This window comes from Capra hircus, chromosome 21 (genome assembly GCF_001704415.2).
Source record: "Capra hircus breed San Clemente chromosome 21, ASM170441v1, whole genome shotgun sequence".
Taxonomy (NCBI): Eukaryota; Metazoa; Chordata; class Mammalia; order Artiodactyla; family Bovidae; genus Capra; species Capra hircus.
Window position 1 is genome coordinate 24419964 of NC_030828.1, and position 144179 is coordinate 24564142.

The 144179-nt window shown below is 42.3% G+C and overlaps 1 protein-coding gene and 1 pseudogene across 3 annotated transcripts; both read left to right on the forward strand.

Annotated features, from left to right (window-relative positions):
* BTBD1 (BTB domain containing 1) lies at positions 7390–54715 on the forward strand. 3 transcript variants are annotated; one of them, XM_018066349.1, is made up of 9 exons: positions 7390–7959; positions 18761–18917; positions 20334–20378; positions 23517–23622; positions 31032–31229; positions 41658–41850; positions 48951–49038; positions 52200–52346; positions 52856–54715. In XM_018066349.1, the coding sequence occupies exons 1-9, from the start codon at positions 7562–7564 to the stop codon at positions 53012–53014; spliced, it is 1491 nt and encodes a 496-aa protein (XP_017921838.1). In that variant the 5' UTR covers positions 7390–7561; the 3' UTR covers positions 53015–54715. The 3 variants fall into 3 exon arrangements, with proteins under 3 accessions (XP_017921838.1, XP_017921839.1, XP_017921840.1); XM_018066350.1 differs by lacking the exon at positions 20334–20378; XM_018066351.1 differs by lacking the exons at positions 20334–20378; positions 48951–49038; positions 52856–54715 and having other exon boundaries at positions 52200–52302.
* Positions 82714–85159, forward strand: LOC108638472 (annotated as a pseudogene).

Genomic DNA, 144179 nt, shown 5'->3' on the forward strand with positions numbered 1-144179 from the left:
CACCAAAGAATTGATGCTTTTGAACTGTGATGTTGGAGAAGACTCTTGAGAGTCCCTTGGACTGCAAAGAGATCCAACCAGTCCATCCTAAAGGAGATCAGTCCTGGGTGTTCATTGGAAGGACTGATGCTAAAGCTGAAACTCCAATACTTTGGCCACCTCATGCGAAGAGTTGACTCATTGGAAAAGTCTCTGATGCTGGGAGGGATTGAGGGCATGAGGAGAAGGGGACGACAGAGGATGAGATGGCTGGATGGAATCACCAACTTGATAGACTTGAGTTTGAGTAAATTCCAGGAGCTGGTGATGGACAGGGAGGCCTGGGGTGTTGCGATTCATGGGTCGCAAAGAGTCAGACACGACTGAGCGACTGAACTGAACTGAATTGAAAGGAGACTAAAGTAGAGAGAGGTCAAGGCCAACAGTTGGACAATACACTGTCACATTGTCTTTTTCTTTATACTATAGTGCCTACTAGATTTTTTATTATTTCAGCTTCATAACTCATTTTTCAAAAAATGCTATTTGTTTTTAAAATGGGGGCTGTGCTGGGTCTTCACTGCTGCTCGGGCTTTTCTCTGGTTGAGGTACACAGGCTTCTCATTGCCGTGGCTTCTCTTGTTGCAGAGCATGGGCTTTAGGGCACACAGGCTTCAGTAGTTGCACCATATGAGCTCAGTAGTTGTGGCTTCCAGGCTCTAGAGCACAGGCTTCATAGTTGTGACACGTGGGCTTAGTTGCTCCATGGCATGTGGGATCTTCCCAAACAAGGTATCAAACCCTTGTCTCCTGCATTGGCAGGTAGATTCTTTATTACTGAGTCACCAGGGAAGACTCCAATAATTGTTGTTTTAAGCCACTAGGTTTTGGACAGGTTTGTTACACAGTAATAAAGAGCCAGAACAACACCCATGTAACTACCACTGTATACATAACATTTCTGTTACCCTAGAAGTTTCCCTCATGCACCCTTCCGTTCAACAACCCTCCCAAAGCTTAAGTGCTATTCTGACCATTAGCACCACATTAGTTTTGCTATGGTGAAGTTTGATATAATTAGAATCATGATATATTGTTTGTGTCTGGCTTCTTCTGCTCAACATGAAATTCGTATTATTTCAGTATTTGGGTTTGTTCTTTTCATCCATTGTAGAAATATACCACCATTTATCCATTCTAGTACTGGTCATCATTTTTTCATTTATTATGAATAAAGCAGCTATGCACATTCATGTACTTCTTTTGGTAGGCATAAGTACTAGTTTCTGTTGGATATATACCTAGGAGTGGAATGGCTAAGTCATAGGATATAGGTATGTTTAGTTTTAGTAGGGTGGTGGTTTGTTTTCTTTTTAATTGAAGTGTAATTGCTTTACAACGTGGTGATGGTTTATGCTGTACAGCAATGTGAATGAGCTTTAAGTATACATATATCCGCTCTCTCTTGCGTCCCCCTCCCCCGCCCCCACCCCTCTAGATCATCAGGAGCACCAAGCTGAGCTCCTGTGCTATGCAGCAGCTTCCTAGTGTGCTCAGTCACTCAGTTACGTCCGACTCTTTGCAGCTCCAGGGACTGTAGCCTGGCAGGCTCCTCTGTCCATGAAATTTTCTAGGCAAGAATAGTGGAGTAGGTGCCGCTTCATACTCCAGGGGATCGGACTCACATCTCTTGCGTCTCCTGCATTGGCAGACAGATTGTTAGCCATTGAGCCGCCTGGGAAGCCCTGGTACACACAGTTGTGTGTATACATCAATGCTACTCTCTCCGTTTGTCCCACCCTCTCCTTCCCCCGCTGTGCCCACATGTCCATTCCCTACATTTGCATCACTATTCCCGCCCTACAAATAGGTCCATTAGTAGGGTGGTGGTTTTAAAATATGCCCATGAATTCTTTGATACTACTCCATAAAGGAAGGGTATGTGTGCCCCCTCCTTGAATTTGGACTGGTCTTAGCGAATCATTTGTAATCGGTTGAATATAACGGATATGGCCCTTCATTTGCATGACTTTTGAGGCTAGGTCTAAAAAAATTATGCATCTCCACCTGGTTTTCTTGGGACACTACCTCTGGGAAATTTCCAGCCAGAATTTCTCTAAATACTGTTCTGCCTCATTCTCATTCTCCTTGTAATAGTCCATTTTTTCGTTCTGTCTCAGATGATTAATAGACACATACTCTTTTCTGTATTTTCTGTCCTTTTTCCTCTCTGTTTCAATTTGTACATCTTCTACTGACTTGCTTTCTAGTTATACTAGTCATCTGTTTTGCTGTTAAACACAATTTGTTATAGTGCCTTTCTGATCAAGAATCTCTGACTCTTTTTTCATGGATTCTAACTTTCTGGTGAAATTCTTCTCCATCTTCTGTTTTCCTCATCATATTAATCATAGCTATTTCACAGTCCTTGTCTGATAAATCCAATAGAACTGATTGGATTTATCCATAGAACTGATTCTGTTGTGCATAGAACTTAATCATCCATAAAACTGATTTCTGTTGTCTCTTCTTTCTCCTTCTCTCTCTCTGTTTTTTAACATGCCTCATAATTTTCATTTTTTTCCTGGCAACATTGTAGAAAAAAAATGTTGACTGGATGGTATGCTGCTGTTGCTGCTGCTGCTAAGTCACTTCAGCCGTGTCCAATTCTGTGTGACCCCATAGATGGCAGCCCACCGGGCTCCCCTGTCCCTGGGATTCTCCAGGCATATCTTTCTTCAAATAGAATTGAATTTCCTTGCAGCAGCTCCTACATATCACCTTGACCCTGTCAAAAGACTGATTTTACACTAGCTAATTTTTTTCATATTGCTAGCATGTAACCCTTTCTTCTAGGGCATGTCCTTATGCGATCTCAATCTAATTACTAAGACTCTTTCATTTAGTGGAGCTTGAACTAAAACTTCTGTCTCCCTAACACTGTAGCACATGTGAAGCCTCTACTTATCTCTATTCTCTCAGCTGCTATTGTTTCTCCTTGTACATGCACAACTTAGAAATTATCCAATAGCATGAAGTTAATTTATATGACAATTTTGGGGTTCCCTGTTAGGAAGGGAAAATCTTCACAGTTCCCTCTTTTCGAGGACTCTGCTCCAACTTTGGCAGTTTCATAGTCTGTCTCTTGAATTCTTTCTGCTTAAGAAAGTGAAAGTGTTAGTCTCCCAGTTGTGTCTAACTCTTTGCAACGCCATGGACTATAGCCCTCCAGGTTCCTCTGTCCATGGAATTCTCCAGGCAAGAATACTGGAGTGGGTTGCCATTTCCTTCTTCAGGAAATCTTCTGGATCCAGGGATTGAACCTGGGTCTCCAACATTGCAGGCAGATTCTTTATCGTCTGAGTCACTGGGAAAGATGTTTCTGCTTAAGAAACAAGCAATAAATTAGAAAATACCCTCAGGGAAAAAGCAGGAGTAAATCTCGTGTGCTTCCGTTCTCTTTAGGACCCTAGTTCCTCAAGTCTTATCTGCAATATTTATTATTTACTGCTGACAAAGTCTCTTTGACCAAACTCAGTCAGGCTCCTCTGAGCCTGCTTCTCAACTGTGCCTCAGCTGTGGTCCCAGGCCTGTCTTTGGCCTGCCTAACTCAGTCTTAGCAAGAATTCTCTGTTATAAATAACTTAGTGAGAATATCTGGTCTTCCCTGGTGGTCCAGTGGCCAAGATTCTGAACTCCCAATGCAAGGGGCCTGGGTTTGATTCCTGGTCAGGAAACTAGATCCTGAATTTTGCAACTAAGACCCTGTGCAGCCAAGTAAATTTAAAAAATAAAAATAAATATTTTAAAAGTATGTTGCTTAATTTCCACAATTTTATGAATTTCCCGGTTTTCCCTTTGTTATTAACTTCTAACTGCATTTCTCTGTGGTCAGAGAAGACGTAGTCCACGTGCACCTGGGAAGAATGTGCACGGTGCTATTGTTGAATGAAGTGTTCTGTATATGTCTGTCAGATCTAGTTGGTTTATTATGTTAAGTCCTCTATTTCCTTACTTATCTTCTGTCTGGTTGCTCTGTCCATGGATGGCTCCAACTATTACTGGAAAGCCATCTATTTCTCCCTTCAATTCTTTCAGTTTTGCTTCCTAAGTTTTCAGTCATTATTTCTTCAAGTGTTCTCTCTGCCCCTTTTGCTCTCTTTTCTCCCTTTAGGAATCCCACAACATTGTCTGTTTAATGAGGGGCCATGAAAGTGAAAGTGAAAGTGAAAGTGAAGTCTCTCGGTCATGTCCGACTCTTTTTGAGATCCCATGGACTGTAGCCTACCAGGCTCCTCAGTCCATGGAATTTTCCAGGCAAGAGTACTGGAGTCAGTTGCCATTTCCTTCTCCAGGGGATCTTCCCAACCCAGGGATCGAACCTAGGTCTCCTGTACCGCAGGCAGATGCTTTACCGTCTGAGCCACCAGGGAAGTCAATGAGGCGTCATAGTTCTCTTAAAGTGAAAGTGTTAGTCGCTCAGTAGTGTCTGACTTTTTGCGATCCCATGGACTGTAGCCTTCCAGGCTCCTCTGTCCATGGGTCTCTCCAGGCAAGGATACTGGAGTGGGTTGCCATTTCCTTCTCCAGGGAATCTTCCCAACCCAGAGATCAAACCAAGGTGCCCTGCATTGCAGGCAGATTCTTTACCATCTGAGCTGCCAGACAAGTCCCTAGTTCCCTTAGGGTGTTTGCTTTTCTTTTCTCTGCTTTTCTTCAAGCTTTTTGATTTCTGTTCTCTGCTTGATAATTTCTGTTGTCTTATCTTAAAGTTTGCTGATTCTTTTTTTTTTTTTTTCTGCTTGCTCAAACGTACCTTTAAATTCTTTTAGTGAATTTTTCATTTGAGTTGTACTTTTCTGCTCTGGAATTTCTTTTTGGTTTCTTTCCAGGTTTCCTATCCCTTTATTGATACTTCCATTTTGTTCACACATCATTTTCTTGATTTTATCCATATTTTCTTAAGTTCTTTGACCATCTTTAAAATAGTTGTTTTAAAGTCTGTCTAGTATATTTGCCATTAGGCCTTTTGTAGAAGTGGTTTCTTTCTACTGATTTATTTTTTTGTTTCCATGGGTCAAACAAACATTTATTTCTTTGTATGACTTGTGATTTTGTTGTTGTTGAACATTGGACGTTCAAGTCTAGTAATATGGTGACTTTGGAAATCAGATTCTCCTTTCCCCCAGGGTTTTCTATTTTTTTAAGTAATTTTTTTTATTAATTTTATTGATTGATTTTATTTTTGCCTACACTGGGTCTTTGTTGCTGCAAGCAGTCTTTCTCTAGCTGAGACAAGTGGGGGATACTCTCTAGTTGCGGTGTGCAAGCTTCTTCTCATTGCTGTGGTTTCTATTGTTGTGGAGCCTGGGCTCTAGATACTTGGGCTTCAGCAGTTGTCACACCTGGGCCTAACTTCCCTGTGGCATGTGGAACCTTCCCAGAGCAGGGATCAAACCTGTGTCTCCTGCATTGATTGTTTTAAAATCTATCTCTTTGCCAAGGACCTGCCTGAGATGTAAACGTAAGGTCTTCTCAGGCATTTTCTCTGCCGTTCCCTGGGCATGTATGGTCACTAATTTTTCCCATGTGTATAGTTGCTTTTTAATACACTAGTCTTTACTATCTTGTTCCACAAAAGGGAAAAGTGAAAATGAAGGAGGGGTAGGGAAGGGTGCTGGTCCTTTAAAACCCCTGGAAGTCACTTCAGCTTAAGCATCCTGCAGCAGTGGAAGAGGTACCCCAACAACAATAGCTCACCCTCTTTGTCTGTGCCTTTGTGTTCAGAAGCAGAAATCCTCTTGAGTACAGATCCCCAATATTTGGAGGATAGGTGCCTTTTTGCCCTCCTTGGCTCCTACAAGCTGTCGACTGAAAAAAAATCCACAGTGTGAGATTTGTGAATTGTTTTATTTGGGGCAAAATGAGGGCTACAGCCCGGGAGACAGCATTTCAGAGAGCTTTGAGAAACTGCTCCAGAGAGGCATGGTGGGGGGTGAGGGGGCAGTGGAGGGACAGTCAATATAGATGTGATTTTGGTGAAGGGAGGAATACATGCAATCAAGGACATATATTTTGCAGAAGGTTACTGTTAGTCACGAGGAGCAGACGTCACCATGAAGGATTTTAGTGCTTTTCTAGATACAAGGAGAGGCAAAGATTGGGGTCATAAAATCATCTCCTGAAAATATCTATCTGAAGACCTGTTTGGCCAGTTTCTCCCAGAGCACAGAGGGCCTCATTCCTGATCTCCACCCTGAACTCCTTTCAGGGGGTGTTGAACATCAGCAGCTGCAGTGGCTCATGATTTGATCCTTGCAGAGGTAGATAGCAAGTACCATTTGTAGGCGGCAGAGGTGTGTACTACCATGTGGCTGGTGGTGGAGGACATGTAGCTGCTACTGTGCAAAGAGCTGAAGCTGATCAAAATCAACAGCAATTTGCTTTCCAAGTCTTCCCCTAGAAGTTAGCAGCCTTCAACAGAGTCCATAGTTCTAAAATAAGTACAGCAAACAGATTCTACTAGTGAAATTGTTTACGTAGGAAGACAGACTCCTGGTGATCCAAACTCTGCTATCTTCCCAGAATCCTCAAATTCACTTATTTTTATTTTCAGTTTGGCCAAGAAGTGCTTTTGGCTATTCTTTGCACTCAATTTTTTTATCACATTCCACAAGCTTTAATAGTGCAGTGTCTTTATTTTTTTCTATTATGATTTTATTGTCCTTTACCAGAAATGTGTCAGTTGCTCAGTCCTGACTCTTTGCGACCCCGTGGACTGTAGCCCTGCCAGACTCCTCTGTCCATGGGATTTCCCAGGTAAGAATACTTGCATTCCCTTCTGCTAGGGATCTTCCCGACCCAGGGATCGAACCTGGGTCTCCTGCATTGCAGACAGATTCTTTACAACGAGCCACCAGGGGAGCCCTAATTTACTTAGGTAACTTTGAGGGGTTTTGTTTGTTTTTTGAGATTTAGAATACGGTCAATTTTGGGTAATTCAAACACATTTTTAAAAGAAGAAGAAAAGGAAAGAAAAAAGAATCCCTGATCTATATAGATACCAAAAATAGAGGCAAAAGAGGGAGGAGGATAGGGGGAGGCTGTTAGACGTAGAAGGGCTCCACGCTTGCTCCCAGTATTACCACAGGAACAGTGCCCCTCTGGAGGGGTGACTTTGAGGATTCCTGAGGAGGGGGCCACGTGAAATCACCTTCTGCCCTCTCACGACCTTTCTTGGCCATGCCCTCCGCCCCCTCTTCTTCCAGACGTCAAACTCCCAGAAGGAGAACCTAGGAACTCGCCCTGGATACAAGTGGGAGGAGCTGCAGTTGGTGAGGAGGGGCCTAAAGGAAGGAAGCGGCCATCGATTCAGGCCCGGCAGAACTCCCACCTCCGGCCCCGCGGCGGGGACGCGCCTCCGCGCGGGGACGCGCGCCGGACAGCTCCGGGAGGGGCCGGCGGAGGCGCGCGGCTTCCGGAAGCGCCTTCCCCGGAAGGTAGGGAGGCGGTGCCAGCCTCGGCGATGGCGGTTGGGCGGCAGCACCGCTTTCTCTAGCCCGCGGAGCCGCGCCGCTGGAGGATGGCCTCGCTCGGACCAGCAGTTACAGGCGAGCAGGTCCCGGGGGCTGAAGCGGAGCCGGGCGCCGCGGGGCCGCCGCCGCCGTCGACTTCCTCTCTAGGGCCCTTGCTCCCCCTGAAGCGGGAGCCGCTGTACAACTGGCAGGCGACCAAGGCGTCGCTGAAAGAGCGTTTCGCCTTCCTCTTCAACTCGGAGCTCCTGAGCGATGTGCGCTTCGTGCTGGGCAAGGGCCGCGGCGGCGGCGCTGCCGGGGGCCCGCAGCGCATCCCGGCCCACCGCTTCGTACTGGCGGCCGGCAGCGCCGTCTTCGACGCCATGTTCAACGGCGGCATGGCCACGACGTCGGCCGAGATCGAGCTGCCCGACGTGGAGCCCGCCGCCTTCCTGGCGCTGCTGAGGTGAGGGCGGCCGCCCGGCCGTGACTTTGGGCGAGGCCCTGCTTACCCCCCGGCCTCAGTTTCTTCCCGCGTCGGTGATGCTCGGGGAGGTCGAAACCGACATTCGTCAGCCGGGACGGCCGCCTGCCTGTCGTTAGGGTAAACACTAGTGTCTGGGGCCCAGGAGCCTGCGTTTTCCCGTTTCCAGTAGCGGGGATTTTAGGGAATTAGGGACGTGATGAGAACAGAGTTTGGGTCAGATCGCCCTGATGGCCTATTTGCGACGTTTTAGGTTTTTGTTGGGGGAGAGGGGTAGTTGCGGAGTCTTGGAAGACCGATGACCTTTTAATTTCATTATTTTGTAAATTGTTACTCCTTTTCCATTAATATTAGTTGTCATGATCCAGGAAAGTAAACACCTAAACAAGTAAGTTTGGTTCTAGCTAGCTTGCATTCCAGCAGACAAGATTATGTTTGCTAAAAAAAAAAATCTTCCTATCAGTGTTAGAATTGGCTTTTTGATTATGTGAGGATAGAAGATTGACTTCTGCTTAATATTATTTAATGGAGGGAGCTAATAGTCTGGCATTATTACCTGGTTATTCACAAAAGTCCATTTAGGAAGGTGTAAGTATTGTGAAGAAAGCTGAGGGCCGAAGAATTGATGCTTTTGAACTGTGATGTTGGAGAAGACTCTTGAGAGTCCCTTGGACTGCAAGGACATCCATCCAGTCAATTCTAAAGGAGATCAGTCCTGGGTATTCTTTGGAAGGAATGATGCTAAAGCTGAAACTACAGTACCTTGGCCACCTCATGCGGAGTTGACTCATTGGAAAAGACCCTGATGCTGGAAGGGATTGGGGGCAGGAGGAGAAGGGGACGACAGAGGATGAGATGGCTGGATGGCATCGCCGACTCGATGGACGTGTTTGAGTGAACTCCGGGAGTTGGTGATGGACAGGGAGGCCTGGCGTGCTGCAATTCATGGGGTCGCAAAGACTCGGACACGACTGAGCAACTGAACTGAACTGAAGTATTATTTTATACAGTTTTGATAATGAGACTGAGGCCCAGAGAAGTCAAGTAACTTGATGGAGGTAATAGAGCCAGCCCATACCAGAGACCATGTGTGTTTCATTATGAGATGGTTTTAGCTGCCTGAATAGAATGTATTGTTAAAACAACAGGCTTGGATGAACAGATAAGTTCTCCACAAAGGCTCACAGCTCAGTGAGATCAGTAGGAAATGGAATACAAAGTTAACACAGGTAGAAAGTAATACCAAAATCCCATTAAAAAATGAATAAAGGACAGGATAGATCATTTAGGGAAGAAAAAGTATAATTAGCAGCGAGTGTTTAACCTCATTTAACAATTAAAGAAGTGCAAATTAAAAGTATAGTACTTTTCCTCTTCTTACAAACCCTCCAGGTTTTGTGTGTGTGTGTGTGTTTTTTTTTTTTTTTTTGGTGAAGGTAACATCTGGCAAGACCTTTCCAACAAAGGTGGTAGGAAAACAGTTTGGCATTGTAGATTATTTTCCCCACAGGTAGGAGGTAGTCAAGTACTGAAAATGTTCCACACAAAAATATTTAAGGGGGACTATTTATAGTAGTGAGGAAGTAGTGTAGCAGAGGGAATGGTTTTAACAGTGATAGGTCCATCTGATGGCATGTGGTGCAGCTGCTAAGCAGGGCACTGAAACCCACTCCAGTGTTCTTGCCTGGAGAATCCCATGGACAGAGGAGTTTGGTGGGCTGTGGTCCATAGGGTTGCAGAGAGTTGACTAAAGTGGCTTAGCAGGAGTGCAGCTGCTAAGTATGATAGTCATGAAGACTAGATAATAACATTATTGTGAAGAAAAAATGTGTGTAATTAGCATTTGAAACATTGCTCACAGTAGTTAAAAACTGAGAAAAGAAACAGCAAAGATATACTTAGAGAAAGGGAGAGAGGAAATATACCTAAATACTAACCAAAGTTGTGTTGGAGTCGCAAGATGGTGTTGACTTGTTTTTCATTTGTTTCTCATCTGTTTTGTAATTTAGTTCAATTACGTTTATAAAAGGAAAAACAACAACTCAAAAGCTAATATCTAGATCATTTTGGGATTTGGTTTGAAGTTGACTGGGAGCATTGGTTTTACTTCTTTAGATTTTCTAAATTGGAAGTACTTTTTAATGAATTGTTGGTTCACCTTCATTGTAATCACCTGTTACATTTTTAATTCTCTTCCTTCCTCCTCACAGTATTGTAATATTTGCCAGTGGGACCTTGAGAGTGTATTTAATTCTTTCCCTGAATCTGATATTGGCTACGTTTGAGAGCCACTGATCTAAATATTGTTGGGTAACTTTTTCTCTTAAAAAATACAGAGATTGCTAGGATAAGAATGTAGAGAGAAAATGCTGGTTTCATGTTTTCACTGAAACTGTTAATCAGTCTGTTGTTTCCCACAAATAGAAAATAAGTGGATTCATCTGAGTCCTTGAAATTTTTCTAGTTTCAGTGTGGTCATGGTATTTATGCTTCTTCAGGCTCTAGTCATTGTTTTATTCTGAAAGTGATGTCTGGACTGATTTTTAAACTTAGGTTATTGGCTGGTTGTGAAGCAAAGATGCTGTATTTACCTATTATTGTGTGACAAAAAGATGTGTCATGGTACTTACTGAGGTTGAAAAGCAGGTTAGCTTGGGCATACTTTAATGTTTACAACTTGAATTAAACATTACTTAAAGGCTTTTGAACTTGAGTTTGAAGCACTTTAAGAAACTGCTCATTTTGATCTGCCAGACCTTTAAGTGATGTTCTTAGTTGTTCATTTGAGAAACACTGCCTTCCTTGTACTGTTTTAGATATGGGATATAGCAGTGAACAAGAGGAAGTCCCTACCCTCACAGAGTTACTCATCTAGTAGGGAGAAACAAAGACAAAATGTCAAGTACAAATAAGTGTTTTAAGGAAAGATGATCAACCTGTGGGAGAAGGACCATTTATCTCAAGAAAAACGTGTTTAAGGCCCAAAATTTCTCCTGTTAAACAAACTGCAAGAGTAAACCAGTGTGATCTGAACAGACAGAATAAGGGGGAACGTGGTAGAAGATGAGGTCAACAAGATAGGCTGGCCAGGATTGTGCACAGCTGTAGAGCCCATGGAAAGACTTGGATTCCCCTGTCTATAGTGGGAATCCTTTGAAGGGTTTTGAACAGGGAGTTGATAGGAAAAGTGAGTGTTCGTCACCCAGTAGTGTCCCATTCTTTATGGCCCCACCAGGACTGCATAGCCCGCCAAGCTTGTCTCTCCATGGAATCAGGGGTTGCTATGATCTGGTTTAAAAACTCCTGGCAGTTGTTTGGAGATTAGACTGTGGAAGGAGTAAAAGGAGCAGGCGACAACTGTTGTCTTCCTTTCTCCCATTAACCTGAGGTGCTACATACTGCTCTAGCGGTACCGTGAAACTTGTGCTCAACCCAAACCCCGTTTCCAACTGGACAATCACAAATGAGTGTCTGTTTAGTACACATGCAGATGGACTGTCAACAATAAAAATATCTTAACACTTGCTGAGTGCTTGCCATGTTCTCCTTACTGATGTTCCTGAGCACCTTGTGTGAACCCAAATTTCAGAACAGTCTTTGAGGCAGGCATACTTCATATGTCCTGTCTCAGGCAGCTTTTGTCATAACAATGCTATAAAGCACCCCAAAAATCAGGGGCTTAGAAAAGCAATCGTGTATTCTTCCTCTGAATATTCTTGTTATGTGGGTCAGTTGGGGATGACTCAGGTGGGCTTGGCTCCAGGCTGTAGTTTGGTTCCATTATGTTCCATTTGTTTCTCATCCTGTTTGGACCAATCTTAAAGGTTCTGCTCAATTCTCTCAATTTTTTTTTTGCATTGCTCCAAACAGATCACACTGCCTTTAGACTCAGCTCGTTTCATTCTTCACGCTGTTAACAAAGTTATCTCTCTGATATCTAGACATTATTACAGGACTCCCCTGAATCTCTTAATGACTTCTTTTTGCGTATGGGATGCATTTAAACATTTTAACCGATATGCAAGACCTTTATGATTTGATATCTCTTCCTCTTCATCTAATGAGTACCCCAGTTCTGCTGATGGTCTTTTTCTTATTTTAATACTTGCCTTCTAGTGCCTCCTTGCCTTTATACTTCTTTGTCTGCCTAGAAGGTTTACAGACTTAACAATTACCCTTCAGATATACTTGAGGCTTTATCTCTTTATGAAACATCGCTGCCAGCAGATTTGCTGCCTCATGTAATGTCTTGTATCAGGTTTTTTATCTGTTGCTGTAGAACAAGCAACTTCAACACTTAGTGGCTTAAACATAGTCTTATTATCTTTCACAGTTGTGTGAGAGGTTCTTCTAGCATATTCTTCAGGTCTCCCATGCAGTCAGTCTGATAGCAGTTGGGGCAGGTGTCATCGGGGGGTTTGATTCAGATTATGGTTTGGCTGAGCCTCTCTCTCTCCAAAGCTCCTCCAGCTGATCTTTGCAAGGTTAGCCTGACTTCCTGGCAAGCAGCAGGCCATGGCTCCTGAAAGCACAAAAGTAGGAGCTCCTGCATCCTCAGAGTTTAGGCCCTAGGCTGGCATAGTGTTACTTCTGCCACGTTCTGTTGATTAAAGGGAATCAAACAGGACGAGCCCAGACTCATTATGGGACAGCTCTGTGTAAAGGTCTGGATCATAGAAAGCATGATTTATTAGGGCCATCTTTAGAGATAGTTATCAAATCATACATAATGTATAATGCTGTTATAATTATGACATTACTTTTTAATCATTCTATTACCAAACCATGAGCTTTTTATGGGCAGTGTTGTCTGTGTTTGTATTTCTAGGACCTATTATTATATAGCCCTCAGTAAATGTTTTTGAGTAAAATGAATGAATCAGTAGTGACACAGTTTCCTGTACATAATCTCATGATTTTTCTAATTTACAATGAAGTTTTTACCTTAGTCGTTTAATTCTTAAATTGGATTAAATGTAACCTGAGTTTTATATTTTGGAAAGCTGTTCATCTTCAGGAAAAAATCAGAAATAGTTTGATGACCTGTAATTATTTCTCTGTGCTCTGGTTCTTAGAGGTAGTGTATTAGAAACATTAATTTTAAAATGCAAAGTACTGTGGTAATATTATGTTTAATTTTAAGTTATAATTTGTAAATATTGGCTTACAGAGTTTTTTTGAATTGCAGAAGTGTTAGTAATTAAATAAAATGTGGGGAAAACATGTATGTAAAATATGAATCAAGGTGATTCTTGGATTTTTAAGTAGCCTTTTTTCTTACTAGAAATGAAAATGGTTTCCCTATCAATAGCTAGAAACTTGTACTGAGCTGTGTAGTTGGCTAATGTGTATTTATTAAATCTTTGCCAGGTGCCCAAACTGAGCCTGGTGCTGTAGGAAAGATATGGGAAAAAATAGAAAAAACACAGAGTTCCCTTTCTTACAGTTTATAGTCTGGTATTTATTTATAACTTTCATTGCTCCAAAAACAATTTAAAATGTCTAACAAGAAACACAGAGGTAAGAAATAAAGCAGTCAAGATGAAGCTAATATAAAAATGCATGCTATGCATACTCTACAGACTTAATTTTGATCATTTTAGCAACTATTCCTAAAAGGGAAAGCTGGCCAGTCAGTTACAGTTCATAGTGTTTGTCAGATTAAAAACAGGCCAACTGCTTAAGAGATGCACAACTCTTATTTGATACTAAGATCAGTTAAAAAAAATTCCTGATGCCGTCCCATCATAAAGAAGGCATTACTGAGATGAATAGTGTCCTTAATCTATATCTTTAGGTATAAATATAGATGTTTCTTAAATATATTCAAGCCAAAGGTATATTACCAAGGTATAGTTTCAGTTCAGTTCAGTCGCTCAGTCACATCCAACTCTTTCTGACCCCATGGACTGCATCACGCCAGGCTTCCCTGTCCATCACAACTCCTGGAGTTTACCCAAATTCATGTCCAATGAGTCGGTGATGCCATCCAACCATCTCATCCTGTCATCCCCTTCTCCTCCTGCCCTCAATCTTTCCCAGCATCAGGGTCTTTTCCAATGAGTCAGTTCTTTGCATCAGGTGGCCAAAGTATTGGAGCTTCAGCATCAGTCCTTCCAGTGAATATTCAGGACTGATTTCCTTTAGGATGGACTGGTTGGATGTCCTTGCAGTTCAAGGGACTCTCAAGAGTCTTCTTCAACATCACAGTTCAAAAGCATCAATTCTTTGGCGCTCAGCTTTCTTTATAGTCCCAACTCTCACATCCATACATGACTACTGGAAAAACCATAGCTTTGACTAGATGGACCTTTGTTGGCAAAGTAATGTCTCTGCTTTTTAATATGCTCTCTAGGTTGGTCATAGCTTTTCTTTTAAGGAGCAAGCATCTTTTAATTTCATGGCTTCAGTCACCATCTGCCGTGATTTTGAAGCCCCCCAAAATAAAAGTCTCTCACTATTTCCCTGTCTATTTCCCATGAAGTGATGGGACCAGATGTTGAATTTTAAGCCAGCATTTCTACTCTGCTCTTTCACTTTCATCAAGCTCTTTAGTTCTTTGCTTTCTGCCATAAGGGTGGTGTCATCTGCTTATCTGAGGTTATTGATATTCCTCCCTGCAGTCTTGATTACAGCTTGTGCTTCATCCAGCCCGGCATTTTGCATGATGTACTCTGCATATAAGTGAAATAAACAGAGTGACAGTATACAGCCTTGATGTACTCCTTTCCTGATTTGGAACCAGTCTGTTGTTCATGTCCAGTTCTAACCGTTGCTTCTTGACCTGCATACAGATTTCTCAGGAGGCAAGTAAGGTGGTCTGGTATTCCCATCTCTTTCAGAATTTTCCATACTTTGTTGTGATCCACACAGTCAGAGGCCTTGGCAGAGTCAATAAAGCAGACGTTGTTTTTCTGGAACTCTCTTGCTTTTTCAATGATCCAGTGGATGTTGGCAATTTGATCTCTGGTTCCTCTGCCTTTTCTAAATCCAGCTTGAACATCTGGAAGTTCAGTTCACGGTTCACGTACTGCTGAAGCCTGGCTTGGAGAATTTTGAGCAGTACTTTGCTAGCGTATGAAATGAGTGCAATTGTGCGGTAGTTTGAGCATTCTTTGGCGTTGCCTTTCTTTGGAATTGGAATGAAAACTGACCTTTTCTAGTCCTGTGGCCACTGCTTAGTTTTCCAAATTTGGCATATTGAGTGCAGCACTTTAACAGCATCATCTTTTAGGATTTGAAATAGCTCAACTGGAATTCCATCACCTTCACTAGCTTTGTTCATAGTGATGCTTTCTAAGGCCCACTTGACTTTGCATTCCAGGATGTCTGGCTCTAGGTGAGTGATCACACCATTGTGGTTATCTGGGTCATGAAAGGCAACTTGAATGGAGTTGTGGACCGTATGTTAGTGACTCAATTGGGTCCAACTCTGTGCGACCCCGTGGACTGCAGCCCACCAGGCTCCTCTGTCTATGGGATTTTCCAGGCAAGAATACTGAAGTGCCTTGCCATTTCCTTCTCTAGGGAATCTTCCCGACCTCTGGATCAAACCCAGGTCTCCTGCATTGCAGGCAGGTTCTTTACCACTGAGCCACCAATGAAGCCCCGTGGGCCATATAGTATAGTCTAAAAACACAATTCTTTGGTTCCTGGAATGTTCTTCCTACCCTCTTTTCATGTTTTGGATCTCAAGTAGAAGTTCTTGTGGGAACCTTTTCCAGCTCTTTTTGTCAAGGACACCAATTATAGATTGTTACAGAACCATATGCTTGACTCTATTCAAACAATGGTAATAAAGGCCCCGCATCTCAGCTCTATAGTTTATAACTAGTAATTTTTGCCTGAAAACAAACTAAGACGTATATGAAGACTTCTTCCTATCTCTTCCTTAAAAACTTAATCGGTTTCTCGTTTAAGAAGGGAATTGAGCATGCTGTTAGCCTTCTGTCTGTTCCAGTTAAAATGACTATATAGAGAAATACAGAAGAAATAAACCCATTACAGTGAAGACAGAAAAGGGAGAGAGGTTGGAAGCCAGTGTAGAAAAGGGACAAGGCAGTTGGAAGTGTGTTGATAAAGAAGTGAAGTGACTGGAGCCCAGAATCCAGAGAAGGAGGAGCTGTGATGGAGATGGGGGCTGTCCTTCCTGGCTGAGCCCCAGCATGGCTCTAGGTTGAGAGGTGGTGGTGAGCAAGGTGAAATGAGAAGGTCATCCCCTCAACCAGCTCTTGTATGCTGACCATTGCACACCACCACCACCCCCCGCCCCTGCCCGCCTCCGCAATAGCTGATAGACTCCTCTTTACATAAACTAGACAAACCACCTGGGGAGAACTAGGATGCTGGCTTATCTTAGGGAATTCAGGGTAATGGCATTGAAAGGGGGTGGAGGAGGTGTGGTATCTGACCTAAAGGCTGCTTTCCCACTCTCAGGTAAGGTGTCAGTCAACGAGCCTCCCACATACACAGCTCCCCACCCACCTCTCCATTTTGGAGAAGGTTTTAGCTGGAAAGCAGTCCTACTTACACAACAGCAAAGAAAACACACCAGCTACTGGAATGGTCACTGGAGATAATCATTAAACTTTTGACGTATAAGGAAAGTCAGAATATGAATGATAAAGACCAAGAACAGCTGGTCTTCGAGGAAGTAGGTAGTTCAGGGAACAGAAAAGAGCTTTTAAAACTTGGAGACTGAGAACATTTTTCGCATCCTTAAAAATGAGACATGGTACTGTGGAGTTAAAAAAAAATAATACTCAAGAAGCAAGAATTCTTAGAAATTTAACTGTATGATTGCTGGGGGAAAAATAGAAGGGCTGGAACACTTGAAATCTTGTGAAATACAGAGGAAAATAGCAGAGATAAAAAATGAAGCAGTATAAAAAATAAATAGCTAATGTTTACTAACTATTTGTGTGTATTTTAACTGATACTAATCCTCACCAGAGCATTATGAAGAAGATACTGTTGTTCACATCTCTTAACAGAGAGGAGCACAATGATAACTTGTTTAAAGTCATGTAGCTAGCAAGTGATAGAACAGATTCAAACTCAAGGGATCTCTTCTTGAGTCCAGACAAATTAAGAGGGCTCCCACCTGACTGGTCTGAGAGTCTAACACTGAAAGCAGTCAGAAGACCAGAAATGGTGTGTTATGGTAGACAGCTCTTGTGTTTCTTCAGCCTGTTTCCCCATCTTTAAAATGCAGGTAGCAGCACCTCCCTTCCTTGTGAGAGGATTAAATGAATTGGTGTCTGTCACATGATAGAGACTCAACAAATGCTAATTTTCCCTCCTCTTTTTATTCATCCCCCTACCCCTGACTATAAGAGACTTAAGGTTTTTCTTAATTCCGTGCACTCATCACTAAATGGCACGTATCGTTAAGTGAGTATTACGAGGGTGATACAGATGGTTGGCTTGAAAGGTTTTGGAAAAATGTTTGAAAACAGTGTAATCTTGAAAAACAGCAACCTTCACTTTTGCACCTGAGTTGTAAGGAGTCGCTCAGTCATGTCTGACTTTTTATGAGCCGATGGACTGTAGCCCACCAGGCTTCTCTGTCCATGGGATTCTCCAGGCACTGGAGTGGGTAGCCATTCCCTTCTCCAGGGGATCTTCCCGACCCAGGGATCAAACCCCGGTCTCCTGCATTGCAGGCAGATTCTTTACCATCTGAGCCACCAGGGAAGGATGGAGGTGAACAGCTTCCAGTGGAAGTAGTTGTAAGGATAATGATCTTATTAGAGGGATGCCAGCATTTGGTTAAAGTGGGAAGTTGGGGGATGTAACCAGCTAGAATTTGATCTTGGACGGTGATTCTGGCCACCAGAATAGAGAAATTGAAAAGCAGAGGGAAGGGACGTGAACTAGAACCTCCTTTCTCACTCACTCTACTGTATAGTGTTCTGAAAGATATTCGTGGGCTTTCCAGTGTTCTAAGTCTTAATTCGTATTGCTAAAATAAAATACTTGTTCTCAATGCCTCATTTCTCTAGCACCCCCAGCTGCTCTGAGTGTAACTGAGCATTGGGCAGTAAGCTCAAGGGTTTCTGAGGAACCGCAGAGGAACTAAAATGAATATGCAGTAGCTTCAGTATAATTCAGCAGGAACTGCCCAGGCCCTGTCTGAGATTCTTATCCTCTACGTGCACTTGTAGGAATCTGACTTATCTAGTCACAGGTAGAATCAGCTCCTGAGGCGATAGGTAAGGTGGTATTCGTTTGGTAGTATTTCGAGAGAAAATTGGACCTATATACTCAAAAGTGCATAGCAATATGGGGCCATTTAAGATATCATTAAACTGTTTTATTCTTCTGAACCCCCGTACTCTAGTCTTTGGTCATAATGCTAATTCTGGGATAATAAGGAAAGGTTAAAAGATGCCCAGAATAAGAAGATACCATCATCAGGAAATAAATGGATGTTTTGACATTCAGAGCTGTGAACTTAAGCTGTCTGTAAGTTTGCGTAAGTGAAAATTTTTTGATGAAGAAGAGAGAAAGCTGCTAAGGAGTGCTAAAAGGCCTTTAAAAATTTGGCTTGAAGACTTAACTTTAGTCTCCTCTATAAATGGAGACTGCCTACCTCTCAGGATTGAGTCAGAATAAAATGAGGTGATGTATGTGCAAATAATCCTGGAAAGTCTGATGTGCTTTTCAAGTTATTTTTCACTTTGCTAATTATCTTTTCAAATATTCCTCAGAGACTTAATTCCAATGGATTGCTTGTCTAAAACCCTCCTGACCGTCTCTGCAATTTCCACTTGCTTCCCAGATTTCTGTATTCAGATGAAGTTCAAATCGGCCCAGAAACAGTTATGACAACTCTTTATACGGCTAAGAAGTACGCAGTCCCAGCCTTGGAAGCGCATTGTGTGGAATTTCTCACCAAACATCTCAGGGCAGATAATGCCTTTATGTTACTTACGCAGGTAAGTTGATGTAGCTAAGGTATGTATCTTTTAACTTTAAAAATTGGGTTTAACTGTATATGAATATTTAATATTTCCTGGAGAATTAGTCCAAGATCATTATTTTTAAAGCATATGAAATCTTCTGATTTCTTTGAGAGAAATATATCAGGTTCATGTGATTTTAGAATAGAAAAACAAATTAGAGTTAATGTATCTTTGTAGGTGAAGAAACTAAAGAAAGTGTTAGTCACTCAGTTGTGTCCGACTCTTTGAGACCCCACAGACTGTAGCCCATTGGGCTCCTCTGTCCGTGGAATTCTCCAGGCAAGGACTCCAGGCAAGGATACTGGAGTGCGTTGCCATTCCCTTCTGCAGGGGATCTTCCTGACCCCAAGGATCAAACCCAGGTTTCCTGCATTGCAGGCATCACAGGCAGGTTCTTTACCGTCTGAGCCAAACCTTATGTAAATAAGGTGTTTCATCTCTGTAAAGTTATATAGCTGTTTAGGATTGGAGTTGAGAGTAGTGTCCAGCATTGTTTATGCTGTGATTGAGAGTATGAAGCTTTCTGGACCTTAGTGCTCTGTTTTTGTTGGGTCTGAAATTAACATTGATTATTTCAAGTCCAGAGCAGTTGTAAGATTTACTGTATTCTGTCAGCTTGGTGACCCACTTCTGAAGGGTTTAGAATTTATTTTTAATTTTGAACACCAAAAACATTTTGTATTGGGGTATAGCCAGTTAACAGTGTTGTGATACTTTCAGGTGAGCAGTGAAGGGGCTCAGCTGTAGATATACATGTATCCATCCTCCCTCAAACTCCCCTCCCATCCACACTGGCACATAACATTAAGCAGAGTTCCATGTGCTATATAATAGGTTTTTGTTGGTTATCCATTTATAGCAGTGTGTACATGACTTTTCCAGAGTCCTTAATTGTACCTTCCCCCAGGCAACCATGAGTTCATTTTCTAAATCTTTCTGTGAGTCTCTTTCTGTTTTGAAAGTAAGTTCATTTGTATCATTTCTTTCTTTTTTTTTGTATCATTTCTTTTTTGATTCTGCATGTAAGGGATGTCATATGATATTTTGGAGGAGTTAAAATTTAAGAATATTCTTTCTTTGATACTTAACGAAAGTTTTCAACGTGTATACTATAAATACAGAAAAGTGCACATGTCGTAATGTGTATAGTCTGAATGTTTACATACTGAACACATTTATGGAACCATTAACCAGTCCTCAACATACACTATTTAGCACTTGTTAAATGCCTATAATCTGAGCTTCATACTTGAGATATAAGTAAATCGATTTTTTTCTTCTTAGACAATGTAATGATACCCTTTTACGAATTGTTTAAAAAAATCCTAAGCTAGTCTGTAACTCAGTGCCAGGGAGTGAATTCTCACGTGTTGAAATTTTAATCCCCAGGACCCTCAAAATGTGACCTTACTTGGAGATAGGGTCTTTACAAAGGTGAGAGAGTAAAATGAGAGGGGGGGAAATGTCTAAGCTGATAATATGTAATCCTGCTGAATACTAGTAGTGGAAATAATCATGGATATTCCTTAGCTTAACCCTCTCATTTTCCAGATGAAAAAACCAAAACCTGACTAGTTAACTACCTGCCCAAAGTCTCACAACAGGCTGGGTAGAGTCAGACTTGTTTGCCATTGTGCATGCGTTCTGTCACATCACAAATGATTGATGATATGTCTTTTTGTAAATCCTGGTCATTGAGTATTTATAGTTACAGAAGAAAGAACATGCTGATGTCACCTCTTCTTGGACGTAATCGCAGAACTCCATGTCTGTGTGTATTGTACACCAGACACAGGCTAATCCATTTGTATATATTATCACATTTACTCCTTCTTTAAGCTGTGATGTTATTTATTGTTATTATCATCCCCCTTTCAAAGATGAAATGGAAGCTTAAAGAGGTAAATATCTAACGTAATGTAAGATAGCAAGTGGTAAAAGGTCTCAAACCAATAGAGTATGGTGATATTGATAATAACTGCAAAATGTATTGAGTGACTTAGTATATGCCAGATCCCATTCTAAATACTTTGTATGCATTAATTCATTTAATCTTTACAATAACTTTAGGAGTTGTAGCTATCCTCAGTGAAGATTTTCTTATCCAATTTTTATATAGAAGCACAGAGAGGTGAAATAACTCAATAAAGATTATATAACTAACAAGTGATATTTGTTGTTCAGTTGCTAAGTCATGTCCAACTCTTTTGCAACCCCATGGAGTGAAGCCCTCCAGGCTCCTCTGTCCATGGGATTTCCCAGGCAAAAATACTGGAGTGGGTTGCCATTTCCTTCTCCAGAGCATCTTCCTGACCGGGGAATCAAACCTGCATCTCCTGCATTGGCAGGTGGATTCTTTACCACTTGCATTTTTTTTTCCTTTTCTGAACTTGTGGTGAAAATCTAATAAAGAAGTTGATACTCACGATTCTTTGTTGTCTGAAGAATTTTATTGTGTGTGAAGAGGGTCACTTAACTACATTATTTTTTTAAATTCAGTCATAAAATTTAGAAACCAGTAGGACTTTCCTAGCTCTCCAGTGGTTAAGACTCTGAGCTTCCACTGCAGGGGGCTTGGGTCAGATAGATCTCTGGTTGGGAAACTAGGATCCCACGTGCTACACGATGTGGCCAAAAAAAGAAAAATTAGAAGCCAATAAATTAAACGTTGGCAATGAAAATCCACTTTCTAGTTCAGTAAGCCAAAGTCAGCTGTATACTTTTGCTCAACATGTATCTTACTTTCTTCTGCTTACCATTAAGTTTCTGAGATTCATTCCTGTTGTTCTAGATCTACACACAGCAAAATGGGCCTGAAAATCTGCATTTCTAACAGACTTTCAGATGATGCTGGTGCTTCTAAACCACATTTTGAGTAGCAAGGCTTATCATATGTCACTGAGGAAAAAAGGAACTTTTCAGTGCTTTGTTGGTCTTAGAACTCAACATTACTCCAGATTTTTCTTTGGTGGGGTCATGTGAATTAACCCATGAATTGTCATGTGAATGTCTTGTTCCTGCCAAGTGAATCATTTGAACTGAGAATGTTCATTTACTTGAGAGGACCTATGCCAGCATCCCTCTAAAAGAACCAGTGTGCTGTCCCAGCGTGGATTACAGAGGGAAAACACTCTGGGGCAATACAGTCATTAAAAATAGTGCCGCACTCAAATTTAGAGAAAATTAATTTTACTCCTAAGTAGCAGCGGTAGATTCCTAGGCAAATATGATATCGTATTGAATGACTGAAAATATTCCTACTCTGAATAAAATAACTTTTACCAAAAATTATTTTTCCTAAAAGTAAAAATTCATTTTTCTGCTTAAATACTAACTCAACTATAAACACTGAGTTGGCCAGCTAGAATATCTGCTAACATTAGAATTTTACTTACTTTTAAACTTGTTTTTTGAATTATAATGTACAGCCTGATAAACGCATATTATAAGTTTGACTTCTGACTTCTTAAAGCTCAGCTTTGCTGAAATCATATAGCAGTTGACTCTCAACCAACATGGCTTTGAACTTAGTGGGTCCGCTTATACATGTAATTTTTTCAGTAGTAAATAGTAGATGATTTGTGGTTGATTAAATCCGCGGATATGGAAGGACCTCAGATGCAAAGGTCCAACTGTAAGTTCTGTGTGCATTTCAACTGCACAGAGGTCAGTGCCCCCAACCTGCAAGTTGTTCAAGGGTCAGCTGTATACTCTTTTGCTCAACATATACAGTACTTCCTTATGCTTACCATTAGGGATTCATTCCTGTTGCTGTGTGTAGTTGTAGATTGTTCGTTCTCATTGTATAATATTCTATCATGTGGATTTACTAATTTGCTTTTCTGTTGTTAGGTTTTTGCTTAGGTTCCCAGAACTTTAATGCTCTAAAATTTTTGTACTTTATTTTCTTCCCCTCAGTCAAAGAGGAAATGGGGGGAAAATCTGTTTGTACTGGTATGCTTGACAATTGATGTTATCATTTAGTGAAAAGATCGTAAGACTTGGATTTAAGGGCTGGCTTCTCCTGTGGCTCACCTGGTTAAGAATCCGCCTGCAGTGCGGGTGACCTGGATTCGATCCCTGGGTTGGGAAGATCCCCTGGAGAAGGGAAGGCTACCCACTCCAGTTTTCTGGCCTGGAGAATTCCATGGACTGTATAGTCCATGGGGTTGCAAAGAGTCAGGCACAGCTGAGCGATTTTTACTTTCACTTTGGAACATACCTGGCTAGAGTCAGTGCACCTCTCTGAGCCTCTCTTTTCTCATCTGTATAATGGGAAGATGTCTGCCTTATCTACCCTGGAGTGCTTCATTAAGGATCAAAATATGTAATATATATGCATATAAAAATAACGATTGTTAATGGTAATTGAATTAATTGTTATCTTTTGGACATTTGTGCTTTTCTCTTTTATTTCTGATTGTGGATTGAAAAGTTAAGCATATTATAATTGTATTTTAAGTATGAGTTTTTATATAATTGTCAGTTATAACTGTTTACAGTATTACCTTTGAATATGGACAGCCTGAAGTTGGAATAACTGTGAAAATAACTATCTTTTTATATGTTCAGGCTCGTTTATTTGATGAACCTCAGCTTGCTAGTCTTTGTCTAGACACAATAGACAAAAACACAATGGATGCAATAAGTGCAGAAGGGTTTACTGATATTGACATAGGTAAGTTCACTGTGAATTAAAATGTTAACCTTTTGAGTACGGTAGTACGTTACTAGTGAGCCTTGTTGGCAGAGGAGCTGTTTTTAAATCAGTGGTTTTTCCAAGTGATTTTAAGTTTGCCTCGTTAAGAGTTTTGCTTTCTTTATTTTGGTGAAATAGTCCTAAAAGTCGTAACTACCTCATTGCCTTTTAAAAGAGATCAGATCAAACAAATGCTCACCATATGCATAGTATTATATCAGGGCCCTATAAGAAATACAAAGAAGGGTAAGATTTGATTCTTTTTTTCTTTAGGAAACTGTCATCTATTTGGAGAATCAGGGAAGAAATATGTGAAAATTAATATTAAGACATTACATAGAAAAGATGACATATGGCAAAATGTCTTTTCGCCTTTTCGGAACTAGATACATAGAAAATAATTACTACACAAATCCAAAATGTGGAGAGAGCTCCTCATAATGGGATGTTAGGAGAATCTTGGCACAGGAAGTTCTGACATGGGCCTTAGGGAATGGATAGTATTTGGGTAATGAAGAGGGGAGGGCATTAGAGGCAGGTAGAACCACATGAAGAAAGCATGTGTAGAGGATGGGCAGTGCAGGGCAAGTGAAATCCAAGGTGTGGGGGCCATGCAGTCATAGGCTCAGGAGTTTGAATTTTGTCATGTAGGGTAGCAGAAAGAGCGGATCCAGCCTGTAACTCTAAATATCATCATCATCTAATAAGCCCAAAATATCTTTTATCTTATTCTGGGCTCCAAATTTTGTGTAGCCAACTATTTACTTGACATCTTCATTTGGAGATTTTATAGGCATTTCCAGTAGCATAGGTGAAAGAAAGCCATTGGTTGTCCCATACTCCCCATTATCTTTTCTGTTCCTCTCCAGTTTTTTTTTTTTTTTTTTCCTTAATGGCACCACCATGCATAACTAAAAACCTAGAAGTTATTTTTAACTACTCCCTTTCATACTCCACATGCAGTTTATCAGCATATGTTCTCTGCTCTCCAGTCAAAATGTATGCTGGAGAAATTCCTGGTGATCCAGTGGCTAGGAGTTGGTGTTTTCATTGCTGGGCCCATGTTCGGTCCCTGGTCGGAGAACTAAAATATGACAAGCTGCATGGTGCAGCTCACACCCCACCACCCCCCCTAAAAAATAGTATCCCTAGTTCTGACCATGTCTTACTTTGTCTGTTGCTCCCATCTGGTCTAAATCACTGTTCTCATTCACCTGGATAAGCTCTGTGCTCTCCTGTTGTCTCCCTGCTGCCACTCACTCTTTTTTTTAACTTTATTTTTATTTTTTATTGGAGTATGATTGCTTTACAATGTTGTATTGGTTTCTACCATATGACATTGTGAATCAGCTATCAGTGTGTGTGTGTGTGTGTGTGTGTGTGTGTGTGTGTGTGTGTGTGTGTGTGTGTGTGTGTGTGTCCTCCCTCTTGTGCCTCCCTCCCACCCCCCACTCCTCCATCCCACCCCTTTAGGTCATCACAGAGCACCTAGCTGTGCTCCCTGTGCGATACAGCATCTTCCCACTGGCTATCTGTTTTGCTTATCATAAGGTGTATGTTTCAATGCTACTTTTTGAATCCATCCCACCCTCTCCTTCCCCTATTGTGTCCACAATTCCGGTCTCTACATCTGTCTGATTCCCGCCCTGCAGATAGGTTCATCAATACCATTTCTCTACAGTCCATATATATACATTAATGTGTGAATATTTATTTTTCTCTTTCTGACATTTCACTCTGTATAACAGGCTCTAGGTTCATCAACCTCAGATCAACTGACTCAAGTTTCTTCCTTTTTATAGCTGAGCAGTATTCCATTGTATATGTATACTGCAACTTCTTTATCCATTCATCTGTCACTGGACATCTAGGTTGCATCCGTGTCCTGGCTGTTATAAATAGTGCTGCAGTGAACATTGGGGTACAGGAGTATTTCTGAATTATGGTTTTCTTATGGTATATGCCCAGTAGTGGGATTGCTGGGTCATGTTGTTCAGTTGCTCAGTTGTGTCCAACTGTGACCCCATGAACTGCAGCACACTAGGCTTCCTGTCCTTCACTGTCTCCTGGAGTTTGCTCAAACTCATGTCCATTGAGTCAGTGATGCCATCCAACCATCTCATCCTCTGTCACCCACTTCTCCTCCTGCCCTGTGTCTCCCAGCATCAGGGTCTTTTCCAGTGAGTTGGCTCTTCACATCAAGTGGCCAAAGTATTGGAGCTTCAGCATCAGTTCTTCCAGGGTTGATTTTCTTTAGGATTGACTGGTTTGATCTCCTTGCTAGTCAAGGAACTTTTTAGAGCCTTCTCCAGCTGGGTCATAGGGTAGTTTTATTCCTAGTTTTTAAAGGAATCTCCACACTGTTCTCCATAGTGGCTGTATCAATTTACATTCCCACCAACGAGGCAAGAGTGTTCCCTTTTCTCCACACCCTCTCCAGCATTTATTGTTTGTAGATTTTTTGATGATGGTCATTCTGACTGGTGTGAGATGATACCTCATTGTGGTTTTGATTTGCATTTGTCTAATAATGAGCAATTTTGAGCATCTTTTTGTGTGTTTGTTGGCCATCTGTATGTCTTTGGGGAAATGTCTGTTGAGGTCTTCTGCCCATTTTTTGATTGAGTTGTTTGTGTTTCTGATAATGAGCTGCAAGAGCTGCTTAAGTTTTGGGGATTAATCCTCTGTCTGTTGCTTCATTTGCAGTTATTTTCTCCCATCCTGAGGGTTGTCTTCTCATCTTTCCACTCCTGCTTTCATCCTGTCCATTCTCTGCATAGCAGCAAATTGTATCACCTCCTTGGCTTCCAGTGTCTTCCCATTGCAATTAGAGTAAGATTCAAATCGCTTACAAAGCTTACAAGATCCTACATGATTAGGCCTTTTATTAGGGTAGGCTACGCTTGGCCATGGTGTTGATAACACATATACCCCAAAATGCAAGCTCAACATATTTGCACAGATAAACTCCAACACAAAGAAATTGATTTCACACTCAGACAGCAGTCCGAGGCAGTATCCCTGGCTGGTGATTAGCTTTCTGCTACTTCCTATGGCCGAGTTATTATCTGTACCTTGCTGACAGATGGGAAAACACCAACGTTTTATGAGCTTTGGCCTTGAAATGGCACCCTTGTTTTGGCTCTTACTTCACTGGACAGAATTCAGTCACCAGACCCCTCCTCACTTCGGGGAAGCGAGGAGATGCAGATGATCCACATCCCAGGAAGAAGAGAAAACAGAAGTTTTGTGAAGAGCTGGCAGTCAGTACTTAACTCTCTCTCTCTCACCTGTCCCCTGCCATTCTGTTCCTCATTCGCTGTGTTCCATATACACTGGCCAGTTATTTTTATTTTTTGAGCCTTTGTATTTGCTGTTCCTTTTGATTGGAATCCTTTTCCCCACGCTAAATCTTTGTATTATTGTTGTTCAGTCACTCAGTCGTGTCTTACTCTGCAACCCCATGGACTGCAGCATGCCGGGCTTCCCTGTCCTTCACTATTTCCCAAAGTTTGTTCAGACTCTTGTCCATTCAGTAAGTGATGCCATCCAACCATCTCATCCTCTGTTGCCCCCTTCTCCTCATGCCCTCAATTTTTCCCAGCATTAGGGTCTTTTCCAATGAGTTGGCTCTTCACAGCAGATGACCGAGTATTGGAGCTTCTTTATATGGCTCGTTCTTTCTAATCATTCAGATCTTAGGTTAAAGGAGACCTGAGATGTGCCATCTCACACCTACTTAAAGTAGATACCACATTCCCCTAAACAGTCCCTGTTCCATTACTCAGATTTCTTTTTCTCTTAATATGTATCACTCTCTGACTATCTTGTCTGGGGCTTTGTTTATATATATGTTGATTGTCGACCTTCCCCTTCTAGATTGTAAACTTCTTAAACTCTAAACTCCTTTGTCTTGTTTACCACTGTACCTCCAACACTGAAAGCAGTAGAACATAATATGTGTTCAGTTAATATTTGTTAGACTGATTGGCTGCGTCTAGAATGTTGCCGTTCCTTCCCATCTTGGCTGGTTCTTACTCAGTCTTCATGTCTTGGCTCAGATTATAACTCTGCAGAGACTCCTTTCTTAAAAGCTGCTACCCTCCCCCTTCCATGAAATTTAATATATTCCTGTTTACAGTAACATCTCTGTCTTGGTTTCCCTGTCTCTTGCATATTATCATGGGAGGGATTTATACTCTTCTACATTATCCTGACGGGGAGGCACTACATTAGGTTCCTCCCCAGCACTTGCACATTGTGTGCTCTTGAGTTTTTGTTGAGTTACTGGATGTTTGAGAGCCCTGAGCACTCCACCCATTGGCAAGGAAGCATGACTCAATCCCAGTTTCTTTCCTTTGAAGGGGCGTCAGGTGCTCCACTTCAGTCCACTCTCACGTGAAATGATGCTGCCAGCATCAGGGTGACTCACTCCAAGAAGCTGTTTTGTAAATAGCTTCTACATTAGTCATGCCATTGGGTCCTGGAAGTCTTGAAGTAGGCTCCTTGCACAGGATGAAAACCCCATAAATATTTGTTGATTGAATTTGACTTGCAGTGGTTTATATTAAACCCAGTATTGTATTATGTATATAAATATAATCTTATGTGCTTTCATGATCTTTATTAGGCTCTCAGCTGTCATTTCTTATTATAACACATCTGTCAATAGAAAACCTATGCGTTCTCACCTCATAGTCTAGTTTGTCTCAAGTGTACTTGTTAAGACTTGGGAATGAAAGAGCAGTCTAGGAGCTGAGAGGAAGCAAGCCCTGGCTTCAGGAGCTTTTTTTCAACAGCTGTTTTACATTCTGGGGGTGCTTTTTCTCCTTTGGCATTTGAATATGTGCCCTAGAGGGATATGCTTACCTTTTTACAAGTAGTGAGATACTGTTTCTCTCGCAGCATTCTGTCAAAGGAAAAAGATAATACCTCCTTTGGTTGAACAGAATCAGTTTACATTATGCCAGGGGCAGTATAATGTGTCTTTTTTTCCCCAAGTCTTTAAGTTTCTGTGTTTATCTTTACTGCAGTTACTAGCATACAAGGTAGAAACATGTATGCTGAAAGTTGTCTGTTTTTCTATCGAATGATTAAATATTATGGTAATGATGTTTTCCTAATTCTACAACTATTGAGGTATATTGATTTAATTGATTTACATTCATTTTCTGGGTTTTCCTGGGGCCTTAGTTTATACACATCTGCTCAGCTGTTAGAGAAGAAAAACGCTTGAGTTTTTAAAAATCAAAGGGTTATGCTTAACCTTTTCATTTTTAACATACTGTTGAGCCCCTTCTCTGTTCTAGGGACTGTGACGTCTTTGCTGGAATGATACCTGTGTTTGTTATTAAATCAATATTTGGTTCTGGTATGAATGTGTAGGCCACTGCAGAATAAAATTTTGTTTTTAACAAATTTTTCTGAGGTGTGTGTTTCTGGGCAATTTAATTGTATTTTAATGTTTTCATTGATTTCTGCAATATAGTATCCTTGTTTTTATTTAAACTTAAAATACAATTGTTAGATATTTTATAATAGTGCCTACTATATTGAGGGTCTTTAGAAAATAAGGTTCTCTAAGAAATTTTTCTGTACATCTTGAACAATTTTTTTTTTTAAAGAAACAAGACTTTCATTTTGGCCATTTGAGAAAGATACCTAAAAAAATGTTTTATTTTGCTTGTCCTTATTAAACAATACATATTGACTATAATTTAGGATTCTTGTGGTTATTAGTACTCATTATGATCAGTATCAGTTACTGTAAACTGAAACCGCCAGGTCTCTGAAGTTTTTTTAACATCTCTTTCTCTTTGTGTAAAAGACTCCACACTGTCCTTTTCAAGTACTTCTGTCTACTTTTCAGAGTTTTCCTCTCTTCTTGTCCCTGTTAGATTGCAGCATGTCATCTCATGTTAATAAGTTAACCTCTAAAGCCCTTTTCTCTGAACTTACCGCTTCTGGTCTACTGTAGCTTAAAAATAACTCAGCGTATTTTAATTTTGCCCATGATAAGAGGAAAAGGATTCTGAGTGAGGGCCTGAGTTACGGTCATGACATTTATACTCAGATGTCAAATAGGGCTTCAAACTGAAGTCCAAAATTAAGCTTCAGCCTCACCACTTCCTCTCCCCACCCCACTTCTGCATAGTTGCTCTCATCTCAGTTGGTGCCACTGTCAGCCCACCATTGCTTACCATTAACCTGAGAGTTACCCTGGACTTAGGCTTCCTGTCACCCCTTCATCCAATCTGTTAGGATGTCTCCTGTCTCCTGTCAGAATATACCCTGAATCCTATCATTTTTCACGACTTCTGCCTGGTCCAAGCTACCATCACCTCTCACCTGGAACCCCACAAGAACCTCCCTACTGATAGTGTTTCCACTCTTGCCTCTGTTACCATCTCTTCTTATCACAGCTTCCAGGGTGGTCCTTGTAGAGCATAAAATGTCACAGCCCAATACCCTCCAGAGGTTCCCTTTTTCATTCAAAAGCCAAATGATCTGCAGGATGCCTTATGAATGCATCGTGCTTCCCCCGTGTTACAGCTTCCTCACCTCCTACTTTCCCTTCTTGCTCAGTCACTCACTTCCCACCACACTGGCCTCCTGGTTCTTCCTCAGACACGCCAGGCACACCCTCCTAAGAGACCCTTCACACTGGCTGGTCCTGGAGTGCTGCTCCTCTCGAGATGTCTATGTGGCCTACCAACCCTGACTCAAAGCCTCCTTCAGATCTTAGCTCAAATGAGGCCGATCCAAACTATCCTGTTTTAAGCTACATTTCTGATTATTCCACTTACCCTGCTATTTTTTCCTGCATTTATTATGTGACACATTAAAAGTTACTTATGTTTATTTAATGTTTCCCCCATTAGAACGTAAGCTCCATGAAGGAAAGAATTTTTAAACCTTTTTGTTTAATGATGTATCCTTGGTGTCTAAAATAGTACCTGACACATTGTGAGTGATTAATCAGAAATATTTGCTGAATGATTTAATTAACTGTAATCTGTAGTTGCATTGGTTCAACTATGAATTCAAATCTATGAATTTGTTCATTACTGATTGGGAGCCTTTTTCTCTGACTTATTATTCTTATCCTGGATATTTGAGTTCGCTTATAAATGGCATGAAATATATAAGGAGATACTGTATGTAGGCTTTCATATATGACAATAAGTTCAATATTAACCTTATTGTAATTTTTTAAAGAATTCTTTGCAGTTACTTTAATTCTTTAATATTTTTAAATATAGAATCTATAGCTTTTAAGTAACCTATTTTTTATTGAGAGTTGAAATTTTAATATAAGTGTATTTGTCAGTATTTTGTTAAATAGCAAAATATTCCTAATTTGACTTATTTTTGTAAATTACTTGTAGACACACTCTGTGCAGTTCTAGAAAGAGACACTCTTAGTATTAGAGAATGTCGACTTTTTGGCGCTGTTGTACGATGGGCAGAAGCAGAATGTCAAAGACAACAATTGCCTATGACCTTTGGAAACAAGCAGAAAGTTCTGGGAAAAGCACTGTCCTTGATCCGCTTCCCACTGATGACCATTGAGGAGTTTGCGGCAGGTAAGGCTATAACTTGTCCAAAATCTACTTGAAACTATTGCAGTGGGCAGTCAGTCTACCTGTGTGAGAGAGAAAAAGAAGCTATTTATGTGTATATACATTTGTGTGTGTAATTTCCTCCAGTTCTCCTGATAGCCCTTGAAGATAATATTGTAGGTTATATATTTGTATTTTTTAAATTATGTTTTTTATATCTTTAAAAAATATTATAAATACATAGAAGTTAAACGGTATCTTATAGGTTTAAGATTGGGAGGGGTTAAGCACCTTACCCAGAGTTACAGTGACAGATCTTTCTGACTCGTAGGGTTGATGCTTCTTAGTTCTGTGACCAGTTCTTATTTCCCACATCAACACTGAGTATATTCTGCTTCTAAGTCATGGCCAGATTGATTTAAAAGAAAAAAACTCATAATTGTTTACAGTTATACTTCTTTATGTTCATTGGCCATTTGTATTTTTTTCTTAACATTCATGACTTTTATTCTATTGAGGTATTCAAATTTTTCTTATTATGTTCCAGTATTCTCCCAAGTTGTTTTTGCTGGTTGGAATAATTTATTTTTTCTTCCTGTAAATTGTTTATATCATCTACATAGTAAAGTGGATAAATACTGTGAACACACCTATGTGACCACACATACCTCTTTATAATACATTATCATATCCCTCCAGTCTCCATCATGCATGTCTCTCCTAGTCTTTTATCTCCCTCCCAAAGATGACTCTTTCTGGCTTCTATAAATGAGTTTTGTCTGTTTTTAAACTTACTATAAAGGAAGCCATGCATTCAGCATGTATTCTTTGTGTGTGGCCTCTTTATCTTGACACTATGTCTGTTGGATTCATCTCCGTGGCTGTGTATGGCAAAGCCACACACTGTTTCATTGCTGCATCCTCTGTATGGATGAACCATGGTTTATTTATCCACTTTACTGTTGGGACATTTGTGTTGTTTCTATATGGCACCATTGAGAACATTCTTATACCTGTGGCTTGGTGTCTATATGTGAACATTTCTATTGAGTGAGAGCAGTACAGTTGCAAAGTTGCAGAGTGTACATATGTTAGCATTGGTAGATCCTACCAAACAGTGGCCCAAAGTAGTTGTAACAGTTCACAGCCAAATACCAAACTTAGTCAAGAGTTCATTCCAGTTGCCTCATATCCTCTCCATTCAGTTCAGTTCAGTTCAGTCACTCAGTCCTGTCCGACTTTTTGCGACCCCATGAATCACAGCACGCCAGGCCTCCCTGTCTATCACCAGCTCCTGGAGTTCACCCAGACTCATGTGCATCGAGTCAGTGATGCCATCTCATCCTCTGTCTTCCCCTTCTCCTCCTGCCTCCAATCCGTCCCAGCATCAGGGTCTTTTCCAGTGAGTCATCTCTTCACATGAGGTGGCCAAAGTATTGGAGTTTCAGCCTCAGCATCAGTCCTTCCAATGAACACCCAGGACTGATCTCCTTCAGAATGGACTGGTTGGATGTCCTTGCAGTCCAAGGGACTCTCAAGAGTCTTCTCCAGCACCACAGTTCAAAAGCATCAATTCTTCAGCGCTCAGCTTTCTTCACAGTCCAACTCTCACATCCATACGTGAACACTGGAAAAACTATAGCCTTGACTAGACCTTTGTTGGCAAAGTAATGTCTCTGCTTTTTAATATGCTGTCTAGGTTGGTCATAACTTTCCTTCCAAGGAGTAAGTGTCTTTTAATTTCATGGCTGCAGTCACCATAAGCAGTGATTTTGGAGCCCCCCAAAATAGTCTGACACTGTTTCCACTGTTTCCCCATCTATTTCCCATGAAGTGATGGGACCAGAAGCCATGATCTTCATTTTCTGAATGTTGAGCTTTAAGCCAACTTTTTCACTCTACTCTTTCACTTTCATCAAGAGGCTTTTTAGTTCCTCTTTACTTTTTGCCATAAGGGTAGTGTCATCTGCATATCTGAGGTTATTGATATTTCTTCTGGCAATCTTGATTCCAGCCTGTGCTTCTTCCAGCCTAGCATTTCTCATGATGTACTCTGCATAGAAGTTAAATAAGCAGGGTGACAATATACAGACTTGACGGACTCCTTTTCCTATTTGGAACCAGTCTGTTGTTCCATGTCCAGTTATAACTGTTGCTTCCTGACCTGCATGTAGGTTTCTCAGGAGGCAGGTCAGGTGGTCTGGTATTCCCATCTCTTTTAGAATTTTCCACAGTTCCTTGTGATCCACTCAGTCAAAGTCTTTGGCATAGTCAATAAAGCAGAAATAGATGTTTTTCTGGAACTCTCTTGCTTTTTCCATGATCCAGTGGATGTTGGCAATTTGATCTCTGGTTCCTCTGCCTTTTCTAAAACCAGATTGAACATCTGGAAGTTCATGGTTCACGTATTGTTGAAGCCTGGCTTGGAGAATTTTGACGATTACTTTACTAGCATGTGAGATGAGTGCAATTGTGTGGTAGTTTGAGCATTTTTTGGCATTGCCTTTCTTTGGGATTGGAATGAAAACTGACCTTTTCCAGTCCTGTGGCCACTGCTGAGTTTTCCAAATGTGCTGGCATATTGAGTGCAGCACTTTCACAGCATTATCTTTCAGGATTTGAAATAGCTCAACTGGAATTCCATCACCTCCACTAGCTTTGTTCGATGTATATAATCTGACAGAATACTTGTATCCAGAATATGTTAGACACATATATAATGTGTGTATATACAGCTAATATCCCCCAGTCTGTGAATTGTCTTTTCATTATCTTAATGTTGTCTTTTTATAAATAGAAGATCTTAATTTTAATGAATGAATTTATCAGTCTTTTTGTTTAAGGTCAAGGCTTTTTATGTCTTCCTTAAGAAATTTTACCTGCCTCAAGGTGATAAAAGATATTCTCTTAGGTTTTCTTCTAGGAAGTTTATTGTTTTTCATTTAACTTTTCAGTCTGTAATCCAGTTGGGTTTTTGTTTTTTTGTGTTTTTTTTCCCCCACATGTGTGTGGTGTGAGGTTAGGGGTCAAGATTCATTTTTTCCCCATGTGTCTGTATATTAAAAACTATCCTTGCCCCCATGCCCAGCAGTGCTAAAGTGAAAGTATTAGTTGCTCAGTTATGTCTGACTCTTTGCAACCCCATGGACTTTAGCCCTCCAGGTTCCGCTGTCAATGGAATTTTCCAGGCAAGAATGCTGGAGTGGGCTGCCATTTCCTCCTCCAGAGGATCTTCCTGACCCAGGGATCTAACCTACGTCTCCCACATTGCAGGCTGATTCTTTACCGTCTAAGCCAGCAACAATGATAGTGAAAGTGAAACTTGCTCAGTATCCAACTCTTTGTGACCCCATGGACTAATTCTCCAGGCCAGAATACTGGACTGGGGTAGCCTTTCCCTTCTCCAGGGGATCTTCCCAACCCAGAGATCAAACCCAAGTCTCCTGCATTGCAGGTGGATTCTTTACCAGCTGAGCCACAAAGGAAGCCCAAGAATATTGGTGTGGGTAGCCTATCCCTTCTCCAGCGGATATTCCCGACCCAAGAATCAATCCGGGGTCCCCTGCATTTCAGGCGGATTCTTTACCAACTGAGCTACGGCAGTGCTAACTTTTGTAAATCATCTCACTATATATGAATGAATCTATTTCTGTAATGTTTACTCTGCTGTTGTATTGTTTATACTTGAACCAAATCTGTGGAGTTTTCATTTCTGTAGTTTTAAAGTGAATCTTGAAATCTGATAGTGAAAATCCTCTAGCTTTGTTCTTCTGGATTATCTTGGCTATTCTTGGTCTTAAGTATTTTCATATAAACATTTTAAGCAGCTTGTTAGTTTTCATCCAAAAACAGTCATGGGTTTCTGATTGGAGTTGCATAGAATCCATTAATTGATGTGGGGATAATTGATATTTTTATGATACTCTTTTTTATTCCATAAACTTTAAGTCTTTAAAAATTTCTCTTAGTAGTATTAATATTTTGAGTTTTCTGGTAGCGGTCTTGCATATTTTTTTTTGGTAGGTTTATTCTGTACATATTTGACTTGCTAAATGTTATTACAGTGATTGGTTTTTTAGTTTTCATGTCCTAATTAATTGTTTTTCAGTAGAAGTGCAGTTGGTTTTCCTGTATTGACTTTGTATCCTATACTGACCTGCTAAATTCACAAATTCTAATAATTCATTTGTAGTTCATTGTGCATAGTCTACATGTACAGTTATGTGATCTGCAAACAATGATAATTCTGTTCTTCCCTTCTAATCCTTAGACATTTCTTTTTCTTGCCTTACTGTATGACTTAGAAGCTTGAGCATGCTAAGAGGTACAGATAAGTGAATATCTTGTATTATTTCATCTTAGGCAGAAAGTTTTCAGTATTTCCCAACAGAGGAATTTATGCTTGCTGTAAATTTTTTGCAGATAGCCTTTATTGGATTAAGAAAGTTTCCTGCTATTACTACTCTACTAAGAGTTTTATTCATGAATTTTATCAAATGTTTCTCCTCTGTTGAGATAGTGATGCAGTTTTCCCCTTTAATTTTCTTAATATGCATTGTTTGATTTTCCAAATTAAACCTTTGGATTCCTTACATAGAACAGACTTGGTTGTCATGCATTATTCTTTTTATATATCACTCGATGCTCTTTACCAAATTTAAAAAATATTTTTAGGACTGCTTCATGAGAGAAATTAGTCTATAATTTTCCTTTCTTGTAATGAAATGATCAGATTTTTTATTATCAAGTTTATGCTGGACTCATGCAAAACTTAGGAATATTTCTTTTTTCATTATTTAAGAGTTTATGTAAAATTGGTGCTATTTTTCCTTAATTGTGTAGAGGAACTCATCAGTGAAGCTATCTGGATCTAGTGTTTTCTTTGTGGAAGTATTTTAATTAGAGATTCAATTTCTTGAATAGAGTAGGACTTTTCAGGTTTCCTATTTTTGTAACAGTTTCATCTAGACCTTTAATTTATTAATGTGAATTTCATAATATCCTTTTATTATCTCTGTGAAATCTAAATTATGTCCCCTATTTCATTTCTGATATTGATTTATTGTACCTTTAATCAGCCTTGCCTAGGAGTTTATCCATTTTGTTAATTTTTTCCAAGAACTGACGTCTGGCTTTATTAATTTTCTTTATTGTATATATGTTTTCCATTTCACTAATTTCTGCTTTTTTATTTATTATTTCCTTTAATTTTAATTTTCTGGGGATTATTTACTTAGTCATTATGACTTTTTGAGATATACTCAAAACAGTGGCTTTCAACTTTATTCTTTTCGTGTCTAGTTTTCTGTCTAAACATCCATTTTTCCCCCAGAAATTTTGATATATTGTGTTTTCATTACCATTCAATACAAATTATTTTCATGGTAATTTTTTTCTTGATCCAAGGGCTATAAATACATAGCTTAATTTTCAAATATTTGGGCATTTTTCTTCCCAACATTAAGACAGAAATTTCTGTTTAAGTGTTTATCCCTTAGCAGCTCCATTCTACTTGGTTTCTTGGTGTCATGGTTTTCTCTTGCTTGCGTGTAGCTTAGGAATTGACCAATACTTCAAGGAGAAGTGATGCACAAGATGTTGATCTTGTTTTTCTATTAAGTATTCTCTTCCAGATCATTGTCTGGCTGCCTTGGTAGCTTTTTGTCTCTTCAGTTGAGTGAGGACTACTGTAGTTTCTAGATTGCCCGTTTCTGTGTGACATTAAAGCTCTGTGAAGCAGATCAGCAAATATTCCAAGGGGGAAAGTGATGACAAATGTAGGGCATAATCTCAGTTTACTGTCTCAGTTGTTCACTGTTAATGTGAAATAACTGTTTTATGTACTGTTTCATCTTTAATTTCTCCAGGCTAGAATACTGGAGTGGGTAGCCATTCCCTTCTCCAGGGGATCTTCCCGACCCAGGGATCGAAACTGGGTCTCCTGCATTGCAGTCGGATTCTTTACCACCTGAGCCACCAGCGAAACCCATAGTTGTTCTCAAACATAGGTTATTCCGTCCTGCAGACTTCTTAATATTTTTATGTAGTCAAATAACATTTCTTCTTTTGCTGTTATGCATGCTGTTTTCTGTTGTGCATATTATTCTGTATTATATTTTTCAAAAATGTTTTGGGGAGAATTCCCTTTATATTCTCTATTTTGCTATTGTGTGTTTAACACTGTTTTTTTTCCTTCTAGAGATTAGGAAGTAATAAATTGTGCATTTAATTTTTTCCCCTTCAACTTTCTTAATTCTTCATTTCATAATAAAACAGTATTTATTTGCCTTCTCTATTTCAGATATGAATGTTAGTTATGATGTTTCATCCTTTCACCCTTTGACTATTATAGGTAGATTGTACACCCACACAACATGCTACAAAAATACAACTCTCTTAGACTTAACTATAGGTTGTATTGGTTTTAGTGCTCATCCCAGTGTATTCCTGATTACTTTCTTTAGATAGGTATATGGTATGTATCTGAGCGTGTTTTTCATGATCTGAAGACTTCTTTTTTCAACTAAGGAAATTTTATTATACAGGCCTTCCTTGGAGACAGTGTGGGTTAGATTTCAGACCACTGCAATAAACTGAATATCACAATAGAGGGAGTCACACAAATTGTTTGGTTTCCAAGTGCATATAGAAGTTATAGTTACACTGTATGGTTGTCTATTAAGTGTGCAGTAGTATTATGTCTTAAAAAAACAAATGCATAACTACATTTAAAAAGACTATTGCTAAAGAACACTAGAGCATTTAGCAAGTAATTTTTTTGCTGGTGGAGGATCTTACCTTGATGTTAATGGATGCTTACTAATCAGGGTGGTGGTTGCTGAAGATCAAGGTGGTCTTGGCAATTTCTTAAAATAAGACAACAGTGAAATCTGCCACGTTGATTCCTTTCACAGATTGTTTCCTTTCACAAATGATTTCTCTGTAGTAGGCAATGCTGTTGGATAGCATTTTACCCACAGTAGAACTTCTTTCAAAATTGGAGACAACCCTCTCACACTCTGCCATTGCTTTATCAACCACGTTTATGTAATACTGTAAATCTTTTGTTGTCATGTCAACAGTCTTCACAGCATCTTCACCAGGAGGAGATTCCTTCTCAAGAAACCTCGTTTCTCATCTGTAGAAGCAGCTCCTTATGTGTTCAAGTTTTACCATGAAAGTGCAGCAGTTTAGTCACATTTTCAGGCTCCACTTCTAATTCTAGTTGTCTTCCTGTTTGTGCCACATCTGCAGTTACTTTCTCCACTGAAGTCTTTGAACCTCTCAGTGTTATGCATGAGGGTTGCAATTTACTTCCTCCAAACTTTGTTTGGTTTTGGTATTTTGACCTCTTCCCATGAATCATAAATGTTCTTAGTAGCATTTAAGATGGTGACTCCTTTCCAGATTTTCAGTTTACTTTGTCCAGATGCATCAAAGGAATGAATCACTGTCTGTAGCTTTACAAAATGTACTTCTTAAATAATAAGGCTTGAAACTCTACATTCTTTGATCCAAATTTAGCATAAATTTGGGACCCTAGGATTTTCAGAATGGTGAATGAGCCTTAACTTCAGCTGAATGTCACCAGCTGTATTAATCCCTAGCAAGAGAGTCAACCTGTCCTTTGAAGGCAAGCATTGACTTCTCCTCTCTAGCTGTCACAGTCCTAGATGACATCTTCTTTCAATGGAAGGCTGTTTGTCTACATTGAAAATCTATTGTTTTGTGTAGTCACCTTCATTAATTATCTTAATTAGATCTTCTAAATAACTTATTTCATCTTCTGTGTCAGGTACTTCACCTTGCCCTTCTATGTCAGGAGGCAACTTCTTTCCTCACACCTCCTGAACTAATCTCTGCTGGCTTTAGATATTTCTTCTGCAGCCTCCTCATTCCTCTCAGCCGTCACAAAATTGAAGAGAGTTAGGCCTTGCCCTGGATTAGACTCTGGCTTAAGGGACTGTTGTGGCTGGTTTGATCTTCTATCCAAACCACTCAGACTTCTTCCATATCAGCTTTAAGGCTGTATCACTTTCTTATTATTTATATGTTCAGTGGAGAAGCACTTAATTTTCTTCAAGAATTTTTCCTTTGCATCCACAGCCTGGCTAATGTTTGGTGCTAGAGATCTAGCTTTTGACATGCCTTCCTCATTCAACTTAATCATTTCTAGCTTTAGATTTAAAGGAGACATGTGTGACTGTTGCTTTTTCTTGAAACACTTAGGAAGACACTGTATGGTTGTTAATTTGCCTTATTTCATTATTGTGGTATCTCAGGAGGAGATGGGAATGGCTGATCAGTGGAGCATTCAGAACACACACATTTATCCATCAAGTTCACAGTATTATTATGGGTGTGATTCAAAACTATTACAGTAGTAACATCAAAGGTAACTGATCACAGATCATCATAACAAATACAATGAAAAAGTTTGAACTGTTGTAAGAATTACCAAAATGTGACACAGAGGCACAAAGTGAACACATGCTGTTGGAAAAATGATGGCAACAGACTTGTTTGGTGCCACAAACCTTTAATTTGTGGAAAAAACTGAAAATGTATCTGCGAAACAAGTGAGATGTGCCAGTACCTTGAATTATTGCATCATCCTATTTTTGTTAGTTCGTAGGAATGCTAGTTACTGTATGTTAATCTCTGCTTTTTATCATCCATTTTAATAACCTTTAACATTTTAATTCTTTTGTCTTACCTCTTGTTATTCTCAGAAAGTTACATGAGTTTTCACCTCCGTCTCTCTTCTGATCTTATACAGTTCTAGTTCTGTTGTTTTTTTTCCCCTCTAAAATGCATGTTTTAAGTTTGTAATTGTATTTTTTCTTCTTTATAGTCTCTATTCAGACTTTTCTCTATCCAGAGATTCCAAATGAACCATAGTGCTAGGTCTGGCAGGTTGATATATTTTGTGTGTGATATTTTAAAATTTTTTATTAAAAATTAGGGTGTTTTCTGTTAAAATCTGATATATAGCTTCCTAAACCAAATTTCACTGCAGATGGTGATTGCAGCCATGAAATTAAAAGACGCTTACTCCTTGGAAGGAAAGTTATGACCGACCTAGATAGCATATTAAAAAGCAGAGACACTACTTTGCCAACAAAGGTCCATCTAGTCAAGGCTATGATCTTTCCAGTGGTCATGTATGGATGTGAGAGTTGGAGTGTGAAGAAAGCTGAGTGCCTTAGAGCTGATGCTTTTGAACTGTGGTGTTGGAGAAGACTCTTGAGAGTCCCTTGGACTGCAGGGAGATCCAGCCAGTCCATCCTAAAGGAGATCAGTCCTGGGTGTTCATTGGAAGGACTGATGCTGAAGCTGAAACTCCAATACTTTGGCCACCTCATGTGAAGAGTTGACTCACTGGAAAAGACCCTGATGCTGGGAGGGATTGGGGGCAGGAGGAGGGGACGATAAAGGATGAGGTGGCTGGATGGCATCAACAACTCACTGGACATGAGTTTGGGTAAACTCCAAGAGTTGGTGATGGACAGGGAGGCCTGACGTGCTGTGATTCATGGGGTCTCAAAGAGTTGGACGCAACTGAGCTGAACTGAAACCATGTTTCTGGTATATTGCAGTCTCTTATCTAAATTGTTTTTCCAGCCTTGGAAGAGATCTCCTGGCATCTTTTATGAGTAATAGCATTTATTCCTGGATAAATTTAAGCAGTTTGGAGTTTTCTCAGAAGCAGTGAGTGAGAGAAGTATAGATATGTTGCTTTCACAACTCTTCCAAGTCTTAACTCCTGCCCTCTGCTAATTTCAAAATCCCACGGTGAAAGAGCACTGTGCCATCTATTTCCACCTGTACATATTCCATTGTTCAATTATAGCCTCAGACAGGTGAGGATTGGAAAGGTCAGGATAACTTGTCTACCACCGTAAGCATTTCTTCACTTCTCCTTTCTGGTAAACAGAATCCTCAGAGAGGGTGAATGGATAGCAAAGTCCAGAGATCTTTCTCTGATCTCAAGGTTTCACCTAAGCTTGGATTTATCAGTGATTTGTACACTTATATACTAGGTTAACCTCAGATGAATTTAGTAAAAGTTTTAAATATATGCTAAAATTACATATTATTATGCTGCTAAGTCACTTCAGTCGTGTCTGACTCTGCGACCCCATAGACGGCAGCCCACCAGGCTCCCCAGTCCCTGGGATTCTCCAGGCAATGTAATATGTAATTACAAAATTACATATTGAGCAAGTTCCGGGAGTTGGTGATGGACAGGGAAGCTTGGCGTGCTGCAGTCCATGGGGTTGCAAAGAGCTGGGCACGACTGAGCAACTGAACTGAACATATGCTAAGATTTTTTTTACCTCATTTTTACTTTACATCTTTCCCATTTGAATTCACCTTATGTGGAATACTACACAGTTAGGAATTGTAGTGAAGTTAGTTTTACTGAGGTTTATGCTTTTATTTCTACAGGTCCTGCTCAGTCTGGAATTCTGTCAGATCGGGAGGTGGTCAATCTCTTTCTTCATTTCACTGTCAATCCTAAGCCCCGTGTTGAATACATTGATCGACCGAGATGCTGCCTCAGAGGAAAGGAGTGCTGCATCAATAGGTTCCAGCAAGTAGAGAGCCGGTGGGGCTACAGTGGCACGAGTGACCGGATCAGGTATTAGCCATATTGGAGTCTCAGGAGTGGACAGGGCAGTGGTTAGCCTTTGACTCACTGTTCATATCCTGGGAGATGATTAACCACATTTTATTTGATACTTTGTTTAATACATGTCTAACTTGATACAGCAATAAGGGAGGCTTACTGGTCTCCTTACTGAATTATGAGCGTGGGAACCTTTTAGGAAACAAGGAAGGAAGGATTGAATGGGTCTATGAGTTTTGTAAGGCTTATCTCTGGTGGGGAGCTGAAGTCTAGACCTTAATTGATCAAACACTGTTTTAAGAGTCTTAGGGCTACAGTTTAATACATTGAACATTAACTCAGTTTAGTGTAAGTTTTTTCTTTGCATAGATGTTACATGGAAAATATCTCATATACATTTATAACAATTTTGAATGGGAAAAACATTTTTAATCTTAAAAGATGTATGCATGTAATCCTTTCGGAATTTATATTTGCCCTACCGTGTTTCTTAGGCTAACTGTGAAAATAGGATATGTATCTGTTTTCATATTGAATGTTAATAGCACTTTGGTATAAAACTAGAAACTAACACCAAGTCTGTTTAAAACTAGAACTCCCAAGGGGGAGAGGACACCTGTAAATATTGGGTTAAAATAGAAATAAAAATGCATTTGTGGCCTATTTAGTAGTAATTCACACAATGAGAATACTATATATGAAAACTTAGGGGATGAGGCCAAAGCATCACAGAGAGAATTAGCAATAATTAACTGCCTTTACTAAATAGAGTAGAAATAAATGATTTAACCATTTCACCCATGAAGGTAGAAAATGAATAGCAAAAAACCATATGAAAAGAGAAAAGAAATAGATAAACATAGAAATTAATGAATTAAAAATAGTACATTGCTAAATCCATAAGCTGGTTCCTGAAAAAGACCAATAAAGTAAACCTCTAGCAAAGGTAATAAAGAAACTACATCTACAAATAATGGAATATAATCATATACTGAGGATGTTTTTATTTTAATTCTGGGTTTACTCTGTGCTAATAAATTGAACATCTTCATGGAATGGATCATTTTATAGGCAAATATAAATAATCAAAATTGACTGAAGAAGAAAGCCTGACTAGACCAGTTACCATGGAAGAAATTAAAAGTTATCAAAGAACTGTCCCTTCACAAGGTGGTTTTGACAGGTGAGTTTGATCAGACCTTCAGGGAACAAATTGTTTCCTTGAACATTCAAAGAGGAAAATACTTCTTGGTTAATTATTGAAGGAAGCCTAACCCTTATACAGGAATCTAACAAGCTCACTGATATAGAAAAGACATCCTACCTAAAATAGCTTATTGAATCTAGCAGTACCTCACAAGGATAATACTATAAAAGCAAGTAGATGTAAATCAGAAATAGGTGTACATCAACTGTACTCCAGTTTTAAGAAAAGATAAATCAGAGTTGGAAAAATACATCCAGTGGAGATAAATATGCAAGATCCAAGTTCTGCCATCTTAAGTTTGGTTCTGAAGCTGTAAAGTTATAGAAATTGAAGTGTTCATAACAAGAAAGGCACACATATTGCTCAGGAGAAGGGTGGCCATTTCAGATACAGAGACTTAAGTTCCTCCTGTGGTTTCTTAGAAAGAGGACACTGAGCGATACATTGAACATCTTTTAAAGTAACATCCATCCAACAGTGAATTTTGTAGGGCTATTCCTAAAAAAGTCCATCAATGGAAAAGGAGTGCAAAGAAACCATAAAAGGGAAAGTTTGTTTGGAGTTTGAAAGAATGGCTCAATACTAGGAAACGTGTTACTTTAATTCACCATGGTAGCAGATCAAAGAAAAATAAACAGTGTATTTGGATTGATGTCAAAACTTTTGATAAAATTTCACCTTCAATCCAGGTATAACTGTTAATAGGCTGGGTCTAAAGGAATACTTATTTTAACACAACAGACTATCGAACCCTCAAGATAGGGGTGCCTGGTAACGTTGCTGATTTCAGCAATATTGTTTTAACGCTTGATTGATGTAGGCATAAAGGATAAAGAAACATAGTAATTAGCGCAGCATTGTGAATCAAGTATACTTCAATATAAATAAATAACTATTGGAAAGGAAGAGTCTTTTTCATTTTTTGTAGATAACATCTGTGTTATATCCATCAGATCTGTTTCTCCTTTTATAATTTGTATTCCCCCTTTAGTAACCTGAAATGAAATTTATAATGTGTTTCTTTTTCTTTTTTTCTTTTAAGAGTAACTTTTTCTTGTATAATTATTTAGTTTTAGCTTTTTCTCATTGCAGCGAGCGGGAGCTATTCTCTAGCTGCAGTGCCTGGGCTTACTGCGGTGGCTTCTCTTGTTGCAGAGCACAGGCTCTGGAGCACTGGCTCAGTAGTTGTGGTGCACAGCCTTAGTTGCTCTGCACATGTGAAATCCTCCCGGATCAGTGATTGAACGCATGTTCCCTATGGATTCTTTATCACTGAGCCACCAGGGAAGCCTGTATTTCTTTTTTTTTAAGTGGTATAATGGCTTAGATATAATGTAAAGGAAAATAAATGTAACTGATAGTAAAATAAAATGCATACCTCAACATGTAGGCACTTGGGCAGCAACAAAAGACAAGAAGCAATCAGACGTAGTACCTGTGCACACCAGCACGCTGAGACAGCTGCAGGTGCAGAGAACAGGATGTGGAGTGCTGCTAGTTTTGTCATTTTCTTTAAAGGTTTTCAAGCAAAGCACATTACAGTCCATCCTATTTTTCCATATTTGAGAACTCATCTACTCGCTAGAATTTATTTGTGACCCCCAAGTCAACACCGGTAGTGTGTTCTCAGTCATTCCCAGGAAAGATTTGAATCATTCATAGAATTTAAGATTATACTCCACATAAGTCGGGTGTGTGTGTTGTTGTTTAGTCGCGAAGTCATGTCTGACTCTTTTGCGACCCCATGGACTGTGGCCCTCCATGTTCCTTTGTCCATGGGATTTCCCAGACAAGAATACTGGAGTGGGTTGCCATTTCCTTCTCCAGAGGATGTTCTCAACCAGGCATTGAACCCTCATTTCCTGCATTGGCAGGAGCCTCCAGGAAAGCCCAGGGTGTGTATACATATTCCCCCAAGAGCAGTGGTTTAGTATTTGCTGATTCTTTGTGAAAACTATAAAATATAACTGCCACAAACAATGAGAATTGACCAAAATTCTACTTGCTTGATTTGAATTGTAATCACCTCTTGTAAAAGTCCGTGAATATTAAAATTACCGTAAAAATCTTTGGTCTATAAATAAGTTTTAATTAGGTTCAAAGCTCATAGTTAAAAACAGGTGTTTTATCTGCATGAATTCTGACTGGACACTTGAACTAATTGGGGTTCTTTTTATTGGAAGCCTGTCCCAAGCATTGCAGTAAACCTGGTGGACCTGGCTGCCTGCTAGTAGTGCTTCATAATCCTCATGAAAACAGAACATACCTCCTTGGGGTGGAAAGCCTTTTGAGAACAAGTGTTCAACCCAGACAGCTTCGGGATCAGTAAAAATCTGTTAGAATCAATTAAAAAAAATAGTGGTCAGTTACAAAATGTATTTGCAAAAGCCAGTGATGTTCTCATGTCATTAAAATTCCATTACAGGGATGGATGGTGCTGGTGGTTAGCAGCAGTGTGAATGTGCTTAATACCACTGAACTAGGGACTTTAAAATACTTAAGATTGTACATTTTGTTATATATTTTGCCATAGTAAAAATTTTTAGGGAATTGCCTGGCAGTCCAGTGGTTAGAAGTTAGCACTTTCACTGCAGAGGCCCAGGTTCAATCCTCGGTCAGGGAAACTAAGATCCTGCCAGCCACACAGCACAGCCCTCCCCCCAAAATTTAATGTTTGAATTTTCATTTTTAATAGTAAAAACAGACCCACCTGCAATAGTAACAAATAACAAAGTAGCAGAATTAAATCCTATAGGAAATGTACAGTGTGGTATACCACCTGAAGAACTGGAGAACTTTGACTAAAATCAGACAGTGTCTTTCCAGACTAACTCTGTGTTATGCAGTTCCTTATAGAGGTCACATGTTTTGGGTAGGGAGGGGTGGGTTGGCAAAACTATTCCAAAATTAATCTGCAAAAATAAATATTTCTTTTAAGAGAGTGGTATTAATATGAAAAATATTGTAAAGCTATAATAAGATAGTGTATATAAAGAGTTCAGAAACCAATCTAATGTAAAATGAACATTCAGAATGTGAGGTAAGAATTAACCACTGGAAAAATAAAGTTCAGTCTTTACTGATGCCATCTTCCAGCATTTGCATAAATGAAAATTTTAACATTAAAAAAATGAAACTGAGAAAGTGTTGGAACAGAATATTTATTATAAGGATGAGATAGGCCTTTCTAGACTTGGCATAGATCATAATTAGACTACAAATAAGTCAGAATGTTTATATCTAAAACCACCATAAAATTGAAAGATAAATGACAAATGAAACTTTCTGAAATGAATATTACTGACAAAGCATGAACTTTCAAATCCACATGAAAAAGACACTCCTCAGCCAAGAAAAATGGGAAAGAACATGAGTGGGATTTTCATTAAAAGAGAAAATCCAGTAGACTGTATGCATAGAAGCAAATGTGCTGACTCATTAATGGTGGTGGTGGTGGTTTAGTCACTAAGTCGTGTCCAACTGTTGCGACACCATGGACTGTAGCCTACCAGGTTCCTCTGTCCATGGGATTCTCTAGGAAAGAGTACTAGAGTGGGTAGCCATTTCCTTCTCCAGGGGATCTTCCTGATCCAGGAATCAAACCCAGGTCTCCTGCATTGCAGACAGATTCTCTGCTGACTGAGCTAAGAGGGAAGCCCAAACTCATTAATAATCAAATATAAATAGAATTTGTCAGTCATCAGTTTCTCAACAGTAAAAAGATGATACTTGTAGTTGAGAGTGAGATAGCAGTGATTTTGATTCCTTCTTGGGTGTAAAGTTTTATAATCTGCCCAGAAAGCAGTTTGATAAAGTTCATCTAATGCCTTAAGAATATACCTTTTATTTTCCCCAGAAAATCTCCTTACAGGAATTTATTCTAGGAAATAGTCAAGGCACTGTGAAATGATTTAGCTATAAGATTGTTCATCATGGCATTGTTATATAACAACAAAAATTGCAAACAACCTTGATTATCTAACAAATGGGAATTAGTTAAATGAATCGGTAATAATCTTTCACCTTTTTATATGAAGTTATAAAAATATATACTGACATGGTTTTTAAAATAGCACATGTATATTCACAGAAAAAAGTCTATTTTTCTGTTCTTTAAAAATAGAAGTAAAAGTCTGAAAGGGAAATGCACCAAATTAAAAATGAAGTTATCTCTAGATAGTATATTTAGAGTTGCTTTAAATTTTTCCTCTTATTTGTTTAGCTACATTTTCTAACTCTTTAAAATAGTATATTGCTTTTTTATAATAAAAGCTATATTATAAATTTTTAAAATTTTAAGGAGAGTCTCATACTGGGAGTTTTAGCATGATGTTTAAGAGTGTGACCTTTTGATTCATGCAGCACTGGGGTTGTGTCCCAGCTCAGGTATGCAGTTTTGATCCAGGCAGGTTGATTTCTCTAAACCTCAGTTTCTTCAACTATAAAAACTGACAGTGATGAAAATAATACTGTTACTTAGTTTATAGAATTATTATGAATAAAGGAAATAATTCATATAAAGAACTGGGCTCAGTGCCTAACACAGGAAGTGCTCATAAAGTGGTAATGCTGTGGCAGTAGTAATAGTAAAATTAAACTTGTGACTTCAGTTCTTGAAACATGAAATGTTGAGGATAACTCCTTTATGTTATAGATTCTTTCTTATTATACAGTCATTTGTGCCATTTGTGCTTGATGCTAGTTTTCATACGTTTATAAATGGAGTAAGGTGGGTCTGTTTCCTAACTATAGTGACCAGACTGGACCTGCTCGTTGTTCTAGTGTGGAATCCCATTCTGATCTGTCGGTGTAACTCAGGTCCTGTGCCCAAGTCCTCCACCACCTATGCTGTTACAGCAGTCTGCTTCCTTCACAGTTCTTAGCACAATTTATAATTAATGATTTAACTCTTTGTTTACTTATCTATAATCAGTGTCCTCCACATAAGTGCAGTAGGGCTGGAAACTGTCTTGTTGACCGTTATTTCTGCAGGGCCAGGCACAGTGCCTCCATCTAATATGCCCTCAGTAGACCAACCTAGATAGCATATTCAAAAGCAGAGATATTACTTTGCCAACAAAGGTCCGTCTAGTCAAGGCTATGGTTTTTCCAGTGGTCATGTATGGATGTGAGAGTTGGACTGTGAAGAAAGCTGAGTGCCAAAGAATTGATGCAACACTGTGGTGTTGGAGAAGACTCTTGAGAGTCCCTTGGACTGCAAGGACATCCAACCAGTCCATTCTAAAGATCAGTCCTGGGTGTTCTTTGGAAGGACTGATGCTAAAGCTGAAACTCCAATACTTTGGCCATCTGATGCGAAGAGTTGACTCATTGGAAAAGTCTCTGATGCTGGGAGGGTTTGGGGATAGGAGGAGAAGGGGACGACAGAGGATGAGATGGCTGGATGGCATCACTGACTCGATGGACGTGAATTTGAGTGAACTCGGAGTTGGTGATGGACAGGGAGGCCTGGCATGCTGCAGTTCATGGGGTCACAAAGAGTTGGACACAACTGAGCAACTGAACTGAACTGAAGTAGTCATCTAGCTGAGGAATTGTCAGAGTTTGGGCTGCTGCTGGTTAACACATCTGTGTTCATGAAGGAAATGTGCAGGCAGATGTGGACTAAAATTATCACAACAGAAGTGGGCATGTAGGCTGAAATGCTTGACTCAAAGGTGTACAGTGCAGGCAACAGATTCTAGTTAAGTTCCCATTAAGTTACTCTAGCTAGAGGTTTTTGGTAAGCAGAAGACATTTCCAAGGATGTTTAATTTTTAATAGTTTTCTTTATTATGAGCAAAGTTAGATGTGCTGAGTAATACTTAAAAAATGTATCAGCATTTAGAACATGAATGCTTATTGAATTTTGTATATTATTTGATATTTGTTCTCATTTCCTCAGGTTCACAGTTAACAGAAGAATCTCTATAGTTGGATTTGGTTTATATGGCTCTATTCATGGCCCCACGGATTATCAAGTGAATATACAGGTACACTTTTCTCACCCACTCTGTACCATCTGAAGTATATAACAAGTGTAATTTTGCAGTAAGGTATTGTTTTGATGAAATCCAAGTTTCAGTATAATTATCAAAGGCATCAGAAAGCCTGCTAGTAGCATTTTAAACCTAGAGGATTCCTTTTTACAATTGATCTAAAGTTTGTGGTTTCAGAAAATTGGGGTCCTGGGGCTTTTAACAGAACCATTCACTATAAGGAGCTCTCCTTTGTTCAGGAACCCCTTCTGTTAGCCCTTCCTATCTGCACTGGCTATCTGCAAACACCCACCTGCTTTCTTCGTGATACTTGAACTCTAGAGCTTGAAACTGCCTGTAACTCCTGGTGACATCCCTGGTCTCTGATGGTCTGACTGTGCCCTGCCCCATTCTTAGGTCTGATCCACCTCAGTTTTTTTCAGATAAGGCATGGTCACTTACCCTTGAGGAAAGTGAAGCGCCTCTCTGCTTCCCTCCCAGTCCGCCAGTGTTCTCCACACTTTCCATTGCATGCCCTAGTTAGTAAAATTATTTTTGAAACACATCCACATTGCACTTTTATCTACTATATACATACACCTATGCAGTACTATACTAATTTTATACATAAATAAAAACACAAAACAAAGGAAAAAAGGGAGTAAACAATATTTCAGACTTCCATCAACAGAAAAAACTGCCCTCTCCAAAATGTTAACATTCTATTTTTAATACTGAAAACATGAATGAACTTTGTGATCAAAATACATCATTAGTCTTCAGGACCACACAATAATTCAAAGACCTTGTCTGATGACATCCAGAAAAGATACTTCACTTCTTCACAAAGACTCACAAAGTAGCTCAGTCATGTCCAGCTCTTTGTGAACCTATGGACTATACAGTCCATGGAATTCTCCAGGCCAGAATACTGGAATGGGTAGCCTTTCTCTTCTCCAGGGGATCTTCCCAACCCAGGGATCAAACCCAGGTCTCCCACATTGCAGATGGATCCTTTACCAGCTGGGCCACAAGGGAAGCCCAAGAATGCTGGAATGGGTAGCCTATCCCTTCTCCAGTGGATCTTCCCCACCCAGGAATCAATCCGGGATCTCCTGCATTGCAGGTGGATTCTTTACCAACTAAGCTATCAGGGAAGCCCCCTCAAAAAGACACCTCATTCCAAATGGAAGAATTGTTTTATTGGGTCATGCTCATTTTTAAATCCTGTCCACTAAAATCTAGTGAAATTCAGCTATAAATTTATATCATTCATATCAATTCATTGCTCTTATAAATCAGAAAGTTACAGTTTTAATATTTTTAACAAATAGGTTCAAAAGCCACTGAAATTTGTTTATCTGAGAGATTTTAAAGGTTAGAAAATAAAAAATCACAGAAGACCTCTGAGGGATATAAAGATTTTCATGGTCACTCCCGGTTTTACTCTATATATTGTTGAGATCCTATCTAATAGGATCTGTAAACCCACTTAGGCAGGCTGTGTAATCTGCAGGCCTGGGAGAGCGAGGGTCCCACGATCATTCTCTATGGCTGAAGGGCCCTCTCTTCCTTCAGTGCCCGTCACTTGTTACATGAGACTCCAGAGCCCTTGTTTACAAACTGAAGGAGGGCATCAGGGTTATAGGTGTACGTAGCTGATAAAATAGAAAATGAATAGAAATAGGACTTCTCTTTATGTTCTTCCACTGAGTGACTGGTCTTATGCACCCTCTAGATACATTACCAGATAGATCTCCCTGGGTTTGAATTTCAACTCTGCTATCTCCACGGTGTGACTGTGGGCAGATTATGTGACCCCTGTAAGCCTCAGTTTCCTTGTTTACTTTGATAGGCATAGTACTTACATTATAATGTTCTGAGGACCAGTTGAGCCGATGCCTGTAAAGTGTTTGAAACAGAGTCTGTTGCTATGATTGTTGCTCTAGTTTTACAATTTGATTCTCACAGTAGCCTTAGGAAGAAGGCAAACAAATTTTTTCCCAAATTAAAAGATAAAACTGAGGTTCAGAGTAGTGAAGTGGCTTGCCCTAGGTTACATTGCCACAACCAAATTTTGTGTCTCCACTACTTCATTCCTGGGTGCCAGCATGTCTTTTGTTTCTTTTAAATTTTTTACTGAGCTGTGATACAGTGTGGTCCCTTCGTATCCTCGAGGGGTTGGTTCCAGGACCCCACGTGGTTACAAGAATCCATAGATACTCAAGCCCCTTATATAAAATGGTGTCATACAGTCAGCCCTCCACGTCCACAGGGGCCAATTGTATATACAGAAAAGTACACATAGTTAAAAGTGTATGACTTCCTTTTCATATACTGTGGACTCGGTTGTGTAACCAGCAGCCTGATGAAGGATTAGTGCATTACAGCACCCCAGACATCCGGCGTGATCTTTTCTGTTCTCTTTCCCCCCAAGGTGGCCACTGTCCCGATCTTCCACTGCTTGTCCTGGTTCAGCCTGTGTTCCTATTACTCTTTTTATCTGAAGTATGCAAAAAGATGGCTTTGTGAGCCTTGGCTTCCACACATACTGCCTTTGCATGAAGACTTTTCTCTTATAACCTGGACCTCTGACTTGAGCTTTTAAAACTCTTCTGTGTAGCCTCACCACTTCCTGACAAAATCAGTGTTTCCTGTCCTTCTCCACTTCATCTCAAGCACAACTCTCCTACTGCAGGTGCTGTTCTGAATCGTCCCTGTTTACTTGTCTTCTCATGACTAGAAGCTCCTTGAGGGTGTCTCAGTGCCTGGCACAGATTATGGGACAGACAGAATTATCATATTTTAAATATCCACATAGGACGTTACAGGAATTTCCCAGCAACAAGACAGAGGCTAGCAAGGAGTAAAGGCTCATTCCCCTCAAGTTTCTCAAATCCACACATTCTTTAACACCAGTTCCCAAGCCATGTGTCCTTTTTAGAAGCTCTTCTACAGCCAAGGCCCAGGTATCTGACATCCTCCCATCCTCACTGTGGTGAATGCATTTTCTGACCACGTGTTTCAAGCCATGTTTGGTGGTTAGAGATGGCAGAGAAGAATGACAGCAGAAAGAAGTAGAAGCCTGCTGTGCTGTTCCTAAGGGCTTCATATTTTCTAGGAAACTTTTTTCAGTTGATGTAACTTAAATTTAACTTTTCTTTTAAAAATTACAGATCATTGAATATGAAAAAAAACAAACACTGGGACAAAACGATACTGGATTCAGTTGTGATGGAACTGCTAACACATTCAGGGTCATGTTCAAAGAACCCATAGAGATCCTGCCCAACTTGTGCTACATGGCATGCGCAACACTCAAAGTAAGAGTCTTCCCGAATGTCCTTCCTGGTGAGCTGCGGGGCCTGGGGTTTCATCCTTCTTGCTGCAGAGTACGTGTTTCAGTAGCAGCTGAGAATCATTCAAAATACATCCTTGGCGGAAGCAGGGAAGGCAGGAAGCTGGGAGCTAAATTGTACCACGGCTTTGAGAAAAGCAGTGCCTCTCAGCACAGCTCTGCTTGGGAAGAAATGGTTAGTTCTCCACAAGAATCTAGTAGCCCCTTTGAGCAGGAGATTGCAAGTTTGATAGAAGATAAAACAGTTTTTCTTAAAACCATTTCACTGTTCTCTAATACCCGAGCTCTGCGTTCAGTATTTTTAGTCATTAATTAGCTTGTAGCAGAAACAACATTTTTCAGTAAATGACTTGGCATGCATTTTTATCCAAGAGCTATAAAGAAATAAAGTAGATCGTTAATCTAATTGAAATGCCACGTCCAGTTGAGTGCTTATTAAATAAAATTACTAATGAACCGTTTGCTCTCATTTAGGGTCCAGATTCCCACTATGGCACAAAAGGACTGAAGAAAGTGGTGCATGAAACACCTACTGCTAGCAAGACTGTCTTTTTCTTTTTTAGTTCTCCTGGCAATAATAATGGCACTTCAATAGAAGATGGGCAAATACCAGAAATAATATTTTATACATAATTCAGCTTTATAACATCCAGCTGAACAATACCTAATTCAGCGTTACAATACATCCTGGCTAAACAGTACCATGCAGTCTAGTCTCAACGGCATAAAGAACTGGTCACAAAAAAGAGATTGAGTGTTATGAATATTTATAACTGTAAGATAAGAGACATTTTGGTTTCTTAGGTAAATAAATGTGACTTAAATCTCTGCATGATTTAACGGGTGATTTCCATTTTCTTATAACCTTAAGGGAAAAAAGAATGGGTTTAATTGTTTAAAAAAAAACAGCTATTTCAGCTTTATCTTGTATAATTTCTTAGATCAGCTGACTCATGATATTTCAGCAATTTTATAATTGAAAGATTCTTGTTTTATGTAGCTTGTTTGTGTTTTTTGTTTGTTTTTGTTTGAACTATTTTGAAGGTTACATAAGATGAAGTAGGTCAGTATTTCCACAGAATTCCTACTAAAGTTAATTTTCAGAAAATGAAGAAAGCTGACTTCATCCTTGGAGTTTTGAAATATCTGGTTGTTAGTATTTGGCATAGTGCTAGAAATAGGCTTAACAAATGCCTCAGAAAATTTTGAGTGCATTTATAGAAAAAATATTTCATAATAGTCTAGTAATATATTACATAGTACAGTTTTAATCAATAAAATTGAATTTGTACAAATTCACAGTAATCTGTTATGAACAGAGGATCTAAAGATGTACTTTAAGGCTGGATTCTTTATCACTTAATCTTTATCACTTAAAGTTTATAGTATATATAAACTATACCCATCTCTCTGAATGAGGCATGCTGTTGAGAATTCCCAAAATTGAAATGATGATGGTGATGGTGGTGGTGCCTGGCTAAACAGACATCATCAATTCGACATTTGGTGATAATCTTACAAAAGGAGGAATGGAATGAAATACTAACATCTCTAACAGCTGCTTTGATATCCAACAGAATCACACCTGCTGGAAAATATACTTTCTGAACATCTACATAGTTCTATCCAAGAAATGAGATTTAATATTTATGACCTCACTGTCACAGGTGCAGCTGCCTTAGGAGGGGATGGGAAGTATATTGGCAGGATGATATTTATACACTTTTATAAAGCAAAATTTTTATATAAATAACTTTCTTTTTCTTTCCCTTGAAAATGATTATCTCATTACAAATGTATGTATAATTAAGCTCTATCAAATAGTTGTAGAAGATGTGCAGAAATCATAATTCTTTTTAGTATCAACTTAAAAAGAATTTTTTCTAAATGGTAATTAGGATAAAATTTCCATCCAAAGTAGTATATCACTTGATATTTTCATGAAGATAGGGAGGTGTGTTGGCAGCAGAGGTCTCTTAAAATGGCTTGAGGAAAAGGGAAATTTTTCCCTATCTGGTAATATGATCTTAAGACTGTAAACCTCAGTTAACTGGAATAACTCTGAAATGTGTGGTCTGGTAAACTGAAGATTAACCAGCAAAAACTCTTCAGTTTTGCTGGAAAATACAACTGCAGAAAATACTTCTGCCTTAAAAAGTACAGTATGCCAGAGGTAAGTTAATGTTGTTTGACGCTTGAGGTATTTCAGTTGCCTCCAGTGTGTTACACTGAATGATTGTAACTGAAAGTAGTCATAGAAGGGACAAGAAATGGAACAGTTTACTGATATGGGACATCCCCTGGAATTATAAATAAATATCTATTATCCTTTTATTTTTTGTTACTTGTCTTTTTTTCTAAAAGTGTTTGCTGGTCAGTTGTGTCTGACTCTTTGTGACCCCATGGACTGTGGCCCACCAGGCTGCTCTGTCCAAGAGATTCTCCAGGCAAGAATACTGGAATGGGTAGCCAGAGGCACTGTTTTTGAATCAAAGTTCTAGTTAATTGAGGTTTAGCATTATTTTTGTTTATGTGTGTGTACGTGCGCTCAACTGCTCAGTCAGCATCTGACTCCTTGCAGACCCATAGACTGTAGCCCACCAGGCTCCTGTGTCCACGGGATTCTCCAGGCAAGAATACTGGAGTGGCTTGTCCACTCATCCTCCCCACCCCAGCCTGGTCAGCTCATTGCAGAATAGGCCACATTTGAGATTTCCTTGGCCTTGATAATAGGTTGGAGTGAGGGGACAGAGCACAAAGGCTGTGGACATTTAAATTTTTTTAAACGCTGGTGCCAAAGAATTTCTGCCCAAAGGGAAAAAAGAACAGGAGAGGGTCAACCAAGCTTTCAGAATAAACAAATCTGGATTTAACAAGAGAAACTTTTTTTTTCCCCCAGCATGTCTGTGGACTGCCACCTCTATTTGATGGCCATTTGGAGATCATTTCAAGTCCATTCTGTAATTATTTTCTTGCTAACCTTCCTTTATGCAGAAAAATGATAATACAGTTAGGATGCTTTCAAAAGTCCCCAGGGAAATTAATTTGTTTACAGGATTGTGTATTGTATGGTTAAACCAACAAGGAGAACAGAGGCTTTCTCTATGCTGCACTGAAACCACTGCCCTGCGAGGTCACAGGCAGGCGATACTCAGGGCCTCAGTGAGCTCAACAGGTGCTCTGGTTTTTGTTTTTTTTTTCTTTTTAAATTTTTGTTTTCTTCACAGTTTTTAAAATTAATTTTTATTGGAGCACAGTTGTTTTACAGTGTTGGGCTAGTTTCTGTTGTACAACAAAATGAATCACCTATACCTATACATATGTGAAAGTGTTAGTGGCTCATTCGTGTCTGACTCTGCGACCCCATGGACGTTAGGCTCCTTCATTAATGTGATTCTCCAGGCAAGAATACTTGAGTGAGTTGCCATTCCCTTCTCCAGGACATCTTCCCAATCCAGGGATCAAACCCCAGTCTCCTGGATTACAGGCAGACTCTTTACTGTCTGAGCCACCAGGGAAGCCCATATATTTATATATATGTGTGTATGTGTGTGTATATATATATATATATGCCCTTTATAAAATTTTCCTTAACATTTAGTTCACTACAGAACATTGAGTAGAGTTCCCTGAGCTGTACAGCAGGTTATCTCATTTGTTATCTATTTTATATGGTGTTCAGTTGTTTTAGTTGTGTCCAACTCTTGCAACCCAGTGTACTATAGCCCACCAGGCTCCTCTGTTCATGGGGTTTCCCAGGCAAGAATACGGAGTGGATTGCCATTTCCTTCTCCAGGGGATTTTCCTGACCCAGAGATGGAACCTGGGTCTCCTGCATTGCAGGCAGATTCTTTACCAGCTGAGCCACCCTCTGTTTTATACACAGTATCAGCAGTGTGTATGTACTTAAACCCTGGCCATCCAGATGTACCCTAGAGCCATACTTCTGAGAGTTGCTTCCGCGTCATCCCTGCAGAGGGACTCTGAGTTTCACCAGCTCAGCTCTCTGCTCTGGAATTTTGGTCATCTTCCCAAGATGTGTGCAGCACAGACTGACACCCCTTCTGTAAGCCACCCCTGCTGCATCCTTGCTGGTGCCCTCATGAACCTCTCTCCATCTTAAAACCACTCATGCTTTGTGGCACATGAGTATTATTCCTTCAGCCTGAGGTGAACCTTTATAACACTGAAGCACACAGCACTTAGGAGTCAAAAATAAGTGCACAGGGACTTCCCTGGTGGTCTAGTGGCTAAGATTTCAGCTTCCACTGCAGGAAGTTCAGGCTCGATCCCTGTTCAGGGAGCTAAGATCCCACATGTCTCATGGCCAAAAAGTCAAAACACAAAGCAGAAGCAATATTGTAACAAATGTAATGAAGGTAGTTGATAAGTTGTGTCCTGACTCTTGGGACCCCTCGATCTGTAGCCTGCCAGGCTCCTCTGTCCATGGAATTTCCCAGCCAAGAATACTGGAGTGGGTTGCCATTCTCTTCTCCAGGGGTTCTTCCCAACCCAGGGATTGAACCCAAGTCTCCTGCATTGGCACATGGATTCTTTACCGATGAACCATACCAAAAAAAGAAAATCTGTAAAAAATAAGTGCACAAAATTGAGAGATGATAAACTCACATAAGGGACTTTCCTGGTAGCATAGTGGTAAAGAATCCTTGCCTGGGAAATCCCGTGGACAGAGAAGCCTGGCGGATTACAGTCCATGGGGTTGCAAAAGAGTCAGATACAACTTAGCAACTAAACAATAAACACGTGAATGATTGGTCTGTGTCATCCAATGGTGCACCGTTAATAGAAAATTTCTACTTGACAGCACTGGATCATATATCTTAATTGTCTTTCACATATACCAGGTCTGCATTTATCACAGTTTCCAAATTGGCAAGGTAGAAATTTAATAAGACTGATCATAATTAGCTCTAGTTTGTCTTGTTGAATCTCAAGAAAGATAGTGCTAACATTTAATCCTTCCTGTGATCAGGCTGGGATCATGAATTCCAATCATACAGAGTGGTCTCCCTCAGCAGTCAGCCTGCTTCCCAGGGAGCTCCAATAAAAATTAAAACAAAAGAATTAGTGACTGTGTATGTTGAGTTTACACAGTGCCTGGAGCATTGTGGAAACCTGAAAACGGCAACTGTGTTTTATTGTGTCTGTAATGGTATTATTATTAAAACCTCATCATGGACACATGGCTAGAAAGTTTGGAGTTTAGCAGTTATATATGAACTATTGTTATGGCCATCATCACCATTACTAACATTATTTCAACTTCAGCCTGAAAGCTTGATTAGAATGGTTTTGAAATTATTTTTCAAGACTTGACCTGATTCATGTAGAGAATCTGTAAAGAAAATATATTGCTTCCTGATGTTTCTGGACCTTGCAGGCTGCTTACCTCATCCATGGCCAACTGCAATAAATGCAAACACCCAGAGTTAAATTCTACACTGTTGATTGAGTACTGTGGCATGTTAATTAGATTTGTATGCTTTTTAGAAAGAGGAAGCATTTTCACAATTTTATTTGTATTTGTAGTTAGAGCACACGTTGCATATCTGTTATATAATTCTGTTATATAGTAAGCAAATTTTCAATATACTGTTTTTACAAATAATTGCTAAACTCCTACCTTTCTAGCCATGCTTCCATGGTGAGGTTTAAATAATACCTTAGAGATACAACAATAAAACCGTTGTCGTTTTTTAGGTTTCCACTATGCTCCAGGTGGGCTTCCCTGGTGGCTCAGATGGTGAAGACTGCCTGCAGTGACGGAGACTAGTGTTTTATCCGTGGATCAGGAAGACCCCCTGGAGAAGGGAAATGGCAACACACACAGTATTCTTGCCTAGAGAATTCCGTGGACAGAGGAGCCTGGCGTGCTATAGTCCATAGAGTTGCAAAGAGTCAGACACGACTGAGCGACTAACATGCTCCAGGCTCTGTGCTGCACTCAACATACATGCCATTACTAAATCTTTTTTTTTACTTTTTATTAAAGTATAGTTGCTTCTACAGAGTTGCGTTAGTTTCTGCTGTACGGCAATGTGAATCAGCTACATGTATACATATATCCCCTCTTTTTTGGAATTCCTTCCCATTTAGGTCACCTGAGAGCCTTGAGTAGAGTTCCTTGTGCCATACAGTAGGTTCTCATTAGTTGTCTATTGAATACATACTTATGTATACATGTCAATCTTAATATCCCGATCCATGCCACACCCCCTTTCACCTTGATGACAGCTTTACAGGGTGATTTCCACTTTGCAGCTAAGAAAAGAAAGGCTCAAGGATAATCAGTGACTTAATGTTGAGAATTCTCTCATAAGCTTCTAACTTTTGAATAAAGGTTTGAAGGAAGAAAGCAGGAATTCCACCCAGTAGAAGCAGATAAAATTTTTTTTTTTAATTAGGCGAAATCTACAGGAGCACTGGGAACTGAGAAAGAGAGCCTTCCACACACTAAATGCTTTAAGAAGTTTCTAGACGATAAGGTAAAATGGAAGAAGATTAAGGAATGCTCTGATGACCACTTTAAAACTCTTGTTCATAGGAAAGTGGAAGTGCATTCAACAGAAACTTGCTAGAGCCCACTGTTCTTCAGTCGAAAAATTGTGTCCCCATGGATTGCAGCACACCAGGCTGCCCCGTCCTCCGCTATCTCCCAAGGTTTGCTTAGATTCGTGTCTACTGAGTCAGTAATGCTCTCTAACCATCTCATCCTCCGTTGCCCCTTTCTCCTTTTGTCTTTGGTATTTTCCTGAATCAGGGTCTTTTCCAGTGAGTCAGCTCTTCACATCAGATGGCCCAAGTATTGGAGCTTCAGCATCATACACAGATTTATTAAGTTTACTAGATTGATTCACAAATGTCCTTATAGGTGATGTGTTCTAATCAAGACCCAAACAAGGTTCACTTATTACAAATGGTTGTTAATCTCTTTAGATTCTTTTAAAAATATATATTATTGATATTAATGTTTTACTATTAATAGTATGGTACCTATGTCACAGTAAATGAGCCAAATTGATACTCTTTTATCAACTAAAACATACTTTATTCAGGTTTTCTTAGTTTCTGCCCTGGATCCCATCCAGCTACCACATTAGGTTTAGTTACCTTGTCTCTTGAGGCTGTTCTTGACTGTGATGATTTCTTGGCATTGCTTGTTTGGAATGGCCTTGATATGTTTCAGGATTACTAGTTGGTTTTTTTGTAGAATGTCCCTCAGCTGAGATTTGTCTGCGATTTTTCTCATGATTATGCTAGGGTTATTGCTTTTGATATACACTCGCTCCATCACAACACATTTACTCCTTATGTTACTGTGAAGCCATTTCTAGACCTTATGTAATTTCATCTATAGTTTAGTTGTATGCTTGTGTTTATTGCATTTTTTACATATTTATACAAAATCATAATGGCTCCTAAGACAAAATTAATGGTAATCCTCTAATATCATGAAATATCTAATAGATGGTAAAGTTTGTTATAGTGTCTTTGTTTGAATTAAAGTCCCAATAGTAGGCACATATTGCCATTGGTTGCTATATCTCCTTTGAGTAGTTTGTTGTCATTTAGTTATGTTTAGGGGGGGAGGAGTATAAGCAGGGGTCTTTTTTTCCATGATATTACTTATCTGAGAAACTCAAAATATCTCACCAGTTATACTCATGGATTCCATACGACCTCAAGAAAATTAATCACTCTGTGCATCAGACTCTACATCCTTAAAATGAGAATAATTAGACACCAATCCAATTAGTAATCATGTATTATGTCCCCATAAGAACAATGACATTACTTAAATATTTTTAAAAATAAAGTTTTAAAGGCATTTTACTATTATACAGAGCATACGATTAAGCATATTGAAGATGGCCTTGAGATCTGGTACACATATGAACAACATGAAGTGATACACAAAGATTTGGTTGGGCCAGCTCAAGCTATCCAGTAGTCATGCATGGATGTGAGAATTGGACTGTAAAGAAGGCTGAGCACCAAAGAACAGATGCTTTTGAATTGTACTACAAGGAGATCAAACCAGTCAATCCTAAAGGACATCAATCCTGAATATTCATTGGAAGGACTGATGCCAAAGCTGGAGCTCCACTGCTTTGGCCACCTGATGCAAAGAGCCAACTCATTGGCAAAGACCCTGATGCTGGGAAACACTGAGGGCGGGAGGAGAAGGGGGCGACAGAGGATGAGATGGTTGGATGGTGTCATCAATTCAACGGACATGAGTTTGAGCAAATTCCAGGAGATAGTGAAGGACAGGCAAGCCTGGCATGCTGTAGTCTGTGGAGTCGCAAAGAGTCAGACATGACTGAGTGACAGAACCGCAAGTTCACGCTATATTTTATCATCAGCAACTGGGAAAATGCTTTATAGTTTTTTCTTTTTTTATTGGAATGTAATTGCTTTACAGTGCTGTATTAATCTCTGCTCTACAACAATGCGAATCAACTGTATGCATACATGTATCCCCTCCCTCTTGAGCCTCCCTCTCACCCTCCACACCCACCTCCCCCCCCTCTAGATCATCACAGAGCACTGAGCTGAGTTCCTTGCATCATACAGAGGCTGCACTGGCTATTTGTTTGACACATGGTAGTGTATATATGTCAATGCTACTCTCTCAGTTCGTCCCACCCTCCCCTCCCCAAACTGTGTCCACAAGCCCATTCTCTATGTCTGGGTCTCTGTTCCTGCCCTGCAAAGCTCTTAAGTTAAGTCTTTGTATCTTTGATGTTACTCAGTTTTTCTATTACATGTATCAGTATTGGTTTATCTTAATCCTGCTTCATTCTCAAGGGTACTTTTAATTTGAGAACTCATATTTCTCTTCAGTTATGTAAGATTATCAGATAGCTCTTCAAATATTTCTACTGTTACTCCCGCTGGTCTCTTTTCACTCTAGTATATTTACATCTGTCTCCGCCAATCCCTGCTGTGTGCATGTGGCCTCAGATGCCAGTGGAGTGTTTTCTACAAACTCACACTAAACTCTTGTTCAACAGGCAACCCCAGGGAAGCGTAGTTTATCACTGAACCATTGAGAAGAGCACACTTCCCTTCTTATAATCCAAATGTTTATTACTACGGGAATGATTAGGTCACCTTGTTTATTTCTATGAAATAATTATTTAGGGTACTATGTACTAGGTTAAAAGTTGACTTCTATTTACTGACATGGAAAAATTGCTAAGACATCTTAAAAAGCAAATAATGCATACAGCAGACATCATGTGCACCTATACACACCTACAATAACTCTTGCCTGGAGAATCCCATGGACTGAGGAGCCTGGCAGGCTATGGTCCCTAGGGTCACAAAGAGTCAGACACAACTGAAGTGTCTTAACATGCATGCATATATTTATATATAAACTTTAACTGATATACCTATCAGTCAGACTGCAAAGTTTAGAGCCAGTCATCACCGAAGAATTGATGCTTTCAAATTGCGGTGCTAGAGAAGACTCGTGAGATTCTGTTGGGCTGAAATGAGATCAAACCAGTCAATCTTAAAGGAAATCAACTCTGAATATTCACTGGAAGGACTGATGCTGAAGGTAAAGCTCCAATACTTTGACCACCTGATGTGAAGAACCGGCTCATTAGAAAAGACCCTGATGCTGGGAAAGACTGAAGGTGGGAGAAGGGGACAACAGAGGATGGGATGGTTGGATGAAATTATCGACCCAATGGACATGAGTTTGAGCAAACTCTGGGAGATAGTGAAGGACAGGGAAGCGGCATGCTGCAGCCCATAGGGTCGCAAAGAGTCAGACACGACTCAGTGACTAAGCACAGCAAAGCACAAACCCACCCTCATGCCCAGTAACTCCCTAGAAATGCTCACAGTTCCCTGGTCGGAGAACTAAGATCCCACATGCTGCACTGCATGGCCAAAATAAGAGTAATAACCAGAGGGTTTAGCAGAAGGGAGGTTTGGAGATCAGGGAACCACTCATATTTGTCGAGTACCTTCTAGCAACTGTGCTAAGAGCTTCTTATCTTTTATCTTGTTTTGATCTCTTGGCCATTTATATGGCAGACCTCCTCTCCCTCTTATAAAGGAGGAACCCAAGGCTCTTAAGAAGAAGAATTTGTGAAGAATCATCAATAGTGCTGCTACAAGAACATGCTAGGAAGTGGAGCAGACATCATTTAGGTCATAAGGAGAAATGTTGACTAATGGAGAAAATTCTGAAGCATGTCGTTCTTCACCTAGGAAAATTTAGCAACCTCCTTTTTGGTCTCTAGAAATATTAAGCTGATTTTTGTGGTGGTTAAAGGATGGTTCTGCACAAAGAACCATTTTATGGTATTTTATGGTATTTTTATGATCTTAGATGTGTTCTTGCTTATTTCCTTTTCTCAAGGTAGATAATATAAATGCAGCTGTGATGGATTTGAAAGAAAAGATTCATATTCTGAGTGAAGAGGCCAAAACAGGAGCACATGGAAAACCAGTGATATTTCTCCTCCTAGTGACTGTGGTGAAGTCCTTGTGGAATTGGAACAAGCCTGATGAATAATTCACAAGAAATGTTTTATTTGTTTATTTTGGGCTGTGCAGGGCCTTCACTGCAGCGGGTGGGCTTCTCATGCAGTGGCTTCTGTTGCTGCGGAGCACAGGCTCTAGCGCACATGAGCTTCTGGAGTTGCAGGGCCTGGGCTGTGTGCTTGTGTCTTGCAGGCTCTAGAGTACAAGCTCAGTAGTTGTGGCACACAGGCTTAGTTGTTCCGTGGCATGTGGGATCTTCCCTGCGTTTTTTATTCTTTAACTCTGGAGATTTCTTGAGATTGTCATTTAGAGCCCAGCAATTTTTGTGAATATTAAGTACTCAAAAGCAAAACCTTTAAGGCTGCTGTTGTGGGGAATTTGCCACAAGGCATCCTCATGCCCAAAGGTGGTGACTGCCAGTGATTTTAGATAGTTTTAATTTGGGTCTGTACAATATTCTGGGCTTCCTTGGTGGCTCAGATGGTAAAGAATCTGCCTGCAATATAGGAGACCTGGGCTCGATCCCTGGGTTGGGACCATCCCCTGGAGAAGGGAATGGCTACCCACTCCGGTATCCTTGCCTGGAGAATCCCATGGACAGAGGACCCTGGCAGGATACAGTCCATGGGGTTGCAAAGAGACACAACTGAGTAACACTTCACACAATATTCTGGCACATACTTGAACCAACATCCAAAAGCTTTATTTTAAGGATGTGGTTTGCCTGCCAATAACATAGGAGCATTCCACTTCCTCAAACCCCTGTTACCCTGGTATGATATTTCAAAACTCAAAAACTGTTATATCTTGAAATATTATTTTTTATCAGCTCAGTTGGAACAGAGAAGCAAAAACCAGGAGGCCTATTTGTTCGGTATCTTCAAGGAGGAAAATGAAACTCTCAGAAAACAAAGTACATGCCCCTTATGGGCTCTTTGAGTCACTATTGTTTGCGGGAAAATTTTTATATTTTTTTCAAATATGACCTTCCATTCATATAACAACAAAACAGAAGAAACTAATTTGAAATGATGGCTTATTTCTACCCAGAAAATCTGAATACAAAGGAACCAGTGGGAAACACAATGATCAGAGTGCCAAGATTTTAAGAATATTTTAGGTTTGCAAATAATAACTAGAATGCTTGCAATTTCAACAACATATTTCTATTCTGATAAAGAAGGTACTTTTCCAGAAGACTTCCAGTGTGGCCGCCTCCTGCTGGAGGCCTGGAATGCTGGGATCAGGCCACTTCCGGTGTATCTTTATAGGACACTGGGCTGCACTCTAAAAAATTCCTGGGTCTCCCTTCCATCCTGATGATCATGCGGCCAGAGAAACTGATAACACTGTTGTTTTTGCCTGCTGAAATGTGTAATGACACAGATCGTTTCAGTTTCCTGATGTGGGTGCAGTGTGGAGCCCGGTGATGCTTTCTTCTTCAAGAAATGAACATCCTAGTTCCCACACAAGGGTGAGCCCCCCGTCCAACGATGAGAGACCCTGCATGTGTGTGACCTGTGCCTGCTGGGAGACCAGCCTTAAACTAGTTTGAACCTGACCAAGTTCCATCTACATTGTAGGTTTAGACCTCTCCAAGTCCTGTCCACACTGATTATGTTTAGATGAGACTGTGCGCTTTCTGCAGTGGGCTTTAGCCCTGACCTTGTACTCTGTGCACTGGGACATGGAGACCCGGGTGCAGGCCTGGCCTGGCCTCTGTCTGGAAACTCCGTGCCTGCGTCTGAGCATCAGCACTCAGATGTCTGGGCTCTGGGGCTGGGTGGGCTTCTCTGGGTGACTGTGCTCTCTCTCTGAGTGGGCTTCCCTGGCCCTCCCGGGGGTCAGTGCTGCGGTCGGGCTCCTAGTCTGTCCCCTGCCAGATTCACCTTCCCTGGGGCTCCTGGAGACCCCTCAGGTGGGCCACCTGGTAATCATTCCAATATTCCAGCACATTCAGGTTGAGTAGGGAGGCAGGTTCACCTGGCGAATTGGTTCCAGGCCACAGGGATCGGGCATAAAGTCAATGGGCAGCAGGTGAGGTTGCGGGTGTGCTCTCCTTCCCGTCAACTTTCTCCTCCGAAGAGAACAGAGCTGCCCCTCGTCTCTCAGCTCAGCTCTCCTGTTTTCTCAGCACCTCAGCGGGACAAGAAAGACAGAGCCTGCCAGAACCAAGGCAGTGTGTTCACCTCTAGCATGAGCTTTCAAACCAGCAAAAAATCACACAGATCCAAAGTGAAAACAGGAGGGGCCTGACTTCTCGTGGACAATTGAGGGGAGAAAAGACTGACCCTAGACTTCTTTCTAGGGTCCCTGGAGGTCGCAGGAACCTGGCTTGTTTATACATTGGGAACCCGCCAACCACAGCCACGGTGTCCTTGTCCTGACAGAGGGGATGTGTGACCCCCCCAAGTGAGGGGTCTGGGTACTGTGTGAGTCTCACCTCATCTGCATGGGTCAGGATCATGTGTAGAGAGAGACCACACACAGACAACTAGGAAAAAGGGAAGAATACAGGGGCGCTTCACTGTGTTTAGGAATTCATGCTTACGGTGTTCACTTTCTACAGGCCTGTGGCTGTCTGCCCCTTTACCCCCGCGAGGTCCACCCTCCCTGGGGCTCCTGGAGACTCCTCAGGTGGCTGCCTGGTAATTATTCCAATTCACCAGCACAAGCATGGCAGGAGGGAGGCAGGTTCACCTGGTGAATTGATTGCAGGGCATATAGATCAGACAAAAGGCCAGTGGGTAGCAGGCGAGGTTGCTGCTGTGATCTCCTTCCAGTCAACTGTCCCTACTCAGGACAGACTAGACCTGCCCCTCGTCTCCCAGCCCTGCGTCTGGCATGTTTTCTCAACACCTCAGTGGAACAAGAAAGGACCGAGCCTGCCAGAACCGAGGTAGTGTGTTCAACATTATCATGACAGCTGTAGAAACAGTTAATATCACACAGAACCAAAGGGAAAAGAGGAAGACTTCACTGGGACAAGTATGAAGAGAAGAGACTGACCTTACACTTCCTCCTACCATCCCAGGGGGCTATAGGAACACACTTGCTTCCACTTTAGGGGCCCAGTTGGCAGAGACCTGGTGACCTAAGCAAGGGTCATGGCACCCCAGGTCTGGGGATTGTGTGGGCTCGCCCCCATCCACATGGGTCAGGTTCCTGTACCCGGAGACCCCATATCTGCTCTTCACCTCCAGTGTGTCCTGTCTCCTCAGGGATTCCCAGTTTCTGAATTGAGGGTGCTGCCCTGGTTAACCTGTGGTCCTTTTCCTTCTCTGCACCTTGGCGCTTTCGCTTGAGGTCAGGCACCTTTGAGTGAGTGGGCTGCTGCTCCGTGTTCTGCTGAGGGAAAACGTTTGGAGGTGTCACATTAATGTCATAGCATATCACATGCTAATTCATAGGTCACCACTGGTTTCCCCTTCACCAATCTCAGGTAATTTAATTTTTATTTATTTTACAGGGGAGTAGAGTTGATTTCCACCATCTTGTTGGTACAGGAACTTGATTTGATTCTACATAGAAGTATATCTATTCTTTATCCAGTTTTTTCCTTATATAGGTTATTACAGTTTTTCAGTAGAGTTCCCTGTTCTATTCAGTAGGGCCTATTTGATTATCAGTTTGATAAATATTAGTGTTTATAACATACACACACACACACAGAAGGCAATGGCACCCACTCCAGTACTCTTGCCTGGAAAATCCCGTGGGCGGAGGAGCCTGGTGGGCTGCAGTCCATGGGGTCGCAAAGAGTCTGACACAGCTGAGCAATTTCACTTTCACTTTTCACTTTCATGCATTGGAGAAGGAAATGGCAACCCACTCCAGTGTTCTTGTCTGGAGAATTCCAGGGATGGCGGAGCCTGGTGGGCTGCCATCTCTGGGGTCGCACAGAGTCAGACACGACTGAAGCGACTTAGCAGCAGCAGCAGGTCCCATTAATTTATTTTTGTTTTATTCTTCATGATTTTAAGACGTGGGTTGGAAAAGGACTTGCTGCATTTTATGTCAAAGTGTGTTCTGCTCCTTTCCTCAAGAGTTTCATTATATCCGTCCTTTTATTTAGGTCTTTAATCTATTTGGAGTTTATTTTTATGCATGCACCAGGGGGTATTCTAATTACACTCTCATTATCATCTCTTTAAAAACCTGCACACCATTCTCCATAGTCTATTACTAATTTAATTATATTTTCACTAACAGTGTAGGAGGGTTTCCTTTTTTCCACATTTTTCTAGCATTTATTGTTTGTCGACTTTTGGACAATGGCAATTGTGAATCATATGAGGAAATACCTCATTGGAATTTTGATTTGCATTTCTCTAATATTTAGTGACGGTGACATATTTTAATGTGATTTTTTTAAAGGGTGTGAGTTAAACTTACCACCTGAAATTGGCCACTTGAACACCTGCTTTGTTTTGAGTTCTTTTTGGATGTCCAATCCTAAGACCTCAAATGTATGTGTTTTTTCCTTACAGAGCTTGAATCCTTGTGAATGTTAAAGGCCCAACGGCCTAATTTTTCCTCATGTAATCACAGAAAATGGCCACAAGGTGGCAGCACTGCTTCATGCCACAATTTTTTTTTTTAAACCTGTAATTTCGTTGCTATTGGAATAGAGTCGTTTCTGATGTGGTATTTGTTTACGATGTACAGGAATTCAATTTAGTCATATATGGATATTTATTCATTCTCTTTCAGGTTCTTTTTTGCATATAGGTGATTACAGTATGTTCAATAAACTTCCCTCTGCTTTTCAGCAATTAATTTTTGATCATATTTTGATTATATATTAATATATATATGTTAACTCCAAACTCCTAATTTCTCATGCCTGTATCTGGAGGCTCTGCAGAGGGCAAAGGCACTCTAGGTTCTTTCTGGAGGCACACTGCCTGCCACATGCTCCCAGTTCCCTCAGCCCCAGGACACTCAGCCTTGGGACCCAAGCCAGTCAGGCTCCAGGGATGTGACAGCAGCCTAGGTCACTATGGCCTGAGGGAAATAGAGTCAGCATTTCTTCTTATTTTTCTTTTTAATGTTTTTATCCTATAATTTGAACTGGAGTAAATAGGTGAATTACAATCATGTGGGTTGTTATCTAGGATAACTTGATTCACTTCTACACAGATGTATATACATTATTTTTCAGTTTTTTATGTGTAGGTAATCACATAGTGTTGCATATGTTTCCTTGTGTTGCACAGTAGGTCCTGGTGACTTTTATAAATAGCACATAAATAAATAAGTGCATATATTAGTCTCAAGCAGCTCGTTTCTCCCTCACTGATAGCCTTCTATGTTGGTGAGCAGTTGTTTCTTTTCTAAGTCTATGAGGTTGTGTCTATTTAAAACAGAAGTTCATTTTCATCCATTTTTAGATTACACCTAGAAGTGATATCATATGCTGCTTGTCTGTCCCTGTCTCCCTTACTTCACTTTGAATGATCATCTCTAATTTCTTTTTCTGTGACTGCACTTGGCATCATTTCCTACCTCTTTATAGCTGAGAAATATTGCATTGTGTATAGGTACCCTATCATCTGTATCCATTCATCTGAAATTTCTACAATTAGCTTGCTTCCCAGACTTGGCTGTTGCATCTTTGGGCTATGATTGCAGGAGTGTCCTTTACATTTTTTTATTTTCTCTGGATTTAGATTCCTGGGTCCTAAAAGTACTTCTATGTTATTTTTCAAATGACCCTCCATACTGTTCTCCCTACTGAAGTGACCTATGTACATTGTGATCAACAGTTCAGGAGGGTTTCCTTGTCTCTACACCCTCTCCAGCATTTATTCTTTTCTAAATAATTTTACTTATTCATTTGTCTTTGGTTGCACTGGGCCTCGGTTGCAGAAATCCAGCTCTCTCTATCTGCAGTGAGCGGGGCTCCTCTCTAGTTTCACTGTAGAATCAGGCTCCTCATTGTGGAGGCTTCTGGCTGCAGAACGCGGGCTCTGGAGCACCAGGCTTCAGGAGTCGTGGCGGGAGGCCTCAGCAGTTGTAGTTCAGGGGTCTAGAGCACAGGCTCAGCAGTTGTGGCGCATGGGGGCTTAGTGGCCCCACTGATGTGGAATCTCCTGAGACCACGATTCCAATCCGCGTCTCCTGCATTGCCAGGCACATTCTTCACACTGCACCACCAGGGACGTCCTAGCATTTATTCTTTAAGATGTTTTAAGATGACCATTCTGACCAATGTGAGTGCTTAGCTCCTTGGACTTGGAGTTGTGTTTTTCTAATAATTAGTGATGCTGAGAATAGTTTCATGTGCCTAAGCGCAATCTGTAGGTCTTCCTGAGATAAATAACCATTTCGATCTTTCCCCATTTTGTTCTTGGTTGTATGTATTGTTGATATTAAGTTGCACAAGCTGTTCCTAGGTTTTGGAGATGAATCCCTTCTGGGTATCTTCCTTGGCAAATATTTTTTCCTATTTCAAAAATTTATTCCTGATCTCAAAAATAGCAGAATAATCTGTGGTTGTTTCCAAGACAAATCATTCAATATCACAGTAATCCAAGTCTATGCTCCAACCAGTAATGCTGAAGAAGCTGAAGTTTAATGTTTCTGTGAAGACCTACAAGACCTTCTAGAACTAACACCCCAAAAAGATGTCCTTTTCATTATAGGGGACTGGAATGAAAAAGTAGGAAGTCCACAGATACTGGGAGTAACAGGCAAGTTTGGGCTTGGAGTACAAAATGAAACAGGTAAAAAGCTAACGGAGTTTTGCCAAGAGAACACCCAGGTCATAACAAACACCCTCTTCCAACAACACAAGAGAAGACTCTACACATGGACATCACCAGATGGTCAACACCAAAATCAGATTGATTATATTCTTTGCAGCCAAAGATGGAGAAGCTCCATACAGTCAGCAAAAACAAGACTGGGAGCTGACTGTGGCTCAGATCATGAACTCCTTAGTGCTACATTCAGACTCAAATTGTAGAAAGTAGGAAAAACCACTAGACCATTCAGGTATGACCTAAATCAAATCCCTTATGGTTATACAGTGGAAGTGAGAAATAGATTCAAGAGACTAGATCTGATTGACAGAGTGCCTGATGAACTATGGACGGAGGTTCGTGACACTGTACAGGAGGCAGTGATCAAGACCATTGCCAAGAAAAAGAAACCTTTGCAAAAAAGGCCAAATGGTTGCCTGAGGGGGCCTTATAAATAGCTGAGAAAAGGAGAGAAGTGAAAGGCAAAGGAGAAAAGGAAAGATATACCCATTTGAATGCAGAGATCCAAAGAATAGCAAGGAGAAAGAAGAAAGTATTCCTCAGTGATCAATGCAAAGAAATAGAGGAAAACAACAGAATGGGAAAGACTAGAGATCTCTTCAAGAAAATTAGAGATACCAAGGGAACATTTCATGCAAAGATGGGCACAATAAAGGACAGAAATTGTATGGACCTAACAGAAGCAGAAGATATTAAGAAGAGGTGGCAAGAATACACAGAAGAACTATACAAAAAAGATCTTCATGACCCAGATAATTACGATGGTGTCATCACTCACGCAGAGTCAGACATCCCGGAATGCGAAGTCAGGTGGGCCTTAGGAAGCATCGCTATGAAAAAGCTAGTGGAGGTGATGGAATTCCAGTTGAACTATTTCAAATCCTAAAAGGCGATGCTGTGAAAGTGCTGCACTCAATATGCCAGCACATTTGGAAAACTCATCAGTGGCCACAGGACTGGAAAAGGTCAGTTTTCATTCCAATCCCAAAGAAAGGCGATGCCAAAGAATGCTCAAACTACTGCACAATTGCACTCATCTCACACGCTAGCAAAGTAATGCTCAAAATTCTCCACGTGAGCTTCAACAGTACATGAACCGTGAACTTCCAGATGTTCAAGCTGGATTTAGAAAAGGCAGAGGAACCAGAGATCAAACTGCCAACATCCGCTAGAACATCAAAAAAGCAAGAGAATTCCAGAAAAACATCTACTTCTGCTTTATTGACTACAAAGCCAAAGTCTTTGACTGTGTGGATCACAACAAACTGTGGAAAATCCTTACAGAGATGGGAATACCAGACCACCTGACCTGGCTCCTGAGAAATCTGTATGCAGGTCAAGAAGCAACAGTTAGAACTGGACATGGAATGACAGACTGGTTCCAAATTGGGAAAAGAATACGTCACCCTGCTTCTTTAACTTATATGCAGAGTACACCATGAGAAATGCTGGGCTGGATGAAGCACAGGCTGGAATCAAGATTCCTGGGAGAAATACCAATAACCTCAGATATGCAGATGATACCACCCTTCTGGCAGAAAGTGAAGAGGAACTAAAGAGCCTCTTGATGAAAGTGAAAGAAGAGAGTGAAAAAGTTGGCTTAAAACTCAACATACAGAATACTAAGATCATAGCATCTGGTCCCATCACTTCATGGCAAATACTTGGGGAAACAATGGAAACAGAGATTTTATTTTGGGGAGCTCCAAAATCACTGCAGATGTGATGTGAATGCAGCCATGAAATTAAAAGATGCTTGCTCCTTGGAAGTAAAGCTATGACCAAACAAGACAGCATATTAAAAAGCAGAGACATTACTTTGCCTACAAAGGTCAGTCTAATCAAAGCTATGGTTTTTCAGTGGTCATGTATGGATGTGAGAGTTGGACTGTGAAGAAGGCTGAGCACCGAAGAATTGATGCTTTTGACCTGTGGTGTTGGAGAAGACTCTTGAGAGTCCCTTGGACTGCAAGGAGATCCAACCAATCCATCCTAAAGGAGATCTGTCCTGAATATTCATTGGAAGGGCTGATGCTGGAGCTAAAACTCCAATACTTTGGCCACCTGATGCAAAGAAGTGACTCATTTGAAAAGACCCTGATGCTGGGAAAGATTGAAGGTGGGAAGAGAAGGGGACAACAGAGGATGGGATGGTTGGATGGCATCACCAACTCGATGGACATGAGTTTGAGTAAGCTCCAGGAGTTGGTGATGGATGGGGAGGCCTGGCATGCTGCAGTCCATGGGGTCGCAAAGAGTTGGACTTGACTGAGCAACTGAACTGATTTTGAGGATTATCCTTGCCTTTCCTTGAGGATTTCCTTTAGGTATGCAAATGCTTTTAAGGTTGATTCACTCCCACTTTCTGATTTGTGGTTTGTTTTTCATTTTTCTAGGAGATGGACCCATAAAGAACTTGCATTTTATGTCAGATTGTGTCCTGTTTATATTTTTCTCAAGGATTTCATAGTGCCCATCATTACATCTAGATATTTATGCTCTCTGGTGTTTATTTTGTGTTTGGTGTTAGGATGTTTTCTAATTTCATTCTTATTTTCATGGTTGAGGGAATCCTCACGGTGTCCTCCGGAGTGGGTGTTCCCCATTTGTATCCCAAGCTCCGTGGAGGAGGGTTCCCTTGTCTGCACACCCTCTCAGCACTCATTGTTTGCAGAGTGTCTGGCAACGGCCATTCCTCTTGGTGTGATGTGATACCTCGTAGTTTAGAATTGCATTTCTCTAATGTTTAGTGATGTTGGCATCTTTTCGTGTGATTTTTTAAAAAACGTGTGATTTAAACTTACATCTTGAAATTGGCTTCTTTAACGCCTGTCTTGTTTTGGATTCTCTTTCGATGACAAAGGACATTTCTGGAGGGCACGTGTTTTTTACTTACTTACAGCCCCTGAATCCTGTGAATATTCAATTCCCAGCAGCACGGCTCTGCATGGTGCTATTACAGAAACTGGCCACAAGGCGGCAGCAGTACTTCACGCCGCATCGTCTCTCTCTCTCTCTTTTTGTCGAGGGGGAGGGGTGGTCTGTAAATTCCTTGTTGTTTCCTATTGGAATACAGTGGATTTCTGATGCGTTTGTGTCAGGTTACAGGAACTCGATTCAGTTACACATAGACATTTATCTATTCCCTTTCGGGTTCTTTTTCGCATATAGGTGATTATAGTGTGTTAAATAAGCTTTCCTGTGCTATTCAGTGAGTACTTTAAATTATCTGTTTGATATATATTAATATGTATATGTTGATTCCAATCTCTTAATTTATCCTGCCTGTCTCTGGAGGCTGGGGGCTCTCCAGAGGGCAACAGGCACTCCAGGTCCATTTTGGAGACACAGTGCCTGCTACATGCTCCCAGCTCCCTCAGCCCCAGGACACTCCATCCTTGGGACCCAAACCAGTCAGGCTCCAGGGATATGACACCAGCCCAGCTCAGTATTTCCTGAGGGAAATAGAGTCAGAATTTCTTTTTCATTTTTTTCTGTTTTCATCCCATCATTTGAACTGTGGGTTGAAAACATCCCCTGAAGGAGAGCATGGCAACCCACTCCAGTATTCCTGCCTGGAGAACCCCATGGACAGAGGAGCCTGGTGGGCTACAGTCCATGGGGTCGCACAGAGTCAGACACGACTGAGCGACTAAGCATAGCACAGTACAGCGAATTCCAATCTTGTGGGTGTTTTGTTTTTTGCTTTTCCTTCTACCACAAATTGTTTCGCTTTTGCGTAGATGTATATATGATTTGTTGGGGATTTTCCCTCATAGATTAACACAGCGTGTGGAATAAGTTTCCTTGTGTTACCTGGTCGGTCCTGGTCTCTTACTTAATCAATAGTAGTGTGCATATCTTAGTCTGAAGCAGCTCACTTCTCCACGCCCCACATCTTTATATCTGGTGACTGGAAGTTTCTTTTCTAAGTCTGGGAGCCTGTGTCTCCAGGCAATAAGCTCATTTGTATCCCTCTTTAGTTTATAGCTAGAAGTGATATCATCTGATACTTGTCTTTCCTTGCCTCCCTCACTTCACTTGGAATGATCATCTCCACTGTCTTTCCTGAGGCTGGACTTGGCATTATTTCCTACCTCTTTATGGTTGAGAAATATTCCGCTGTGTACATGGACTTGTCTGAATCCATTCGTCTGTGCTTCTACAGCTAGCTTGCTTTCCTGTCTTGGCTGTTGTACCTAGTGGGGCGAAATCGCAGGTTACGTGTCTCTATTAAAATTTTGGTCGTCTCGACCCAGCTGCCTCGACTCTAGCCCAGTCCAGACATGAGACTCAAGCCTGCTCAGGCTCCAGGAATGGGAGAGCAGGCCAACTCAGGGAGGTCGTGGGGAGTAAACCAGGCACTGCTCTTCTGTTCCTTTTCTTTAGTCTCTTGCCTGTGCTGCCTTGGAGTAGGGTCACTTTGCAGTTTCGTGCTTGTCTTCAGATTACAGCCACCTGACTCACTTATGACACATACAGACAGCATATCTGTTCTTTTCTGGATCCTGTTGCCATAGAGGCTACTGCAGAAGGTCGAATAGAGTACCCTGTGCTGACCGTCAGGCCCTTCCTGAGTGTCTAGAGAGAGAGATATTTCTGTGTATATTCGGAAGGAAGGAAAGAGATAACCTTCTGGGTTCTCTATTACAGACACAGATTTCTGTGTATATCTTAGCCCTGACGTCCTAATTCATCCTTGCTCTTTCACATTTTTTGGGAACTTCTGCCTGTGTTTAAATTCTCAGAGTCACTATTTTTGTTGTAAATTTGTTCCTTTGTATCTCTTTTTGTATTTTGCCTATAAGGCAAAATTGTCTTTCTCCATCCAACTGACTTCACTTAGTCTATGATCCTCCAAGGTCGATCCTTGTGACAATTAGTGGCATAATTTCAGTGGCCATTTTTCATGACTGAGTAATAGTCCATTGTATGTATGTACACATCTTCTTTAACCTTTAATCTGTCGGGTGACATCTGGCTGGTTCTGTGTCCTGGCTCTGCAGTGAATGATGGGGTGCCTGTGTCTTTTTCACTGGCGGTTTTCTCAGGATACAGGCCCAGGTGTGGGTATGTCAGGCCATGGGCTGAGCTCTTTTGAAGCTTCAGTGGGTCTGTTTCCAGTGTCCATTCACACTGACCGCCTAGGGGGGTTTCCTCTCCGCCTGGCTCTCACCCTAGTTTATTGTTTGTAGATTTGTGAGGATGACCATTCTGACAGGTGGGAACTGATTTCTTGGTGTCTTTTAGTTTGGCATTCCTTCTGCAATAATTGGGGATGTTGAGCATCTTGTCCTGTGGCCGTTTGGGGATTTGGGGGGTGTGAGGAAAATTTACCTGTTGCAGTTGGCTTCTTGAAAGTTCATTGTGTTTGGAATTTATTTCTTCAATAACCGTCCCAGGACCTTTCCTGAGGGCAGCTGTCATTAACAGCCCCACAGACCTTGTGAACTGGAGGTGCCAGTAAGCACAAAAGATTGAGTTGTAGTTATAGGAAATGCCCACAAGGCGGCAGCACTTTTTCATGCCCAACTCTGGTTCCATCTGCGACCAGAGCCTTAGGGAAGGCCGGCTTCCTGGCCCAGTGAATTAGAGTGGCATATGTCTGAGCAAACACCCAAGTGCTTGAGTCTCACTACTCCTTCCCCCTAAAGCTTTACCCCTCCCCTCAAGATTCATGCCTACCTGGGGCACCGCTCCCTGCTGAAGTGCCTAGAAGGCTGCACTCTCAGGAAGGAGGAGGCTTCAGCAGGGGACCCAGCACCAGGGCCCTGGATACTTGGTAGCTTTACCCTGTATCCTCGAGGACAGCGGACTAGGCCACCATCTTTGGGTGCAATAGGGATGCTTGTCCCAGCCAGAAAAAAACAGACAGTACAGGTTTAAGAGGCATCTCTATGAAGGGGACCCTGCCTGGCTGTCTCAACCCCACCCCAGTGCAGCCCTGGGACTCTAGTCTACTCAGGGTCCAGGGAGGGAATAGCAGCGCAAGTTAGCAAGGTCGGGGGGATATAATAGGCGTTACTTTTCTTTTTCTTTTCTTTAATCTCATGCCAATGCTATGTTGAAGTATAGTCAATTTGCAGTTTTGTGATTCTCAGTGTACAGTCCACTGATTCAGTTAAGACATATATATATATACACACCGTATCTGTTCTTTTTATCCATTCTTTTGCCATAAAGGTTATTGAACAAGGTTGAATAGAATTATTGTGCTAAAAATCAGGCCCTCGTGGATTATCTATTACAGGTACAGAGTTCTGTGTATAAGGTAGTGGTAACCTCCTAATATGTACCTAGCACTTTCTTTTCTTTCTTTCTTTTTTTTTTAAACAATTCTTCGTGTTTGATCTGAGTCTCTCTTTATGTTGTAAATTACTTCCTCTGTATGTCTTTTTTTCCATTTTTCCCTCCAGGGACGTCATCTGCTATTTTCTTCCTCTGTTCACTGGTGTATTTTCCTCCAAGGTCCATGCTTGTGGGGACCACTGGCATAATTTTATAATTTCATTGGCGATATATGTATGTATATATGTACCACATTCTTTAAGATTGTATCTGTCAGTGGACTTTTTCTTGGGTCTGAGTCTTGGCAGTTGGAGGTACCACTACAGTGAAAGCTGAGGTGCATGTGTAATTTTGTTTTTGTTTTTGTTTTTCTGCATGTGTAATTTTGAATGGAGGTTTTTCTAAATGTAGGTGCAGGTGTGGGTATTAGAATTCTAGCTTTAGTTCTCTTGACTGTTTTGTTCTGGCCTGTGCAGGCTGACCCTTCAAAGGGCTGTTGCCAACGTCTGTTCGCAGGCAACACGAAGGGGGATTCCATCATCTCCCAGCTCTCTCCTCCATGTACTGTTTGCAGACAGTTAGAATGGCCATTCTGTCAGATGGGATTTGATCCCTTGTTGTCGTTTTGATCGGCATCACTTCTGTAATGATTCAGGATGCTGAGCATCTTGTCCTGTGGTTGTTTAGGTTCTTTTGTTTCTTTCCTTAAAGGGTTTGAGGAAAATTGACCTTTGAAATTGGTTTCTTGAAAGTCGATTGTGTTTGGAATTTATCTCTAATACCTGCCACAGGACCTTTCTGAGGGCAGCTGGCCGTAACAGCCCCATCAGTTCACTTCAGTGGCTCAGTCGTGTCCGACTCTTTGCAACCCTGTGAATCGCAGCACGCCAGGCCTCCCTGTCCATCACCATCTCTCGGAGTTCACTCAGACTCACATCCATCACGTTGGTGATGCCATCCAGCCATCTCATCCTCTGTCTTCCCCTTTTCCTCCTGCCCCCAATCCCTTCCAGCATCAAAGTCTTTTCCAATGAGTCAACTCTTCACATGAGGTGGCCAAAGTACTGGAGTTTCAGCTTTAGCATCATTCCTTCCAAAGAACACCCAGGGCTGATCATCTTTAGAATGGACTTGTTGGATCTCCTTGCAGTCCAAGGGACTCTCAAGAGTCTTCTCCAACACCACACTTCAAAAGCATCAATTCTTCGGTGCTCAGCTTTCTTCACAGTCCAACTCTCACATCCATACATGACCACTGGAAAAAACATAGCCTTGACTAGACGGACCTTTGAAAGTAATGGACCAGAGAAAGTAATGTCTCTGCTTTAGAATACACTATCTAGGTTGGTCATAACCTTTCTTCCAAGGAGTAAGCGTCTTTTACTTTCATGGCTGCAGTCACCATTTGCAGTGATTTTGGAGCCCCCCAAAATAAAGTCTGACACTGTTTCCCCTATTTCCCCATCTATTTGCCATGAAGTGATGGGACCAGATGCCATGATCTTCATTTTCTGAATGTTGAGCTTTAAGCCAACTTTTTCACTCTCCTCTTTCACTTTCATCAAGAGGCTTTTTAGTTCCTCTTCACTTTCTGCCATAAGGGTGGTGTCGTCTGCATATCTGAGGTTATTGATATTTTTCCCGGCAATCTTGATTCCAGCTTGTGCTTCTTCCAGCCCAGTGCTTCTCATTATGTGCTCTTCATATAAGTTAAATAAGCAGGGTGACCATATACATACAGCCTTGATGCACTCCTTGTCCTATTTGAAACAAGTCTGTTTTTCCATGCCCAGTTAACTGTTGCTTCCTCACCTGCATATACGTTTCTCAAGAGGCAGGTCAGGTGGTCTGGTATTCCCATCTCTTTCAGAATTTTCCACAGTTTATTGTGATCCACACAGTCAAAGGCTTTGACATAGTCAATAAAGCTGCCCCATCAGTTCAGTTCAGTTCAGTCCCTCAGTCGTTGTTCGACTCTTTGTGACCCCATGAATCGCAGCACGCCAGGCATCCCTGTCCATCACCATCTCCCGGAGTTCACTCAAACTTGCGTCCATCGAGTCGGTGATGCCATCCAGCCATCTCATCCTCTGTCGTCTGCTGGGGTCCAGCCCCGGTGGATCCAGGGTAATTCGAAGGTGGGGGGACGGAGTCGGCATCTTTGGAAAAATACATATTTAATTACAGATATAGAGAAACATTAGAAACGGATAGTGTAGTAGGAAGACTAGTGGAGAAAAGAGGCTGAATAACTTGGATTACGTGGAATAGCATCCATGCTCCAGATGGGAATTCAGCCAGAAAAACGAGGAGCAAGAAAGAACGACATGGGGGAATCAGTCTTTCCGGAAACTGATCCGATTTCTTTATTTTGGGGTTTGCTTATATACCTTTTGTTACACATAGGGATGAATACAGAGTCACACAGGGGTCAGCAGTCCTGACCTTTATCAAAATCAGGTGCTTCACATAAATGTATAAAAAAAAGGTCTTAGGGATATTACATCATCTTCTGGCCATGAGTGAGACCTGCTGACATTTTATGATCCTTTCTTTCTGATAACCAAAAAACTTATTTTTTCCAAGGGTGTTTTTTCTTAAACCAGGCACCACCCTCCAAATAAAGTTACATTCCTATAGGGTGAGGGTGTAGTGAGTTACAATCAAGAAAGGAATTTATTTAACCCAAGGTTAACATGATTAATCTTAAAGGTTAATACTTATTTCTCTTATATGCTTAAAGGTTAATACTTATTTCTCCTATATGTTAGTTATATTCATTATAAGGGCAGGGAATATGGAGATTTAGCAGCAAACATCAGCCCAACAAATGAAAATCCTTTCACCAATGTTCCCCTTAAGATCTATTTAGTCTTAAGATAGTGATAAAGTTATATTTTTACATAGCAAGGACATAGTGATTTATAACAAAGTACAGTGATCTATTACAAAAGAGAAAATCCATTAACTCAAAAAGTCTAGTATTGCTAACCTTAAAAACTACTATATTTCCTTTCCTATATTCCAAATACATTGATTAATATATTCCCAGGTGTCTAAGGATATGGAGGCCTGGCGGCAATCATTGACTCAACAAGAAGAAAAAGCCCTATGCTAATTAAGACTCTCAAAATACTCCAAAACTCTCTGTGCTGTTTATGGCTAAGAGGTAGTAAACAGTTATGTGGCAGGAGTATGGATAATCCCGTCACACAAGCTAGTCTGTCAGCAGAGAGGTTTGACCTGAGACATCCTTGTCCCACCCAGGGAAGGGAATTAGCAGCAATTATTGACACAACAAATGAAAAACCCTTCACCAATATAATTCCTAACCAACCCGCTATACTAATAATTTCTAACTCCCCAAAAGAATTTGCCTTTAGTAAGTCTAAAACATCTCATGCCTCTCAGATTGGGAGGCTGTAAACAATCACATGTGGCCGGACGAGCCTATACAGGTGGGCTAGATAACCTTCAGAGGAGTCCGTAAGCTGAAACACTCTTGTCACACCCAGGAATTTTTATTGCCTTGGAGCTGCACGTTTACTCCTTCTCCGAGAGAAACGGTTGTAGGGGAGAGCCCCCCGTAAAGTCAGAGGTGTAGGTGAGAGCATAAAACGGACTCTAGTTTTGGGATTAGATGCTTGGGAACAGGGGTTTCCTGAGGCTTGATCACGCCTTTGCATATGCCAAGCCTCCTTCCTCATGACCTTTGCCATGGGCGGAGGTCCTCACGCTGGCCCCCGGCAGTCGTCCCCTTCTCCTCCTGCCCCCAATCCCTCCCAGCATCAGAGTCTTGCTGCTGCTGCTAAGTCACTTCAGTCGTGTCCGACTCTGTGCGACCCCATAAACGGCAGCCCACCAGGCTCCCCTGTCCCTGGGATTCTCCAGGCAAGAACGCTGGAGTGGGTTGCCATTTCCTTCTTCAACGCGTGAAAGTGAAGTCGCTCAGTCGTGTCCGACTCCTAGCGACCCCATGGACTGCAGCCCACCAGGCTCCTCCGTCCATGGGATTCGCCAGGCAAGAGGACTGGAGTGGGGTGCCATTGCCTTCTCTAATTGCACGTGCCAGTCAGCGCTGGTGGGCAAGTTGTTCTTACGGGAAATGTCCACAAGGCGGCAGCACTTCTTCATGCTCAACTCTGGTTCCACCTGCAACCAGAGCCTTAACGAAAGTCGACTTCCTCGGATGTGAATTAGAGTGGAGTGTGCCTGAGCAAACACCCAAGCCCTTGTATCTCACCACCTCTTTCCCCCTGAAGCTTCTCCCCTCCCCTCTAGCCTCATGCTTTACTTGGGCAGTGTTCCCTGCTGGGGTGCCTAGGAGGCTGCACTCCCAAGGAGTCTTGAGCTGGGGACCCCAGCACGGGGAGACCTGCGATCTGGGCAGTTTTCTGTGTTCCTCCAAGTCAGAGGGTCGGGCCATCCGGATTTCAGTTCACTAAGGATTCTGGTTCCAGCCAGGGCAAACCTGCTCGGCTATCTCGACACCACCCACGTCCACCCCTGGTTTAAGCCTATTCAGCTACCAAGATTCAGATAGCATCCTAAGTCAAACAGATTGGAGGAAATAAACTAGACATTACTTTCCTTTATTTCATGCTGTTGTTTTGTTGAAGCCCAGTCTATTTGCAGTTTTGTCTTTGTCCACAGTGTACAATGGACTGATTCAGCTATGACACATATATTATGGGCTTTCATACTTTTTACTGATTATTTTGCCACACAGTTTATTGAACAAGGTCGAATAAAGTACTCTGTGCTGAACATCAGATCCCTGTGGAACATTTATTAGAGGTATAGTTTCCTTGTACATGTGCAAGAAACGAAGGAAGGAGATAGTCCTTGTGGGTGTTCTATTACAGCTACAGATTTCTTGGTATATGATAGAGATAAATATTCCTCTAGATGCGTGCACAGAAGGAAGGATGGAAGGTGGAAAATAATCCTTGTTGCTTAGCTAATACCGATACGTATTTCCACGGGTATGTTAGAAACCCTGGAGGAGGAGATGGCAACCCATCCCAGTACACTTGCCTGGGTAATGCCATGGGCAGAGGAGCGTGGCAGGCTACCATTCAAGGAGTTTGCAAACTTTCTGACACGACTTAGCGACCAAACAACAATGTTAGAGATACACATTTCAGCGCATGTGTGGAAGGAAGGAAGGAGATAATTCTTGCGTATAATCTATTACAGATACAGATTTCTATGTATACAGTAGTCACAACCTCCTAATTCATCCTTGGAACTCTCTCTCTCTTTTTTTTTTTTTTTTTGGAATATTTGTGTTTGAGTCGCAGTCTCGTTTTATGATGCAGATTATTTCCTCTGTATCTCTTTTGTTCGATTTCGCCCTCCAGGGACATCATCTGTATTCTGTCTTCCTCGGTTGCTGACTTCACTGAGTGTATTTTCCTCCGAGGTCCATGCTTGTGGGGACCGTTGGCATAATCTCATAATTTCATTGGTGATATCTGAAGTCTGAGTAATAGCCCCTTGTGTATATGTACAACAGTCCCTAAGATCTAATTTGTCAGTGCACCTTTTCTTGGGTCTGTGTCTTGGCAGTTGGAGGTACCACTGCAGGGAAGGTTGGGGTTCATGTGTCATTTTGAACGATGATTTTTTTTTGTAATATAGGCCCAGGTGTGAGTATTAGAATCCTAGCTCTCATTTAGTTCTCTTGACCTGTTTGTTCTGCCCTGTGCAGGCTGTCCCTTCAAGAGACTTGCCAACGTCTGTTCCCAGGGAACATGAAGGGGGTTTCCGTCATCTCCTGGCTCTCTTCTCCATGTACGGCTTGCAGACTGTGAGGATGGCCATTCTGTCAAATGGGATTTGATTTCTTGTTGTCATTTTGATCAGCGTCACTCCTGTAATACTTCAGGATGCTGAGCATCTTGGCCTGTGGCCATTTGGGTTCTTTTTCTCTTTTCTTTCTTTCTTTCCTTAAAGGATGTGAGGAAGATTGACCTTTGAAATTGGCTCCTTGAACATAGGTTGTGTTTGGTGTTCATTTCTGCAATACCTGCCTCAGGACCTTTTCTGAGGGCAGCTGTCTTTAACTGCCCCACAGGCCTTTTGAATTGGAGGTGCCAGTCAGCACTGGCGGGCAAGTGTAGTCATAGGAAATGTCCACAAGGCGGCAGCACTTATTCATGCTCAACTGGTTGCACCTGCACCCAGAGCCTTAGGGAAAGTCGGCTTCCTGGGCTGTGAATTAGGGTGGAATGTGCCTGAGCAAACACCCAAGAGCTTGAGTCTCCCTACTTCTTCCCCCTAAAGCTTCACCCCTCCCCTTCTGATTCATGCCTTCCTTGGGCACCGCTCCCTGCTGAGGTGCCTAGGAGGCTGCACTCTCAGGAAGGACAGGGGACCCCAGCACCGGAGACCTCGATACTTGGTGACTTTACCCTGTATCCAGAGTCAGGCCACCATTCCTGGGGTTCACTAGGGAGTCTGGCCCCAGCCAGGGAAACCAGACAATACAGGCTTAAGAGGAGCCTCAGTGCAGGGCACCCTGTGCAGCTGTCTGGGCCCCACCCCCAGCCCTGGGACTGAGTCTACTCAGGGTCCAGGGAGGGATAGCAAGTCACAGGGGTCAAGGGCATAAACCAACAGTATATTTCTTTCCTTTTATTTTGTCTCATGCCAGTGCTATGTTGAAGTCTAGTCAATTTGCAGTTTTGTGCTTGTCCTCGGTGAGCAACTGAGACTGGTCGGCCTATACTGCTTGTGTGAGTGATGCCAGGAAAACTTCATAGTGACGCAGATTTGGAGTCAGACGCAGCCATGGCAGAAGTGGAGGTTCCCCAAAAGCAAAATGAGAAGAAAGGTTAAAAAGAGAAGCCAAAATCTAGTAAGATTGAAGAGGAAGCAGAAGAAAAAGAAGAAATGATTTCTCCCAAAGCTAAAAAGGTTAAAAAGAAAGGAGAACCTTCTGAGGTTGACGTGCATTCTCCTAAATCTAAAAAGTCAAAAAAGAGGAGCCATCCTAAGATGGCATTATTTCTCCTAAAACCAAAGTTCAAAAAAAATCAAAGGAGGCCTGTGAAAAGACAATTGTTTCTCTTAAAACCAAAAAAGTGATTTAAAAAATGAAGAGCCTTCTGAGGAAGAATTGGGTGCACCTAAGCCCAAAAAGATGAAGGAAGAAAAAGAAATAAATGGAGAAATTTGAGAGAAAAGCCCCACCCTCAAGAATGGATTCCCTGATTCTGGACCTGACTCCAACTCCAAGGAAGCTGCCAGTGAAGAAAACAGTGAGTTAGACAGGGAATGACTGTGGAGCAAAAAGAAGGAGCTTTCTCTGATTTCCCCGTATCTGAAGAAACCATTAAACTTCTCAAAGCCCGTGGGGTGACCTTCCTGTTTCCTATACAAGCAAAGACGTTTCACTGTGTCTATAGTGAGAAGGATTTGATTGCACAGGTGTGGACAGGAACTGGAAAGACTTTCTTCTTTGCTATCCCTTTGGTTGAGAAGTTTCTTGGAGAACTGCAAGACTGGAAGAGAGGTCATGCCCCTCAGGTACTGGTTCTTGCACCCACAAGGGAGCTGGCAAGTCAAGTAAGCAGAGACTTCAGTGACATCACAAAACACCTGGCAGTGGCTTGTTTTTAAGGAGAAATGTCATGTCAAAGACCACCTGCAGAATGGTAGGCTAGATCTCACCAAACTTAAGCCTGTTATCCTGGATGAAGTTGACCAGATGTTGGATATGGGCTTTCCTGATCAAGCGGAAGAGATTTTATGTGTGACATACAAGAAAGTTTCAGAAGACAATCCCCAAACATTGCTTTTTTCTGCAACTTGCCCCTATTGGGTGTATAACGTTGCTACAAAATACATGAAATCTACATACGAACAAGTGGACCTGAGTGGTGAAAGGATGCAGAAAACGGCAGTAACTCTAGAGCATCTGGCTATCACGTGCCACTGGACTCAGAGGACAGCAGTTACTGGAGACGTGGTTATCAAGGGCACACTAGCATATTTTGTGAAATGAAGAAAGAAGCCCAGGAGTTGTCACAGAATGTGGCTGTAAGACAGGATGCCCAGTCATTACACGGAGACTTCCACAGAAGCAAAGGGAAATCACCCTGAAAGGTTTTAGAAATGGTGATTTTGGAGTTTTGGTTGCAACCAATGTTCCTGCACATGGGTTAGACATCCCCGAGGTTGATCTGGTGGTTCAAAGTTCTCCACCAAAGCATGCACAATCCTACATTCATCGTTATGGGTGAACAGGTAGAGCCGAGAGGACCGGGGTTTGCATCTGCTTTTACCAGCACAAAGAATACCAGTCAGCCCAAGAGGGTCAAAAAGCGGGAATTAAATTTAAACAAATAGCTGTTCCTTCTGCAACAGAGATAATAAAAGCTTCTAGCAAAGATGCCATCAGGCTCCTGGACTCGGTGCCTCCCACTGTGACTGGTCACTTCAAGAGGTCCGCCGAGCAGCTGGTTGCGGAGAGGGCGCTGCGGAAGCCCTGGCTGCAGCCTTGGCCCGCCTTTCCGGGGCCGCATCGGTAGACCAGCGCTCCTTGATCAGCTCCGAAGCGAGCTCTGTGACCATGACCTTGTGGTGCTCAACTGAAATGCCAAACATTAGCTATGCTTGGAAAGAACTTAAAAGGCAGTTGGGTGAGGATATTGATTCCAAAGTGAAGGGAATGGTCTTTCTCAAAGGAAAGCAGGGTGTTTGCTTTGATACCCCTACCGCATCAGTAGCAGAAGTGCAGGAAGAGCGGCGTGATTCACGGCACGGGCCGCTTTCTGTGGCCACAGAGCAACCAGAGCTAGAAGGTCCGCGGGAAGGATATCGCAACTTCCGAGGACAGTGAGAAGGCCATCGAGGCTTCAGGGGAGAGCGCGAGGGCAACCGAGGTGTCAGGGGACAGCAGGAAAGAAGAAGCTTCAGGGGACAGCGATCAGGAGGTGGCAACAAAAGTAACAGATTCCAAAACAAAGGCCAGAAGCAGAGTTTTAATAAAGCATTTGGACAGCAATTTGAAGTAGAGGATTTATTTGGCAAAAACAGAACTATGCTCAGCAACGTGGAACAGCATTATTATCAGCAACATTATTTTTCATACAAAGTTAAAAGCGCATTGTATTTCCCTCCTGACCACTTGCCCAGTCCCCATCTCTTCGAGAGAGAAAAGCTTCATCTAAATTATTTCATCTGATTGATGACTGTCACTTATAACTTTATTGCTACTTGTGTCTTGGGTATTCCTTTGGAAAAGGCGTATGGATTCATTACATATTCTAATGCATTGTCTATAGATTATAAGATAAAGTCAAGCATGTATCTGCTGATACTTTTTAAGTTGACCTGTCTTTATACTTAGAGATGTCTCTTAATAGTAAGGTTCCCCAGAGGAGGCAATGGCACCTCCACGCCAGTACTCTTGCCTGGAGAATCCCATGGATGGAGGAGCCTGGCAGGCTGCAGTCCATGGGGTCGCTAAGAGTCAGACACAACTAAACAACTTCACTTTCACTTTTCACTTTCATGCACTGGAGAAGGAAATGGCAACCCACCCCAGTATTCTTGCCTGGAGACTCCCAGGGACAGAGGAGCCTGTTGGGCTGCCGTCTATGGGGTCGCACAGAGTCGGACACGACTGACATGACTTGGCAGCAGCAGCAGTAGGGTTCCCTGGTGGCTCAGATGGTAAAGACTCTCTGGCAAAGCAGGATCCCTGGGGCGGGAAGATCCCCTGGAGAAGGAAATGGCAACCCACTCCAGGAATCTTGCCTGTAGAATTCCATGGACAGAGGAGCCCAGCAGGCTCCAGTCCATGGGGTTGCAAAGAGTCAGGCATGACTAAGCAACTATCACTCTCTCAGTGAGCAATGGACTGATTTACTTATGACAGATACATTCAGCATATTTGTACTTAAAAAATTTTTTTTGCCATAGACTTTATTAAACAAAGTTCATAAACTTCTTTGTGCTGAATATCAGGTCCCTCTGGACTCTTCATTAGAAATACACATTTTTTGTACATGTTCAAGGAAAAGAAGGAGATAGTCCTTGTGGATTATCTATTACAGTCACAGATTTCTATGTATATGTTAGAGACAACTGTTTCTCTGTATATGAGCATAAATGGAAGAACGTAAGGAAGGAGATAATCCTTGTGGGTCAGCTAATACAGATACAGATTGTGTATACGTCAGTACCGACCTCCTAATTCATCCCTAGCCCTTTCCATTTTCTTCCCTGCAATTCTTTGTGTATGAATCTCTGAGTCTCCTTTTGTGTTGTAAATTACTTACACTGTATCTCTCTCTCTCTCTTTTTTTTACTTGCCTAGAGGGGACATCATCTACTATTTTCTTCCTCTGTTGCTAAATCCACTTAGTGTATGATCCTCCAAGGTCCAGCCTTGTTGGTGACCAGTGGCTTAATTTCATAATTTCAGTGGCAATTTTTATATCTGAGTAACAGCCTATTGTATATGTGCACCACATTTCTTTAAGATTTAATCTGTCAGTGATGTTTTATTGAGTCTGTATCTTGGCTATTGGAAGTAGCATTGTGGTGAACATTGGGGGGGGGGTGTCTTTTTGAATGATGATTTTCTCAGGATTTAGGTTCAGGTGTGGGAAATCAATATCCTAGGCTTAGTTTTCTGGAAAGTTTTTTCTTTTCTTTTCTGGCATAGGGAAGCTGTCCTTTCTAGCAGCTGTTGCCAATGTCCATTCCCACTGACCAGGCAGGGAGGCTCCCCCTTTTCCCAGCTCTCTCCCACATTTATTATTTGTCGGCTTGTGAGGATGGACATTCTGGGATTTGATTTCTTGTTGTTTTGATCGGCTTTCCTCCCGTAGCATATAGGGATGCGGAGCAGCTTGTCCCGAGGCCATCTGGGTTGTTTTTTTTCCTGAAGGGCGTGAGGAAATGTTACCTGTTGCAAGCTGCTTCTTGAAAGGCAGTTATGTTTGGAGTTGATTTCTGCAATACTCATCCCAAGACCTTTCCAGAGGGCAGCGGTCATTAATAGCCACACAGGTGCCAGTAAACACCGGTGGGCAAGTTGTAGTTACAGGAAATGTCCAAATGGTGGCAGCACTTCGTCATGCCCAGCTCTGGTTCCACCTGCAACCAGAGCCTTAAGGAAGGTCAACTTCCTGGGCCATAAATTTGAGTGGAATGTGACTGAGCAAACCCCCAAGGCCCTGGGTCTCACTGCTTCTCCCCGCTAAAGCTTCACCCCTCCCTTCCAGGCTCATGCCTACCTGGGGCACCGCTCTCTGCTGAGGTGCCTAGGAGGCTGCACTCTCAGGAAGGAGGCTTCAACTGGGGACCCAGCACCAGGGCCTGGATACTTGGTGACTTTACTCTTGCCCTCAAGCCCAGAGGGTCAGGCCACCATCAGTGGGTTGCACTAGGGATTCTGGTCTCAGCCAGAGAAAACCAGAGAGAGTACAGGATTGAAACAGATCTCAATGAAGGACATCCTGCCTGGCTGTCTGGACCCCACACTAGCCCAGCCCTGGAATTCAAGCCTAATCACATTCCTGGAATCAAATAGCATCCTGAGTCCAGCAGGTGGGAGGGAATAAACTAGGCATTACTTTTCTTTTTTTTTTGTTTAATCTCACACCAACGCTATGTTGAAGTCTGGTTGATTTGCTGTTTTGTGCTTGTCCTCAGAGTGCTGCTAGCCAAAAGCTTGGCCTCTCTGCCCACCAAAGCTGAATGAAAAACATGGAGACAGAGTTTGGAGGAAATAGAAAGGTGGCTTTAATTCTCAGCTGGCAGAGAGCGGAACACAGTGGTCTCATGCCTCCAGAACTGCGCCCCCGCTCCATGAGGAGTCCAGGGGCTTGTATAAGATGAGGGACAAAGGCGACAGGATCTTGATTTCTTCCTCGTGCATTGTTTTGTCGACTCAAAAATATAGTCACAACCTCAAAGTAGAGTTATTTTATTTGGTGTGAATGTTTAGGACTCCAGACCCAGGAGACAGCATCTCAGTAGCTCTGAGAAAACTGCTCCAAGGAGGCAGAGGGTGAGTCAGGCTATATACAGGTTTGCAACACAGGGAGCAGGCAGTTTGCACATCAGAAGTCAGGTATCAGGTTAAGGCATCCAGCATTCTGTGTGGGGGAGGTGCAGCCTCGGGGTCACTGCCTCTACTCCTTTCCCATGACCTCAGCTGTCTGGGGCCAATTGTGTTTCCTTGTTCATCTTGCTTCTTGCATCCACCAGCCCCTCAGCAATCACCATGGGAGGGGGTGGCCACACCCCCTGGATCGCAGTTTGGGGAGCCCTCATTCACATTTGGAGGCCAGAAATCACTGATGGTGGTGATATTTCTTGTTTATTAATATGGCAGGAGATGTTTTCATTTAATGGTGTCAAAGACAGTCACAGGCTGGCATCAGTAACTCAGTAATTGTGTCTGGCCGTTCAGTGGCTCTGTGGCCTACTTTCTGATGTATGACTGCAAGGGGAAGGGTGTTGTAAGCAGAGAGGAGATGTATTTAGCATAGAGTCTAAAGAAAAATGTGAATTGTAGCTCCTGCAGAGTTAGGGAGGAACAAAGCAAATTTAGTTACAGACCTGCAGAGTTAGGAGCAGTTAAAATAAAAAAAACAACTAGGAATGTTCAGGCCTGCTCACTGTTCTCTTTATCTTCTTTGTTCTCCGGAAAGGAAAAGGGAAAAACCTCCCTCTCTTCCTCCTTTCATTGCAACGTGTGCAACGGGCTGATTCGGTTATGACATAATCACACAGCATGTTTGCACTTTTTATTGATCCTTTTGCCATAGAGGTTATTGAACAAGGTTGAATAAAATTCTCTATGGTGAACATCAGGTTCCTGTGGAGTAACTATTAGAGATACAAACTCTTTTGTATGTGCAAGGAACGAAGGAAGGAGATATTACCTATTACGGTGACAGGTATTTATTTATATGTGGAGATAAGCATTTGTGTATGTAAATGGAAGAAAGGCAAAAAGGAAGGAAGGCAGGCAGGAGATAATCCTTTTGGATACAGATACAGATTTCTGTGGGTATGTTAGAGATACGTGCATAGGTGGAAGGAAGGAGACAGTCCTAGTGGATTATCTGTCACAGATGCAGATTTCTGTGCATACATTAGTACCAAACTCCTAATTTATCCCTAGCCCTTTCCTTTTTATTTTTCTGGATTTTGTGTATGTGTGTGTTTGAAGCTCTGAGTCTCCTTTAGTGTTGTAAATTACTTCCAGAGTATCTCTTTGTTTAACTTTTCAAGAAGGGACATCATCTGCTATTTTCTTTCTCTGTTGCTGACTCCACATAGTGTTTGATCCTCCAGGGTTCAGCCTTGTGGTGACCAGTGGCATAGTTTCATAATTTCAGTGGCAGTTTTCATGTCTGAGTAATGGCCCCCTGAATATAGACACCACATTTCTTTTAAGATTTAATCTGTCTATTGTAAGTAGTGGTGCAATGAAGGCGGGGGGCACATGCCTATTTGAATGACCAGGTGTAGGAATGTCAGACCCTAGGGTTATCTACCTCAATGGGCTATCTCTACCCCACCCTAGTCCTTCCTTATTTATTATCTATTTACCATTTTTTTCCCCCAGGTTTGTATTTCGATCCTTACCAAATTCTAATGGAGCTGTTTGGTATGATTTGAGTATAGAGCCTTTATCTGATATGCGTTTTGGAAATAGCCTCCTTCAGTTTGTGGTTCATTATTTAATTTTCTGAATAAGATGTTTCATAGAGGGAAAGTTTTTAATTTTATAAATAATTTTATAAGTTTTCTTTTTCTGAAGAAGTTTTTAATTTTCTGGCAAAGTTTTTAGTCACATGAAAGTGAGTAATTGTATGGAAGTGAGTAATATGAAAACTAAGATCACGGCATCCAGTCCCATCACTTCATGGCAAATACACTGGGTAACAATGGAAACAATGAGAGACTTTATTTGCCGGGGGTGGGGGAGGGGCCTCCAAAATCACTGCAGGTGGTGACTGCAGTCATGAAATTAAAAGATGCTTCCTCCTTGGAAGTAAAGCTATGATCAACCTAGACAGCATATTAAAAAGCAGAGACAATACTTTGCCAACAAAGGTCTGTCTAGTCAAAGCTACGGTTTTTTCAGTAGTCAGGTGTGGACACGAGACTTGGACTATAAAGAAAGCTGAGCACTGAAGAATTGATGCTTTTGAACTGTGGTGTTGGAGAAGACTCTTGAGAGTCCCTTGGACTGCAAGGAGATCCAACCAGTCCATCCTAAAGGAGATCAGTCCTGGGTGTTCATTGGAAGGACTGATGCTGAAGTTGAAGCTCCAATATTTTCGCCACCTGAGGCGAAGAGCTGACTCATTTGAAAAGACTCTGATGCTCGGAAAGGTTGAAGGCAGGAGGAGAAGGGGACAACAGAGGATGAGATAGTTGGATGGCATCACCGACTCGATGGACATAAATCTGAGTAAACTCTGGGAGCTGGTGATGAACAGGGAAGTCTGACGTGCTACATACAGTCCATGGGGTCATGAAGAGTCAGACACAGTTGAGTGACTGCACTGAACTGAGTAATATGAACGTTATTAATTTTATGAAAGTTATTAATTTCATGCCAGTTATTCAATTTATGAAAGTTATTTTTACGGAAGTTTTAATTTTATGGAATATATATATATATATATTAATCTACCAAGAGATATAAGTATCTATCTACCCAGAGATGTTAAAATCTACACAGAGATATAAAAACTATATCTTGATAAAAATATCCATGTACATATCTGTTTATATTCCTTGGCTAGGTGTGTTTTTCAGCCTTTACCAAATGTAAATGGGGCTGTTTGGTCTAGTTTGAGTACAGATCCTTTATTTGATATGTATCTTGGAAATGACTTCTTCCAGGATGTGGTTCATCTTTTGGTTTTCTGAATCAGGTGTCTCCTGGAATAGAAATTTTTAATTTTATAAATAATTTTATAATCTCAATATTATGAGGAAGTTTTTAATTTGATGAAGCAGGTTTTAATCTCATGAAGTTTAAATTTTCAGAAACTTCTTCATTTTATGAACCTTTTTAATTATTTGTTGCTGTTCAGTTGCTAAGTTGTGTCCAACTCTTTGTGACCCCATGGACTGCAGCACGCCAGTATTCTCTGTCCTTCACTCTCCTGGAGTTTGCTCAAATTCATGTCCATTGAGTCAGTGATGCCATCCAACCATCACATCCTCTGCCGCCCTCTTCTCCTCTTGCTCTCAATCTTTCCCAGAATCAGGGTCTTTTCAAATGAGTCCATGTTTCACATCAGGTGGCCAAAGTATTGGAGCTTCAACTTTAGCATCAGTCCTTCCAATGAATACTCAGGGTTGATTTCCTTTAGGATTGACTGGTTTGATCTCCATGCTGTCCAAGGAACTCTCAAGAGTCTTCTCTAGCACCACAGTTCAAAAGCATCTGTTCTGCAGTGCTCAGCCTTCTTTATGGTCCAACTCTCATATCCATACATGACTACTGGAAAAAATATAGCTTTGATTATACAGACCTTTTTCAGCAAAGTGATGTGTCTGCTTTTTAACATGCTGTCTAGGTTTGTCATTGCTTTTCTTCAAAAGAGCAAATGTCTTTTTGCTGGGGACTGCCCGTGAAGGGTTAAGTCTTGGGAGCTGCTCGGCCTTATGCAGAGCCTTAGGCACGTCCCTAAGCTCCCTGTCCCGCCCCCCTGAAGAGTTTACTACCCTTAAGGCTCCGGGACGTCTCGGTCTTGCAACATTTCATAGAAGATAGATTAGCTTATTGATAGAAGATAGATTATCTATTTGTGATCTGCACACAATGGTAAGGGTCTTGTGATTGTATCTGGAGATTAATATACAATCCTGTGAATGTCAGAAGTCACGTACTTTATCCTATATATACTGCAGCACAATAAAGGAAGGCATCAGCCATTTTGGTCTGATCCTCTCAACCCCATCTTTTGTCTCTATCTCTTATTTTTCTTAGCGGGGACGCTCCGTTCTCTCCCTGTGCAGGTGCGACTCTTGTTTGTGCTGGCCGCGGCAGGTGGCGCCCAACGTGGGGCTCGAGTTCGACAGTTTTCCTCGCCACTACTCTTATTAGCTAAAAAGAGTGAGTATACGTATACAAGTGAATTTAAATTGAGGAGGAGTAGTAAGGTATATAGTTGAGAGTATAAATATGGGACAGACGCATAGTCGTCAATTGTTTGTACATATGTTATCTGTAATGTTGAAACATCGGGGAATTACTGTTTCCAAACCTAAATTAATCAATTTTCTTTCATTTATTGAGGAAGTTTGCCCTTGGTTCCCCAGAGAAGGTACAGTAAATTTAGAAACATGGAAAAAGGTAGGGGAACAAATTCGGGCTCATTATACTCTACATGGCCCTGAAAAGGTGCCTGTTGAAACTTTATCCTTTTGGACACTAATTCGTGATTGTCTGGACTCTGATAATGATGAATTAAAACGTTTAGAAAATTTATTGAAACAGGAAGAAAATCCTCTGCATGTTCCTGATCCGGAACCCAGGTATGCTGTTCCCAAGGGAGTCGAAGGCGACCCTCCGTTTTCTAAATTATCGCGTCCTTCAGATAATGATGATTCACTTTCATCCCCAGATGAGGCGGAATTAGACAAAGAAGCTGCTAAATACCATCAAGAAGATTGGGGTTTTTTAGCACAAGAAAAGGGGGCATCAACATCTAAAGATGATTTGATTGAATGTTTAAAAAACCTCACTGTTGCTTTACAGAATTCAGGAATTAAGCTTCCCATTAGCAACTCTAAACCTTCTGCTCCACCTCTGCCCCCTGCCTATGCTCCTTCCATTATAGCAGGTCTCGATCCCCCTCCGGGGCCTCCTCCTCCTCCTCCATCTGAGATTATGTCTCCGCTGCAGAAGGCATTGAAACAAGCACAACGACTTGGTGAGGTCGTCTCCGACTTTTCTTTTGCTTTTCCTGTCTTTGAAAATAACAACCAGCGTTTTTATGAAGCGCTGCCTTTTAAACAATTAAAAGAGTTAAAGATTGCTTGCTCACAATACGGTCCTACCGCTCCATTCACTATTGCTATGATAAAAAGTTTGGGTACTCAAAATCTACCCCCAAATGACTGGAAACAAATAGCTAGGGCCTGTCTTTCGGGGGGAGATTATCTACTATGGAAATCTGAATATGCTGAACAGTGTGCTCGTATAGCCGATGTCAATCAGCAACAAGGTATACAAACTTCCTACGAAATGTTGGCTGGTGAAGGTGCTTTCCAGGCTACTAATACTCAACTTAACTTTTTACCTGGTGCATATCCACAAATATCAAATGCGGCTCGACAGGCATGGAAAAAACTTCCTAACTCTAGTATTAAGACAGAAGATCTCTCAAAAGTCCGACAGGGACCTGATGAGCCTTATCAGGACTTCGTGGCACGGCTCTTAGACGCTATAGGTAAGATAATGTCAGATGAAAAGGCTGGGATGGTATTTGCAAAACAATTGGCTTTTGAAAATGCTAATTCTGCCTGTCAAGCTGCTTTACGACCTTATAGAAAAAAGGGAGATCTGTCTGATTTCATTCGCATTTGTGCTGACATTGGACCCTCCTACATGCAAGGTATTGCTATGGCAGCGGCATTACAAGGAAAAAGCATTAAAGAGGTACTTTTTCAGCAACAAGCCAAGAACAAGAAAGGATATCAAAAGTCAGGTAATTCGGGTTGCTTTGTTTGTGGTCAGCCTGGCCATCGGGCTGCAGTGTGCCCTCAAAAACGACAAATCCCTGCTAATACTCCTAATTTATGCCCACGATGTAAAAAGGGGAAGCATTGGGCCCGGGATTGTCATTCCAAAACGGATGTTCAAGGTAATCCTTTACCCCCGGTTTCGGGAAACTGGGTGAGGGGCCAGCCCCTGGCCCCAAAACAATGTTATGGGGCAACACTGCAGGTTCCAAAAGAACCATTGCAGACCTCTGTCGAGCCACAAGAGGCAGCGCAGGATTGGACCTCTGTGCCACCTCCTACACAGTATTAACACCCGAGATGGGGGTTCAAACCCTTGCCACAGGAGTGTTTGGGCCTTTACCTCCAGGAACTGCTGGATTGCTTTTAGGGCGCAGCAGTGCGTCTTTAAAAGGAATACTTATTCATCCTGGTGTGACTGACTCTGATTATACAGGAGAGATAAAAATATTAGCCTCCGCTCCTAACAAAATTATTGTGATTAATGCAGGACAACGTATAGCTCAACTTCTTTTAGTTCCATTAGTTATACAAGGAAAAACAATTAACCGAGATCGTCAAGAAAGAGGCTTCGGGTCCTCTGACGCCTATTGGGTGCAAAATGTTACCGAGGAACGACCAGAACTTGAGCTACGCATTGATGGTAAGCTTTTCCGCGGAGTGCTTGATACAGATATTAGCGTTATTTCTGAAAAATACTGGCCTACTACATGGCCTAAACAAATAGCTATTTCCACTCTTCAGGGTATTGGCCAAACTACCAATCCAGAACAAAGTTCGTCCCTTCTTACTTGGAGGGATAAAGATGGCCATACAGGCCAATTTAAGCCTTATATTCTGCCCCATCTTCCAGTTAATCTATGGGGGCGTGATATATTAAGCAAAATGGGTGTTTATTTATATAGTCCTTCACCTACCGTAACAGAATTAATGTTGGATCAGGGCTTACTCCCAAACCAAGGTTTGGGTAAACAACATCAAGGCATCATTTTACCCCTTGATTTAAAATCTAATCAAAGTCGAAAGGGCTTGGGGTGTTTTCCCTAGGGACCTCTGATTCTCCTGTGACACATGCCGATCCTATTGATTGGAAATCTGAGGAACCGGTATGGGTCGATCAGTGGCCCCTAACACAAGAGAAACTTTCTGCCGCACAACAGCTGGTGCAGGAACAGCTGAGACTTGGGCATATTGAACCCTCTACCTCTGTGTAGAATTCCCCAATTTTTGTTATTAAAAAGAAGTCGGGAAAATGGAGATTGCTACAAGACCTTCGTAAGGTAAATGAAACAATGATGCATATGGGAGCCCTACAACCTGGGTTGCCCACTCCTTCCGCTATACCTGACAAATCCTATATCATTATTATAGATTTAAAAGATTGTTTTTACACTATTCCTCTTGCACCTCAAGATTGTAAAAGATTTGCCTTTAGTTTGCCCTCTGTTAATTTTAAAGAACCTATGCAACGCTATCAATGGAGAGTCCTTCCACAAGGAATGACTAATAGCCCTACGTTATGTCAAAAATTTGTTGCTACAGCATTAGCTCCCGTTCGTCAACGTTTTCCTCAGTTATATTTAGTTCATTATATGGATGATATATTACTAGCTCATGCTGACGAACATCTATTGTATCAAGCTTTTTCTATTCTAAAGAAACACTTGAGTCTTAATGGTCTTGTCATAGCTGATGAAAAAATTCAAACTCATTTTCCTTATAATTATTTGGGTTTCTCCTTATATCCTCGTGTTTATAATACCCAATTAGTAAAATTACAGACTGACCATTTAAAAACTCTAAATGATTTTCAAAAACTTCTAGGAGACATTAATTGGATACGCCCTTATTTAAAACTACCCACTTATACCTTGCAGCCTTTATTTGATATCCTTAAAGGTGACTCTGACCCTGCGTCACCCTGAACACTCTCTTCAGAAGGACGATCAGTCTTACAATCTATAGAAGAAGCTATTAGACAACAACAGATTACTTATTGTGATTACCAACGGCCATGGGGTTTGTATATACTTCCTACCCCTCGAGCACCTACAGGAGTTCTTTATCAAGATAAACCTTTGCGATGGATATATCTATCTGCTACTCCAACTAAACATCTGCTCCCTTACTATGAGCTTGTTACAAAAATTGTAGCAAAAGGACGTCATGAGGCCATCCAATATTTTGGTATAGAACCCCCTTTCATTTGTATTCCTTATGCTTTAGAACAACAAGATTGGCTTTTTCAATTTTCAGATAATTGGTCTATAGCTTTTGCAAACTACCCAGGACGGATTACTCATCATTATCCTTCTGATAAATTGTTACAATTTGCTAGCTTTCATGCCTTTATTTTTCCAAAAATAGTTCGCCGACAACCCATTCCTGAAGCGACACTTATATTTACAGATGGATCTTCTAATGGTACTGCAGCTTTAATTATTAACCATTAAACTTATTATGCACATACCAGTTTCTCTTCTGCCCAGGTTGTGGAATTATTTGCAGTCCATCAAGCATTGCTAACTGTATCCACTTCCTTCAATTTATTTACAGACAGCTCCTATGTGGTCGGTGCCCTACAGATGATTGAAACTGTTCCAATTATCGGCATAACCTCTCCTAAAGTTCTTAACTTATTTAAATTAATTCAACAGGCCCTCCACCGTCGTCAATACCCGTGTTTCTTTGGACATATTCGTGCGCATTCCACCCTTCCTGGTGCCTTAGTACAAGGCAATCACACGGCGGACGTTCTTACTAAACAAGTGTTTTTTCAATCAGCTATCGATGCAGCCCAAAAATCTCATAACTTACATCATCAAAATAGTCATTCTTTACGGTTACAATTTAAGATTTCCCGCGAAGCTGCACGACAAATCGTAAAATCTTGCTCTACCTGTCCTCAATTCTTTGTTCTCCCTCAATATGGTATTAACCCTCGAGGTTTACGCCCTAATCATCTCTGGCAAACAGATGTCACTCACATCCCTCAATTTGGACGTCTTAAATATGTTCATGTCTCCATCGACACCTTTTCTCATTTTCTCATGGCCTCCCTTCATACTAGAAAATCAACTCGTCATTGTATTCAACATTTGCTCTTTTGCTTCTCTATTTCAGAAATTCCACACACCCTTAAAACAGATAATGGACCCGGTTATACTAGCCGCTCTTTTCAACGTTTTTGTCTTTCCTTCCAAATCCATCATAAAACAGGAATTCCCTATAACCCACAGGGACAAGGTATTGTGGAACGAGCCCATCAGCGTCTCAAACATCAACTATTAAAACAAAAAAAGGGGAATGACTTGTATAGCCCCTCACCGCATAATGCCTTGAATCATGCTCTTTATGTTTTAAATTTTTTAACTCTAGACGCAGAAGGCAATTCAGCAGCCCAACGTTTTTGGGGAGAACAGTCCTCATGCAAAAAACCACTCGTACGATGGAAAGATCCACTTACCAATCTGTGGTATGGGCCAGACCCTGTATTAATATGGGGACGCGGGCATGTTTGTGTTTTTCCACAGGATGCCGAAGCGCCGCGCTGGATCCCGGAGAGGCTGGTACGCGCGGCGGAGGAACTCCCTGACACATCAAATGCACCACATGACACTGAGCGAGCCCACGAGTGAGCTGCCTACCCAAAGGCAGATTGAGGCGTTGATGCGATATGCTCAGAATGAGGCTCATGTACAACCTCCGGTGACGCCTACCAATATACTGATCATGTTATTATTATTGTTACAGCGGATACAAAACGGGGCAGCTGCGGCTTTTTGGGCATACATTCCCCATCCACCTACGATTCAATCATTAAGATGGGATAAAGAAGTAGTACCTGTCTATGTCAATGATACAAGTCTTTTGGGAGGAAAATCAGATATTCATATTTCTCCCCAGCAAGCTAATATCTCTTTTTATGGTCTTACTACACAATATCCTATGTGCTTTTCTTATCAATCACAACATCCCCACTGTATACAGGTGTCAGCTGATATATCTTATCCTCGAGTGACTATTTCTGGCATTGATGAAAAAACCGGAAAAAGATCATACCGTGACGGAACCGGACCTCTCGACATTCCGTTTTGCGACAAACATCTAAGCATCGGCATAGGAATAGACACTCCTTGGACTTTATGTCGAGCCCAGGTTGCGTCAGTGTACAACATCAACAACGCTGATGCCACCCTTTTATGGGATTGGGCACCTGGGGGAACACCTGATTTCCCTGAAAATCGAGGACAGCATCCACCCATTTTCTCTGTAAACACTGCTCAAGTATATCAAACAGAACTGTGGAAACTCTTGGCTGCTTTTGGTCATGGCAATAGTCTATATTTACAATCCAATATTAGTGGGAGTAAATATGGTAATATAGGAGTTACAGGGTTTTTATATCCCAGAGCTTGTGTCCCTTATCCATTCATGCTGATACAAGGCCATGTGGAAATAACACTGTCATTGAATATTTATCATTTAAATTGTTCTAATTGCATACTTACCAATTGCATAAGAGGTGTTGCTAAAGGAGAACAAGTTATAATAGTAAAACAACCTGCTTTTGTAATGTTACCTGTTGAAATAACTGAAGCTTAGTATGACGAGACTGCTTTAGAATTGCTACAACGCATTAACACGGCTCTTAGCCGCACTGAAAGAAGCGTGAGCCTGATTGATCTGGGTATAGTATCTTTAATCACCCTTATAGCAAATGCTGTCACCGCTTCTGTATCTTTAGCACAATCCATTCAAGCTGCTCATACTGTAGATTCCTTGTCATATAATGTTACTAAAGTAATGGGAACACAAGAAGATATAGATAGAAAAATAGAAGATAGACTATCAGCTTTATATGATGTGGTTAGAATTCTAGGAGAACAAGTTCAGAGCATTAGTTTCCGCATGAAAATCCAATGTCATGCTAATTATAAGTGGATTTGTGTTACAAAAAAGGCTTATAATGCATCTGATTTTCCGTGGGATAAGGTGAAAAAACATCTACAAGGAATATGGTTTAATACTAATGTGTCTCTAGATCTATTGCAGTTGCATAATGAAATTCTTAATATTGAAAATTCTCCAAAAGCTACTTTGAACATAGCTGATACTGTTGATAATTTTTTACAAAATTTATTTTCTAACTTCCCTAGCCTTCATTCACTGTGGCGTAGCATAATTGCTGTGGGCGCGGTTCTGACTGTTGTGCTTATATTGATTTGTTTAGCTCCTTGCCTTATTCGTAGCATTGTTAAAGAATTTTTACATATGAGAGTTCTGATACATAAAAACATGTTGCAACACCGACATCTTATGGAGCTTTTAAAAAAAAATAATAAAGAGAGGGGAGCTGCGGGGGACTGCCTGTGAAGGGTTAAGTCTTGGGAGCTGCTCGGCGTTATGCAGAGCCTTAGGCACGTCCCTAAGCTCCCTGTCCCGCCCCCCTGAAGAGTTTACTACCCTTAAGGCTCCGGGACGTCTCGGTCTTGCAACATTTCATAGAAGATAGATTAGCTTATTGATAGAAGATAGATTATCTATTTGTGATCTGCACACAATGGTAAGGGTCTTGTGATTGTATCTGGAGATTAATATACAATCCTGTGAATGTCAGAAGTCACGTACTTTATCCTATATATACTGCAGCACAATAAAGAAAGGCATCAGCCATTTTGGTCTGATCCTCTCAACCCCATCTTTTGTCTCTATCTCTTATTTTTCTTAGCGGGGACGCTCCGTTCTCTCCCTGTGCAGGTGCGACTCTTGTTTGTGCTGGCCGCGGCATCTTTTAATTTCATGTTGCAGTCACCATGAAATTTGAAGCACAGTGATTTTGGAGTCCAAGAAAAGAAAATCTGCCACTGTTTGCATTTTTTCCCCCTCTATTTGCCATGATGTGATAGGCCTGGATGCCATGATTTTAAGCTGAGTTTGAAGCCAGTTTTTCACTCTCCTCTTCCATCCTCATCAAGGGGCTCTTTAGTTCTTCTCAGTTTTCTGCCATTAGGGTGGTATCATCTGCATATCTGAGGCTGTTAATATTTCTCCCAGCTGTCCTGATTCCAGCTTGTGATTCACCCACCCAGGCATTTAGCGTGATGTACTCTGCATATGGCCTTTATACAGTTCATGAGGTTCTCACGGCAAGTGCACTGGGGTGGTCTGCCACTCCCTCCTCTAGTGGATCACGTTTTGTCAGAACTCTCTGCTATGGCCCATCCATCTTGGGTGGCCCTGCATGGCGTGGCTCATAGCTTCATTGAGTTACGCAAGCCCCTTCACCATGACAAGGCAGTGATCCGTGAAGGGGATCCTTCATGTTGTTGACCCGTTTCCAACAACACAAGGACCTCACCAAATGGTCATTACTGAAATCAAATTGTTACATTCTTTGTAGCTGAAGATGGAGGAACTATAATCAGTCAGCAAAAACAAGACCTGGAGCTGACGGTGGCTCATATCATCAGATTATCACAGAAAAATTCAGCCTTAAACTAAAGAAAACCTGGGAAAAACACTAGGCCAGCCAGGTATAACTGAAATCAAATGCCATATTTATTCACAGTAGAAGTAATGAATAGATTCAAGGGACTGGATCTAGTTAAGAGTGTTCCTGAAAAACTATGGACAAAGGTCCATAATATTGTACAGGAGGTGACAGACAAAACCATCCCGAAGCAAAAGGAAAGCAAGAAGGCAAAGTGGTTATCTGATGAGGCTTTACAAATAGTGGAAGAATGAAGAGAATCGAAAAGCAAGGGAGAGACGGAAAGGTGCATCCAACTAAATGCAGAGTTCCAAAGAGCAGCTAGAAGAGAAAAGGCCTTCTTCAATGAACAGTGCATAAAGCTAGAAGAAAACAACAGAAGGGGGGAGACTAGAGATCTCTTCAAGAAAACTGGAAACATCAAGGGAGCATTCCACCCAAAGATGGCATAATAAAGGGTAAACATGGTAGAGACCTAGCAGACAGTGATGAGGTCAAGAAGGATGAATACGTGGAAGCACTGCGTAAAAAAGGCCTTGATGAGCCGCATTACTACGATGGTGTGGTCAGTCACCCAGAGCCAGACGTTTGGGAGTGTGAAGTCAAGTGGGCCTTAGGAAGCACTGCTGTTAAGAAAGCTAGTGGATGCAATGAAATTCCAGCAGAATCATTCAAATCCCTAAAGGATGACGCCATCAAGATTTTGCATTCATTATGTCAGCAACTCTGGAAACCCAGCAGCGGCCACAGGACTGGAAAAGGTCAGTCCTCATCCCAGTTCCCAAGGAGGGTAGTATCAAAGAACGTGCTAACCATCAGATAACTCATCTCCCATGCTAGTAAGGTCATGCTTAAAATCTTGCATGCTAAGCTTCAGTATTATGTGAATCAAGAACTTCCAGATGCCCAAGCTGGGTTTAGAAATGGAAGAGAAACTAGAGATCAAATTGCCAACATTCGCTGGATTATAGAGAAAGCAAGGGAATTTTAGGAAAACATCTATCTCTGTTTCATTGACAACACTAAAGCCGTTGACCATGTGGATCGTGACAAACTGTGGAAAGTTCTTAATGAGATGGGAATACCAGACCATCTTATCTGTCTCCTGAGAAACCTGTGTGCAGGTCAAGAGGCAACAGTTAGAACCCTGTATGGAACAACTGATTGGTTCAAGATCGAGAAAGGAATACGACATGGCTATCTGTTGTCACCCTGTTTGTTTAACCTATACTCTGAGCACATCATGAGAAAGGCCGGGCTGGATGAGTTACAAGCCGGAATCAAGATAGGCGGGAGAAACATCAACAGCCTCAGATATGTGGATGATACCACTCTAACGGCAGAATGTGAAGAGGAACTAAAGAGCTTCTTGCTGAGAGTGAAGGAGGAGAGTGAATGAGCCAGCTTAAGACTAAATATTTAAAAAGCTAAGATCATGGCTTCCAGCCTCATAACTGCATGGCAAATAGAAGGGGAAATGTGGAAGTAGTGACAGATTTCCCCTTCTTGGGCTCCAAAATCTGCAGTCGGTGACTGCAGCCATGAATCAGAAGATGATTGTTTTGGCAGGAAAGCGATGACTAACCTAGACAGTGTGTTGGAAAGCAGACACATTAACTCTGCCAACAAAGGTCCATATAGTCAAGGCTATGGCCTTCCCAGTGGTCACATGTGGTTGTAACAGTGGACTGTAAAGAAGGCAAAATGCCAAAAAATTGATGCCTTCAAACTGTGGTCTTTGAGAAGACTCTTGAAAGTCCCTTGGATAGCAAGGAGATCAAACCAGTCAATTTTAAAGGAGATCAACTCTGAATATTCACTGGAAGGACTGATGCTGAAGCTCCAGGATTTTGATTATCTGATACAGATAACTCAATGGAAAAGTCCCTGATGCTGGGAAAGATTGAGGGTAGAAAGAGAAGAGGGTGTCAGAGGATGAGATTGCTGGATGGCATCACTGATGCAAAGAACATGAACTTGGGCAAACTCTGGGAGATGGTGAGGGACAGGGAGGCCTGGCGTGCTGCAGTCACAGGGGTGTACGGGGTCACAAAGAGTCAGACACGACTGGGCAACTGAACAACAATACTGCATGTAAGTTAAATGAGCAGGGTAACAATATACAGCCTTGACGTACTCCTGTCCCAGTTGGAACCAGTCCATTGTTCCACGTCCCATTCTAACTGTTGCTTCTTGACTTGTACCCAGGTTTCTCAGGAGACAGGTAAGGCGGTCTAGTATTACCATCTCTTTAAGAATTTTCCACAGTTTCTTGTGAGCCACACAATGAAAGGCTTTAATTGTTTGAAAATGTTTAATTTATGAAAGCTTTTAATTTTATGAAAGTTTTAAATCTTATTATATAAAAATATATACTTCTCTTTCATATATGAAATATTTACATATATTGTCATAAAAGATATACCAACATTTTCATATGACATACATATCTATATTGCTATTTTTGAAATATATATAGAATATTACCCAGCAAAATAGCAAAATAAAAGTAGAAGATTTTTTAAAATAGAAGATTCCATTAGGAAACTAATTTTTATGAGAATTTAAAAAAATCACATAAAGTAGTTTTCCTCTTAATTTTTTCTTTACAAAGAATTTATCAGTCAAGTGTAGCCAATGAATAATTACAGGATCAGTTCAGTTCAGTCGCTTAGTCATGTCCGATTCTTTGCAACCCCATGGACTGCAGCATACCAGGCTTCCCAGTCCATCACCAACTCCTAGAGCTTACTTAAACTCATGTCCACTGAGTCAGTGATGCCATCCAACCATCTCATCCTCTGTTGTCCCCTTCTCCTCCTCCTCTCAATCTTTTCCAGCATCAGGGTCTTTTCTAACAAGTCAGTTCTTCACATCAGGTGGCCAAACTATTAGTTTCAGCTTTAGTCCTTCCAATGAACATTAAGGAATGATTTCCTTTAGGACTGACTGGTTGGATCTCCTTGCAGTCCAAGGGACTCTCAAGAGTCTTCTCTAGTACCACAGTTGAAAAACATCCATTCTTCAGCACTCAGCTTTCTTTATAGTCCAACTCTCACATCCATACATGACTACCGGAAAAACCATAGCTCTGACTAGATGGACCTTTGTCGGCAAAGTAATGTCTCTGCTTTTTAATATGCTAAGTTGGCCATAGCTTTTCTTCCAAGGATCAAGCATCTCTTAATTTCATGGCTGCAGTCACCATATGATCCAGCAATCTCTCTCCTAGCCATACATCCAGGCAAAGCTATAATTTGAAAAGATACATGCAATATTCTAAAAGAATGTGTGCGTACCAGCTGCAGATCTGACAGGTTGGGCTCCAAAATCACTGCAGATGGTGACTCTCACATGTATGGATGTGAGAGTTGGACTATGAAGAAAGCTGAGCGCCGAAGAATTGATGGTTTTGAACTGTAGTGTTGGAGAAGACTCTTGAGAGTCCCTTGGACTGCAAGGAGATCCAACTAGTCCATTCTAAAGGAGATCAGCCCTGGGTGTCCTTTGGAAGGAATGATGCTAAAGCTGAAACTCCAATACTTTGGCCACCTCATGTGAAGAGTTGACTCATTGGAAAAGACTCGGATGCTGGCAGGGATTGGGGGCAGGAGGAGAAGGGGACGACAGAGGATGAGATGGCTGGATGGCATCACGGACTCGATGGATATGAGTATGAGTGAACTCCACTCCAGGAGTTGGTGATGGACAGGGAGGCCTGGCATGCTGCGATTCATGGGGTCGCAGAGAGTGGGACACAACTGAGTGACTGAACTGAATTGAACCTTTACTCTCACATCTGAGATGTCAAATTTGTCTTCACATGTTGCCTGCTATATGTAGACCCTTGGTTCGTACTCTATGTAATCACATACTGTCATGATTAAATCTATTTTAATTTTAGCTTTATTTTTAGGATGTGCTTTCCCTCTAACAGCATAGGAGCATTCCCTCTTCTCCAGGCCCTGTTTCCTTGGTATGACATTTCAACCCTCAAAAATGTTACCTGTTGATATGAAAATCAATTTCATTCTAGCTCACTTTGAACAGAGAAGCAAAAAATCAGGGGGCCTATGTTTTCTGTTTTCTTCATGGAGAAAAATGAAACTGTTAGAAGAAAAAGCACCTGCAGCTCATGCGCTCCTTGAATCGCTAACTGTTGGCGGTGACTTTCTTTTAAGTGCGACCCTTCATTCATAATATAACAAATAACAGAATTAGATGAAAGTAGTCTGAAATGATGGCTTGCTGCTACCTAGAAAATCTGAAACAAAGGAAACAAAGGAAATCGCAAAGATGAGGGTACCAAGATTTGAAGAATTTTATAGGTTTGCAAGTAATAAGTAGTATGCTTGAAAATTCAACAATATATTTTTATACTGATAAAGTATTTTCCAAAAGACTTCCAGTGTGGTCACCTCCTGCTGGGAGCCTGGGATGCTGGAATCTGGCCACTTCCTGTCTGTCTGTACAGGACACTGGGCTGCACTCAGGAGTTCCTGGCTCTCCCCTGGATCCTGACCATCGTGTGACCAGGGAAATTGCTAACATTGTTGTTTTGCCTGTTGAGATGTTTAATGACATACATCCTTTCAGTTTCCTGATGTGGGTGAAGTGTGGAGCCCAGCGATGATTTCTTCAAGAAATGTACATCCTAACTCCCACAGGAGGGTGAGCCCCCTGTCCAATGATGACAGACCCTGCCTACGAGTGACCTGTGCCTGCTGGAAGACCAAGTTTGAACCTGACCAAGTTCTGTCTACATGGTAGATTTAGACCTCTCCAGGTCCTGTCTGCACTGATGATGTTTAGACGAGACCATACACTTTCTGCAGTGAGGACATGACCTGACTGTTCTGTGTGCTCTGGGCATGGAAAACTCCGTGCCTGCATCTGAGCATCAGCGCTCAGATGTCTGGGCTCTGGGGCTGGGTGGGCTTCTCTGGGAACTGTGCTCTCTCTCTGAGTGGGCTTCCCTGGCCCTCCTGGGGGTCAGTGCTGCGGTCGGGCTCCTAGTCTCTCCCCTGCCAGATTCATCTTCCTGGGGCTCCTGGAGACCCCTCAGGTGGGCTACCTGTAATCATTCCAATGTTCCAGCACATTCAGTTTGAGTAGGGAGGCAGGTTCACCTGGCGAATTGGTTCCAGGGAACAGGGATCGGGCAAAAAGTCAATGGGCAGCTGGTGAGGCTGCGGCTGTGCTCTCCTTCCCGTCGACTCTCTCCTCCGAAGAGAACAGCGCTGCCCAGCTCTCCTGTTTTCTCAGCACCTCAGTGGGGCGAGAAAGACAGAGCCTGCCAGAACCAAGGTAGTGTGTTCACTTCTAGCATGAGCTTTCAAAGCCGCAAAAACCACACAGAAGTGAAAACAAGAGGGGCCTGACTTCTCAGGGACAACTGAGGGCAGAGGAGATGGTCCCTGCACTTCTTTCTAGGATCGCAGCGTCCTGGCTTGTTCACACATTGGGGGCCGGCTGACCACAGCCATGGTGTCCTGACCGAGGGGACATGTGACCCCAGGTGGGGGGTCTGAGCACTGTGTGAGTCTCACCCCGTCTGCATGGGTCAGGATCACATGTACGGGGAGACCACAAACAAAGCTGAGAAAAAGGGAAGAATACATGAGCGCGTCACTGTGTTAGGAATTAATGCTTCCCGGTGTTCACATTCTACAGGCCTGCGCCTGTCTGCCTCTTTACCCCCGCGAGGTCCACCCTCCCTGGGGCTCCTGGAGACTCCTCAGGTGGGTGTCTACCTGGTAATTATTCCAATTTCCCAGCACGAGCATGGCGGGAGGGAGGCAGGTTCACCTGGTGAGTTGACTGCAGGGCACACGGATCAGGCAAAAAGCCAATGGGCAGCAGGTGACGTTGCTGCTGGGATCTCCTTCCAGTCGACAGCCCCTCCTCGTCTCCCAGCCCTGCACCTGGCGTGTTTTCTCAACACTTCAGTGGAACAGGAAAGGACCGAGCCTGCCAGAACCAAGGTAATGTGTACAACATTAGCATGACAGCTGTAAAAACAGTTAATATCACACAGAACCAAAGGGAAAGGAGGAGGACTTCTCTGGGACAGTGCGGGGAGAGGAGACCGACCCTCCCTCTTTCTGCCATCCCAGGGGGTTACAGGAGCCCACTCATTTCCACCTTAGGGGCCCAACCAGCAGAGACCTGGGGTCCTAACCAAGGGTCGTGGGCCCAGGTGCAGGGTCTGGGGATTGTATGGGTCTCACCCCTTCCACGTGGATCAGGATCCTGTACACGGAGACCACATGTCTGCTCTTTGCCTGCAGTGTGTCTTGTCCCCTCTGAGATTCCCAACATCTAAATTGCGGGTGTTGCCCTGATTAACCGGTGGTCCTTTTTCTTCACCTTGTCGCATTCATAAGAGATCAGGCACCTTTGAGTGGCTGGCTGCTCTGTGTTCTGCTGAGTGAAAACCTTTGCAGGTGTCATATTAATATCATAGCATATCCCATATCCAATTCATAGGGTCACCACTGTATGGTTCCCCCTACACCAGGCTCAGGTAATGTTATTTTGTGTTGGAGTGAGTTGCTTTCCAATGTTTTTGTTTGTATTGGATGTACATGAACTTGATTCAGTTATATATACATAGACATATATCCTTTTACTTTTTCCCCCTCATATATGTTATTACAATTTTTTTCAGTACAGTTTCTTGTTCTATTCAGAAAACTTGATATATTTTCAACTTGATATATATTAGTGTGTAGATTTCATCCCAAACTCTCTTCTTTCTTTTGATAATTGGAATTTGGTTTTCTCAGGCTGTGAGCCTGTTCAGTACATTAGTTCACAGGTATGGATTTATATATCCCACCTGCACGTATCACACATTTGTCTCTCTGACTTTCCTCACGTAGAATTGTAATTTCTTGGTTCATCCGTGCCGCTGCCGATATCATTATTTCATTTTGCTTTATGGCTGAGTAGCATTCTAGTGTGTAACGTACCACATGGTCTTCACATTTCTGTCAGTGGGCACTGGTGGATTCTGTCCTGGCTATTGTAAACAGTGCTGCCCTGAATATCGAGGTGCACGTGTCATTTTGAATGAAGACTTTTTTCTGAACCCAAGTCCAGGAATGAGATTGCAGGATCATATGATACCTCCAGGTTTAGTGTTTCAAGGAAGCTCCATGCCGTTTTTCACAGTAGCTTCACCATTTACATTCCCACCAAGATGGTAGGGGGATTCCTTTTTCCGTACGTTCTCGACAGTATTTATTCTTTGTAAATCTTCTCAATGATGGACATTGTGACTAGTGTAAGGTGGTACGTTATTGGAGTTTTGATTGGCATTGATTTAATAATTATTGATGAGTATTTTTCCATGTGTTTTTATTATTTTACGCATTGTGAGTACAGTTTACCCCTTGAAACTGGCTTCTAGAAACCTGACCCTGTTTGGAATTCTTTTGTGATGGCTTACCCCAGGACATCTCTTGAGGGCAGGTGTCATTTGAAGCCCTGTGGAGCCTTTAACAGCCTGCACCACCTGTTCTACGGCTTCCCTGTTGGCTCAGCGGTAAGGGATCCGCCTACATTGCAGGACGCTTGCAGGAGACGTGGGTTTGATCCCTGGGTGGGGAAGATCCCCTGGAGGAGGAAATGGCAACCGACTCCAGTATTCCTGCCTGGAAAATCCCATGAACAGAGGAGCCTGGCAGGCTACAGTCCATGGAGTTGTAGAGTCACAGTTGAGTGACTAAACAACAGCACCTGTTTTAATGTGTATATACTGATCTGAACCAGCTAATTACTCCCTGCCCCTGACCACATGTCTTTTTTGGTAAACATCAATTTCTTTTCCTGGTCTGTGAACCTGTTTCTCTTTTGTAATGAAGTTCATTTGTATCCGTTTCTAGATTCTGCTGGCAGTGATGTCCTATGACTCTTGTCTTTCCCTGTCTCACTTCGCTTAGTATGCTCACCTCTGGTTTTCCCTGTAACTGGAAACGCCGTTGTTTCCGCCTTTATTTTCGAGTTATACTGCACTGGGTGTATGTGCCCCGCCTTCTGTGTCCACTCCTCTGTCTTCGTGCACTTCAGTCGCTCCTGTTTCTTTGCTATTGTACCTGGTGCTGCCGTGATCTTTGGGATGCAGGTGTCTTTAAGTTTTGGTTTCCTCTGGATCTACGCCTAGGTGTGGTGTTGCTGGATCACTTGGTGCTTCTATGCTTAGCTTCCTAAGAACCATAATGCTCTCCCTAGTGGGTGTACTAATTTACACTCCCACCAACAGTGCAGGAGGGCTCCCTTCTCTCCACAGCCTCTGCAGAATTTACTGTTGTAGGATTTTTGATAAGGCCATTTTGATCAATGTGAGGTGATATCTCATTGTACATTTGATTTGCTTTTCTCTAAGAACTCGTGAGGCTGAGCATCTTTTTATGTGCTTTATAGCCATCTCTACGCCTTCTTTGGAGAAATGTGCATTTGGACCTTTGGTTGATTTTTTTAATTGGATTGTTTGGTTTTTGATACTGCACTGTACATGCTGTTTGTATGTGTTGGATATAAACTCCTTGTGGGTATCTTTGTTTGCAAGAATTTTTTTCCATTCTGAGGGTTGTCTTTTTTCCTTCACTTGTGATTTCCTTTGCTGTGCAATTTTTAACATTTATTAGGTCCCATTTGTTTATTATTGTTTTATTTTTCATGATTCTGAGAGATGGATCACAAATGCTGCATTTTACGTCAAAGTGTGTTCTGATTTTGTCTTTAGTTTCATAGTATCTGTCCTTTCATTGAGATCTTTAATCTATTTGCAGTTGATTTTGTGTATGGTGTCCGGGAGTAGTCTAATTTCGTTCTCATTTTCACGCTAAGGAGCCTGCCCGCGTCCTCCACAGGCCTGCTCCCAATTTCCATTCCCAGCATCAGTGTAGGAGGGTCCCTGTGCCTCTACACGCGCTCCAGCATTTATTGCTTGTAGAATTTCTGCCTATGGCCATTCTGATCAGTGTGAGGTGATACCTCATTGAAGTTTTGATTTGCCTTTCTCTCATATTTAGTGATGTTGACATCTTTTCATGTGTGTTTTTTTTTTTAAACAGTATGAGTTAAACTTACTTATTCAAGTTGGCTTCTTGAATAAATATTCAAAACATCTTCCCTGTTTTGAATATTTTTCCGAAGACCTCCGGGAGGACCTTTCTTGAGGGCTGGTGTTTTTCACTCACAGCCCTGCAGGTCTTGGGAATATTAAGTGCCCATGAGCAAGTTTCAAAGTTGTTGTTATGGGAAATGGCCACAAGGTGGCAGCATGTCTTTAGGCCCAACTTTGTTTACTGGAGGAACCACTGCCTTGGGGAAAGTCCGGTTCCTGGATTGACAATTAGCACTTAAGGCTTGCGTCCCATTCCTTCTTCCTCCCTTACTCCTGTTCCCTGGCCAAATCCCAGTTCCTGCAACACCGCTCTGGGGAGGGTGCTTTCATCCACAGGGGGGACGACCCAAAGGAAGGCGGCTGGAACCCCACCGCCAGGAGACCTGGACCCACCGGGCTTTTCAAAGCTCTTTCAGCCCAGAGACTCCGCATCATTTGGGTGCAGTATGCGTAGTTTCACTGCAGGAGAACCCGCCTGGATCTGGAGGTTGTGGGCCCGGGCAGAGGGGAGTAGGCTTGCCAGGTCCACGAGGCGGGGCTCATTGGCTGGCAAATCCTTCCCAGCTCCTTCAACCCCATCACAGTCCATCCTTGGGAAACAAGCCTGCTCAGGCTTCAGGGCTCTGATAACAGCCCAGATCACTATGGCCGGAATGGAATAGAGTCAGCATCTTTTGTTGTTTATTCTGTTTTCATCCTGTCATTTGAACACTCCGTTTTCATTCAAACTTGGTCCCATTTTTTTCTAGCAGTGTATGAATTTTTTGATACGGAGTGGCAGGGGCTGTTTGTATATTTTGGAGATGAATTCCTTGTGTTCATGTTTCATTTTTTTAGTTCCTTTTGTATTCAAGTGCTTTTAAAGCTAATCAGTCCCCTTTTCTCAGAGAAGGCAATGGCACCCCACTTCAGTACTCTTGCCTGGAAAATCCCATGGATGGAGGAGCCTGGTGGGTTGCAGTCCATGGGGTTGCTAAGAGTTGGACACTGCTGAGCGACTTCACTTTCACTTTTCACTTTCATGCATTGCAGAAGGAAATGGCAACCCACTCCAGTGTTCTTGCCTGGAGAATCCCAGGGACGGGGGAGCCTGGTGGACTGCTGTCTGTGGGATCACACAGAGTCGGACACGACTGAAGTGACTTAGCAGCAGCAGCAGCAGCCCCTTTTTCTGGTTTGTAGCTTATTGTTCATTATCCTAAGATATGGATTCACAAAGAATTTGCTGTAATGTATGTCAAATCATGTCCTGTTTATATTTTTCTCAAGAATTTCATAGTATCCATCTTTATACTTAGATATACTATTTGGAGTTTATTTTTGAGTATGGTGTCAGGGAGTATTCCAACCTTATTCTCATTTTCATGGCTGAAGAAACCTTCAGAGTGTCCTTCATAGTGGCTGTTACCAATTTACATCCCAAGCATCAGTGGAGGAGGGTTCCCTTTGTCCCCACACCCCCTCCAGCACTTGTCGATTGTAGAGTGTTTGACGAGGGCCGTTCCTTCCGGTGTGATGTGATAACTCGCTGCAGCTTGGATTTGCCTCTCTCTTTTATTTAGCCATGTTTCCATCTTTTCACGTGATTTTTTTTTTAAGATGTGAAGTAGCTCTTGAAGTTGGGTTCTTGAACGCCGTCCTCTTTTAAATTCTTTTTCAATGACCACTTTTAGGACATTTCTCAGGGGCAGGTGTTTTTCGTTTACAGCCCCTGGATCCTTATGAATATTAAATACCCAGCAGCACAGCTCTGCATGGTGTTGTTACAGAAAATGACCACAAGGTGCCAGCACTTCTCCAAGCTACAATCTTTCCTTTTTTTTTTTTTTTTTTAAAATTCTGTAATTTCCTTGTAATTTTTTGTCGGAATATAGTTGATTTCTGATGTCTTTGTTTCAGGTGTACAGGAACTCGATTCAGTTATACATAGCTGTTTATCCATTCTCTTTCAGGTCCTTTTTCGCATTTAGGCGATTACAATGTGTTCAATAAACTTCCCTCTGCTTTTCGGTAGCTACTTCTGGATCATCTATCCGACACGTATTAATGTGTATATGTTAACTCCAAGCTCTCAATTTCTCCTGCCTGTATCTGGAGGTTGGGGGCTCTGCAGAGAGGAAGAGATACTCCAGGTCCATTTTGGAGGTGCCTGCCACGTGTTCCCACCTCCCTCGGCTCCTGGATTCTCCAGCCTCCGGACGCAAGCCAACCTGGCTCCCGGAATATGACTCCAGCCCAGGTCACCACTGCCTGCAGGGAATAGAGTCAGCATTTTCCCCCGTTTATTCTGTTTTTAATCTATTATTTAAACTAGAGTATATAGGTGAATTAAAATTTTGTTGGTTTGGGGATTTTTTTTTTTTTTTCCTTTTCAACGTGTTGCAACTGGTTCACTTCCACATAGATGTATACGTGTTTTGGCAGGGGGTGGGGTCGGGGGGTGGGGGGTGTTCTTTTTCCATTAGTGTTGTGTAAGATTCCTCGTGTTACACAGTGGGTCCTGGAGTCTTACTTTAGATATGGTTGTGTGCATATGTTAGTCTAAAGCAGCTCATTTCTCCCTGCCCCACATCTTACTTTCCTGGTGACTGGAAGTTTCCCTTCTAAGTCTTTGAGGCTGTGTCTCTTTTTGAAAGGCCTTCATTTGTATGCATTTTCAGATCACACCAGAAGTGACGTCATGTGACACTGGCATCTCCCTGCCTCCCTCACTTCTCTTGGAGTGACCACGTCCCCTTCCTTTTCTGTGGCTGGACTGTGCATCATATCCTGCTTCCTGTGGTTGAGGTTGCTTCACTCTGTACGTGTACCCCACCCCCTGTCTCCATTCAGGTTGCTCCTGTAATTAGCCTGCTTCCCTGTCTTGGCTGTTAGCGTTGACTACGAAGACCTTTGTCGGCAAAGCGATGTCTCTGCTTTTGAAAACACTGTCTAGGTTGGTCATAGCTCTCCTCACAAGGAGCAAGTGTAGTCCGCCAGGCTCCTCTGTCCAGTGAATTCTCCAGGCAAAAATACTGGAGTGGGTAGACATTCCCTTCTCCAGGAGAACTTTCTGACACAGAGATTAAACCCAGGTCTATATTTCTGTATTTCATATATGAACATACAGGTGCATATTTCATATATGAAATAATTTTCTATATTTTACATATGAACATATAGGTGCATATTTCATATATGAAAGAATTTTCTGTATTTTATATATGAATATATAGGTGTATATTTCATGTATGAAAATAGAATTTTCTGTATTTCACATATGAAAATATGTGTGTATTTCAGTATGCAAATTGAGTTTTCTATATTTCATATAGAAAATATAGGTGCATATTTCACATGTGAAAATGGAATTTTCTATATTTCATATATGAAAATACCACTGCATATTTCACATATGAAAATGGAATTTTCTATATTTTATGTATGAAAATATAGGTATTTACATTTGTAGAGTGAACACATTTGCTATCGTTCTTTAACCAAAAGAATCAAAAATATACTGTAATTTATAATGATATTATGTCTTTCCTTTCCTCCTTTACTTTTTGGTTCTCTTCTTTTCCCAGCTGTTTGTAAGGCCTCCCCAGACCACCATTTTGCTCTTTTGCATTTCTTTTCCATGGGGATGGTCTTGTTTCCCGTCTCCTGTACAATGTCACAAGCCTCAGTACATAGTTCATCAGGCACTCTATCTATCAGATCTAGCCCTTAAATTGATTTCTCACTTCCACTGTATAATCATAAGGGATTTGATTTAGGTCATACCTGAATGGTCTAGTGGTTTTCCCTACTTTCTTCAATTTCAGTCTGAATTTGGCAATAAGGAGCTCATGATCTGAGCCACAGTCAGCTCCCGGTCTTGTTTTTGCTGACTGTATAGAGCTTCTCCATATTTGGCTACAAATAATATAATCAGTTTGATTTTGGTGTTGACCATCTGGTGATGTCCATGTGTAGAGTCTTCTCTTGTGTTGTTGGAAGAGGGTGTTTGCTATGACCAGTGCCTCTTAGAGAAACCTATATGCAGGTCAGGAAGCAACAGTTAGAACTGGACATGGAAAAACAGACTGGTTTCAAATAGGCAAAGGAGTACGTCAAGACTGTATATTGTCACCCTGCTTATTTAACTTATATGCAGAGTACATCATGAGAAATGCTGGGCTGGAAGAAACACAAGCTGGAATCAAGATTGCCAGGAGAAATATCAATAACCTCAGATATGCAGGTGACACCACCTTTATGGCAGAAAGTGAAGAGGAACTAAAAAGCCTCTTTATGGAAGTGAAAAAAGAGAGTGAAAAGTTGGCTTAAAGCTCAACATTCAGAAAATGAAGATCATGGTATCTGGTCCCATCACTTCATGGCAAATAGACGGGGAAATAGTGGAAACAGTGTCAGACTTTATTTTGGGGGGCTCCAAAATCACTGCAGATGGTGATTGCAGCCATGAAATTAAAAGACGATTACTCCTTGGAAGGAAAGTTATGACCAACCTAGATAGCATATTCAAAAGCAGAGACATTACTTTACCAACAAAGGTCCATCTAGTCAAGGTTACGGTTTTCCCAGTGGTCATGTATGCATGTGAGAGTTGGACTGTGAAGAAAGCTGAGCACCAAAGACTTGATGGTTTTGAACTGTGGTGTTGGAGAAGACTCTTGAGAGTCCCTTGACCTGCAAGGAGATCCAACCAGTCCATTCTAAAGGAAATCAGCCCTGGGTGTTCTTTGGAAGGAATGATGCTAAAGCTGAAACTCCAGTATTTTGGCCACCTCATGTGAAGAGTTGACTCATTGGAAAAGACTCTGATGCTGGGAGGGATTGGGGGCAGGAGGAGAAGGGGACAACAGAGGATGAGATGACTGGATGGCATCACGGACTCGATGGACGTGAGTCTGAGTGAACTCCGGGAGATGGGGATGGATAGGGAGGCCTGGTGTGCTGTGATTCATGGGGTCGCAAAGAGTCGGACATGACTGAGCGACTGAACTGATAAGGATATTAAGTCTTACAACTTGGGCTTGGTAAAATGTGAATTTTGCCTGGATTTCTGGGGTGATAGTTCTCAAACTTCAGTGCGCTTCAGTGCTTCAGAATCACCTGGAGCGCTTATGAACTCAAATTGTCAGACGGCAGTTCCAGAGCTTTTGATTTAGTAGATTTGCAAATACCAGTCCAGGGATCAGAATGAAGATCATTGTGCCTTTTGAGTACTGCTTTTAAAGACTTAAAACAACTCTTCTACATCAAGTATACTGTCTTACGTCTTAATACATATGAAAGTCTTAATTTGAAACCAGAAGATTGCTAAGTGACTTTTATTTATAAGGCATTGTGAACTGAAATCAATATGTAGGCATCAAAAATAACATTAAATAAAGTATTTGTTAGAGAACACTGAAAAAAGCAACTTTCAAAAAACCATATTTATTCTGTAGTTAGATTAATTGGCTTGACTAGTTTGTTGTGAAGCAAATTTTAAGAGACTAAACTACTTTACAGGTTATTTTAAATCTCATAAAAATTAACTTCCTGATGGATGGAATCTTCTATTTTTAAAAATACCCCAGTTTTATTTTGCTAACTTTTTTGTTGATTATTTTGTGTTAGTAGCTGGCCATTAACAATATTTTTAAACTGCAGCACAGCTGATTTACATCCCTATATTTGTTTTGGGTGTACAGCATAGTGATTCAGTATTTTTATGGAATGTTTTTAAAGGCATCGGAAAGTAACGGCTCCATCTCTCTCTGCTGTGTGCTGCGTCACGGCAGCCTATTCACCTCACAGACCGCAGTGCGCGTCTCTCATTCCCCTGCCCTGTCCTGCCCCTCCCACCTCCCTCTCTGCACTGCTAACCGTTAGTTCTCTACATCAGTGAGCCGGGTTCTGTTTCATAGATAAATTCATTTACATCATATATTAGGTTCCACATATAAGTGAAATCATATGGTATTTGTCATTGTCTTTCTGATTTCACTTAGTAGAATAATCCATGTTGCTAGTAGAACAGGTCCATGTTGCTGAAAATGGCATTATATTACTACTTTCTATATTTCATACATGAAATTGTATGCACATTTCATCTCTGAAAAGGGAATTTTCTATATTTCATATGTGAAAATAGAGGTCCATATATCATATATGAAAGTGGTTGAATTTTCTATATTTCATATATGAAAACAGGCACATTGAAAAGTAGAACTTTCTATATTTTATATATGAAAGGAGAGCTGCATATTTCTTCTATGAAAGTGGCAGAGTTTTCTGTATTTCATATATGAGCAAGGAAGTGCATATTTCATATATGAAAGAGGTAAGATTTCCTTTACTTCATATATGAAAATAGAGCAACTGAACAAAGTCTGGTCTCCACTGTTTATGATTGGATGAGACTGTGCTCTCTGTGGTGAGAACATTTAGGCCTGACCTTGTACTCTCGGCACTGGGACATGGGGACCCGGGTGCAGGCCTGGCCTCTGTCTGGAAACTCCGTGCCTGCGTCTGAGCGTCAGTGCTTAGATGTCTGGGCTCTGGGGCTGGGTGGGCTTCTCTGGGAGCCATGCTCTCCTCTGAGTGGGCCTCCCTGGCCCTCCCGGGGGTCAGTGCTGTGGTCGGGCTCCTAGTCTCTCCCCTGCCGGGTTCACTCTCCCTGGGGCTCCTGGAGACCCCTCAGGTGGGCAGCCGCTGCTGCTGCTAAGTCGCTTCAGTTGTGTTCAACTCTGTGTGACCCATAGACAGCAGCCCTCCAGGCTCCCCTGTTCCTGGGATTCTCCAGGCAAGAATACTGGAGTGGGTTGCCATTTCCTTCTCTATTAGGTGGGCTACCTGGTAATCATTCCAATGTTCCAGCACATTCAGGCTGAGTAGGGAGGCAGGTTCACCTGGTGAACTGATTCCAGGGCACAGGGATCGGGCAAAAAGTCAGTGGGCAGCTGGTGAGGTTGCTGCTGTGCTCTCCTTCCAGTCGACTCTCTCCTTAGAACAGAACGGCCCCTCGTCTTTCAGTCCAGCTCTCTGGTTGTTTCTCAACATATCAGCAGGTCAAGAAAGACAGAGCCTGCCAGAACCAAGGTAGTGTGTTCACCTCTAGCGTGAGCTTTCAAACCAGGGAAAAAATCACACAGAACCAAAAGGCAAAGAGGAGGACTTCTCTAAAACAATTGAGGGGAGAGGAGGCAGACCCTACTCTTCTTCCTACCATACCAGGAGTTTACAGGAACCCATTCATTTCCACTTTAGGGGTCTAACCAGCAGAGACCTGGTGTCCTAGCCAAGGGTCATGCAACCCCATGTGCAGGGTCTGGGGAGGTGGTGCCACCTTGGAGACTGTGGAAGTGTGTCCCCAAGTGCAGGCTCTGGGGACTGTGTGGGTCTCACCCCATCCACGTGGGTCAGGATCCTGTGCACACGGAGACCACATGTCTGCTCCTCACCTGCAGTGTGTCCTGTCTCCTCAGAGATTCCCAACGTGTGAATTGCGGGTGCTGCCCTGATTGGCCTGCGGTCCTTTTTCTCCTTGCCATCTTGTCGCATTCCATGAGGTCAGGCACCTTTGGGTGGGCTGCTGCTCCGTGTTCTGCTGAGTGAAAACCTTTGGAGGTGTCACATTAATATCACAGCACAGCACATGCTAATTCATGGGGTCACAACTGTCTGGTTTCCCCTAGACCGAGCTCAGGTAATTTATTTGTTTGTTTTTTTTAATTTTTATTTGTACTTTATTTTACTTTACAATACTGTACTGGTTTTGCCATACATTGACATGAATCCACCACGGGTGTATATGAGTTCCCAATCCCGAACCCCCCTCCCACCTCCCACCCCATATCATCTCTCTGGATCATCCCCGTGGGTAATTTAGTTTGTAATTGAATTGTTATTTTATATTGGAGTTGAGTTGATTTCCGATTTTAGTTTTAGGTGTACATGAACTTGATTCAGTTATACATCAGTTCAGTTCAGTCGTCAGTCGTGTCCGACTCTTTGCGACCCCATGAATCGCAGCACGCCAGGCCTCCCTGTCCATCACCAACTCCCGGAGTTCACTCAGACTCACGTCCATCGAGTTGGTGATGCCATCCAACCATCTCATCCTCCATCGTCCCCTTCTCCTCCTGCCCCCAATCCCTCCCAGCATCAGAGTCTTTTCCAATGAGTCAACTCTTTGCGTGAGGTGGCCAAAGTACTGGAGTTTCAGCTTTAGCATCATTCTTTCCAAAGAACACCCAGGACTGATCTCCTTTAGAATGGACTGGTTGGACCTCCTTGCAGTCCAAGGGACTCTCAAGAGTCTTCTCCAACACCACAGTTCAAAGCATCAATTCTTCGCTGCTCAGCTTTCTTCACAGTCCAACTCTTGCATCCATACATGACTACTGGAAAAACCATAGCCTTGACTAGATGAACTTTTGTTGGCAAAGTAATATCTCTGCTTTTCAATATGTTATACGTGGATCTATATATATTCTTTTTCTGTTTGTTTTTTTTTCTCGCATAGGTTATTACAGTATGTTCAGGAGAGTTCCCTGTTCTAGTCAGTAGGTCCTTTTTCATTATCAACTTGACATATATTCATGTGTATACTTTCATCCCAAACTCTTAATTTATCCCTCCCTTCTAACTTTCTCTGGGTAATCAGAATTTGGTTTTCTCAGGCTGTTTCTGTTTTGTACATTAGTTCAATGGTATGAATTTATAGATCCCACCTGTACAGGGTAACTTAGGATGTTTTCTTTTTCTCTCTGACTTACCTCACATAGAATTATAATTTCTTGGTTCATCCATGCTGCTGCCAATAGGATTATTTCATTCTGTTTTAAGGCTGAGTAGTATTTTAGTGTACAGATGCACAATGTAGTCTCCATATTTGTGTCAGTGGACATTTTGGTGGGTTTTATGTTTGGGCCATTGTAAATAGTGCTGCCCTGAAAATCGAGGTGCATTTGTCATTTTGAATGATGATTTTCCTTGGATCGAAGCCCAGGAATGGGATTGCAGGGTCCTATGATACCTCTATGTTTAATGTTTCAAGGAACCTCCATGCTGTTTTCCATCATGGCCTCAGCAGTTACAGTCCCGCCAAGACTGTAGGAAGATTCCATTTTCTGTACGTTCTCTACGGCATTTATTCTCTGTAGATCTTGTCGATGATGGCCGTTGGGACTAGAGTAAGGTGATAGCTTATTGAAGTTTTGGTTGCCATTGATTTAATAACTTTGATGTGGAGTATCTTCCCATGTGCTTTTATTATTTTACACCTTGTGAATACAATTTACATCTTGAAAGTGGCTTCTTCAAACTTGGCCCTGTTTGGAATTCTTTTGCAATGATTTTCCCAGGACATTTCTTGAGAGCAAGTGTCATTTAAAGCCCTGTTGGACTTGTGACTATTAAGAGCCCTTCAGCACCTGTGTTACGGCTTCCCTGCTGGCTCAGTGATAAAGAATCCACCTGCAGTGCAGGAGACATGGGTTCAATCCCTGGGTCAGAAAGCTCCCCGATGGAGGAAATGGCAACCCACTGCAGTATTCTTGCCTGGGAAACCCCATGGACAGAGGAGCCTGCTGGGCTACAGTCCACGGGGTCACACAGAGTCAGACATGACTGAGTGATTAAACAACAGCAGCTCACGGTCTAATGTGTGTATATCGATCTGAACCAGGTAATTACTCCCTGCCCCTCCACATTTCTTTCTTAGTAACCGTAAGTTTCTTAGATTCTACGTCTGTGAATCTGTCTCTCTTTTGTAAAGAAGTTCATTTGCATCCATTTTTAGATTACAGCTAGGAGTGATGTATGATACTTGTCTGTCCCTGTCTCCCTTACTTCACTTGAAATGATCGCCTTGACCTTCTTCTCTGTGGCTGGACTTAGAATTATTTCCTACTTCTTTATGGTTGAGAAATATTGCATTGTGTGTATGTACCCCATTGTGTATCCATTCATCTGTAATTTCATCAATTAGCTTGCTTCCCAGACTTGGCTGTTGTACCTTGTGGGGCCAAGATTGCAGGGGTTCCTGTTTAAAAAACTTTAAAAAGTTTAAAAAACTTAAATTTTTTTAATTTTCTCCAGATTTATGCCCAGACATGGGATTGCTGGGTCCTGAAGTACTTCTATGTTATTTTTTAAATGAACCTCCATGTGTTCTCCCTACTGGATGAACCTATGTACATTGCAATCAATGGTGCAGGAGGGTTCCCTTGTCTTCATACCCTCTCTAGCATTTATTCTTTTAAAAATAATTTTATTTATTCATTTACCTTTGGTTGCACTGAGTCTTGGCTGCTGAGCGTAGGCTTTCTCTATCTGCAGCAAGCGGGGGCTACTCTCTAGTTTCACCGTGCAGCTTCTCGTTGTGGTGGCTTCTGGTTGCAGAATGTGGGCTCTAGAGCGCCGGGCTTCAAGAGCTGCATTGCGAGGGCTCAGCAGTTGTGGTTCTAGGGCTTTAGAGCACAGCCTCAGCAGTTTTGGTCCATGGGCTTAGTTGTCCCACATATGTGGAATCTTCTCAGACCAGGGATCGAACCCGTGTCTCCTGCATTTGCAGGCTGATTCTTAATCACTACACCACCAGGGAAGTCCTAGCATTTATTCTTTAAGATGTTTTGAAATGGCTCAGTGTGAGTGCTTAGCTCATTGGACTTTTGATTTGCGTCTCTCTAATAATAGCTCAGTTGGTAAAGAATCCAGCTGCAATGCAGGAGACCCTGGTTCGATTCCTGGGTCAGGAAGATCCCCTGGAGAAAGGATAGACTACCCACTCCAGCATTCTCGCGCTTCCCTTATGGCTCAGCTGGTAAAGAATCCGCCTGCAATGCAGGAGACCTGGATTTGGTCCCTGGGTTGGGGTGTTCTGGCCTGGAGAATTCCATGGGATGTATAGCCCATGCGACACGACTGAGCGACTTTCACTTTAGGGCTTCCCTTGTAGCTCAGTCGGTAAAGGGTCTGCCTGTGGTGCAGGAGACCTGGGTTCGATCCCTGGGTGGGGAAGATCCCCTGGAGAAGGAAATGGCAACCCACCCCAGTATTCTTGCCTGGAGAATCCCATGGACAGAGAGGCCTGGCATGCTACAGTCCATGTGGTCGCAAGAGTCGGACATGATTTAGCGACTAAAGAGAGAGAGAGAATAATTAGTGATGCTGAGCATCTTTCATGCACCTAACTGCAATTTGTAGGCCTTCCTTGGAGAAATATCCATTTCAATCTTTGGCCCATTTTGTTCTTGGGTTGTATTTGTTTTTGATGTTGGGTTGCACGAGCTGTTTGTATGTTTGGAGATGAATTCCTTGTGGGTGTCTTTGTCTGCAAATCTTTCTTCCTGCTCTGAGGGTTGTGCTTGTCTCTCATTTGGGGTTTCCTTTGGTAGGCAAATGGTCTCCAGGCTGATGAGGCCCCATTTTCTGATCTGTGGTTCACTTTCATTGTTCTGAGAGGAAGAGCCACAGCAGACTGGCTGCATTTTATCTCAGATCATGTCCTGTTTACATTTTTCTCAGGAATTTCATAGTATCCATCATTTCCTTTAGACATTTATACTAGTTGGAGCTGGTTTTGTGTATGGTCTTAGGAAGTTTTCTAGTTTCATTCTCATTTTCGTGTCTGAAGGAACCCTCACTGTGTTCTCCATTGTGGCTGTTACAATTTACATCCCAAACCTCAGCAGAGGAGGGTTCCTTGTCTGCACACCCCTCTAGCACTTCCTGCTTGTAGAGTGTCTGGCAATGGCCATTCTGACTGGTGTGATGTGATGCCTTGCTGTAGTTTAGATTTGCACTTCTCTAATGTTTAGTGATGTTGACATCATTTCATGTGATTTTTTGAAAAGGGTATGAGTTAAACTTACACCTTGACATTGGCTTCTTTAATGCCTACCTTGTTTTGAATTCTTTTTTCTTGACCACCTACAAGACATTTCTTGAGGGCACGTGTTTAATTTTTTAGAGCCCCTAGATCCTCGTGAATATTAAATATCCAGCAGCACAGCTCTTCATGGTGTTATTATGGGAAATGGCCACGAGGAGGCAGCACTGTTTCATGTCCAACTCTGGTTCTTCAGGCAAACTGAGCCTTTGGGAAAGTTGGTTTCCAGGGCTGTGAATAAGAGTGGAATGTGCCTGAGCAAACACCCAAGAACTTGTCTCACTACTTCTTCCCCTTAAGGCTTCAACCATCCCTTTCAGACGCATCCCAACCTGGGCTGCACTCTCAGGAAGGAGGCTTCAACTAGGGACCCCAGTACCAGGGGACTTGGTGGATAGGTGACTTTACCAAGGTCCTTGTGGCCAGAGGCTCAAGCCACCATCCTTTGGGTGCACGAGGGTCTGTGGTCCCAGCCAAGGCAAAACCTGTAACTACAACTTGTAGTTGTAGATGTAGTTACTTAAGAGCAGGCTCAATTAAGGGCACCCAGTCTGACTGTCTCAACCCCTCTCCTGCCCAGTCATGGGACTCAAGCCATCTGGTCAGGTTCCAGATATGGCAAGCGGCCCAAGTCAGGGAGATTAGAGGGAATAACATCGACATTACTTTTTTCTTTTCTTTAATCTCATGCCTAAACAATGCTGACCTGTGTTTGATTTGCAGTTTTGTGCTTGTCAGCGTAAGGGCTCCTGATTCTGTTATGACATATACATTCAGCACATCTGTTCTTTTTTCACTTCTTTGCCACAGAGGTTATTGAACAAAGTTGCTGGGGTCCCCAATTCAAGGCTCTCTGAAAGGAGTGCAGCCTTGTAGGCCCCTCACCAGGGGCTGTAGCCAAACTTGGGATGAGTCTGCAGAAGAGGGGAGAACCTTAGAAGTAGTGAGACACAAGCCTTTGAGTGTTTGCTCAGGCATTGCTGCTGCTGCTAAGTCACTTCAGTCGTGTCCAACTCTGTGCGACCCCATAGACAGCAGCCCACCAGGCTCCCCCTTCCCTGGGATTCTCCAGGCAAGAATACCGGAGTGGGTTGCCATTTCCTTCTCCAGTGCATGAAAGTGAAAAGTGAAAGTGAAGTCGCGCAGTCATGTCCGACTCTTTATACCCCATGGACTGCAGCCTACCAGGCTCCTCCGTCCATGGGATTTTCCAGGCAAGAGTACTGGAGTGGGGTGCCATTGCTCAGGCACATTCCACTCTAAATCACAGGCCAGGAGACCGGCTCTCCTTGTCTCTGGTTGCCTGAGGACAAGTTGGGCATGAAGAAGTTCTGCCACCTTGTGGACATTTCCTGTAACTACAACTTGTGCACCTGTGTTTACTAGGTACCTCCATTCACAAGGCATCAGTCAGTTCAGTTCAGTTCATTTCAGTTCAGTTGAGTCGCTCAGTCGTGTCTGACTCTTTGCGACCCCATGAATCGCAGCACACCAGGCCTCCTTGTCCATCACCATCTCCCGGAGTTCACTCAAACTCATGTCCATTAAGTCAGTGATGCCATCCAGCCATCTCATCCTCTGTCGTCCCCTTCTCCTCCTGCCCCCAATCCCTCCCAGCATCACAGTCTTTTCCAGTGATTCAACTCTTCACATCAGGTGGCCAGAGTATTGGAGTTTCAGCATCAGTCCTTCCAATGAACACCCAGGACTAATCTCCTTTAGAATGGACTGGTTGGATCTCCTTGCAGTCCAAGGGACTCTCAAGAGTCTTCTCCAACACCACAGTTCAAAAGCATCAATTCTTCGGCACTCAGCTTTCTTCACAGTCCAACTCTCACATCCATACATGACCACTGGAAAAACCGTAGCCTTGACTAGACAGACCTTTGTTGGCAAAGTAATGTCTCTGCTTTTGATATATGCTATCCAGGTTGGTGTTAACTTTCCTTCCAAGGAGTAAAGTGTCTTTTAATTATGAGGCTGCTAATGACAGCTGCCCTCAGGAAAGGTCCTGGGTAGGTATTGCAGAAATAAATTCCAATCATAACCGACTCAAGAAGCCAAGTGCGGCAGGTAACTTTCCTTAAATCATTTTAGGAAAAAAAGAAAAAATGGCCACAGGACAAGCCCTTCAGCATCTAATTATTACAGGAGGAATGACAATACTAGGTTTAGCTTGTCCGAAAGGTTTTTTTCCTTCGGCATGTGAAGACTGTCTGTTCTAAGGGCTGCTGGCAATGTCCATTCTCACCAACCGTGTAGTGGGGTTCAACCATCTCCTGGCTCTCTCCTGCATTTACTGTTTGTAGACATGAGACGATGCCCATCCTGACTGATGGGATTTGATTTCTTGCTGTTGTGATTGTCATTCCCCTCACTGATCATCATGTCCTGTGGTTGTTCGGGGTTTTTTTCCATAAAGAATTTAGGATCCTTACCTGTCATAGTGGCTGATTGAATGTCGAATCTGTTTGGAATAAATTTCTGCAACACCTGCCCAAGATCTTTCCTGAGGGCAACTTGCCATTAACAGCCCTGCAAGAATTGTGAATTGGAGGTGCAAGTGTGCACTGCTGGTCAAGTTGTAACTACAGGAAATGTCCACAAGGCAATAGCAGTTCTGCCTGCCCATCTCTTGTTCCCCTTGCAAAGAGGTCCTTAGGGGAAATCAGCCTCCTGGGCTGTGAATTACAGTGGAAAGTGCCTGAGGAAACACTCAAGGGCTTGGCCTCAGTACTTCTCCCCCTAAAGCTTCACCCCTCGCCTCTAAACTCCTCCCAACCTGAGCCACAGCATCCTGCCAAGGGGCCAAGGAGGCTCCACTGTCAGGAAGGAGGCTTGAATTGGGCACCAGAGCACCAGGAGACCTAGAGTCTAGGTGACTTTCCAAGGTCCTGGAGGTCAGAGGGTTGGGCCACCATCCTTTAGGTGCCTGGGACTCTGTTCCCCGCCAAGCAAACCAGACAGTGCAGGTTTGGGGGAGCTCTATTACCAGCACCCTGCCTGCTGTCTGTACCCCATCCAGTCCAGCGTGGGCACCCACGCCTGCTCAGGGGCCAGGGATGCGATAGAGCCCAAGTCAGGGAGGCTGGAGGGAGCAAATGGGCATTTCTTTTCCTTCTTTTCAGTTCAGTCACTCAGTCGTGTCCAACTCTTTGTGACCCCAGGGACTGCAGCATGCCAGGCTTCCCTGTCCTTCACCAACTCCTGGAGTTTACTCAAACTCATGTCCATTGAGTCGGTGATGCCATCCAACCATCTCATCCTCTGTTGTCCCCTTCTCCTCCTGCCTTCAATCTTTCCCAGCATCAGGGTCTTTTCAAATGAGTCAGTTCTTCACATCAGGTGGCCAAAGTATTGGAGTTTCAGCTTCAGCATCAGTTCCTCCAATGAATATTCAGGACTGATCTCCTTTAGGATGGACTGGTTGGATCTCCTTGCAGTCCAAGGGACTCTCAAGAGTCTTCTCCAACAACACAGTTCAAAACCATCCATTTTTCGGCGCTCAGCTTTCTTCACAGTCCAACTCTCACATCCATACGTGACCACTGGAAAAACCATAGCCTTGACTAGACAGACCTTTGTTGGCAAAGTAATGCCTCTGCTTTTTAATATGCTATCTAGGTTGGTCATAACTTTTCTCCCAAGGAGCAAGCATCTTTTAATTTCATGGCTACAATCACCATCTGCTGTCATTTTGGAGCCCAGAAAAATAAAGTCAGCCACTGTTTCTACCATTTCCCCATCTATCTGCCATGAAGTGACAGGACCAGATGCCATGATCTTAGTTTTATGAATGTTGAGTTTTAAGCTAACTTTTTCACTCTCCTCTTTCACTTTCATCAAGAGGCTCTTTAGTCTTCTTCACTTTCTGCCATAAGGGTGGTGTCATCTGCATATCTGAGATTTTTTGTATTTCTCCCGACAATCTTGATTCCAGCCTGTGCTTCATCCAGCCCAGTGTTTCTCATGATGTACTCTGCATAGAAGCAGGGTGACAATATCCAGCCTTGACGTACTCCTTTTCCTATTTGGGACTAGTCTGTTGTTCCATGTCCAGTTCTAACTGTTGCTTCCTGACCTGCATACAGGTTTCTCAAGAGGCAGGTCAGGTGGTCTGGCACCAGTCATAGCAAACACAGATTTTTTGTGTTTGTGGAACAAAGGAAGGGAAGAGATAATCCTTGTGAATTATCTATAGCAGATAGTTATAACACCGACAGAGATAGATTTCTTTGTATATGTTAGAGATACAGATGTCTGTGTATATTTGAAAGAAAGAGAGTAAGGAGAGGATAATCCTTGTGGTATCATTGTTGTTCAGTTGCCCAGTCATGGCCGACTCTGTGTGTGTGTGTGTGTGTGTGCGTGTGTGTGTGAGAAGATGACAATTCTTTTATTTTTTATTTTGTAAATGTGTTTATTTTAATTGGAGGCTAATTATTTACAATATTGTGGTGGTTTTTGCCATATATTTACATGAATCAGGCATGAGTGTACATGTATCCCCCATCCTGAACTCCTCCCACCTCCTTCCCCATCCCACCCCTCAGGTCGTCCCAGTGCACCAGCCCCGAGCCCCCTGTCTCATGCATCAAACCTGGAATGACGATCTATTTCACATATGATAATATACATGTTTCAGTGCTATTCTCTCAAATCATCCCTCCCTCTCCCTCTCCCACAGAGTCCAGAAGACTGTTCTACACATCTGTGTCTCCTTTGCTGTCTCATATGGCGTCATCATTGCCATCTTTCTAAATTCCATATATATGCGTTAGTATGCTGTATTGGTGTTTTTCTTTCTGGCTTACTTCACTCTGTATGATCAGCTCCAGTTTCATCCACCTCATTAGAACTGATTCAAATGTCTTCTTTTTAATGGCTGAGTAATACTCCATTGTGTATATGTACCACAGCTTTCTTATCCATTCATCTGCCAATAGACATCTAGGTTGCTTCCATGTCCTGGCTATTGTAAACAGTGCTACAGTGAACATTAGGATACACGTGTCTCTTTGAACTCTGGTTTCCTCGGTGTGTATGCCCAGCAGTGGGATTGCTGGGTCATAAGGCAGTTCTATTTCCAGTTTTTTAAGGAATCTCCACACTGTTCTCCATAGTGGCTGTACTAGTTTGCATTCCCATCAACAGTGTAAGAGGGTTCCCTTTTCTCCACACCCTCTCCAGCATTTACTGTTTGTAGACTTCTGGATGGCAGCCATTCTGACTGGTGTGAGATGGCACCTCATTGTGGTTTTGATTTGCATTTCTCAGATAATGAGTGATGTTGAGCATCTTTTCATGTGTTTGTTAGCCATCTGTATGTCTTCTTTGGAGAAATGGCTTTTTAGTTCTTTCATGGCAGACTCTTTGCAACCCCATGGACCTCAGCACGCCAGGCATCCTTGGCCCTGACCATCTCCCCAAATTTGTCCAAGTTCATGTCCATTGCACTGGTGATTCCATCCAACCATCTCATCCTCTGAAACCCTCTTCTGCTCTCAATCTTTCCCAGCATCAGGGACTTTTCCAGTGAGTCAGCTGTTTGTGTAAGATGACCAAAATTCGGGAGCTTCAGCATCACTCCTTCCAATAAGTATTCAGGGTTGATTTCTCTTAAGCCCGGACTGGTATGATCTCCTTGCTGTCCATGGGACTTTCAGGAGTATTCTCCAAGAGCATAGTTTGAAGGTATCAATTCATTGGCATTCTGCCTTCTTCATGGTCCAGCTCTCACAACCACACATGACCACTGGGAAGACCACAGCCTCGACTATTTGGAACTTTGTCAGCACAGTAACGTCTCTGCTTTTCAACACACTCTCTAGGTGTGTCATAGCTTTCCTGCCAAGAAACAGTCATCTTCTCACTTCATGCCTGCAATCACCATGCAGTGATTGTGGAGCCCAAGGAGAGGAAATCTGTCACTACTTCCACCTTTCCCCCTTCTATTTGCCATTGAGTAACGGGGCCGGATGCCATGATCTGAGTATTTTAATACAGAGTTTTAAGCTGGCTCTTTCACTCTGCTCCTTCACCCTCATCAAGAGGCTCTTTAGTTCCTCTTCACTTTCTGCCATTATAGTGGTATCATCTGCATATCTGGGACTGTTGATGTTTCTCCCGCTTATCTTGATTCCAGCTTGTAACTCAGCAGCCCGGCCTTTCTCATGATGTGCTCAGCATATAGGTTAAACAAGCAGGGTGACAGCAGACAGCCCTGTCATCCTCCTTTCTCAGTCTTGAACCCATCAGGTGTTCCATACAGGGTTCTAACGGTTGTTTCTTGGTTCTCATCCAGGTTTCTCAGGAGACAGGTAAGATGGTCTGGTATCTCTTTAAGAGCTTTCCACAGTTTGTTATGATCCACACAGTCAGTGAAGTTGATGAACCAGAAGTAGATGTTTTTCTGGAATTCTCTTGCTTTCTCTGTGATCCAACGAACGTTGCAATTTGATCTCTAGTTCCTCTTCTTTTCCTACCCTGACCCTAACCTAACTGTCTGATAGTCAGCACATCTTTAATACTACCCTTCTTGGGACTCAGGATGCGGATTGACCTTTCCCAGTCCTGTGGCCACTGATGGGTCTTCCAGATTTGCTGACATATTGAATGCAACACCTTGTTGCATCATCCTTTATGGTTTTGAATAGCTCTACTGGAATTCCATCGCATCCTCTAGATGTTTTAACAGCAGGTACTGAGTTTCTCACGGCAAGTGTACCGGAGTGGTTTGCCGCTCTCTCCTCCAGTGGATCACGTGTTGTCAGAGCTCTCCGGTGTGACCCGTTCACGTTGGGTGGCACGGCTCACAGCTTCAGTGATTCTGCAAGTCCCTTTGCCACGACAAGGCAGTGATCCTTGAAGGGGGATTATCATTACAGATACGGACTTCTGTGTGTGTGTTATTCGGGACCTCTGATTTTATCCCTGCCCATTTATTGTTACTTTTTTGAGACTGATTGATTATGACTGAATTCTCAGTATTTTGTGTTTTAAATGAGTTCCTTTGTATATTTTTAAAATTTTGCCTGTAAGAGATATGTTATTTTGTCTTCCTCTGTCTCTAGCTGACTTCACTTAGTGTACGATGCTCCAAGGTCCATTCTTTCAGTGCCTGATGGCATAATCTCATAGTTTCAGTGGTAGCTTCTCATGGATGAGGAATAGCCCACTATATATGTTGCCACATTTTCTTTAATCTGTCGGTGGACGTTTTCTCATGTCTGTGTCTCAGCTGCTGTAAGCAGTGCTGCAGTGAACGTTGGGGAGCGTGTGTCTTTTGGAATCATGTTTTTCATGGGATATATGACCAGGTGTGGGTATGTCAGATCCTAGGCTTGACTCCTTTGCAAGTTTTTCCCTCGCATGGGGATGCTATCCTTTCAGTGGCTGTTGCCAATGTCAATCCCACCAACAGAGTCAGGCGGGGAGCAGGGGTGTTACATCTCTTGCCAGCCCACTACTGCATGTATTTGTAGCCTTCTTAGTATGACCATTCTGACTAGTGTGATTAGATTTCTTGTTGTTATTTTGATTGGTATTCTTCATGTAATAATTAGGGATGCTGAGCATCTCATCCTGTGTCCTTTTGGGGATTGTTTATCTTCTTTATTTTTCCTTAAAGTGTGAGAAGAAAATGTACCTGTTGCAGTTGGCTTCTTGAAAGTCAGTTGTGTTTGGACTTTATTTCTGCGATAACTGCCCAAGGACCTTTCCTGAGGGCAGTTGTCATTAGCAACCCCACAGGCCTTGTGAAAGGAGGTACCAGTAAGCAAGGTGTTTAAGCTGTAGTTACAGGAAATGTCCACGAGGGGGCAGCACTATTCCATGTCCAACCTGGTGCTTAGTCCCTCAGTCTTGTCCCACTCTTTGCAATGTCATGGACTGTAGCCTGCCGGCTGCCCTTTCCATGGGGATTCTTCAGGCAAGAATACTGGAGTGGGTTGCCATGCCCTCCTCCAGGGGATAAGCTCAACCCAGGAATTGAACCCAGGCCTCTCGCATTGCAGGAGGAATCTACCAGCCGAGCCACCAGGGAAGCCCAAGAATACTGGAGTGGGTAGCCTTTCCCTTCTCCAGGGGACCTTCCTGACCCAGGAATCAAACAGGGGTCTCCTGCATTGCAGGCAGATTCTTTACCAGCTGAGCTACCAGGGAAGCCCCCAGTCCAACTCTGGTTCTTCAGGCAAACTGAGACTTCAGGAAAGTCGGCTTCCTGGGCTGTGAATAAGAGTGGGATGTGCCTGAAAAACACCAAGGCCTTGTGTCTCACTCCTTCTTCCCCTTAAGGCTTCACCCTTCCTTTCAGACTCATCCCGACCTGGGACACTGCTTTCTGCTTACATGCCTAGGAGGCTGCACTCTGGAAAGAGACTTCAGCTGGGGACCCCAGAACCAGCAGACCTGGAGGTTAGGTGACCTTTCCAAGATCCTTGTGGCCAGAGCATCAGGCCACCATCCTTTGGGTGCACTAGGGTCTATGGTTCCAGCCAGAGCAAACCAGATGGTCAGGTTAAGAGGGGCTCGATTAAGGGCACCCACCCTGACTGTCTCAACCCCTCTCCAGTCCAATCCTAGGGACCCAAGCCTGGTCGGATTCCAGGGATTGGAAAGCAGCCCAAGTGAGGGAGATCAGAGGGGATAAAATAGTCAATAGTCTTCTCTCTTTTTAATCTCATGCTGATACAATATTGACCTATATTTGTTTTTCAGTTTTGTGCTTATTGTCAGTATACAGGCTCCTGATTCAGTTATGACATATACATACAGCATATCTGTTCTTTTTCAATTTTTTGCCAGAAAGATTATTGAACAAAGTTGAGCAAGCTCCCTGTGCTGAAAATTATGTCCTTCTGAAGTATCCGTTCGGACTGTATGTGACACCAAGGACTGTAACCCTCTGGGTTCCTCTTTCCATGGATTCTCCAGGCATGGAAACTGGAGAATTCCAGGCATGGAAACTGGAGTGGGTAGCCATTCCCTTCTGGAGAGCTTTTGGATCCAGGAGTTGAATGCAGGCTCCCACATTGCCGTCATATTATTTACCTTTGAGCCACCAAGGAACCCCTAGTATCTATTAGAGATACAGATTTTTTGTATAGGTAGAAGAAAGGAGGAAGAAGATAATGCTTTGAATTATCTATGTTTTGTTGTTCAGTCACTCAGTCATGTCTGACTCTGTGACACCAGGGACTGCAGCATGCCAGGCTTCCCTGTCCTTCACCATCTCCCAGAGCTTGCTCAGTCTCATGCCCATTAAACTGGTGATTCCATCCAACCATCTCATCAGGTACAGATTTGTGTATATGTGGAAGGAAGGAAGGAGATATTCATTGTGAATCATCTATTACAGATATGGTTTGGGGTATATATGTTAGAGATACAGATTTAAATGTGTATGTGGAAGGAAGGTGGAAGGAGGGAAGGGAAGGAAGGAGATAGTCCTTGTAAAATATGTCTTACAGATACAGAGTTCTGTATATACATTAGTCCTTAATTCATAATTCATCCCTGGCTATTTTTTTTCCTGGTAATTCCTTATTTCCCTTTAAATTTTTAGAGTCTCTTCTGTGTTGTAAATTAGTTTGTATATATCACTTTATTTGCCTAGAAGGAACATCATATGCTATTCTCTTCCTGCCTGGCTGAATACAGTTAGTGTGTGACCCTCCAAGGTCCATCCTGCGGTGCATAATTTCATAATCTTAGTGCTGCTTTGTGTGTGTCTGACTAATACGAATGCATTTATGTACCACATCTGCAATAAGCTTTATTCTGTCAGAGGACATCTTGTGGTTCTGTGTCTTGGCTTCTGTAAGGAATACAACAGTGAATGTTGGGGTGCATGTGTCTTTTTGAACGGTGGTTTTCTCGGGGACATAGGCCCAGGCGTGGATGTCAGATACGAGGCTTTGCTCTCTTCAGTGGTTTATCTTCTGGCATGCTGAGGCTGTCTTCTCTAGGGGTGGTGGCAATGTCCATCCCCACCAACTGTGTAGTGGGGTTCAATGATGTCCTGGCTCTCTCCTGCTTTTGCTGTCTGCAGACCTTTGAGGATATCCATTCTGACTGGTGGGATTTGATTTCTTGATATTGTTTTGATTGTCATTCCTCCTGTAATAATTACGATGCTGAACATCTTGTTCTGTGGCTATTTGTTTTTTCTTTCTTTTCCATAAAGGATTTGAAGAAATTTACATGTCGCAATTGACTTCTTGAAAGTTGAATGTGTTTGGAAATTTTTCTGCAGTACCCACCATAGGACATTTCCTGAGGGTGGCTCTCATTAAAAGTCCCTCAATCTTGTGAACTGGACTTGCAGTTAAGCATTGCTGGTCAAGTTGTATTTACAGGAAATGTCCACAAGATAGCAGCATTTCTTCATGCCCAACTGTTGTTCCTGGAGCAGAGAGATCCTTACGAAAAACTAGCTTTCTGGGCTGTGAATTATAGTGGAAAGTGTGAGTAAACACTCAAGGGCTCGTGTCTCACTACTTCTTCCCCCTAAAGCTCCACCCTCCCCTTTAAACACCTCCTCACCTGGGCCACAGCACCCTGCTAAGATGCTTAGGAGGCTGCAACTCAGGAAGAAAGCTAGAATTGGGGACCCCACCATGAAGAGATCAAGAAGTGAGGTGAATTTTCCACGGTCCTGGAGGTCAGAGGACTGAGCCACCATCTTTTGGGTGCTGTGGGGACTTTGTTCCCAGCCAACCAATTCAGATAGTAGGGGTTCAATAGGGAGGTCAATTAAGGACACCCTGCCCAGCTGTCTCATCCCTATCTAGTCCAGCCATGGGACCCAAGCCTACTCGGGCTCCAGGGATGGGTTAGCAGGCCAAGTTGGGAGTTCAGAGGGAAGAAAACAGGCATTCCTTTTTTCACTTTTCTTTAACCTCTAGTGTTTTGCTTCAGGTTAGTGTACAGCCACCTGATTCAATTATGACATACACAAACAGCATCTCTCTTGTTATGGGACCTCTCAGCAAATGCTGACCACATGTTTGACTATAAGGCTTCTAGGCAGATGCTCAGCTGGTGTTTATCTAGAGACCTCAATGCTCTTGCTCAATTTGTGCGTGTCTATGAGGCCTCAAGGCAGACACTCACCTCATCTGTGACTGTGAGGCATCTAGAAAGGCTCTCAGCTCATGTCCTCATCTTGTCGTGTAGGCATTTGAGTTTTTCATTTTTTTCCTTTCCTAAAAGGGTGCAAGGAAAGTTGACGTTTGAAATTAGCTTCTTGAAAGTCAGTTGTGTTTGGAGTTCATTTCTGCAATACCTGCCCCAGGACCTTTCCTGAGGGCAACTGTCATTAGCAACCTCACAGGCCTTTTGAATTAGAGGTGCCAGTCAGTACTGGTGGGAAAGTTGTTGTTACACGATATGTCCACAAGGCGGCAGCACTTCTTCACGTCCAACTCTGGTTTTACCTGCAACCAGAGCCTTAGGGAAAGTCGACTTCCTGGGCTGTGAATTAGAGTAGAATGTGCCTGAGCAAACACCCAAGCCCTTCTATCTCACTTCTTTCACCTGAAGCTTCACCCCTCCCCTCTGGCCTCATGCCTACCTGGGGCACCGCGCTCTGCTGAAGTGCCTAGGAGGCTGCACTCTCAGGAAGGAGTCTTGAGCTGGGGACCCAAGCACCAGGAGACTGGGGTCTGGGTGATTTTCCGTGTTTCTCAAAGTCAGAGGGTTGGGCCAGTAGGATTTGGGTTCATTAGGGATTCTGGTCCAAGACAGGACAAACCAAACTGTAGAGGTTTAAGAGGAGTGTCTATGATGGGCACCCTGCTGTGCTGGCTCTACCCATCCGCAGCCCAGCCCTAGGACTCAAGCCTGCTCCGGGTCCCGGGATGGGATAACAGCCCAAGTCTTGGAGGAGGCAGGGAATAAAGTAGGCATTACTTTTCCTTAGTCTCATGCTCATGCTCTGTTGAAGTCTAGTCCATTTTCAGTTTTGTGCTTGTCCTCGGTGTACAGTGAGCTGATTCAGTTATGACAGATATATTCAGCATATGTGTAGTGTTTATTTGTTTTGATTTTTTTGCCATAGAGTTTATTGAACAATGTTCAGTAAAATTCTCTATTCTGATCTTCAGGTCCCTGCGGCGTATTTATTAGAGATACAGATTTTTTGCACATGCGCAAGGAGCCAAGGAAGTAGTCCTTATAGATGATCTGTTCCAGCGATAGATTTCTGTCTGTGTTAGAGACAGATACTTCTGTGTATATGTGCATAGACGTGAAAAGTTGCCACTATGAGCCAGGAACGACGTCAGGATTCTCGGCCTCCGGAGGAGAGGAATGCAATCCGGGGCCAGAGATGAGGCTTGATCGCGCAGAGCCTTTGTGTGATCAAGTTTTATTAAAGTATAAAAGAGATAGAGAAGCATCTGACATAGACATCAGAAGGGGGCAGAAAGAGCGCCCCCTTGCTAGTTTTCAGCAAGAAGTTATATACCTATTAGCTAGCTGCTAATTAGAGAAAGGAAATGTCTCAAAACTCAGAAAGTGGCACCAGGCCCCTCACCCACAACATGCATTCTGAGATAACATTGGCACAAGGTGAGTCATCCAGGGCCATAAAACAGCTGATGTGAATCTTGATGAAAGGCAGTTTTCTGAGCAAATACCTAGTTTCGTTAACATAGGTTAAGAGAACGTTTCCATGAGTAAAACATACTGGTTTGCTGAGCCATTATTGGTTCTGAGTCTCAGGCAGAACTGACTTGAAGAAAGACAGAGTCTGACGTAAATACATAGTACATTAACACATTAACGTAGCTTAAGAAAAGCATTTCCATAAGAAAAAGGCATTGGTTAGCTCCAGGTTTGAGAAAAGTTAAGTTCAGGTGGAACCAGGTGTTGTCATGGCAACACAGAATTTTAAAATAAACCTCTTAATCTTGTAGCGCCGAGGGGAAAACAAAGCCTGACACTTGTGGTTTGTTTCCTCCTGCCACTTAAAGAGAGAGGAAAAAAATGTCAGACACTTGCAGCCCATTTCCTCAGTTTGGGGACCCTAGCCTTCCTGCCTGTAACCCTCTCAGCAGGAAGAAAGCAAGCAAGGAAAGAAGGCAGGAGATAAGCCTTGTGGATTAGCTCATACAGATACAGATCTCTGGAGGTAGGTTAGGTATACAGATTTCAGCGCCTAGGAGAAAGGAAGGAAGGGTGGAAGGAAAGAGGAAATAACCCTTGCGGATTATCTACTACAGACGCAGGTTTCTTTGTAAACATTAATACCAACCTCCCGATTCATGCCTGGCCCTTTCCTGTCTTTTGCTTTTATTTTTTTGAACTCTTAGTTTGTGTTTGCAACTGAGAGTTTCTTACGTTGTAAATTACTTCCTCCATATCTCATTCTTTCAGTTTTACCCTCAAGGGACATCATCTGGTATTTCCTTTCTCTGTTGCTAACTTAAGTGTATTTTTCTCCAAGGCCCATCCTTGTTGGGACTGTTGGCCTAATTTCATAATTTCAGAAGTGGGGTTTCAAGTCTGAGTAATAGCCCTTTATATATATGTACCATATATATATATATACACCATATATATCATATATGTATATAAGATTCCCTCTGTCAGAAGACCTGCTCTTGGGTCTGTGTCTCGGCAATGGGAGGAACCACCGCAGTGAACGTTGGGTGCGTGTGTCATTTTCAATGGCGGTTTTTCGTGACATAGGCCGAGGCATGGGTATGAGAATCCCAGGTTTAGCTCTCCTGAGATGTTTCGCTCTGGCCTGTGGCTCTCCTTGGGGCTGTTGCCAGTGTGTGTTCACAGGGAACATGAAGGGGTCCCATCATCTCCCGGCTCTCTCCTCCACACACTGTTTGCAGACAGTTAGGATGGCCATCCTGTCAGACAGGATTGGATTTCTTGTTGTCATTTTGATCGGCACTGCTCCTGTAATAATTCAGGATGCTGAGCATCTTGTCCTGTGGCCGTTTGGGTTCTTTCTTTTTTTTTTTTTTTTTCCTTAAAGGGTATGAGGAAGACTGACCTTTGAAATTGGCTTCTTAAAAGTCGGTTGTGTTTGGAATTTCTGCAATACCTGCTGCAGGACCTTTCCTGAGGGCAGGTGTCTGCTGAGGCCTCTGGCCCTATGTCCTGCTCAGCGTGTCCCCGAGGCCTCAAGGCAGATCTCAGCTCCTGTGTGTCTGTGAGGGTTCTGGGCAGATGCTCAGCTCCTCTCTAAGAAGCCTCTCAGCAGACGCTCAGCTCCTGTGTGTCTGTGAGGTCTAGGCAGGTGCTCAGCCTGTGTGTCTCTGAGGCCTCTAGTCAGATGCTCAACTCCTGTGTTTCTATGAAGCCTCTAAGCAGATGCCCAGATTGTGTATGTCTATGAGGTCTATAGGCATAAGCTCAGCTCATGTGTATTTATGAAGCCTCCAGGCAGATGCTCAGTTCTTATCTATAAGGCCTTTGGCCATGCACTCAGCTCAGTTTATCTGTGAAGTCTTCTAGGCAGACACTCATGTCCTGGATGCCTGTGAGGCCTTTAGGCAGGTGCTCAGCTTGTGTGTCTATGAAGCCTCTAGGCAGACGCTCAATTCCTGTGTGTCTATGAGGTCTAGGCAGATGCTCAGCTCATGTCTATGAGGCCTCTGGCCACGCACTCGCTCAGAGTAGCTAGGCAGACACTCAAGTTGTGTGTGTCTTTAAGGCCCAGAGGCAGATGCTCAGCTCTTGTGTGTCTATGACACCTCTAAGCAGACCCTCAGGTCTTAGATGTCTACAGGCCTCTAGGCAGATGCTGAGCTCATGTGTGTCTATACACCTCTAGGCAGATTCTCAGCCTGTGTCTCTACAGTGGCCTCTCACTGACACTCAACTTCATTATGACTATTAGATCTCTAAACTAATGCTCAGCCTGTGTCTACACAGAGGCCTCTAGGCTGATACTCAGGTTGTATGTGTCTGTGAAGTCTGTAGGCTGACACTTGGCTCATGTTTATCTAGAGATCTGAAAATAATGCTCAATCCATGTGTATCTCTGAGACTTCTATGCTGACACTCACCTATTGTTTGTCTATGAGGCCTCTGGTCAGACTCTGAGCACAAGTGTGTGTCTGTGAGGCCTCTAGTCAGATGCTAAACCTCCTGTGTTTCTATGAGGCCTCTATTCAGATGCTCAGCTCGTGCGTGTCTATGAGTTCTCTAGGCACATGGTCAGCTCATGTGAGTCTATGCAGCCTCTAGGCAGATGCTTAGACTTTGTCTATAAACAGGCCTTTTGTCAGATGCTCAGCTTGTGTTTGAGGCCTCCAGGCAGACGCTCATCTCGTGTATGTCTATGAGATCTGTAGGCAGACACTCAACTCCTGTCTAACTACAAACCTGAAAACTGACTCATCTCGTGTATATGTTTGAGGCCTCTAGTCTGATGCTCAGCTCATGTTGTCTATGACGCACCTGGGCAGATACTCAACCTGTTTCTAACTAGAGGTCTTTATGCTGACACTCAGCTTGTAGGTGGCTATGAGGCCTCCAGGCAGACACTAAGCTGGTCTGTGTCTATGAGGCCAGACTGTTTAATTTTGAGCCATTCAGGGGCTTTGTTCTCCTGATCTTAACGTATCTAATGTGCACCCCATAGATCTTACCTTTCGGATAAATGAGAGTTTTCCCACTTTCATCAGCTGTATAATGCCACCCACAGAAGACACAGATTCCAGCAAAAGCGGCACAGATTCTAGCATCAATGCATCCAGATGAACTGATTCCCAGATCGAGTAATAAATTTACCTTATAAAATGAAGTAATTCCAACTAGGTCACCCACTCCCACAAGATTTACCTCCCAAATGAACCAAGTTCCGACTGGACCAGTTCCCAAATCAGGTAAATACATTTACCCTACAATTGAGTTACTTGCAACTATGGTAGGCATGCCCCACGAGGACTAGTTCCCAATGAAAATGTTCAAGGTAGAGTCCGACACACCTCCCCTCTGCAAATGGGTACCCAACCAAATTTGCTATTTTTCTTATCCTGTAAACAAAAAGCCCAGATTGAGGGGAAAATATGTTTCTGTCAGGCGAGTGTAATCTCCTTGGTTCTGTCTCGTCTCACCAAAAATTTGAAGCAACGGACATTAAAATCCTCAGCACATCACCGCTCTTGGACATACTGTGTTATAGCTCTCGGTTCTTGAACAGACCGAGTTATAGCTATTAGGTCAGCATTACAGCTCTGTGTTACAGCTCAGTTTTATTTAGAAAATAGCAGGAAAATATATCCTCGAGGCATGAGGGCATGTCAACCCAAAGACACGAAGAGAAGAGAGAGTGCCCCAGCCCTATGGCCCCTCTTTATATGTTTTTTCCTTGCCCCGGGCCTGACCTGTGTAAATTAGGCTAGCCAGGAGTGCTGTTTGGTCTACCTGAGGTCCTCACTCCGGTCCTCAGACCTTCCTTTGTTGTATTTTCGTGGGATTTTCCCTTCCTGTCTTTTTAGTTCAGTTCGGTCACTCGGTCATGTCCAACTCTTTGAGACCCCATGAGTCACAGCACACCAGGCCTCCTTGTCCATCACCAACTCCCGGAGTTCACTCAAACTCATGTCCATCAAGTCGGTGATGGCATCCAGCCATCTCATCCTATGTTGTCCCCTTTTCCTCCTGCCCCCAATCCCTCCTAGCATCAGAATCTTTTCCAATGAGTCAACTCTTCACATGAGGTGGCCAAAGTATTGGAGTTTCAGCCTCAGCATCAGTCCTTCAGATGAACACCCAGGACTGATCTCCTTTAGGATGGACTGGTTGGATCTCCTTGCAGTCCAAGGGACTCTCAAGAGTCTTCTCCAACACCACAGTTCAAAAGCATCAATTCTTCGGTGCTCAGCTTTCTTCACAGTCCAACTCTCACATCCATACATGACCACTGGAAAAACCATAGCCTTGACTAGACCGACCTTTGTTGGCAAAGTAATGTCTCTGCTTTTAAATATGCTATCTGGTTGGTCATAACTTTCCTTCCAAGGAGTAAGCGTCTTTTAATTTCATGGCTGCAATCACCATCTGCAGTGATTTTGTAGTCCCCCAAAATAAAGTCTGACACTGTTTCCACTGTTTCCCCATCTATTTCCCATGAATTGCTGAGACCAGATGCCATGATCTTCATTTTCTGAATGTTGAGCTTTAAGCCAACTTTTCCACTCTCCTCTTTCACTTTCATCAAGAGGTTCTTTAGCTACTCTTCACTTTCTGCCATAAGGGTGGTGTCATCTGCATATCTGAGATTATTGATATTTTTCCTGGCAATCTTGATTCCAGCTTGTGCTTCTTCCAGCCCAGCATTTCTCATGATGTACTCTGCATAGAAGCAAAAGAAGCAGGGTGACAATATACAGCCTTGATGTACTCCTTTTCCTATTTGGAACCAGTCTGTTGTTCCATGTCCAGTTCTAACTGTTGCTTCCTGACCTGCATACAGGTTTCTCAAGAGGCAGGTTAGGTGGTCTGGTATTCCCATCTCTTTCAGAATTTTCCAGTTTTTTGTGAACCACACAGTCAAAGGCTTTGGCATAGTCAATAAAGCAGAAATAGATGTTTTTCTGGAACTCTCTTGCTTTTTCTACGATCCAGCAGATGTTGGCAATTTGATCTCCAGTTCCTCTGCCTTTTCTAAAGCCAGCTTGAACATCTGAAAGTTCACGGATCACATATTGCTGAAGCCTGTCTTGGAGAATTTTGAGCATTACTTTACTAGCATGTGAGATGAGTGCAATTGTGTGGTAGTTTGAGCATTCTTTGGGATTGGAATGAAAATTGACATTTTCCAGTTCTGTGGCCACTGCTGAGTTTTCCAAATTTGCTGGCATATTCAGTACAGCACTTTCACAGCATCATCTTTCAGGATTTGAAATAACTCAACTGGAATTCCATCACCTCCACTAGCTTTGTTCATAGTGATGCTTCCTAAGGCCCACTTGACTTCACATTCCAGGATGTCTGGCTCTAGGTGAGTGATCACAGTATCGTGATTATCTGGGTCATGATCTTTTTGTATAGTTCTTCTGTGTATTCTTGCCACCTCTTAATATCTTCTGCTTCTTTTAGGTCCGTACCATTTCTGTCCCTTATTGAGCCCATCTTTGCATGAAATGTTCCCTTGGTATCTCTAATGTTCTTGAAGAGATCTCTAGTTTTTCCTGTCCTATTGTTTTCCTCTATTTCTTTGCATTGATTGCTGAGGTAGGCTTTATCTCTCATTGCTAATCTTTAGAACTCTGCATTCAAATGGGAATATCTTTCCTTTTCTCCTTTGCTTTTCACTTCTCTTCTTTTCACAGCTATTTGTAAGGCCTCCCCAGACTGCCACTTTGCTTTTCTGCATTTCTTTTCCATGGGGATGGTCTTGATCCCTGTCTCCTGTACAATGTCACAAACCTCCGTCCATAGTTCATCAGGCACTCTGTCTATCAGATCTAGTCCCTTAAATCTATTTCCCACTTCCACTGTATAATCATAAGGGATTTGATCTAGGTCATACGTGAATGGTCTAGTGGTTTTCCCCACTTTCTTCAATTTAAGTCATTTTGGACTCCTGCCATTTTGGACTCCTATTTCCTATTCTAACTACCTAACATTTCCATGTGCACACCAGAATAACTTGCCCTCCAAAATCTAACCAATCAGCTCTTAACACAAAAGGACACAAAAAAACATCATACTGACGGAACCGCTATCAAATTGCATATACTTACCCTACAATGAAATTGAGTCTCTCTACTCTAGAAATTTGTCGGTTCCTTGGTTCAACTGCCAAGTGCTGGGGGTAGCCAGTGTCACTTCAGGGAATCCTGAAGGGAAGAACTTCAGGACAACAAATGGTCCCAGCAGCTGCTAGGGTCTTGCCCCAATATTTCCTAACTGGGGCCGGCTAGCCATAAGCAGCAAGACTCCTGGCTGCCTAAGCCAAATTGTTCCCAAGTCCAAGCTCACTCTGCTCACTGCACAATAGGCCAATGGATCCAAGAGATGAGGTGTTGAGGCAAGGAAGGGACTTTAATCGTGGAGCCAGCAGACTGTGAAGATGGCAGGCTAGTGCCTCAAATTAACTATATTATTGGCATCTGGATGCCAGGTTGTTTTATAGACTAGAGAGAAACAAACAATGAGGAACTAAAATCAAAAGGCAGACGGAGAGGGAGATGCAGTGGGGAAGTAAATAGAGAGGGTCTTCAGTCTTGCAAAACATTTCCAAGGGAATGAAAAGCCTTCTGAAAGGGTGTGTTAATCTCTTCTATTTACAGGTAGGCAGGGACAAATTATCTCTCCCTAAGCTGAACAGAGGCATTTTAGTTTACAGTCAAGCAGGGGGATAGGGACCTCCAGGCAAGCCATTCAGTGCAATTATAATAATTAAAGCAATGAAAAGCAAGTCAAAAAAGCAGTTTTCAGCATGGAGTCAGAATTGGTTTTCTCCATGCAACAAGATGCTGACTGCAGCCATGAAATTAAAAGACACTCCTTGGAAGAAAAGTTATGACCAACCTGGACAGCATATTTAAAAGCAGAGACATTACTTTGCCAACAAATGTCCATCTAGTCAAGGCTATGGTTTTTCCAGTAGTCACGTATGGATGTGAGAGTTGGACTATAAAGAAAGCCGAGTACCGAAGAATTGTAGCTTTTGAACTGTGGTGTTGGAGAAGACTCTTGAGAGTCCCTTGGACTGCAAGGAGATCCAACCAATCCATCCTAAAGGAAATCAGTCCTGAATATTCACTGGAAGGACTGATTCTGAAGCTGAAACTCCAATACTCTGGCCACCTGATGTGAAGAACTGACTCATTTGAAAAGACCCTGATGCTGGGAAAGATTGAAGGTGGGAAGAGAAGGGGACAACAGAGGATGGGATGGTTGGATGGCATCACCAACTCAATGGACATGAGTTTGAGTAAACTCTGGGAGTTGGTGATGGACAGGGAAGCCTGGCGTGTTGCAGTCCATTGGGTTGCAAAGAGTCAGACACAACTGAGCAACTGAACTGAACTGATGCACCAAGATGAAGGAACCCCTTTTCACATTCCCTAGGAACAGACATGGGAAACAACCCCTTGAAGGGACAGCCTCCACAGGCCAGAAGAAAAAATTTCAAGACAGCTAAACCTAGGATTCTAATACTCACATCTGGGCCTATAGTACAAAAAAACCATCATTCAGAAGGAAAAATGTACCCCAATGTTCACTGCAGTGGTTCCTCCAATTGCCAAGACACAGACCCAAGATAAGGGCCAATGACAGATGAAACCTTAAACAAATGTGGTAGAAATATAAAATAGGCTATTACTCAGACTTGAAGAGTCAACACTGAGATTATGAAATTAGGCCAATGGTCCCCACAATGATGGACCCTGGAGGAAAATTATGCTAAGAGAAATCAGCAACAGAGGAAAAAAATAGATGTCCTGGAGGGCAAAACTGAAAAACAGAGTCATTTACGACATAGAGACTCTGAGATGAGAACACAAACCCAGAATTCCAAAGGGGGGGGGGGAGGGAAAGAGCCAGGGATGAATTAGGATGTCAGTACTAATGTATCCATGGAAATCTGTGTCTGAAATAGGTAATCCACAGATTATCTCCTCCTTCCTTCCTTTCACATAGGCACTGAAATCTGTATATCCAACCTATATCTAGAAATCTGTATCTGTATGAGCTAATCCACAAGGCTTATCTCCGTCCTTCCTTCCTTCCTTTCACATATACACAGAAGTATTTATCTCTAACATATACATAAAACTCTGTCGCTGGAACAGATCATCTACAAGGACTGTTTCCTTCCTTGGTTCCTTGCACATGTACAAAAACTCTGTATCTCTAATAAACAGTCCACAGGGACCTGATGATCAGAATAGAGACCTTTACTGGACCTTGTCCAAAAAACTCCATGGAAAAAAAAATCAAAACAACTACACATATGCTGAATGTATCTGTCATAACCGAATCAGTTTGTTGTACACTGAGGACAGGCACAAAACTTCAGATGGGCTAGACTTCAACAGAGCATAGGGATGAGACTAAGGAAAAGGAAAAAAAAAGTAATGCCTACTTTATTCCCTCCGACCTCCGAGACTTGGGCTCTTATCCCATCCCTGAACCAGGAGGAATCTTGAGTCCCACGGCTGGCCTGTGGTGGGGTCAAGAAGGCCCGGCAGGGTGCTCTTCTTAGAGTTGCCTCTTAAACCTGTACTCTTTTTTCTGACTGAGACCAGAATCCCTAGTGCACCCCAACGATGGTGGCCTGACCCTCTGGCCTCGAAGATACAGAGTAAAGTCACCAAGTGTCCAGGACCCTGGTTGGGGATACCAGCTGAAGCCTCCTTCCTGAGAGTTGCAGCCTCGTAGGCACCTCCCCAGGAAGTGGTGCCCCAGGTAGGGCATGAGCCTTCAGGGGAGGAGTAAAGCTTTAGGGGTGAGAAGTAGTGAGATGCAAACCCTTGGGTAGTAGTGAGCCAACTCCCCTAAGGTTCTGGGTGCAGGTGAAACCAAACATGGGTATGAAGAAGTGCTGCCACCTTGTGGACATTCCTGTAATCACAACGTGACGACGGTTCTAACTGTACTTTGAATTCACAAGGCCTGCGGTGCCCTCAGGAAAAGTCTGTCAGCAGGTTTTGCAGAAATAAATTCCAAAAACAGCCAACTTCCAACAAGCCAATAGGAACAGGTAAATTTTGCTCACACCCTTTAATGAAAAAAAAAAAAAAAGAACCCAAATCTGATCAGCCAGAACTAAGATGCTCAGCAACCCTAATTTGACAGGAGGAATGGCAATCAAAATGACAGCAAGACCTGGAGAAGGAAATGGCACCCCACTCCAGTATTCTTGCCTGGAAAATCCCATGGATAGAGGAGCCTGGCAGGCTGCAGTCCATGGGGTCGCAAAGAGTCAGACACGACTGAGCGACTTCACTTTCACTTTCCTTCCACACGTGCACTGAAATCCGTATCTCTAACATGCTTGTTGTTCTGTGGTCGCTAAGTTGTGTTCAACACTTTGCAACCCCATGGACTCTAGCCCACCAGGCTTCTTTGCCCATGGGATTTCCCAGGAAAGGATACTGGAGTGGGTTTCCATTTTCTTCTCCAGTATCTCTAATATGTCCACAGGAATATGTATCTCTATTAGCTAATCCACAAGGATTCTCCTCTGCCTGCCTGCCTGCTTCCTCTCCCTCAGGCACATATACAGAGAAATATTTATCTCAAACATAAACCATTAAATCAGTAGCTGTAACATGTAATCCACAAAGCCTACATCCTTCCTTCATTGCTTGCACATGTACAAAAAAGCTCCACCTCTCATAATGCCCTAAAGGCATCTGATGTTCAGCACACAGAACTTACGTGACCTTGCTCAATAACCTCTGTGGCATAAGAATCAATAAAAAGTAGTAAAGCCTGTATGTGTATGTCATAGCTGAATCAGTCCATTGGACACTGTGCACATGGACAAAACCATAAATTGACTTCAACATAGCATGGGCATGAAATGATTTTTTTAAAAAGGAAGGGAAATCATGCCTAGTTTATTCCCTGCACCTGTTGGATTTAGGATGCTATCTGAATTCTGGAACCTAGTAGGTTTGAGTTCCAGGGCTGTACCAGGGTGGGGTCAAGATAGCCAAGCAGGGTGCCCATCATAGATACCCCTCTTAAATCTGTACTGTCTGGTTTGCCCTGGCTCGGTCCAGAATCCTAGTGAATTCAAATCCTAATGGCCCGACCCTATGACTTGGAAGGACACAGAAAATCACTCTGATCCCAGGTCTCCTGGGGTCCCCAACTCAAGACTCCTTCCTGAGAGTGCAGCCTCCTAGACACCTCAGCAGGGAGCAGTGCCCCAGGTAGGCATGAGGCTAGAGGAGGGAGGGGTGAAGCTTCGGGGGGAAGAAGTAGTGAGATATAAGCCCTTGGGCGTTTGCTCGTGCACTGCTGCTGCTGCTGCTGCTGCT

Excerpts from the sequence above, each read along its gene's own strand:
- BTBD1 (XM_018066349.1), top strand. The coding sequence starts at position 7,562 with ATGGCCTCGCTCGGACCAGCAGTTACAGGCGAGCAGGTCCCGGGGGCT. Across the intron at positions 7,960-18,760 it reads GCCTTCCTGGCGCTGCTGAG|ATTTCTGTATTCAGATGAAG; the intron begins GTGAGGGCGGCC and ends CTTGCTTCCCAG. Across the intron at positions 31,230-41,657 it reads CATTGAGGAGTTTGCGGCAG|GTCCTGCTCAGTCTGGAATT; the intron begins GTAAGGCTATAA and ends TTATTTCTACAG.